The 131,724-nt window shown below is 42.9% G+C and overlaps 2 protein-coding genes and 1 non-coding gene across 13 annotated transcripts; 1 reads left to right on the plus strand and 2 right to left on the minus strand.

Annotated features, from left to right (window-relative positions):
- Positions 1-17,860: 17,860 nt before the first annotated feature.
- On the minus strand, positions 17,861-17,963 carry LOC121822189 (U6 spliceosomal RNA). The gene has a single exon (XR_006063202.1). It is a non-coding gene; the product is annotated as a U6 spliceosomal RNA (small nuclear RNA).
- Positions 17,964-59,520: 41,557 nt separating this feature from the next.
- Fastkd2 (FAST kinase domains 2) lies at positions 59,521-80,627 on the minus strand. 4 transcript variants are annotated; one of them, XM_076550252.1, is made up of 13 exons: positions 80,497-80,627; positions 79,833-79,930; positions 78,854-79,670; positions 76,169-76,272; positions 75,427-75,535; positions 75,029-75,152; positions 74,656-74,795; positions 73,117-73,289; positions 65,831-65,994; positions 63,838-64,053; positions 62,209-62,293; positions 60,615-60,729; positions 59,521-59,725 (listed from the first exon to the last, which is right to left on the minus strand). In XM_076550252.1, exons 3-13 carry the CDS (start codon positions 79,580-79,582, stop codon positions 59,618-59,620), a joined length of 2,067 nt encoding a protein of 688 aa, XP_076406367.1. In that variant the 5' UTR covers positions 79,583-79,670; positions 79,833-79,930; positions 80,497-80,627; the 3' UTR covers positions 59,521-59,617. The 4 variants fall into 4 exon arrangements, with proteins under 4 accessions (XP_076406367.1, XP_042116168.1, XP_015849390.1 ...); XM_042260234.2 differs by having other exon boundaries at positions 79,833-80,026; XM_015993904.3 differs by having other exon boundaries at positions 79,833-80,010; positions 80,497-80,575.
- Positions 80,570-118,487, plus strand: Mdh1b (malate dehydrogenase 1B). Of its 8 annotated transcripts, XM_076550254.1 has the most exons (13): positions 82,733-82,881; positions 83,382-83,493; positions 85,534-85,573; positions 86,705-86,817; positions 90,542-90,676; positions 90,822-90,964; positions 92,650-93,146; positions 96,303-96,444; positions 98,229-98,392; positions 105,491-105,630; positions 105,917-105,968; positions 115,936-116,001; positions 118,247-118,487. In XM_076550254.1, the coding sequence occupies exons 4-13, from the start codon at positions 86,809-86,811 to the stop codon at positions 118,276-118,278; spliced, it is 1,380 nt and encodes a 459-aa protein (XP_076406369.1). In that variant the 5' UTR covers positions 82,733-82,881; positions 83,382-83,493; positions 85,534-85,573; positions 86,705-86,808; the 3' UTR covers positions 118,279-118,487. The 8 variants fall into 8 exon arrangements, with proteins under 8 accessions (XP_006975065.1, XP_015849391.1, XP_015849392.1 ...); XM_076550255.1 differs by lacking the exons at positions 82,733-82,881; positions 85,534-85,573 and adding an exon at positions 80,780-80,895 and having other exon boundaries at positions 83,388-83,493; XM_076550253.1 differs by lacking the exon at positions 82,733-82,881 and having other exon boundaries at positions 83,393-83,493; positions 90,845-90,964.
- The last annotated feature ends 13,237 nt before the right edge of the window (positions 118,488-131,724 follow it).

Consider the following 131,724-nt stretch of genomic DNA (forward strand, 5'->3'; position numbering starts at 1 on the left):
TGTGACTTTTTTTTTTCAGAAGTGGGCATTCCAGTTAGTAGCACGACACTTAGAGAGTAACTTAGACCAAGCCTATTCTGTCCAATACTCACTGGGAGCCATGAGGTAGCATGCCAGGAACAGAACAAGAGCACCCCGCCTTGCCCCTGTAGAACATGCCGCGGTGAGTCCAGAGAGACCCTCTCCTCTGGTGAAAAGAGAAGCGCTTGTTCCCCTTGGTCCCTCAGGTAGAAGGTTTGCACGACACATTTGACCGTCTAGATGGCATCTAGACGATAGTGAAGCAGGCTTGGAATCTTGAGATTTCATAGAGGATGCCACACCAGCACAAATGTGTGATGAAAGATCTTATGCATTTCCTACAGTAAAAATGTTCAGTCTACCGAGTCCGTCTTCCTGAGGAAATACCCAGTCATCCACTTCTGTGCGAGGTGGCATACAATATAGACTGTGAACATCTATTGTGGACAACACAGGATATATATATATATATAACTGTGCTGTGTAGTGGAACAAAACAGAAACACAGGCCCTGCCTTGCTGCCGCTCAGAGCTAGCTCAGAACAGACAAGCAGCCATTAGGGTCCAATGGGACACATCACACAGGCATGAAGAGGTGAAGTCACAGAGTGAGAGTGGAGGGTCTCTCTTAGGCCAAGAGGAGGGGACATTGGGAGGAGGATCCTCAGAACAGACGTGCAGAAAGAGCGTTGCATACTGCAGGATGACATACCGCAGTTTGATCCGTGGAACGGGTTTTAGGAAATAATGAAGGGAAAATGGGCTATGAGGGGTCCAGAAGAGAGGACTTCATATACCTTCCTAAGGATCTGGGATTCTTACCTGACAGTCATGAGCTGCTAATAAGACAAGCACAGAAGCGATGCAGCTCTGCATCAATTAGAAAACAGTGCTTTTTAAGTTCCATTTTACATACAGAAAAGTTACATAAATCCTAAGTACATAACTCAGTGAATCAGAAATTCTACCATAGGTGGGCATTTCACTGTTCCATGGTAACTTTCTGTTGACGGCTGCTAGACTGTTTTGATACCACTTCTGTCTATGAATATAAATCTGCTCTGAAGTTTCTGCTGCAGATGAGAGCATCGAACCTGAATGAAACTATGTCGAAGCACTGTTGAATGATTCAGAGCCACACGACTGAGGATACAGAACAATTCTTTAAGCCAGATATTGCTCAGTGGGGTGCAAGCGGTCAGCCTTGCTTTTGGCTGAGGACAGGGTTTACTCTTAAGTAGTGATGGGTAGGGAAGAGGTCAGACCAACATGAGAAAAAAAGACCCAGGAACGGCAGTACATCTAGGCCTTGCTCAAACAGCCCCAACAGGGTGACAGTGCTACCCCAGCACCCCAGAGATGAACGACCCTTTTGTTTCTGCATATTCCGCCTTCCAGTGACCCCCAGCCTGGTCCCCATCTCTTCCTAAACCACAGCCTTTCCTGTCACAGTCTATCAGTGCCCCCTTTTCCTGACCAGTGTGTTCTGGGCAATGTCTGCTTTTGTGCTTACTAATGCATTCTGTTCATTTTTGACTCTAATTCATAACTCTTCTCTCACGCTCCGCCCCACCCCCCGCAGGCTTGGGGACAATTTTCTCCCTGCAGAAACGTCCAGTACTGCTGTCATCTGCTATTGCTGCCGCTAATTTGTTAGCCGTCATTAACCTTGCTTGGCAGGTCAGGGCTGCTTCACAAAGTGCTGAGCATCCTGCCTTCTGGCCATCCTGGTCCAGTTGGCTAAGTCGGGTCAGTAGGATTGGTGACACGGAAGATGGAATTATACAACACAGGGGTGACTCGGCCTGCTGTCTAGGCAGGAACTCGGAGCTTGGACAGTTTCCTCCCAAGTTGGGAATTAGAGGAGACACGGTACAGTCGGTGCCCTCTGCATCTTTAGACTCCACAGCCACAAACTGAACCAACTGTAGCTTGAAAGTGTGTTTCAAAGTGCAGCTGTGCGGGATACTCAGCGTTCCTTCCTCGTCCGTGTTCCCTAGACAATACAGTCTGACTGTTGACGTAGGTTTACGTTGTACTCAGGATTATGTGCAACCCGGAGATGACACGGGAGGATGTGGTTGCCCATGTGGAAACACCACACCACTTCACATAAGGTACTTGATTCGGTATCTATGGGCTCCTGTGGCCAATGCCCACCGGACACCTAAGGACAATTCCATTCATTTATTTGACAGATGACAACCTGCTTTAAGTCTACGATGTGAGAGTACCCCTAGAAGACAGCCAAAGGGCAGAGTGCCTCTTACTGTAGCATCTCTGTTCCCTCCAGACTGTGTATCTCTCCTGCATGAAGCCCCCCCCTCCCCCCCGCAAGGATTCCCACCGAGCCCAGACTGCAGCCTGCTCTCCCCAGGGCAAAAAGGAGCAGCCTGACCAGACCCTTCTCCTCTTCCTTACCAATTTCAATTCTTTCCTGCTCACCAACCACAGCTGAGCCGCTCCAAGCCCCTCCCCACCACCAGTCACTCAAACTCTGTGACTGTTTCCTCAAGAGCGTTGGCACTTGATGTTTGCAATACCTGCAGCTCCCTTCTTTCAGCTTTCCACGGAGCTCGGGTTCCTTCCCAACCTGAATGTCAGTCCCCCCAAGAGAGCCTCCCTACTAGTGACTCAAAAAACCCCGAGGCAACCCTGGAAGACACTCAACTTGGGAGAACTACGGGCTAAGAGAGCATATAAGAGTCACAGTAACAGCCGGCACAAGTCTGAGGCACGCACCACTGTAAATAAATGTATTCAGGTAAAGATCCTGTGCACACAGCTGCATGTCTTTATGCAATGTGTGCCGTGAACACAATAGAGTAAAACATGCTGACGCTTAGTGTGCCCTGAGCTCACGCTTCCAAGAACTCACACTTTTTATTGAACAGAGCAGGTGGGCCACAGTCAATATCTGAATTTCATTCCCCTTGCTACAGGATGTATCCAGGTATTTCAAACAGCCAGGTGACATGCAGGTCTTGTCGGTCTCCAAAGAGCGCTCTGGGTGCTGCACCAGGAAGGGATGATGGAGGTATGTTTGTAATGGGAAAATACCGACTCCACACTTCAAAGTCTGGGTTGTTCTCAGCAAGAGTGTAAATGCCTCACAAGCCCTCACCAAATGCCTGTGATAGCCCACAACACGGATACCACCCCACCAGAGAGTTCAGCAGCTTTCCAGAGGTCACACGGCTGGTAGGCAGCCGAGCCCCTTCTCAAACCAGGGCAGTGCGGATTCAGTCTGGGCTCATAACAAGCCGGGTAGAGTAGGCACAGTTATTCCTGCCTTCTCCACTGACAAAGGGCTGCTTTGAGCTTAAAATAGCATGCTCTGGTAAAGTGCTGTGAATATTAAGGAGGGTACTGTGCGAATTTAACAATGCCATTATATCGTATAAATATAACTCATTAGACAAAGTATAATGAATTGGCTCCTAATCTTCTGTATATTATGGTTAAAAGAAGCACTAATATTTGCAGCAAGAAAAACAATTAGCACATTCATTAAGTCGAGTCCTGCTTACACTTTGCTCATTAACTCTAATCGTCTATGAAATACTTGAACTAAGCTAACACGTCAGCCCCAGAGCCATTAGTGCCTGTCAGTAGATGGGAGGCTTTAACTTAGGGGATGTTTTCATTTTATAGACTAACAAAGAGCCCAGCTCAGTCACCATTTGCCCCTTAATGATATACATGATCACGATATTGAATATAATTTAAGCTCACAAATTATTAGCCTCCATACCAGCACCATAAGCTAGACCCTAATTAGTGGTCACATGTATTTCCCTGCACTTCACTGAACATTATAACTCCTGTTTGGTCTGTCATCAGCAATATGCAGTCTAAAATAGAGCATGTGAATATTTCTAATGTGTAGCTTTTATGTTTAAGTCAACCTGGACACCTCTACTAGGTAACCAGGCACACCGAGAAGAGTGCTCCTGACTCTTCTGAGACCACAAACACCTTTAAGAGTCTGGACATGGCATAGACTTCCTCCCAAGAAAAATGGGTATATATATATATATATATATATATATATATATATATATATATATATATATATATATATTTAAGGGGGTCACAAACTCCTAATACAGATCTTCTTAGCAGTAAGAACACCACATAAAGAATTTGTGCTTTAATCTGATTTGACTATTTAGAGACAACTAAAACTTATGCCCAATTATGAATGCCCTTCTTGAATAAGGATTGGTAGCTAACAGACAAGAAAGGGTAGAAGTAGAAATTTTACCACTGGGGAATGTTTCATGCAATGGTGCTTTCTTGGGTGATATAATAGCATTGTGTCATGTTTGGGAACATTATCAATTTTAGGGGATGCATGTTAAGATATTCAAGGGTGAAAGGTCATAATGATGTAACTTACATTGAAAAGATTTAACAAGATAGATGATTGATACATACATGCATGCACATACATAGTAGAAAGAAAGATTGATGGGGTAATCCAGGAAAAATGAAAATACAGAGCGGTATTATACTAGGTGGTGGAGTCAGGGATGGTGGCATATACCTGTGATGCCAGCTGTCAGGAAGATTGTGAGTTTGAGGTTGGTCTGGGTTGACACGTTGAATCTCAGCAGCTGCTACATATCTGGCTTTCGTTTTACTGTTCTCACAATTTTCTCATTTTTGGAAAAATTTGATAATTGATATCTATAGGGGAAAGATAATAGTTTTTAGTGTTTGAAGTTTGAGATAGAAAGCATTAATGTAATTTTAAAATTTAGGTAGTAAAAGTAGAGCTTGTATGTACAGTCTAAAGGAGAGATTGATATTACAAGATTTACGTGGAAAGTCATTTTCAGATTTGTCACAGAAATAAGATTAGAGAAGGGGCTGATGGAGAGGGAATTGATCAGATAAGATTATAAATTACTTCAACCCACCTTAAGTCAACTGAAATTTCTTCGCATATTAGTATGTGTATCATAAAACCACCATTATATTGTATAAGTATAACTTGTTAAAGTATAATGAATTGGTTCCTGAATCTCTGTATATTGTGATTAAAAGCAGCAAAACAAAGCTTCTAGAGAGATGTCTCAGCAGTTAAGAGCACTTATTGCTCTCGAAGAGGATATCAGCACCCATATTGTGGCTCACAAGCACCTGCAATTCCAGTTCCAAGGTGTCTGACTTCCTCTTCTGGCATCCCTGGGCACCAAGAATACATGTGGTGCACACACACACAGACCATCACTCACACACATAAGAAGCAAGCAGAACCCTACTATTAACTTCCATCAAGAAATTGTCGATTTCTCTAAAAATTTGCTTAAAATGTCGTCCCCATTAATGGTTTTATGAAAACTTGAGAAAATTCCCAGGCAAGGCAGTGGAACTAACGTTGACAAGCCCCTCCACCAGAGACAGACTTACTGAGGAAAACAACGTTAGTGAATCACACAATACACAGCCAACGTGGAGACAGTGGAGATACACCACACTCCCCCATGAGAAAATCAAACACTGCAAAGAAGTCGATTCTCCCAGGATATATATAGAAACTCAACGTGATTCCAATCAAATTCTAAGATGTATATTTTACATAGATGAGTGTTTTGTCTACATGTATGCCTGCCCATCAGAAAAGGGCATCAGATCACATGGGACTACAATTATAGACCATTGTGATCTACCATGTGGGTGCTGGGAATTGAACTCAAGACCTCTGGAAGAGTAGTCAGTGCTCTTAACTACTGAGCCATCTCTCCAGCCCCTCCAATCAAATTCTGAACCACATTTTCCAAGGTCCTTGATAAGGCAATGATAAAATTTATACTGAAGTCTAAGGTTGCCAGGAGTAGAAACAACGAATAATTAAAAATAATAACAACCAAGTGACCTGTCTTGGCAGGCTCCAAGGGTCTGATCACAAGAAGAGACTGTGACATTAGGCTGGGGGAAAATAAGAGAGCAGCAACAGCAAAAGGAATCCAGAACATTCCTGGGCACACATGGAAATACTAATAAATGAGAGTGGGACTTGGAATATTCGTGAAGCAAGGATGGGAATTTGAGTAGGCGGTGCTTAAAAATTAGCTAGGCATATTGAAAATATAAAAGGACACCCCTTACAATATAACTGCCTATTGGACTCAAAGTTTCAAATATAACTTTTTGGTACAGACTTGGGAAACAATATTTTCAGTATAATTTTTAAAACATTTTTTAGTTGGTACTTCAAACTGCATTCAAATACTAGACTTCTTTTTTAAAAAGCTGCTTGGTTATGTATCTGTGTAAGTCAGTCCGTGGGTTTGTGCATGCGTGCGCAGTTCCTGTCAAGGCCAGAAGAGGACGTGAGATGCCCTGGAGCCAGAGTTGCAGGTAGTTGTGAGCCAACCAGTGTGGGTCCTGGAAAGTGAACTTGGGTCCTCCACAAGAGCAGTAAGCATTATAAACCACTGAGCCATCTCCCCACCATAAAGAGACATTTAATCAGGTGAAAGTAATCACTAATTAGTGGGATGTATTTGCAATTCATATAATAAAGGGGAGATTATGTAGAGTGCTTAGTAGCTCATAAAAGTGAAAAAAGATAAATAATAGGCAAAGGTATAAGCCAACACTTCTGTGAAGGGGAAACACACAGAGTCAATAAGTGTATGCAATGCTCCCCTTTATTTAAAATTGATGGATTGCAAATTGAAACTACAAATAAAAATAACATTGAAAACCACCAGACAGACAGAAATCACAGAGTCAGACTCTATATTAGCAAGAACATGGAGTGTCAGAACATTTACGCACCACTGATGAGACCATCCAGTTTCCACTAAAGTTTAAAAAAAAAAAAAAATCCCAGTGGATTAAATCCACAAATCTGTTGAGAAAAAGTAAAAGTTTCTTATGTGCACCAAAAGACATGTGTAAGAATGTTCAGAACAAACTCCCCATAATGGAAGAAAACGTGTTACATTCACTCAATGGGGTGCCACAATATGTAATATAATAATGAAAATGAGTGAGCCAAATGAACGGTGGCTTCGTATTCCAGCATGGATGGACAGCATTAATGACGCAGATGTTTGTTTCTGTTGCTGTCATCAAATATCTTGACACAGTGGCTTAGAGGGGAAAGACTCATTTTCGCTCCCCTTCCCAGTTTCAGTCCCCCGGTTCAGGAAAATCACATGACAGGAACTAGAGTCAGCTGGTCCTATTACACTGCAGTTGAGAAGCAGAGAGGAAGAGATTAACGCACACATGCTCGTACCCTGCTTCTTTCCTCTACTTTCTACAATGCGGGACCCTTGCCTCGCAAATATGTGGCCGACAGCCATCAGCTCTTCCCACCTCCATTGACATATTCAAGAGGTTCCCCCACCGATGAGCCCATAGGACAACCCAGTCTAGAAAATCCCTCAGTGAAATGTTCTTTCCAGGTAACTTTAGATTGCGTCAAGTTGCCAATTAAAACTACCCTTCACACACACAAAATAAAATTAGAAAGATCCTGTTTTTATAAAGTTTAAAAAAAAATGCAAAACCACAACAATGCATTTTTAGGGATGCTTACACATTGGATCAAATATAAAGAAAAACAAAGGAATAATGAACTCAAAATTCAGCACTCCAGGGGTGGCTTCCGCGTTAAAATAAGTTTTGTTTCGTTTTTTTAAGCCAGATCGGGAGGCATGGCATTTGTCATGTACTGAAGAATCACTGTAAGGTTCCTCCACCTCAGGTACTTAGGGTGACAGTCAGGCGCTTGGTAGAACTCCCACCTCTGAGGACCATTGTTGCAACTGTGATGTACAAACGTGTGTTTAGATGTTGCTAATTGTCCCCTGCAAATCGAAAGTCACTGCTCTGAGAACCACCGCCTTACGTGTCCATCTCATACATAATTCTTGTGCAGGTAAACTTTTACTAACTTTTTTTTTTTAATTACTAAAGGTTCTAAAACATTTTGTGACCCAAACAACTAGTTCACTGGCCAAATGAGACCCACTGAGGCAAACAGAAGATTGCCTCGTTCCCCCACTGGGTCTTCTATGCCCCTTATGGGCTTGACAGTCTCCTGTCTCTAGCTGATCCCTCAGGCAGGTCCTCTGGCTTTTTGATCTGACGTTTTAATGTGGTTAAACCTAATAAATGGAGGAGATTTATCAAGCTTCGGGGGTAGGCACTCGGATAATGAACATGTCATTTCTTCCCAACTGAAGCAAGGATTTAATAAAATTGTAATCATAGTCTCGGCAATTTCATTAACCTTCATAATGATTCCAAAATTAATTTGAGAAGATAAAAAGTTGAAAAAGATAAGAAAGAGAGGGAATGGAGAAACAGGACTTCACACGGAGGCGAAATAATTAAGATAGTGTTTGGAAAGACAGGCGACCTAATGGTGGCAAACAGAGTCCAGAGTAAGGACCACGGAGCATCCATCAAGGAAGCAATGGTGACACGTCAGTCCTCATCTCCACCATTTAGTACTTAGTTATTCATTGTGCTCACCCAGGGTCCAGTGTTAGTGTGGATGGATGGATGGATGGATGGATGGATGGATGGATGGATGGATGGATGGATGGATGGTGCGTGCGTGCGTGCGTGCGTGCGTGCGTGCGTGCGTGCATGTGATATAATAGCCTACACAGCATGCTTTTCTCTCACTTCCTCACAGAGAGAAGCTGAAAGACTGAAGGAAGCCTTTGCACTCTCATCTGAGAACAGACCTACCAATTCTGTTCAGGTCACTGGCCATGGCTGCCAAGCTGCACAGGAGTGAGCAGAGTGATGCCAGGGTCCCCAGAAGGCCAGTCAGAGGTGAGCACCAGCAATGCTCACAGTGAATACTCCGTGCCTCGTACTCTGAGCTCTATTTCCTCTGCTTTTCCAAATACAGTTGCCAATACCAGGGTTGCAGATCATGAAGAAAAAAGTAGGGTGTTCAAATGCTAATAATAGGTCAACTGTTTTTCATCTAAAAAATGAAAAAATGGGATACTTGACTCACACTGTGACTCCAAATGGATTGAAGGTTTAGACGTGAATAATAAATATCTAATGTTCTTAGTAAAACTTGGCACTTACTGTCTTCACTAAATCTAGTAAAAATTTCTTGAGCAAGGTAATGAGCACCGATTATTAAGGGAGTGATTGATAAATTCAAGTAGCAACAAAACAGGGAACTATATTTTAAGACAAAACAGAGACCAACAGAAGACACTTGGGTTACAAATAACAGAACACTGAACTTCATTTGGAAATCTAAATAACTTCTGCAATGAATAAGGGCAGGGGGTATTAAAACACTAAAAGGATGAATTAAATGAACACTCAAGTCCACTCCCATGAACAAGACGTTTACTAAAGCATTGTTGATAATAGAAAAATTAGAAATAATCAAAACTTCCATGGAAAAACATTCTCTGATGTAGCTCAAACAATAGAATCCTAAACCAAAGTTGAAATGAAAATTGCGCTCTACCCATAGCAGTGTGGATGAAAGTTGGGAAAGATAATGTTTGGTCAAAACACAATGGTTTACATACATTTTAGTCCGTGTATTGTTTTTTATATTACAGGTTACAAGGTCTAGTACAAAATTAAAAAAAAAAAAAAAAAAAAAAAAAAAAAGGTCAGGTCAGAGTCAAGATCAGGGTTGCCCTTGAGGTGAAAAGGCAAACAGAGCTGAAAGACCTCAGCTTTACAAGCAGTTTGTCCTTTGCCTTCCCTCAAAAAACCAAAGCAGAAATGGAAAGCTATCAAGGCTGGTTGAATCTTAGCCATTGGAAACTGTGTTATTCTGCCATCAAACATTTCTGTCAGTTAAGAATATTTCTTAACGCCGGGCGGTGGTGGCGCACGCCTTTAATCCCAGCACTCGGGAGGCAGAGCCAGGCGGATCTCTGTGAGTTCGAGGCCAGCCTGGGCTACCAAGTGAGTTCCAGGAAAGGCGCAAAGCTACACAGAGAAACCCTGTCTCGAAAAACCAAAAAAAAAAAAAAAAAAAAAAAAAAAGAATATTTCTTAACAAGGCCACATGAGGGAAAATAACAAACCCAAAAATGCTAGAAGATATTTGTTATGATGTATAGCCAGCCTTTGATCAGATCTGAGCTCTTGAGTTAAAGCATGGGTAGTCACAGGTCACGTGACCCAGCAGACATGAGCCCCTCCCCCCAGACCTAATCCAATGTGGAGAAGCTTGACTTCGTTTCCGTTCTACCAAGTCTTGGTTTTCCCCATGGCTTCCTCTGAAGGAGGCAGCAGTCCGTGGAGCGTGTGGACAGAGCTTGCCAGTCACCGAGCCAGCCAGAGTGGCGAGGTCACAGGAAACAATTTAATTCACAGAAGCAATAATTTAAATGAAGTCACGGTGACCTGTGCAGAGTAAGCAATCTCATAAATAGCGCCACTTTATAGTTAATAATATGCATGGGTCATGTTACTGGTTATTGGGTGCTTCGAGTTCCCATAGGGGAAAAGTTATAAAATGCGACTTAATGTAATTTTTTCTATTTTGGGGATATCAATGGCATTTTAATAGCTACCATCCTTTTGGCTAAACTGAAAAGTCACCCATATATCATTTCTGTTTATGAGGCTCTCCAGACATCTGTTTCTTGCATTAGGTAATTAGTTTAGAGCAAGTTATGGTGAGTGGCGTATATTGAGTTGACCATCTGCCTTCATAACATAGTTCACTTGCATGACAGGGCTCGTCCTCTGTCATCCCATCAACATCCACAGCACAGGTCTCCTGCTCAGAGCTCTGCTTCCGGATCATCTGTGTCTTAACTCTTTCCAACAAGACTCACAGAGCCGACCTGCAACTAACACAGGAGGATGCCATTCAGAGAGATTTAGTAGATGCAATCAAATCCCTCTAAGGACAGCCTGAGCAGATGGTTTACAAACACATTTTTATAGACGCTATAGTTTTCCTGAACCAACAAATCTCATTTTACGTTAAACATTACCATAACCATGACACCTGGGAATGCCGCTCTAAGACAATTCTGAGGTGCCATGGCCAAAAGATGCCACTTCATCTTGGGGTGAAGAGGAGTTTTCAGGGTAGTACTGTGGCACGGGCTCTGAAACCATCTTGAATTCTGTGCTGCGTTCAAAATGGACTCACTGGAACTGGTAAACCAAAACGGACTCACTGGTTATGTTCAAAATGGACTCACTGGTTATGTTCAAAATAGACTCACTGGAACAAAGCCTCCTTGTTCCATAAGCTTTGCAAGAGTAGGTTTTCTAATTTTTGTAAAGGCTGTTTAATTTAAAAAACACACACACACACACGCACACAAAGGAGAGAAAAGGAAGAATGGACTGACAGTCTTACTTTCTAGAAAGCTTGAGCTATAAACTGCATTGTGATGTGTATGTGTCTGTGTGTGCATGTATGTGTATATATGTGTATATCTGTGCATGTATATGTGTGTCTATGTGTGTGCATATGTGTCTATTTGTATGTACACATGTCTATATGCGTATATATGTGTGTATCAAACATATGTATTTGTGTGTCTGTGTATATGTGTGCATTCATATGCATATGTGTATATATTTGTGCATGTACATATGAGTGTATGCAGACAGGTATATTTATGAGTGTATGAACACATGTGCATTTGTGTGTGTGCACGTGTATATACGTGCATGCATGCATGTCTATGTACTTATGAGTACATGAATACCTGTGCACATTCGTGTATGAGTGTGTACATGCATGTGTATGTGTGTGTTTATGAATGTGTACATGCATATTTATATGTGTATATTTGTGTGTGCATCTGTATATGTGTGTATATGGGTGCATGCATGTAGATATGTTTGTATATGAGTGTAGGCATGCAGTATACACATGTGTATATGTTTGTGTATGCATGCATATGGATATGTGTGTGTATGAATTTGAGTCTTGCAACTCTGTCATAACAGTAAAAAATAATCTCTTATTGGTGGCACCACTCCCATTCCAATTGCCATACTGCTGTTCCTACCCCACTAAGAATTACGAGTAAATAATTATTCACAATGTTTACTTGTCTGAATTTTCTATTTTTTTACAAGTTCATATTAAACCCATAGTAGAAGAAAAATATGAACTTCAGTTAAAATGCTTTGGGATTTGGGAAAATATTATGATTTCATCATCTGACTTTATCTCTTCCATATCTGGGTCGATCAGCCAGAAAAGCAAAATCCATTAAGAAGTAGGAGTCACTTTGTGTCCTTGGCTTTGCTGTGTGTTTGAGGTAACTCTGCCACTCAAGCTATGCGTGTACTGTTTTGTCTCTTGTTACTAGGAGACAACAAGATTCAAGGCAAATGTAAACAAACAGAAAGCAAATGAAGAGAGCATCCAATCTGCTGCTATTTCTTAGAAGTAAGGTCTCTGAATTCCATAACATATATATGCAAACATTACATCAACTACTAAACAGCAGCATGATGAAAGTATCTTAATAATTAGATCCCTGTAAATTTAGTGTGTGGGCTGAGGAGACAGATCATGTTTGCAAACAAGCATGAAGACTGGAGTTTAGATCCCCAGGACCCACATAAAAGCCAGGTGGGCATGGCTGCCACCTGCAATCCCAGCACTCGGGAAGCTTCCAGAAGCCCCAGCTAGACTAGCTGGAACTGGTAGACTCTAAGTTCAGCAAGAGACTCTCATGAGATAAAGTGGAGAGCAATTGAAGAAGCCACCTGATGTCAGCTTCGAGCTTACACACACACACACACACACACACACACACCACATGCATGCACGCATGCGTGCACACAAACATACACGTGTGAGAAGACATGCACACAAAAAATTACGTGCTGTGAGTTACAGGTAAAATACAGACTAGAAGAGTAAATTTACCTACTATGTCAGAGCAGCTTGAAGAAATAAATACAGAAGCCCCACAACTACAGAATCACACACAGGGTGTTCACTTGCCTTTTGACGGGCTATTCAAATTATACCCTTCCCAGGAAGCCTTTCCTGTTATTTCTGAAGTATCCTCTCCTTCACTGGCTTTTTAAAGACTTATCTATCTCTATTACAGTATCTGCTACTGTGTCTCACTGTCCTGTCCCCTTTCTGGAGCACGAAAGTCTGTGCATCTGAGGCTGAGATTCATCCTATTATTTATGGTATGTAGTTAACCCTTTGTGTATCTGTGGGTTCCACATTCATGCCTTCACCAAACATTGCCTTTAGATTTCAAGTTGCATTTGCACTGAGCATATACAGTTGATTTTCTAACCATTGTTCCCTAAACAACACAGTAAGACAACTATTTGCACAGCATTTACACAGTATTTGGAATTACAAGTAATCTAGAGATGGTTTTAAGTATAAGGGATAGTGCGTATAGGTTATATGCAAATTGGTCATTTTGTATAAGGGATTTGAGTATTCTCAGACCTGAAACCAATTCCACACAGATACCAAGGGACAATCGTATTTCGTGTGGCATTGTTCTCCGCCTTCTTTCCGACCTGTGCTGTTCCCAAACCAACTCTCATTAAACCAGTGAAGGTATTTACAATTCATCAAGCTGGGAATAGCATTCCAATCTGCCTACCTGGGGGAGGGGAGCACAGCTGTTGGTGTTTGTATTGTCTAAGAAGATAAACCACGTTGCTTGTAAGATTGAGACCTGGGGAGCCTGAGATTAAGAACCTCAGGCTCCCTTAGACTGAGAGAAGAGAGGAATTTTAAAGAGGTGACCACCAGGAGAAGATTTCATTTCTTTATATCACTGGACACATCCAATCATTTCTCCTTTATATCTCCAAACTTCTCTTAGTATTCCAAACCCCATTCTCAGACAAGTCAACGATATTATATTTGTTTAAATAGCTGAAAACAAATCAGTCTTTTGACGTGTCACGGAAGGAAGAGATCAAACTCAGGGTCTGAAGCCTCTGCTTGTGTCTTCCTCCTTTTCACAACAGAGTCCCTCAGTCCCCCAACTCCAAGTGTGGTGACTGACAGCTCATAATTGAATTCTTCTGGAGAGAACAGTTGAACCTAAGCTCACATTCCCATCTTGAAAGTGGCCCACACCCCATCACAGACCAAGGATATAAAGGCTGGAACTGTGACCTGGTTTCAGATGACCACAGTACCAGGATAAGCGATGCAGCTGGTTGGGGTCTTTGTTGTGAATGCCTCACCCACCAGACATCTTTTTTCTTTCTTATTTTCTTTCTTTCTTTCTTTCTTTCTTTCTTTCTTTCTTTCTTTCTTTCTTTCTTTCTTTCTTTCTTTCTCTCTCTCTCTCTCTCTCTCTCTCTTTCTTTCTTTCTCTCTTTCTTTCTTTCTTTTTCTTTCTTCCTTCCTTCCTTTCTTTCTTTCTTTCTTTCTTTCTTTTATTCTTTCTTTTTTTTTTTTTTGGTTTTTTCAAGACAGGGTTTCTCTGTGTAGCTTTGGTGCCTTTCCTGGAACTCACTCTGTAGCCCAGGCTGGCCTCGAACTCACAGAGATCCACCTGCCTCTGCCTCCCCAGTGCTGGGATTAAAGGCATACATCACCACCGCCCAGCCAGACATCTCTGTCTGTCTCCCTCTATTTCTTCTCTTTCCCACAAAGATTGATCAGGTGTAGCTGCTTTCCAGGGAACTTGATCTGTGACAGCTGATGTGTTATAACTTGTCAAAAATGCTTTGAAATAAAATTTGGGGCTGAGTCACCCATGAGCCAGTGACTCCAAGGTTAAGAGCATTGGATGTGTCCATGCTGCTATTCCAGTTCCTGCCTGTGTTCTCTGGAAGAGCAGCATGGACACATCCAATGCTCTTAACCTTGGAGTCACGCTCAGCCCCATGTCATTGACTTGTAACTGGAAAGAGCGGACAACCACCTGTAACTCCAGTTCCAGGGGATCCGATGACCTCTTTTGGCTTCTTCAGGCAATTACTCATGTGGCATACATTCACACAGATACACACACGTATATAAATCAAATGATAAAAATAATTTCTAGGTTCATGTCCCTGCTCATAGATGACAAAGTAGAAAAACCCTGCTCAGGCAAGATAATGCAGACTGTCCTTAGCATCTACTCAGACCTTTCTTCTGTCCACTGAAATAATAACTAGGTTTAAGTCACGACAATGTTTTCTCTTTTAAAATGGTTTTTATTATTATTAGAACAAAATTTGACTTAATGTATTTAAAGAAGGAAAGAGCAAAGCAACATCAAGGATGTGGCATGTTAAAGCTACCCTCGATTATGGAAAGAAACATGATATACAAACTGCTGATATACCAAATATACTGACAGGAACCAGAAGAATAATATGAGATTGAATTCTGAGTGTTAGTATATGGGTGGGACATAATAATATATATTGGAGAGCTTGTAGATATGAAAGTAATACAGAGCTTAATGTTTAGCAAGATCCAGAGAGTGATAATATTTCAGTTACTACGAGGGTTTTTAAGAGGTTAGAGGAAGCAATGGCCTACATTACGTCATGCAGAAATATTGCAACATAAAATGGAAGGAAAGACCAAAAGCATTACCGAAGTACGCATTCATGGATATATCAGGTACTGCTGAAAATCCCACCAAAGTGCTCTGACCCAGATATCATTCTATTTAAACAAAATAAGAAGCATATGGCTCCTAGGGCAGCATTATCCAGTGGGCAGCTCGGTGTTGGCCAACTTCGGACAACAGCAGCTACTAAGAGGAGCTGACCCTTAGTCCGCTATGGGGATGCTTAAAAGAGCAAGACATCCCTAGAGGGGATATGGTGCATCCGATGAAACCTCCACTTCAAAGTTCCTCTGAGTAAAAGAGGCCACGAGAGTGGGTCCCGGGACGTATATGAGGCAAGGAGACCTGAGTGTAGTAATGAGCCATGGGTTGAAGTGGATTGTGACATCCTTTTTACCCCAGCTGCTAAGTATATTAGCAACTGGCAGCTCTATTTTCTCCTAATGGGATTGTGCTCCACTGAAGAAAGCCATTTCACTCACAAGCATGCTTCCCTTCAGGGAAGGTCCAACAACTGGTCCGTCGGGAACTGTGAAAGCCCACTTCCCTTACCCTATCCAGACCCAGACATGGAGCTGTTCCTGGACCATGGTTCTGCTTGACCAGGAATCCAGGGCCTCAGTGATTGCTTCAGAGCCTGGGATCTCTTCTTATACATTGTTCCTCCAACATTTTTCATGGGTTTTCACACCAAGAGTACCCCCAATCAGCTTCATGAATGCAGTTCTCCTTCACATGGAACTTGAACTGCATCATTTCCTCTCATCTCGCCACCTCCTACATCAGACGTTTGTAAACGCATAGGATCTGAATTATAAAGGACATCATCTTCCCTATGTTCACCCATCCCTTCAAAGCCACCATGGTCTGGGGAAGGCATCAGGGATGTGGCATGTTAAAGCTACCCTCGAGTATGGAAGGAAGCATTATATACAAACTGCTGCTCCATCAAGAACTCGGACTCAATCATCCTATGATGGATCTTTCTCTATCCCCCTGAGTCAACTCATTACAGAATGGAGACCCAGTAATAAGTCAAAAGCTTGGTACCAGCTAAATAAAATGTGAAGAACTAGTTCTCCTAAGCAACTGGTATATGTCTCACTATCATAACTGTACTAGTTTCGTTTTCTGTTTCCATGAGATAACCCAAACCAAAAGCAACTTGGGGAGGAAATGGCTTGTTTCTCCTTATAAGTCACAGTCCATCATTGAGGGAAGTCAGGCAGAAACTAAGGCAAGAACTGACGTATGAAACTGTGGGAAGTGTTGCTTATTGGCTTACTTATTATGGTTCTCTCAACTTGCTTTTTTTAATACAACCCAGGACCACCTACCCAGGGGTGGCATTACCCAGGTGGGATGGGCACTCCCGCATCCATCAGTAATCAACAAAATGTCCTAGAGGCATGGCCGTAAGCCAATCTGATGGAGGCAATTCCTCAATTAAGGTTTCCCCTTCTGAGGTGACTCTAGTTTGTTGTGGTAAGTTGATAAAAATGAACAAGCAAAATTAATTGCCTTTTCTCTGTCCTTGAGAAGCTCAAAACAGGGTTTGTGGGGGGATCTTTTGGCTTCCAAATAGAATGGCCACCCCTTCTGCCAGATGCTAACCTCAGCCCTGGTGGTCCCTCAGTCTTGCGATCCAGTTTCCCTTTCACTCCAATTTCTTCACATAGTCCTTGCTATTGTTTTATTAATTAAATTTTTTCATATACTTTACATCCTGACTGCCGTTTCCCCTCCCTCCTCTCCTCCCATTCCCTCCCCCTACCACCCCTCTGTCCCCCCCCCTCAGACCCCCCTGCATCCACCCCTCCTCTGTCTGTTCAGAAAGGGGCAGGCCTCCCATGGGTGCCAACAAAGCGTGGCATATCAAGTTGAGATAGGACTAAGGCCCGTCTCCTTGTATTAAGGCTGGGTGAGGCAGTCCAGTATGAGGAACAGGGCCCCAAAAGCCAGCCAAAGCATTAGGGACAGCCCTGCTTACACTATTTGGAGTCCCACAAACAGACCAAGCTACACAACTGTCACACATATGCAGAGGGCCTTGTACAGTCCCATGCAGGCTCCCTAGCTGTCGGTCCTGAGTCTGTGAGCTCCTATGAGCCCAGGTTAGTTGTTCCGTGAGTTCCCTTGTGACAACCTTGATACTCCTTCCTTCCCCATACAATCCTTCCTTCCTCTCCTCAACAGGGTTCCGGGAGCTCAGCCCAGTGCTTGGCTGTGAAGTTCTGTATCTGTTTCCATCAGTTGTTCCATCAGTTACTGGATGAAGGATCTCTGATGACAATCGGGGTAGTCACCAATCTGATTACAGGAGAAGGCCAAAAAATAGGGAACACTTGACAAATTCGTATGTCGTCCTTCCTCAAGAGCCACGCCGATCTTCTCTGTAACATTCCAGTTTTGGTATATGTGCTGCCGAAGCACGCACAGCCCTTGTTATTTTTTTATTTCATGTATTTCTCAAGGCAACGTCAAATCCATTGTGTGTGTGTGTGTGTGTGTGTGTGTGTGTGTGTGTGTGTGTAAGACAAATGAAGAATCCATTAGTAGAAACAAGGAAGGAATAAGGAAAGGAAATGGGAAAAGGTTATGCTATCTCTGGCAGAAGTGGAAAGAGAAGTTGGATTGGTCAAAATACAGATTGCCATAGCCGTCTGTATGACTATTGTTTTACAGAACTCAGCACCGAGAAGCATTTATCCACACCACACAGTTAAATGTGTATGATGCAAACTACTGTAAAACCAAATGAGTCTGGCTGCCGCGTGGTCCTAACTGAAGGCTTTGGTTCCAGGGTGTGTCCTTAGGCATTGCCCAGTGTTGGCTCTTCAGACTCAGAGCACTCAGAACACTGTGCACAGAGCAGGCAGGAAGGAAAGCAGCAGATGGATCAAAAAGAGATCAATGGAGACACGGGTATATAGAGAGAGCTAGTCTCTGCTTGTCCACGGAGAGCTACTGGTTATAACTTCAGATTTCCAGATTCTTGTCCAGTTCCGCCCTTTTCCTCTAGGCAGCCTCTGGTTTGGTTTGGTTTGGTTTTTCTTTCAGAGTTCCATGGAAAGCTTGCCCTGGAACCATGCTGGGGTGGAAATCCAACAACACTGGAGTTTTTTTTTTTTTTTTCTTTTCCCGAGTTGGATGAACATCCTAAATTAAAGTACCAAACAAGTCCGACATGATGCCCCTGGTCCTTCCTTCCCTGCATAGTTAGTCATTGTTTGGAAGAACAAGACTATGATTTTCAAATGCACCAGAAATTTAGAATACAACTTGTACATGGGGAACTTCAGGGAGGTTTTTTGTTTGTTTGTTTGTTTTGTTTTGTTGTTTTTGGTTTTTGGTTTATTTTTTTTTCTTTCTAGAAGGTAAATTATCACGATTAATGACAATTCTACTTAGAGTACTTCTGGGCCACTTGGTCCCCTGCAGAGAAATGAGAAAATAAAATCCACCGAAAATACATTTGTCTTCATTTCAAAAGTATTCGTTACTTGGCTTGCTTTATTTAGCACTGTGTTCTGTCGGTCTTTGGATAGGCTTGCCAAACATTCTTGTGCTTCCCAGAGGATTAGCAAGGGTCCTGCTCAACTTGGGACCCAGCTCGTCTCTTATCCCAGCTTCCCAGCTTCAGGTGTCCAGTAGTTCTTTACAGACATCTCTTTCCAGGGGAGAAGCAGATGGATTCATACCACACTGAGCACACTGGTCCATACCACCACACTGTGGAGTGAACACCAAGGATGTTTCCTTTAAATTTCTCTTACATTTATTTATGCCTTAAAAAATAAAAATAGCTAGGAAGGAAGAGTCTGAAGTTTCCTAAAACATAGAAATTATAAATAAACGAGAATGCTAATTTTCCTAATCTGCTCATCATACATTGTATACATAAATCATACCACTGTATATCATAAATATGTAGAAGCGTCTTGTGTCCATAAAATAAGTGTTATATTTACTGCACCGAGAACAGACCACAAATATACAATGAAATCCACTTTAAGAGTTTTATTGGTAAAGAGTGGGGGGAAAGGGGGAGGGGGAGTGAGCAAGCCTATCTAAAAGAAAAGTTGTGGAGAAGAGAGTATGGGGCAGGCGGGGTTGCTTTCACAGGTAGCTTAGCGCATGCACAGAGGGGCTTATGTAGCCACTCCACGCATGCATAGAGAGTATGTGGCCACACTGCGCATGCACATGGATTACATAGGATGTGAGACCCGGGGGTGACTAAGCATTTTGCCTGAATGCTGACAGATCATACATGGCCGTGGGACCCCAGGAGTGGCTGGGGGATGCCGGAAATGATAACGGGTTGGTCTTTTATATACTTTGATTACATTGAAGAATACAGAAATCAACACAGCAGATCAAACATCTCTTTGAGGTATTGATTTTCTGCGGTGAAAGTTTGGAAGCTTGATTGCAGTGATTACAATAAACATGTCTATCGAAATATCTAGTTGTACACTTTAAATATATATGATTTTAATTTCTACGTCATATTAAATAACCCTGGGAAACGGAGGTGCTAGAGAGGGACTGGACAGATGACTCAGCACTTTAGAGCATTTGTTGATCAGGTTCGATTCCCAGCACCTGGATGGTGACTCACAACCATCTGTAACTCCAGTTTCAGGGAATCGAATTTATTTCCACCATGGACACCAGACACACACACACACACACACACACACACACACACACACACACACACGTGATGCAATTACATAAACGCAGGCAAAACACTCAGACCCAAAAAATAAATTAAATATAACAATAATTAATAGTAATAATAATTACTATTATTGTAATGTAGTGCTGGGATTGTAAGACCATGTAGCATCCATGGAGTTCTAATGCTCTATTGAGAAAGTCTAACCAGGGTACAGACTTGGGGCAGTGTGCAGTGGAGAGCATACGGCATGAGCTAGCTCACAGTATGCAGGACTTCCTAACAAGCCTGGGAGGACACGATTATCTGTACAGGTTTTACTCTGGGCAAGAAAATAAGCATGGTGGAGAGCAGGAACAAAACACAGTTTGGGTTGTTAACAATGTCACATATACCATAAGGTTTGGTTTATTTATCTATGAAGCTTTTAATAGTGATAGATTAAATCAGGCATGTCCAAATACACACAGGGAGGCTTGGGAGATAGCCCACTTGGTAAATACTTGCTGTGCGCTTACATAAAAAGACCAGGTGTTGGGAGGCAGAGGCAGGTGGATATCTATGAGTTTGAGGCCAGGCCAGCAATGACTACCTAGTAAACCCCATCAGAGAGAGGGGGGCAGAGGGAGAGAGAGAGAGAGAGAGAGAGAGAGAGAGAGAGAGAGAGAGAGAGAGAGAGAGAGAGAGAGAGAGAGAGAGAGAGAGAGAGAGACCAGGTATGGGGAGGGGGCTGGAGAGATGTCTCAGTGGTTAAGAATGGTTAAGAGCCAGTGCTGTTCTTGCAGAGGACCCGGGTTCAACTCCCAGCACCCATGTTGTGTGGTTCAAATCTGCCTGTGACTTTAGCTCCAAGGAATCCAATATCCTCTTCTAGCCACTGTGAGTGCCTACATACACGTGTGACGCACACACATCTGCACATACTCACACTAATAAAAATAAAATCTTAAAAACTGCAGGATGATGAAAGCCGGTTATGAACTTGAAGACTGGCCAGATGCCTAAACAGGAGATCTGTTATTGCTTCTGTGACAATGGTGAAAAATTTGATTTTCTTCCCATTTACCTTTCTGGCCTCCCTTCTCAAGGCTTCTGCCAGTGCCTCTCCTCTCATATGAGTGCATGCCACTAAACCTGTCTTTTTAAATGCTCTTCTGGTGATTAAACTCAGGCCCTCTTGCTAAAAATGTAAACACTTTACCACTGAGCTCTCTCTCCAGCACTATCTCCATCTGATAATGACTTTATTCTCTAAATAACACTAGTCTTCTGCCACCAAGATATCCTGAACCCAAATATTTTCTCCATCTCTATTGTTACCATAATCCAAATCATCATCATCTCCACTCTGACCACTGAACCACCTTGGATACCTCCAGTTGCTAGACACAATTTCAGCAGGCAGGTGCAGATATTCAACCATAGGACACATAATCATATCATAAGTCAACCTGATGCCTTCCATAACTTGTATCTCCCCCTTTTATAAGGATACATGAAATAAGCCCTCTTAGCAAATTTTTATACAAGAAAATCTTGAAAGAAAGAAAGAAAGAAAGAAAGAAAGAAAGAAAGAGAGAGAGAGAAAGAAAGAAAGGAAATCTTACTAATTACATACCATTCTCTACACTAGTCCTCTATAACCTATTCGTCTTGCATAGCTGATGTGCAAAGCTTAGTTTCTACTGCTTTACTAAAATATTTGAATCTTAGCCATGAGAATCATAGAAGTCACCCTCTATCATTTCCTCATTTTAGGGAGGTAGTTAGAGCTGAGTCACAACAATTTAGCACCAGGCGGCATCAATCCAAGCTTCCCAGGTTCATTTCCAATGGCTGATTACTGCTTGATCCTAGCATTTTCTTGAGTATTGTTTCTACAAGGCCTCATCATTCAGCTTTTCAGTTAGTGTGGTGAGCCGCTCAGTATGTCTCCCTAGGGAAGGTGGAGTGAAAAATGTCCCCCAGATCTACAAATAAGCTCTAATTGGATGCCATCCGTGACAAATGACTCAGGACGTGATTAAAATGGTCCTGATGTTGGTGGACAGGCACTTTTTAATTTTGTTCACGACTCTGCCCTTAGTACCACAGGAATGCTACAATTAACTAACAAAATATTGGCCAAATGAGTATTAGCCAGGCCAACAAGAAATAAAGAAAGCAAGCAGGAAGGAAGGAAGGGAGGGAGGGAGAAAGGGAAGGAAGGAAGCAAGGATTCCCAACAGACAAAACATCACATTGAAATTCAGACAAACGGATCTTGCTTAGATATGAAAAGCAGTCAGCTTGGAGATGACCTACAGCTCCTGGTGGGGGTAGGTGGTTAAAGCCAGGCCAAGAGAGATAATCTGTCGTCAGGCCACAAACATCGTAACCCACATAAAAGTTTGATATTCGTGGAGAAAGGGGCATCCTTTCTTAACTTGAAGCAGGGGACAAAATGAGGAGATATAGACTTTGAACGGTCACTAGAACTGTAATGAGGAGATTTGCCTTGTGATGGTTGGCCAGAGGGGAACCAGAAGCTGGGAGACTCGGTTGAAGTAAGAGATCTTTGTGGCTAGTCCAGGGAGCCAGGAGGCATCCCAATATCCTCAGATAGTTTAAAGAAGAGACAGTCTGGTGATGGAGGTTTGACAGGTTGGGTCGACGCTATGACTCCTGGCTGACTGAGAAATGGGTGCAGATGCCATTGACTAAGCGAGGGAGCATATGGGTACGAGCGGATGTTGAAGGGACGGCGGTGGGGTGAGTGCTGGATGTGACAACTTTAGGGATTTGCTGGTCTAGACGTCCAGGAGACACCTGCAGATCTGGGTGTGCAACTGGGAAGAGAAGCGGGAGCCGGAAATTCGGATTTGCAGTTAACAGCATGCAGGCAGGCATGACTGGAAAGAAGCGGTGTTCCGTAGCGGGATGAGGAAGCCTGAGAAGAAAAGAAGACCCAGAACAAACCCCCAAAGGACACCTGCACTGCAGGAGAGACAGAGGTGTGACTGGAGAGATGAGAGACACAGGAATGCTATAGGAGCTTGGTGGGAAGAGCATTACAAGGCAGGAGGGTCTGTCTAAAGCTTGTCTGGGGGCTGGAGAGATGGCTCAGTGGTTAAGAACACTGACTGCTCTTCTGGAGGAGATGGGTTCAATTCCCAGGGACCCACATGGTACCTCAGAATCATCTGTAACTAAAGTCCCTGGTGGTCAGACGCCCTCTCTGGCCTCTGCAGGCACTGCACGCGCATGGTGCACACACATACACGCAGGCAGCACACTCATACACTTAGAATGAAGTGGGGCAGAGGAAGGAGCTTCTTTGAAGTCAAGCGGTAGATGGAGTTGGCATCACAGTTCCTATGAGAACCTCACCAGGACTTGTTGAGCATGATTTCAGTGAAGGGAAGGGAAAGGGGTTGGGGGAGGGGCGGTGAACAAAAGGGAGAGCAGGAGTCCAGGAACTGAGGGTGTCAGCTCTTCTCCGGGGTTTGTTTGTCTTTGCTGGGGAAGGAAGAGATGAGCATGGCTGGATGGGGGAACTGGACTTTGAGTGAGTTTTGTGTGTTTAGGATGCAAGCACGTAAGGATCTTTACATGGTAAAAGTAAGGAAACAGGAAAGAGGATAATAAGAAGGACGGTGTCACAGAGACCACAAAAGTGTCTCATTTCCCACAGTGCTTATCCCAAAGTGTTCTCCGACTCTTCCCAAACCCCCCAAACCAGCACACCACCGTGAGCAGCTGAAAAGAGGTCTCTCATATCTCACAGACTGGACCAAAGCCATCAGATACCATCAGTGTTCTTAACCACTGAGCCAAAGTCCGGGGCACCCAGACTTTCTGTGTCCATTCCCATGTTTACGTCTTCTATTCCACTGAAGGACTTCCCCCTCTCATTTAGAGCTATGGCCCCATTCCTTTTCCCTCACCCCTTCCCTTCTCCCTTACCCATTCCCTCTATATCTCAACATTGTGCTACCTGGATAGCCAGTCCTGGAGGCGAACTTATAGAGGACAGTCACCATGAAACAGCTCGGGGTCGCTTGTACATAAAAACAGACAACCAAGCTACAAGTTTAGCAATTATCATAAAATATTTGTAGTGATGTAGTAACGCTGTGGAGAGTCCTGAACGACCCCAAACGGCCCTTCGGGACTATCTGAAGGGGAAATTCTCAGTGTCTCCTCAGCTTTCAATTCATCAGCCACAAACCCATCACAAAGCCCAAAGCAACTCTAGAAAATATATTAATCTAACATTGCAAAACAAACAAAAGCCTATATTCTTCTAAGTATGTTTGACCTTAATAGAGCACAGCTTTCTTTTCTGAGACACACAAATAAATATTCTTAAATACATTTTCTTTCACCGTTAAGTGTGCAAGGCACTCCACTGAATTTCAAATATTGTCATTAACCTCTTAGAAAATCTTAATCTTAATGTCCAGGTTCCCTGGACAGGGCTATGAAACTACAGGAAAACCCTCCCCACACAGCAACATCTCTCTTGAATATGGCTTAGGGTGGGAGGCAAATATGATGAATAATATAGTCACTACCATGTTGAGTTTGCCATATTAGGATTGAAGTAATTCCATGTATGAATATCTAAAATGTATGAGATAGTCAAATTGTATCACTTCAAATATTACATCGAAATCCATTAGTCCTCTTAGCATGAACAGTTAGCATCTGGGAACCATCAGTAAGACACAGAGACCATAAACCAGGTGTGGTGGTGCACAGCCCTTTAATCCCAGCCCTCGGGAGGCAGAGGCAGGTAAATCTCTGTGAGTTCGAGGCCAGCCTGGTCTACAGAGCGAGTTCGAGGACACCAAGGGCTACACAAGGAAAACCCCATCTCAGAAAAAAAAAGATGCAGAGACCCATCCTCAAACACCCACAAAATAAGGATGAGAGGAGTGAGGTAGAGCAAAGGGCTGTGTCGCCAAGACTGTTATACAACTCCCAGCACGTTCATTTTCCCGCTCTTCTCAGCACGAGAAAACTCAGTTTTAATTGATAACTCAGCCATCAGTGGGATACTTTATTTTCCGGATCATTGCAGGTAGATGTGGCGGTCATGTGATGATATTCTGACCAATAAGAAGAACAACTCCTTGACAGTACCTTAAAGGAAAAGGTTACCTCTGACTCCCTCTTCCTCTCCCACCCTGGGCTGGAAAGAGGGTGCGATTCTTACAGCCTGGCTTTGACACGGCACAGTTGTGAATAACAGTCCAAGAGAAGCAACGAGTGAGAAGAAACTGAAATCCATGACGGCCGTTAGAACAGAGCCATCTACCTACCCTAGACATCCCCTTAGCCTCTGCTCTGGACCCTACAGTGAACAAGGAGCAAATGTCTAGCTTTTCTGACCACTGATGTTTGGGTTTCTTTGCTGTGGCAGCTTAGTCTGAATAACTGGCTCTAGTCACCTGATTCCAAAAAGAAGATCCCTTTCTGGTATCTCCCACAGGCATCCAACAACAACTATTCCTACTCACTGGTCACTAAAACTATATTCTGGAACAGTGGTTCTCAACCTCTGGGTTGTGACCTGTTTGGAGGTTGAATGAACCTTTCACGGGGGTCATCTGTCAGCTATCCTGCACATCAGATTTTTACATTATGATTCATAACAGTAGCATGATTACAGTTATGAAGTAACAATGAAAATAATTTTACGGTTGGGGATCACAACATGAGGAAGTGTATTAACGTGCTGCGGCATTAGGAAGGTTGAGAACCATGGTTCTGAAGGATCACCAATATCCTGGCTGTGGCTACACCCCCCTTGCCTCCCTGCTTACCCTCCCTAATCCACCCTGAGACAGAGGCAGCAACAGAGTGCCTCATGCTGCATGCGTTGGTCCTGGGCAATGCGAGGACATTGGAGAGATGACAGACACACATACAGAATGGCTAGGATTGGGTGGGCTGTGCTTGCCATGGTGGAGGGCACTGACTGCACAACCTGGAAACTTGGTACATTTACTATGGATGGCACAAAGAGGAAGAGTTAGCAAGTCTCAGTGGGAGGTCTACCTACAGAATCAGTTTCAGGCTGGAATCATCCAGAAGGAAGCTACAGTGGATGCTTTCTGTACACTGGCCTTAGCTAAAGGTCAAACACTCATCAGCACTCATACTCGTATCAGAGGAAGGCTTTGCCATTTCTCGGAGCCTCACCCAGGGAAGGTTTTGTCATTTCCATGGGTTTGAGACATTGGTGTCTCTGGCGAGGCTGTGCCCATGTCAACAATATACATTCGCTCAGGGCTTCCTCCACTCCCCACACTAGAGTATGACAATGACATTCTCATCCAGAGTCTACTAAGCCAGGAGGTTGCTGTTACAGTCAACATCACAAAAGCAGTTAGTTGTTCTTCATCAAGGTCTTTGAAAGAGAAAAGGCAGCAGTTATTTGAAGTAAAGATATTCTTCATCCTTTGGTGCCATATCCTGTCTGCTCCCAATACAGACAGTCATCAAACAGCAGAAGATTTTATAAGCAATAATCACCCAGAACAACAATTTTGAAAGGACCCCTTGTGTAGACAGAATGGTCAGCATCAGGCTATTATTTGTTCTCTGCACTATTAGCACTCTGCTCCCACTCTTGGTAACAGTCTGTTTTTCCCAATGGTATGCTACACATCTCTTCCTATTAGCCAATGAATGTTAATTAAACACATATTAAATTTTTTTCCCAAACAGAGGCTCCTAAATTGCAAAACTGATACACCAAAATTATTTTCATTTTTCATAGGAATTAGGGTTTCACTTTTTATTGTAAGTCTCATAAACAGACACCCCCCTTTATTGCCTCATTGACAATTACACAATCTCCCTACCCTCTTATTTACTGAGTTTTATGGAAACTATTTCAACAGAGTAGACATTTATCATCACAGAAGAAACTCCCATGTAGACATTAACTACCTTAGCTTTATTACAAACTCATTTTCCACAGATGTCCAGCCATGATTTGCTCCTTTTTATCAGGAAATAAATAATATCAGGTAATAGCTTCCTGTGGCAGAGGTTACAACTTTATTACATCCAGGGAAATAGATCTCTACCAGTCAGAGAAAAGCCAGATGGTATACCCTTCTCGTCGATAAAATTTAATTTTCAGTAAGCCAGTTGCTATCAAGCTAATATTCAACTAGGCAAGAGACATTTAAGATTCTTAGAAGACACAGTTAGTGCCACCTTGAAAATTACAAATCTGTTCTACGTAGCTCTCATTAGCAGCAATAGCCTCCTCTTCAACCTTGAAGCGTAGGCCAGAAATCGGGTTAAGCCAACCAATCACAGGTCTTAGCAGTTCTAACCTTCCCCATGCCCTGAAATCTGTGTCTATACTGCATTTCCATGTCACAATCTGGATAACTACAGCTTTGCTTTGTACACCCATGGGTCTACCCATGAAGCACCATCACCTTGCACCATGAAACTACCACCTTATACCATCCACCTGTAACCTTCATCTTCTTTGCATCATAAATGGCCTATCAAGAAGGATGTGTGTGAAATGCCTGAGTATGATTTAAAAAAAATATATGGCATCTGTTTCTCTGCCTCATTTTCTGTCTTCATCCACACTTTATGCTTATCCTTGACACTACATTCAATTTATATAGTAACTTGAAGATCCCCCAAATAGATCAAGTTCATCTGGCCTCTGCAAACCCTGTTCCTTTTGCTTGTAATACCTTCCCCATGCCCACCTGCTCCTTCCAACTTTAGCTTGGCCTGGAAAACTATGGCTTTGCTTTGTATCTAGCAGACCCATGATGTTCCTAGTAAAGATCCCTCTCTCCGATCCTCCAAGATTAGATTTTTCCCAGGATAACTCCCCAGAATCAAAACAATGTGGGCTAAACTTTACTGACAAACAGCATCATTGCCAACATTAACTAATCTTCTGTGATCTTGCACAAGTGAATTGTTTGGAGAGCTATTTGGCATGAGTATTTCTGTGATGTCCAGTTCTGAAACCCGCCCCAGCCCAGTGAACGTGATGATGTCGTTAATGTTGCTAGAGAAATCGGTTAGGATGACAGCGAGGTGCTAGCATCAGAGAGTGGAACTAACAGAGACTTAAAATAGAAGCTTATTGCTCCGCCTTAGAAGAGAGCATCTAAAGATAGGCGATCCAGGCCTGATACTGCAGATACAAAGTCATCAGGGATGCAGCTGTACCATCAACATTCATTCTCAAGACTGCAAAACGTCTGTGGGTCTCTAGACAGTCAACTTTCATTTCAGCCAAGGAAATGAGAAAGAGAAAAAGGATCAAAGGGGACTCTTCCTGGTGCCTTCCCTGTGGACTTCAGTTGATAGCACATTGGCCACTCGTCAGTGCAAGAAACAATGTATTTTGGGCTGAGTTAGTTGAGCATCCTTATGCTTCAAATAACATTATACTAAGAAAGAATTTGGTTTTCAAAATAAAAACTGAAAACTCAGTGTTTCGTATTGGGACTTTCTGTATTGTGCTGAGTTTTGTTTTTTATCCATTTGAAGCTATGAGGTCTATACAAACAGACCTCCTCATGCATTTCCTAACATCCAGAATGCATCTGCTACAGCATCGTGACCTAAGCACCAAGAGAACAGTAACCATGTAAGCATGTAAGCATGAATCCCCCGACACTCATAATACTTTTGTAGCTTCAACCTGAGTTTCCTAACACCGTGAAAGCAACAGAGATAGTCTCAAATTGCCATTGCATTCTTCTAAATAAATAATGAGGAGACATCTAAGAACATGACATTGGCAGACTCACAATACATCTCAAGAAAAATGGGAGTAGAGTTGTCAAGGAGAAAAGATATGCAGGCAAGAGTCTTTGGAGCTCTGTCATTAACCAGTCTCACAGTGGTCTGATGGCTTTCAACAAGCATTCTTATTCATATTGGGATGGGTGACTGGCAGCTCTGGCTGATCTTAGGTGACTCATCTTGTCTCAATCGGACAACCTCACATGTATAGGAGATACATTAACTAGAGCAGATCAGCTGGTTTTCAGCCAATGTAGGATATTCTTGGCTAAAATAATATTATCTCTGTTCGAACTGTCTCTAACCATCCAACAGGCTGAAACACATATTCTTATAGTGCAAACAAGCTTTATTTCAGAAACTTGGCCAACCTTTTGCTTGTATCTTGTTTACTATCAACTCCTTAACCAAGCAAGTCTCATGTCAGAGAACAGAGTCTCTGAAGCCATGTAGCAAAGAGTTCAAAGGTGAAGAGCTAGGGCTGCTTCTACAATCCTCTGACCAGAGTCCACATGGAATATCATTTCCCTAAATCTTTTGCCCTTAACATATAATAGTAGATTGGGTAAGTATCGGTTGAACCAATGTACAGATCAATGGACAGGTGACTGGATGCATTAATGAAGCTAGTTTATGGAGCTTTTAGCAGAGACAGGGCATTAATAATTCATTAATCTATCATCTTGATGATGCCAGCAAGAAAACACTTGTCCATAGATTTCCACAAGATATGATCTGTATCTGCGAAAATCAGGAACAAGCACAAATTAGCTTGACCCTGGGTGCCGCTCTGTGGAAGAGTTTTTCAGATCCTTCTAAAATCATCAAGTTCTTTCCAAGTGTTTCTCCTCTCTTTAGTTACCACAACTTCCTGTGAAACTAAGAAGCATGTTCATCACCGTTGTGTTGAGGCCATTCTGGTATCTACAGTTCTCCTTTCTTTACTACACAAAGCTAGGAAACAGAGAAGTGCCCTTATCTAAATGCAGGTTCTTTATTGCAAGGGAAACATTAAGAGCCCTCTTGCCCATACCAGACCTCTGAAATGGTCATGCAGGTTTCTCTGGAGTTTTAAAGGCCACCTTTATTCAGGAAACTGCACTGTTGATTGTAGCAGACAATTATGAACTGAACCAGAGAACTGTCGAAGCCTCCTCCACACACCTTTGCTCTGAACTGAAGGACAGTTTTGTTTTATAGTGAGATCGATCTTATAAAAAGTCAATCTGGGATTGGGAGAGATAACTCAGTTGGCAAAATGCTCGCTATGTAAGCATGAAGACGTGAATTCAGTGTGTTCAGATCCTCAGCACTCCCATCAAAAGCAGGGCATGGTAGCATGTCTGTAATCTCAGCCCTGGAGAGACAGAGACAAGTAGACCTCTACGCTTGCTAGCCAGAGAGTCTAGCCAAATGGGAAGTTCTGGGTCCAGTGAGGCTCTGTCTTAAAATTCAAAGTGGAAAACAACTGAAGAAGACATGTGATGTTGACGTCTCTTCTCTACAGGCATGTGCATGTATGTGCACGCACACACACACACACACACACACACACACATACACACACACACACACACACACACACACAAGCACTCACACGCACACCAGGTGGAAGCATGGGGATTGTGACACTACTACAGTATATTATTTCTAAAGGAAATAAACCTAGGACTTTTGGGTAGGGTCTGCCAGCTAATCAAGTGGTAGATATTAGCTGTTGGTACTATTCAACATCCCAGATCGCCCTGAGGCATATGAAGAGTTGGATATGTGCTTACAATCGTAACTAACATCCACTGACTTTTAGTATCACCAGGCTCTGTGCTAAGCATCTCTGTTCGTTACCACAGGCGGCAGTTTTTCACACCTTGCCCCACGTGCTTTTCAGAGGAAAGGGTCCATCTTGCGAAGTCTGGTGTGAGGCATCCCGATGTGACCGCAGCCACTTTTATCTGTGCCTGCCCTCCTGCTATATAATGATTTTCGATTTTTCTGCCACGATTATTGATGATGTCACCCTTCCCTCCCCAAAGGTGTCCTAAGTTGGATGCTGAGCGTGTTCATGCTGGTTAAGAAACTTGGCCATGCTGGCCACTGATGGAAGAATCAGGACCCAACTCTAAGTTAGTCTGATGGCAGCTCAGCCACTGAAACTGCTTTGTCTACACTCATCCTCACGGATGCTGACTGAGTACATCCCTCTGGGAACCGAGACTGTGGGGACATGGGCAGTTAAGACTGAAAAGGGGAATTTCAGTGGATTCTATTTGTGTGTCAGAAGGACTGGAAATACTTGAAAGGGCTGAAAAGAAGAGGTAAAGACCCTGCCAACCATCTTTTATTTATTCATTTATTTTATGCATATGAGTGTGCTCTACTTGCGTGTATGCCTGCATTACAGAAGAAGGCATCGGATCCCACTATCGATGGTCGTGAGCCACCGTGTGGGTGCTGGGAACTGAACTCAGGACCTCTGGAAGAGCAGCCAGTGCTCTTAACCACTGAGCGAGCCATCTCTATAGCCCCATGCCATCCATCTTTTAGTGTGACTGTAGAGCCATTATTTTATAAATATTATCATTTACCAAACGGCTCTCATGTTGACTGCTCTCTAGTCCACAGGACAACTCGGGCTGTTGCAGGAGATCTCTTCTTCCCATTTCTCTTACTGCCGCTAAATAGCAACGTTTGTCTCCTTTTATGCAATTGGAAGAACAGCTTATGTCTTCAATAGACGGTCAATTTGGTAAAATGGAAGCCAACAAAATCATGGATTCCTCCTTTTACCGTCCCTTCCTTCCCTGAGGTGGGAAATCCGTACATTAGCGAGTGACTGGCTTAAGAAACCGAGATGGAAACAGCAGGAGAAACTCAAGGATGTGGATGTCTGGCTGTTGACTCATCATGAGTGCAGATACCTCCCACACTTCAGGTCATACCCATTGCTCTTTGCTAACGCATCTGACGAGGGATTCATCCACACTTCCCTCATGCAGATCAAGTTGGAAAATAATTATCTTGGAAGAGTGTTTGTTCTCATAGAAGAATTGCTATCAAATTCTTTTAATAAAAGGTATTGATTAAATCAAAGGAATTTAAAAAATCCCAGAAAATAACATGAGAATAGTGGGAGTTAAAACAAATTATTAGGGGCCTGGAGAGATGGCTCAGAGGTTAAGAGCACTGACTGCTCTTCCAGAGGTCCTGAGTTCAATTCCCAGCAACCACATGGTGGCTCACAACCACCTGTAACAAGATCTGATGCCCTCTTCTGGCCTGCAGTCATACATGCTGTATACATAATAAATAAATAAATCTTTAAAAAAACAAATTATTAGAAGAAACAAACAAACAAACAGAAAAACACAAAACAAAACAAATACTACGAGCAAACACATGTTTATGAGAAGGGGAAAAGAGCGGCCGAAATAATGTCTTCTTACAGACTAATTAGCGGCCAGGGTGGTGGGTTCAGAAGTTGCTCCCCCAAAACACAGTTTATGGGAGGCAGCCAGGGAAACTCTAACTCATGTGGGAAAATGCAGTGAGAATAGATGTCTTCAGTTGTTTGTGTGTGTGTATGTGTGTGTGTGTGTGTGTGTGTGTGTGTGTGTGAGAGAGAGAGAGAGAGAGAGAGAGAGAGAGAGAGAGAGAGAGAGAGAGAGAGAGAGAGAGAGGAGAGGGGGGGAGCCACTGACTCCTAAGGGAAGAGAGGGGGATGGGTGTCCTCTTGACATTACCAGAGCAACACCTCAACTTTGTCAAGCCAACGACACTTCCAGAGAGCAGAACCCATGGCCACCCTTGGTCTCAGTCTCCAGGGTGGAACTGGTCAGAATGTTTTCGTCTTACTAATCAACACCCAGGCCAAAAGAATATTCTCTTTCATTCTATTTTTAGGGAACTAGAGAGCAGGCATGCCCCTCGCCGCCTATATGGACGGGGTTGAGAGGGCGAGCAGTACCTTGTGGTGTGCAGACATTATCCCCTGGAAGAATAGTAACAAACCCCATTATCACCTCCAGGCCCATACATTGGGCTTTAGAAATTAGTCCACTTTGGCCAAGCAGATTTTAAAAGTTGTGCCAATAAAATCATGTTTCTTGCAGTTAACACATTAAAGCAAAAGCCTTAGAAAATGACCCTCCATCCTACGGTAGACAGCCAGGTATGAGTGGCAACCACAGGCCCAAATCCCTCATAGCAGAAAGGCAACCAAACAGCCGGGCAGACAGACCAGCAGCAGTGATGCAGCCAACCCTCTCTCTTCTGTATCCTCCTGCTGGGACCATTGCTAATCTGCAGAGGATGCTGATGCCGGAATATCTCTTTGGTGGAGTGAGTATACTATTGCTAATCTGCAGAGGATGCTGATGCCGGAATATCTCTATGGCAGAGTGAGTATACTATTGCTAATCTGCAGAGGATGCTGATACTGGAATATCTCTTTGGCAGAGTGAGTATACTATTGCTAATCTGCAGAGGATGCTGATGCTGGAATATCTCTATGGCAGAGTGAGTATACTATTGCTAATCTGCAGAGGATGCTGATACTGGAATATCTCTATGGCAGAGTGAGTATACTATTGCTAATCTGCAGAGGATGCTGATGCTGGAATATCTCTTTGGCAGAGTGAGTATACTATTGCTAATCTGCAGAGGATGCTGATGCTGGAATATCTCTTTGGCAGAGTGAGTATACTATTGCTAATCTGCAGAGGATGCTGATACTGGAATATCTCTTTGGCAGAGTGAGTATACTATTGCTAATCTGCAGAGGATGCTGATGCCAGAATATCTCAGTGTTGTTCCTTAGTGCTAATTGTGGATGGTAACAGAGTACAGACCTCCTCCCTCATCCCCAAAGATTCTCTCACTCTCAGAAGCCACGAGAATGCTATACCTGGTGAGAGGAGCAGCCCTTCAGATGTAGTTGGGTTTCAAACCAGCTAAAAGCATTCCTGCTAAGCAAAGGATGAGGCAAGGGCGTGTCCTGTTCTGTCACCATGGCTTCTCACGCCACAAGTTTCTCACACCATGTCAGCCCTAAGACAAAGAAAATGAATAAGAAGGACAGTGGTTGGGAAAGAAGGAATAAAATTATCTTTGTTCATTGTAAGCAACTATATAGAAACTATATAGAAATCTGCTGGATCCAGTGGTGCGAGCCTGGAACTCTGGCTACTTGATAGACAATGATAGGTAGAGTCAGGAGAATGGCAAGTTCAAGATCTGCCTGGGTCACAGGGTGAATTCAAGGCCAGCCTGGGCACCTTCGTGAGACCCTGCCTAAAATTAAGTGGAAATAAAGGACTAGGGATTTTGCTTATAGATAGAGTGATTGCCTGGCTTGCACAAAATCCCATGTTCAATCTCAAAGTAACCCACACCCCATCTCCAAAAATGGCACAAAATTAACATAGGAAAGCCAATGTGAACAATTGTTGCAAGTTTTTAAAAAGTTACCTTCACCATTAATAACCCCAAAATGAAACACATGGATAGAAATTTAATAAAGAACACACATTTTTTTTTTTCAAGACAGGGTTTTTCTGTGTAGCTTTGCACCTTTTCCTGGAACTCACTTGGTAGCCCAGGCTAGCCTTGAACTCACAGAGATCCGCCTGCCTCTGCCTCCCAAGTGCTGGGATTAAAGGTGTGCACCGCCGCCGCCGCCGCCGCCACCACCCGGCAAGAACACACATTTTTAAGAGGGAAACTAAAAATATTTGGTGCTTGCTAGTCTTATGTCAACTTGACAAACAAACTAGAGTTATCTGAAAGAAGGGAACCTTAATTGAGAAAATGCCTCCATAAGATCTGGCTATAAGACATTTTCTTAATTAATGATTGATGTGGGAAGGCTCAACATATTGTGGGTGGAGCCATCCCTGGTCCTGGGTTCTTTAAGAAAGCAGGCTGAACAAGTCATTATGAGCAGGCTCGTAAGCAGCACTCTTCCTGGCCTCTTCACCAGCTCCTGCCTCCAGGATCCTGCCCTGTTTGAGTTCCTGCCCTGACTTCCTTCAATGATGAATAGCAATATGAAAGTGCAAGCCAAATAAACCCTTTCCTCCTCAGCTTGGTCATGGTGTTTCATCACAGCAATAGTAACCCTAACTAAGACGAGTTGGTACCAGCAGAGTGGGGTATTGCTATGACAGGCCTGACCATGTTCTAGAGAGGACTGGGAAAAAACTTTGAAAATTTGGCCTAGAAAAGCCTCTGAGCGTTGAGATCTCAGTGGGCTGTTCCGTGGGAGCTTAGAAGATAAGAATGTTGAGAGCAGTGCAGAGGATGGAGGCCTGGCTTGTGACATTTCAGAGGGAAGTTCAAAGACATTATCAGGGCCATTTGCTATTTTGATTTAAGGTTCTGTGGTGTCTGGTTAGCTGAGGCTGAAGAATCAGCGGTGATTAACAAGAGACCAGAACTACTAAATCGAAACCTTTGTTTTGCTGGGATACCTGATTCGAGTCAGCTGGAGATAAGAAATTAGTGGTGAATAAGAAGAGACCAGAACCACTGAGATAAACTCTCCTGGGAAGTGTTTCCTGAGAGTCAGCACATAGAAGCTGTGTTCCGGAGGTGACCAAGGTTGTACCTTATGCTGGCAGCTGAACTTGGGTAGTGTAAGAGTCACCCAGGGGGTACTAGTTTTGAAGGTATGAAGGGGTCATGGCAAGAAGCCAAGACTTGGCACCATGAGAGGGCAAGAGAGGCCATTGGCGAAGGTGTAGCCTCAGTGGAGTTGAAGGCCAGGACTGAAGGGGTTATACAAAGAAGTTGAGGATTGCCACCATGAAGAGAGCCTATGAGAGGCTATTGGTGAAAGTGCAGCCCAGATGCAGGAGAAGACTCCAGCATTTTGGAGATGCCAAGATCATTGGATGACTGCCCAGAACAGCAGCAGCAGTGGCCTGGAGCCAGCCGGAACCTAAAAGACAAGCTGTGTGTGCTGCGGAGGGCAGAGGTGGAGAAGTGACCCAAGCTCCTTGGAGGAGTCCAGAAGATTGTCAATGAATCCCAGGTATGAATGAGTTGTTTATATGCTGGAGTTAGGTTTTGCTTGGCTCAGACTGTGACTGTGCCCTGGTTCTTCCCTCTTTAATTTAATTTTGATTAATTTATCAGAGCCCACAGCTGGAAGATGCTGAACTTTTAAAAGAGATTTTGGATTTTTAGAGAGGTTGGATATTTTAAAGAGATTGAAATTTCAATGTGTTTGCATTTGTGAAGACTGTAGGACTTTTAAAGTCATTTATGTTTTTAATTGTGAGATCTCAGGGATGAATAAGAAGGAAAAAGTGTGGTGTAACAGTGATGTTTTTGTGTGTCATGTTGACAAGAGGTCAGTTAGTCTTATGTCAACTTGACATACAAACTAGAGTTATCTGACTTATTATCCCTCCTTAATTGAGAAAAGGCCTCCATAAGATCTGGTGGCAAGGCATTTTCTTAGTTATTGAAGGGGGAGGGCCCAGCCCATTTTGGGTGGTTTCATCCTTGGGCTGGTGGTCCTGGGTTCTATAAGAAAGCAGGCTGAGCAAGCCATGGGGAATAAGCCAGTAAGCAGCACCCCTCCATGGCCTCTGCATCAGCTTCTGCTCCGAGTTCCTGCCCTGTTTGAGTTCCTGCCCTGACTTCCCGAACAGTGATGTGGAAGTGTAAGCCAAATAAGCCTTTTCCTCTCCAACTTGCTTTTGGTCATGGTGTTTTATCGCAGCAATAGTAACCCTAACTATAACACATATCAAACAAGAATAGAGAGAGTCTGTATTTATGTGGCGGGAAACGATACTGTCAAATACATCAATTCATCCTCACTGGATCTAAAGACTGAACACACTCCGGCCAGTCCCTGCAGAGGAAGCTCAGATGGTATGGTGCTGGCCTAGCATGCATGAAGCCCTGAGTTCAACTCCTGGCACCTAACAAACCAGTTATGGTGACACATGCTTGTAATCTCAGCACTGAGGAAGTGAAGGAGGATCAGAAGCTTCCACTCGTCCTTGGCTAGACAGTGGGTTAAAGCCAGATGGGACGATTGAGAAGCCCTGTCTCAAAAACAAAAAGTTCCAACAAAAACTTTAGCAAACTAGAGATGATGACTAATTCATGCCAAATATTACATGGAAAGACAAAGATCCATGAGATTATGGGTAGAATGAAGGTTGCTAATTGACTGCCTTTAAAAGAGGGTGATTACCCTGGCTTAACCAGAGAGGGCACAGTCTCGCCACAGGCATCCTTAAAAGTAGAAGAGAGAGACAGAAAAGTCAGTGTCAGAGCAAGCAGAGGGATGTGAGCAAGATTCTATTGGACATCGCTAGCTTTGAGGACGGAGGAGGGAGGAGGCTCAGTCCACGGAAGGCCGCTGACTCCAGTAGTTGAAAAGGGCAACCACAACAAAACTTTGCTTCTTAGGGTTCCTACAGAAGACAGCCTTGTCTACTTCTTAATTTTAACCTGGTTAGAGCTCCATGGGACTTCTGATTCTAGCACTGTACAATAGGAACTGTAAAATTTTGAGGCACTTTGTAGTAATTTGTTATGAAGACAACAGGAAATAAATACACCATGCTAAACTGTGGGCTATTGCATATCCAGTTGTCTGTGACACCTATAAGCCAGAAAGCCCCGATCATTTGATTTATACAAATGAAGACACTCAGGCCCCAAACGTCAAGAGGTGCTACTGTCTTGACTATACCCCCTAGGGCTCCCCTATTGGAAGCTCAATGTTGGGGAGGCATCGGAACCCTTAAGTGGTGGGGTCTTCTGCAAGCTGATTGGGTCACAAGGGAATCTCACCGTGAAGGTGAGTGTGGGTCTGTGAAATCAAGATCAGAGAGAGCCCCGGCCTTCCTGCTCTTTGGCTTCCTGCCTCACCATGTGTTCCCACTCACATGGGCTTTCCACATGATGCCAACTGCCATGACGCAATGTAGCCAGAGATGCCCACTGCAGGGCTGGCACGGTGTTTTTTAGGCTTTTAGCTTCAAAAACTGTGGCTGAATAAACCTTCTGTCTTTATAAAGTGCCCATCCTTAGGTACTTTGTCACAGTGACAGACAAACTAATAAAAATGACTTGTCTGCAGCCTCTCTTCCTTGGCAAATGCGAACCTGGGGTGTAGGGCATGGAAGCCAAAGATGCCTTTGCTTCAGACCAGGGACGTCTTGCCTCCGCTGTGAGACCCACTTCCCAGAAGTTGAGTAAGGAAAACTTTAAGACTCAATTATTGAGGGATTTATTAAGGCAACTCCACATAGTTAAAAGGAGGTTTATTTTGGAGTAACTTACAGCCCATAAAGGGGTTGGTTACAGGATTCAGGGGAGTTGAGGTGCAGTCCAGTGGGGTTCTCTGGAGAACTCAGCTCGGTCTACCATCCAGCATCCAGGATCACAAGGAACCAAGAGACCCGCTACATCCAGATCTCGGGTCTTAAGGGCTCCTTTCTTGGCTGCACCCCAGGGGCAGGTCATAAGTAGGTGTGGTAGTTACTGGAAGGCTCACTAGGGGCAGTACTTCCAGGTCAAAGCTGGAACAGCTACCCACTACACTCAACTACCATTCTTCAAAAAGGCTCCCTACATAGACAACAAAACAAATTTTATTTTGGTCTAATTGGCCCAACTGGCTATTTTGGATACTTCCTTTATTTCATGTGTAGGGCTCCTCTGAGGAGAAGCATGGAGAGGACAGGGTGAGCCGTGAACTCAGCCTCAAAGCTTGGCTGAAGCACTTTCAATCAGCAGGCAAGTCAGGCCCTCCGAGCCCCCTTCGAGATGCTGTCTTCGTTGTTTGTGTTTTTGCTTTTATAACTAATTAACTGTCGATAATGCTCTTTCTTATTTTTTGTAATTAATTAGCAAGCACTGGGAGCAGCGAGCAACTTTTCATAGATTGCAGAAGCACGTGAAGATAAGAAGCGTTACTGGAGTGCGCACTCACGGATTACAGGGCTGCTCACACGAGAATTACACACTAATTCAACTACAATAAAAAATTACACTTGAAGAGCTTATTATATACTATTCCTTCCCCTTCGGAGGAATGTTTGAGCAGAAGCCTAGCATGGTTACCATGGCAACTATAATGCAAAATTGGCAGTAACTTTATGAATTGCAAATTCCTCTAAGGGTGTTGGGGAAATTTTTTTTTCTTCCTTCCATTTTTAACCGTCTCATATGCATTATCCCAGCAATATGTTAAACAAGATTTGGGGGAACTCAGCAATTACTTGGAAACAAGCTGTGTTTTAAAGCCTCCAATTCTACTTTTCTAATGAGAGCATGTGAACACAGGGAACCCCCAGCTTACCTGTTTTTTAACTGAACTCGCAACACACTGGCCACCCCCACTTTTTCTGAAAAGGGTCCAGGTACTCTAAACAAAGGGACTCATTATATTCCTTCCCATCGTCGCTTCTGGAATTTCTCTGAGAATGGCAAAAGGGGACAGTCTCAGTTCCAAACAAAAATAACAGAATCCCCCAATCCATCTCTGTCCCCAAGTAAGTTCAGTGGCATTCTCCCTCAACACTTTCACCAAAAGTGGCCAGTCCTTCTTCTTTTCCTCTTTCAATCCCATCACACGGATTCTGGGAACATGATGGGGGGGGAGCTATGCAGCACCCGACAAGGCTTGCCTGGCTTTGGGGTGCAGACCTTGTAAAGGTAACCCAAAACATACTGTTCTCCGTAGCATGTGGGGCTCTTCGTTTTAAACACTGGGGATCGAAAGGATAGGGTCACCCACAGAATCATGCCACCTTCTACCTCTGTGCCTTTCAGTCACTTAGGAGCAATGCGTTTTAATTTTTGCCTTGTCCATTTCAGGAGCCATTTCACAAAAATCATATGAGATGATGTGTTTGAATACTGCCATATTCCATTAAAATACCACAACCCATAACTCTGATTTTTTTAATCTGATGCAACTACTAATAAAAAAAATTAGAACATAAATAGCCTTTATTTTCTGAATCTTGTACCACGAAGGAAAGGGACAGTTTGCTGACAGAGAGTTCAGGACTTGGGTAACACGCGAAAGTGTAAGTGGGAACAAAAATATGAACGGAATCCTATTTATGACAAAAGACCTACATGGGTGCCTCTCCAACTGGCGAGAACTCTCTGTTTGCAGAGTGACACAGAAAATGACCTTGTGAAGCACATCTCTAAGAGAAGTGTCCTCCTGGGTCCTTAGTACAGGGCACCGCAGCATGTGGTGAAAACAAGGACTATACTGGTGTGCTCTTTTCTGCCCTGTTTCATAACAACCCCCTGTGGTCAGAAGAACACTAGCTGTCTCCTACCCTTAAACAGTAGTCTTCAGAAAGGACACACGAGCATCTGATGGACATAAATTATATTAAACAAGGGAACCGGAGGAATCGAAGAAGCTTCAAGAGACAGGCTCTTGCACGGTGCTGAAGGCTTTCAGGCCATAGCTTCCTTCTTTATGTCTTCATTCCAAAAACATTTACCAAAGTAGATTGCTCTCCGCCCCAGTAAGTACAGGGAAGGAGCCCACACAGCCTCATTCATGAAGACCTTTCCAGCTCATCGGGAGAAGACCATGCAGGCCCTTTCCCCACCCTAACGGAGTTGTGAAACAGGGAAGACGAGGCAGAGAGGGTAGAGGGAGTGGGAAGTGGTGTTTGCGTTGTACGGTGCGAGGCATCCTGCGTGATGAAAAGATGGTAGGGATTCCACAGAGGAGAAAGCAGACGGAAAACCCTGAAGGATGAAACCCGAATGCTGCTCAAGGGCCAGAGGCCAAAGACACGGAGCGAAGACCATGAGATCTTCCAAGGGGCAACCAGGTCCAACTTGACAGTCCACGCATAGCAGTGAGAAGGCCCACATTTTTTTTTTTAATAAGAAGAAGGAATGATATTATCACATCTGGGTTTTAGGAAGGACCCAGCAGGAATAGCAAACTCTTTCATAACAAGTATAAATGGTCGGTCATGCCATTAGTGTGTCTCCTAGGACAGCCTGCTCTCTCCAGCACAGACTGAAACCCAGTGGCACAGCAGACATGAGATGCTCGGCGGAGCTGTAGGAAGGAAGTCAGAATCTGCTGTCCTCCACAACTTCCTGATGAGCGAGGAAAGCATTGGAAAGCTGTCAGCATGCTCTCAGAAGGTGAGCGCACAGATTGTAAACCGTTTCCACCTCTCCAGCTTGGCAGTGATACAAAAATGCGGTCGATTCCCTTCACTCCAAGTAACTCACAGCAGATGCTGATGCCCTTAGACTCATCCCAGCTACAGTTCCCAACATCGTTTCTTTCCAGAGGTCAGGCATATGGAGCTCATTAAACTCCACACAGCAACAGTCAGACCGTGTGAAACTTTCTGTGTGCAATGCCGTTGAATGTTGAGTTTGATTTACGGAGGACCTCATATCCTTGGTCCTGGGATGAAAGCCTGTTCGTTCATAAGCTCAAAGCCTGGTTTGGGAAAAAATGGGCTTGAAAAATCACAGCTTAGGCTAAGAATTTGTGACGATGGGAGGGTGTCTCATCTTAAAAAGCTGGTCTATTCCAGCTTCATTTTCCATACAGTAGCGGGAACCAAGTGGCGGAGGTAAGGCCCACAACCTGGGTCTCCTTGACGTCGGCCCAGCAGTACCACCACCCTTATCCCCCCATAGATCAACACACAAACAGAAAATAAAAGTGGCATTTCTCATCCAAGGTGAAACTCCTCTCCAAATGAAAACAGCCACCCATTTACAATACACTGGCTCCTCTGTATCCTACTATAAAAATGAGAAAAATAAGACCTTTGCTTGAAAATGGCTTGCCTGTTTGCTACAAAATTATATAATGTGTGGGAAACGGTTGCAGTGTCAAGCCTAAGAATTTAAATAACTTGCCTGGAGTCACATGACTTGGGAAAGTCTTGGCTTCTTCACCTGTAAAATGGGTGAGATGGTTCTTAAAGTTGGATGGTTTATTCACTTAAACTTTGAGGGAATATGCTGAAAAGGCAGTGGCTGTTGTATTTTGGGGAAGTGGGAGGCCTCCAAACAGTCTGACTAACAGACTTGGCAAACACTCATTCTCACCTCTGAACCCACGAGCAAAAATTAAACATTTCCTCTTCCTGTGCTTAATATCTCATGTGCTAGGTCATGGAGAGAAAAAGCTAACACACACACACACACACACACACACACACACACATACACACACACAAACACACTCTTAATAAAAAAGCTTATGAGTCCATTTGATCAACTTCATTCACTAATGTTAGCCCTCCAGTGCTTCTAATCACTTGTTTAAAATGAAGCCAGATTCTAAAACAATGGACATTTGCCACTGCTGGGGATGCCTAACAGCTCTGTTTCCTGAAGAACAGGGGAGACGCTATTTGTGGGATCAGACTCAGGAACCTTGGACAAGTCATAGGCCATGGATCCAAAGCCTGGTCCCAGGATAAGAAGGTAAGAAATAAGGGTGTTGACGCCAGGTCAGCTGGGGGAAGGTAGAATTCTCTGGAAGTTTTTGAAAGAGTAATACTCCCTTTCTAAAACAATTGCATGTATATTCTCACAAGCAGGAGGGATTACTGTAGTTCTTGGATGATTAATTCTCATTCTGTAGGAAGGACACAATGAAAGAAAAACCTCTGTGAACATCATGCACTCCTGACCTTGACCCAAAGGCAGCCTGTGGAAAGCAAAGGATACCTAGGCCATTCAACTTTGCCCTTATTCATGATAAACTATCCCCTGCCTCACCATTTGCCCCAACACACACACACACACACACAACACACACACACACACACACACACACACACACAACACACAACACACATACACAAAACCATTGGAGAGTAGACCACCTGCCTCCTACGCTCTGCCAACACCTTTCACAGCTGAGGGGCCGTACCATGCTTGCGACTTGCACCTCAAGACCTCACTCTTCACCCAGTTATCACCATAACCCTGTCATTACACTGCTTATTAATCATGATTAAAACAATAAACAAAGAGAAAATTCTTTCCCTAGTGAGCATGAATAATTGCGGATGAGCACATCTGGTTGGGGCCCCACACTGTGTCATGTTATACGCTATTACGAAGAGTATTAGAGGGTGTTTTACGGCCTGATACAATTTCTTTCTAATTGTGCTATCTGCTCCCTTCAGATTCCAATCTTATCCTGAAGGCCCCACAAAGTAACCCAGAGGGAGTTTATAGCTCTTGCCTGCAATTTATGGAGAAAGTCTTCCTCCTTGGTGATATAACCCTGGAGCAAGAATGTGAAACCAAGCAGAAAGAGCAGGGCATGCTTTGCCTACCAGACATTAAAAGGAAGAGCATATGGGACGTGAGCCTTGCTGCTGGGGTGACTAGCAAGAAGGAGAAATCTAGGGGCCCGTGTGGAAATGTGTCACTCACCGGGAAAGGCTCACACTAGAAAACCAGTTCACTCAATGGGCTGGCTCATCGGTGAGGCTGGAAATAGCTGGGATTTCTTTCGCCCTCTTTCTAGCTGGGTCTGTCACCTGTTTTCCCACCCAGCGAGAATATCTCCAGCATATGACAAAGTACTCTATTCGCATCCAGTGGTTAGAAGAACCTCATTCTCAGGTATCCCAAAAGCGCCATCTCTCACCCAGCTTTAGGTCCTTCTCCTTCCTGTAGTTTGGGGGAGGGAGGGAGGCTGTCAGTCTCCTTTAGTAGTTTGTCCATCTTTCCTTTTCTCTTTTCTTTCTGTCCCATTCACTATGCTGCATCTGGCTCCTGGACCAGGATAAAGACAGACAAGGGCAAGGTCTATTAACTGGTTATCTTGTATCCTGTGAGGATGTCCTTTGTAGGTAAGATGCCCAGATGCTAGCTCTGGCACATCCTTATACTTTTGGGGGAGGGTTCTTCAAGAGATATGCCCCTACCCCAGTTTATTCTCCACCTGCAGCTCTCACACCCATGGTCCTAACTGGACTCCCAAATGGACTTTTGGGCTTAGAAGACTCCATACAGCTTCCTCTGAAAACTCTGGCAGGAAGTCCTATGGGGCAGGTAGCTTTCAGCATCTCTCAGACTTGCTAGTGTCCTCATCAGTCATTTGCTCCACAGGAAATATCTCCATGTCACCCTCTCTCCTAGCAAAACATGGAAGGAAGCCTGAAGCCTCTCACAGTGTCTGGTTTTGCTCTGCCATAAAAAGTAACTACAGACTTCTAGACTTTTCCAGGCACCAGCCACTCTTCTCTCCCCAGTTACCTTCTCCCAATCCCACCAATATTGGTCCACATCAAGTTCTGAAATGCAGCTCTGAACGAAGTCTTCTGAGGGTCAAAACGAGTTATGACTTTAGTTCACTCAAGTCTAAGGCACCAACCAGGCTGTCCATAAGTGGGCCATGCCTGATCCTTCCTCTCTCATTGGGTTCCTAATAGGTAAACAGGATACAGATAATTTTCTTTTGAGAGTATTCCAACTTTCTCCGTGGTGAAAAATCTTAAGATTAGCATCCTTTTCTCTTATCATCTTAGACAATTTAAAGAGATAAATGTGTGACTTCATACCCATACAAAAATATGGGTGTTTTTGCTTTATTAGAATATATACTTCTCACATATAGATATTTATACCCATAAACAGCATTTCTATAATACTCAAGCCAAAGATTATCTCTTTATCTAGATGCCATGACTCTTCTAATGAATTAAATTCAAATCTTGCCAATGGCACATAATATTTTTTATATTTGTAAATTCTTATGAAATGAAGGCATAGTTTATTGGATGAGGGGATAGATGATAGATAGGTAAATAGATAGACAGAGATGGATTTGTTGTCTAATTCTTCTAAATGCTACATGGTGACCTTGGGAAATGTCATTTAACCTCTCAGTCACATAATCGTCTCATTCATAAACGACACAATAGTCACAAGATCTGCTACGAGAAATGGGTGAAACAATCTTGGGATCTCTAAACTATACCCTGTAGGGAGGTGTTCAAGAGACAGGGCAAGGGTCTGCAGCTCTGCTATTGCCTTGAACATATTTCACGTGGCTCCATTGTACTACGTGCAGACCAGACATTGCAAGATGCCTCCTAGTTCCCTGCAGGCTGTAGTCCAAATGGGAGAATCAAAATAGCTGTGCAACCATCAAAAGCTCTGTTCCACAGTTCCCTGGGCCAGTGGAGAAGACAGTGATGACTACCCCATAAGGCTGTTGTGAGAACCAAACCTCTTAACATAGTACTATGCCTACTACAGAGACAGCAGTACTTAGCACATACAATGATTAGATTCATTAGTGCCCTCTAAGTTCCCGATATAAAATACCATGGGGTTACCTCCCCCTTCGATGCCTGGGTTCAGTCATTTTTGAATAAGCTTAGTTGCTATGGTTACCTCCCAAAGACACAACACTGGGTTGGAAGATGGGGATTGATGGCAGGCTTTGGTGGACGACACAAAGCAGCTTCAGCAGTGGAGACATTTTAATGCATGTGAGCAGTTTCCCTTGGAAACTAAACTCCCATTTTGCCAAAATGGAAATGAACTCCAGAAGTGGAGTCTCGGGAACTCTGCACATGGCCCCCATACTAGACCCAGAACCAAGACCTCAAGGACAGTGTTTCTGGCTCTGACCCAACTCCAGAGCATCTCAGCTTCCTCCCCCATGGGGTCTGACAGAAAAATGTTGGCTACCAGACAGACTTCATCAGATGCTAGTATTGTGATGTAAAAGGAGAAATAGGTGGCCCAGCCATTGAGTTTGGAAAAAATGGGTAGCTAAGAAACACACACACTTTGGTGTTACACACCAAATAATAATGGGCAATTCTTGCAAAATCCAGCAGCAGCCACTGTTGTGTATTCTGGGGGTGGGAGAAGTCTTCACTTCCTCTCCGTCCCATTCACTGACGGGAGCAACTCTAACATGCCAGGCTAAACTCTCCTCCCAGGGTTCTCATGAATGGGTTTTATCTACCAAAATCAGCCACAGCTCCAGCAGCTCTCAGCAAACAAAAGCTATCCGTCTTAACCCTGCTTCTGCTTTCCAACACAAGCACACCCAAGGCCCTAAGAGGCATAGCACACCAGGATACTGCATTCTCGGTCCTACTGAGAAAGACCCTTCCTGCCTGGTCATTTCCCCCAGACATCCCAGGGAGCTGTCCTGTTCTTATCTGAAATTTTAAGAGAAGGAAGTCACCCCTGAAAATACCAAGTGCCCCGATTTTCTATACACGATGATTCAGCACCACCTAGGGGACACTGTCATTCATTTCTTGCTTTTGCTATCTCGAGGTCTTGGTAAAATTTCTCAGTCCTCACACACGCTATGAGAAGGCCATCTTTTTCAAACTTCAGCCTGACTTCAGCAGGAAAGCCTGGTCAAGTAGCTTACTGCACAGTGTTCATTGCTGAGGGCTGTGGTTCATATCCACAACTCGCTGGAGGGAATTGACTTTCCCATTATAAGGACCACCAGTTGTTAAGCATCTACTGTAGGGGACAGTATATAAATGCACTTATAATATGCTCACTAGTCTTTCAGATTGGCTTTTAGCGTTCCCATTTTGCAGAGATGAAACTTAAGGCTCTGGTAAGTTAAGAGATTTCCCCAGGCCCCCAAACCACGGTAGACTTACTGTCTTCACTATGGAATGATCCATGAAATGGAAGGTCTATATCCTACTACAGGTTGAGCATTCCTATCCATGGGCTGCTCTGTTAGGTGACTTATTATCCTCCCAAGGGGTCACCCCAAAGCCTGTTGTGCCATTCCAATAGCAAATACTCAAAACACACATCCACATTGAGGGCACTGCTGTGGGAGCCATGCCTGTGAAGTACAGAGCACAATCTCATTACTTTAGAAGCAAGTTACAGATGCATTGAAATTATGATGCAACTCCATGATGCTGAGCAGGATCATCTTGCAGGCTCCCTGACGGTAGTTGGCAGGAATTCTTGGGAAGTACTGGCGTGGTGCTGCAAGCTTGAGGTCGAGAGAGGAGTCGGGACTTGACTCTGCTTTCTTCCCTAAGCATTCCCTCTTAAGAAAACTACTTAGTCGGGTGGTGGTGGTGGTGGTGGCGGCGGCGGCGGCGGCGGCGGCGGCGGCGGCGGCGGCGGCGGCGGCGGCGGCGGCGGCGCACGCCTTTAATCCCAGCACCCAGGAGGCAGAGGCAGGCGGATCTCTGTGAGTTCAATGCCAACCTGGGCTACAGAGTGAGCTCCAGAAAAGGTGCCAAAGCTACGTAGAGAAACCCTGTCTCGAAGAACAAAAAAAAAAAAAAAGAAAAGAAAACTACTTATTCCTAATCTACAGGATGAATATGGAAACTTATCAGTAACCACCAAAAAAGTCCAGTAAGAAATAAATGAGATCACAGTTTAAATGTGAGTACAGCACCTGGCACATCATAGGCACCTAATAAATGGCCATTGTTGTTATTTCACTTAATCATTCACTCAGCTCATCATTGACCTTTGCCCTACATGGCTTTCTGCTGTTTCTAAAAGGGAAATTCATGGTGAATGGATTTGGCTACATAAAATATGCTATAGTAATATCACTTCATTAAAAACTAAATAATAAAGTTCCTTGGGAAGGGAGATGATAAAGGATTTTTTAAAAAAAATCTAGATTAGGGAAATACTCTAGAGATGAGAAACCAAACATTCAAACAGTTTGACAGTCAAGAGATCAAGTGTCTGGGACAAAAAGAACACACACATGGATATAATATGTAAACACAGTCCAAGTATCCATCAACAGATGACGGTGTAGCTCAAACATACTACAAACCTTCAATAAAATATGAATGAGCTTTAGGAAGGAAATTCCAACACATCAGAAAGAAAAGGGCAAAGTATTCTGTGAGTCTGCTTTTGAGAGTGGTTGAATTCTAGCAGGCTGGGAGCCTGACCCAGTGGGAGAACACTAGTCTGGCATTGTATGAGGTCCTAGGCCAGTACTCAGTTCTGGGGAAAAAAAAAAAAACAGTAAAGATAAAAAGTAAATGGGGGTCAGCTCCTTCCCATGCCACCAGCGAGGTCCCATCCTTCTCAGCACTCAGTCCCCCTCGGCTCATTTGGGGCTTTCCTGTATGTTAACTTGGCACGTCCCATCTTGTGGGCCTCCCAGGCCCTTCTAGGACTTTTCCACACTGCCAGGGAATCCTGTTCCTTCCTACCCCACAGGTTAGCTGGGCTCCCTAAGACTTCAGGGTGCGGCCACCTAGGTCTGCTCCTTCTGACCCCAAAGGTCCCCCAACCCCTCTGGAAGGTCACCCCTTCTTTGCATTGCTAGGTAAGCCTAACCTCCCCCTCCTCCATAGCTCCGGGTCTTCTTTGGGACCTCCCTCCCCTGCCCATCAGCTAGGCTCTGCTCCTTCTTCCCGCCTGTAGGCTGTCCATCTCCTCTCTGAGTTCTGATTTCTCTGAGCCCTTGGATAGACATCAATCACTCTGGCTCACCATACAGGCCTCCAAGGTCCTCCCAGGCGTCACCTCCAAGTGCTGCCAGACTGACCAGCTCTTCTCCCAGGATCTCCTATCCCCATCCCTCAGACTAGGCTTACTCCTTCCTTAGACTCTCACTCCCCAGTGCTCCCCAGTAGTCCCTGCCTCTCCTTACCCCACGGGCTGCCTTACCCAGCTTCCCTAGAAAGCCTGCCCCCAACTGCCAGCTGCTTATTCAAGGCAGAGCGACCAGACTTGCAGAGCCACACCACAAGGTAGCAGAAGACCAGCTAGTGATATGATGGCTCTTGGATAGTGTCCATTCCTGCAGACTGTAGCAAAAACTATAGATTCAGCCCTCAATACCAATTCCAAAAAAGAAAACGACAACCTTCTTACAAATTATTCCTGCCCTGAACAGTGTTCATGCCTACATTGAAAAAAAAAAAAGTGATCTGAGCAAAAGAGAGGGCCAACAAACTGTTTCAGACACACATATCCCAGTGCAGAAATAAGAGTGATTATAAAAAGAAAAAAAAAACAAGCAAAATAACGTGTCTGCTCCAAAATGACTAATCTCAAAGTAATGAACCCATTGAGAATGATCTGGATGATAATCCTGACAAAGAATTCAAAAGAATGATTATAACTACATTCAGACAACTCAAAGAGGATATGAATATACTCCATGACAACAAGTACAAGGAACTGAATGAAATCCACTAAAGATATGAAAATAGAATTCAGTAAGTAGATAGAATTGACGAAGAAAGCCAAACTCAAATAATGCTAGGAATGGAAAAGTCATTAAGCCAAACAGAAACCTTGGTGAGAAACGTCACCTGTGGAATGGATCGCATCAAAAATAGAGTCAAAGATGGAAGACAAAGGAGAGGAATTGCATCACTGAAGGTCAGTGAGACATTTAAAAATCACGAACAGAACATGGAAGAACTTTGTGACACGAAACCTTTAAATTATGGGATAGCAGAAGGAAGAACACCACAGTGAGAGCATAGAAAATATTTTCAGTAAAATCATAGCGAAAATTTCTCCAGCTTAGAGAAAGAGATACCCATCCAGGTGTAAGAAACCTCAGAAGAACAAGAAGACAGGACCAGAAAAGTAACTCCCCACAAGATATTAAAATATTCAAAGACACAGACTAAAGGAATTGAAAACCCAGAGAAAGGCCAAGTCACTTAAAAAGGCATGTCAATCAGAATAGAAGGTTCTGGAAAGGTGTATTCCAAGTTCTGAAAGATCACAATTCTCAGGCTAAATTGTACTCTACCAGCAAGACTATCTATTAAAGTTAGAGGAGAAATAACAACTTTATATGATAAAAATAATTTATGACCACTAAGCCAGCTCTACAGTGGATACTAGAAGAAATACTCCAATTTGAAGACAATGACAAACACATCCAAGAGATCACAGGCAATACATAAACAATTCCAGGACAGTTAGTCAGACGAGGCCTAAGTAAATGCAAAAAAAAATTTAAATTACAGGAATTAATATGCATCTTTCAATAATAACTCTTGATATCAATAGACTCAATTTCTCAGTGAAAAGAAACAGACTGACAGACTGGATTAGAAAATAGGGCCCATCTATATGATGCCTCCAAGAAACACACCTTGAGATCAATGATAGAGACCAACTTAGGGCAAAGAATTAAGAAAGATATTCCAAGCAGATGGAACTAACAAACAAGTAGGCATAAGTATCCTAATATCTAACAAAATAGATTTCAACCCAAAATTCATCTAAATAAATAGGAAAGTCACTTCATACTCATTAAAAGAAAAATTTACCAAGAGGATATTACATTTCTTTTTAAATTTTTTCCTTTTATTGAAATAGATTCGTTACACTTCTGAGCATATATGCATCACATACAAACACACCCAACTTCATAAAAGGTATATTAGATTTAAATTAGAGATTAACTCCAACACAGTGATAGTAGGTGACTTCAATACGCTGCATTCTATCTGCCCAAGGGAACAAAGTTAGATATAAACACCAGTAAAAACACAGAAAATACATAAACTCATGGAAACCAAACAGCATACCACTGAATGATAATTAGATCAAGAAGGTAATTAAGGAGGAAATTTAAAAGTGTCTAGACTTGAATGGAAATGTAAAGACAATATACAAAAGTCTATAGGACACAAAGAAGGCAGCCCTAAAAGGAAAGTTTATGGAGATACATGCATATGTCAAAAGAACAGAGATATCTCCAGTTAATAATGTCATGAGGCATTGGACAGTCTTGGATAAACAAGAACAAACATCACCTTGAAACAATAGCTGGGAAGAGATCATCAAAAATGCGGCTGAAAATAATGAAATGGAAATGAAAAAAAAAACAAAGAAACAAAGAGATGAGAAATTTGCTCTTAAAAAAGATTAAACATTGATAAACGTTTCGCCAAACCAACTAAAGGAAAAGAAACAAATATGAAAAGGGAGAGATTACAATAGACAGTGAGGAAATTCAGACTCATCAGGACATAGTTTAAAATGGTATGTTCCAGGGGCTCGGCAGCCCAACGTGGGGCAAGAGTTTCCACCTAAAACTTGAGAAAAAAGATTCTAAAATGGAACTAAAAACAGCTTCTTAATTGTCTCTCTCAAATGAGCAGCAGCTGCCGGTTTGAGTTACTGGCGGGTTCCTGGCATGTGCGCTTAACCTGCAGTATGGCGGGAATGAGGCCTCTGCAAATGGAACATTAAGCTGTGTGGTGGATTTAGCCTTTGCTAGTACAAAACAAAAAAAAAAAAAAAGAGGTTTCTGGGCTACACGCTGCTTGGATAAAAGTGTAGACCCACTATTTCTGAGACTTGATGGCTCCCAGAGCTGGTGGAAAACGTACCACCACCAAGTTGGGAAATTGAAGGGGGCGGAGCCAGCAGCCACAGAGCCGTTTCAGGCTTAGAAGGCTACAGTTTAAAGCAATAAGTTTGCAATAAGACAGATTCAGATGGAACAAGACTTTAAATGCTTTACAATGTGTGTAAAAATGTACATAGGCTTGGAAGAGAGAGGAAAAGGAACATAGACAGTTATATAAAGAAATAGAAAGTTTAAAAAAATAAAGTCTTTAAAGAGAAAGTAAAAGTAATATAAAAAATAAGCCACATAAAGATGGCTATCACACAGAGAATCTGGATTATGTTCTCTTTGATATTTGTAGCTGAAGAAAAACATTTGATTGCAAAAGCTGTTGAGTTATGCCAAAATGTATATTTTAAAGGTACCTTGACTTCAAAATTTAGATGTAAGGATATGTTGCTTTGGAAAAGAGGCTCTGTTTTTGTCTCTACAGAAAGCCAGAGGCTATGGATTTGTTCCAGATTAAGATACATCAGATTTGACCAGCCAAGACCCCCTGAAAGGTCTCTGATGACACCATGGCCCAGATGATCCAACATCCAGAATGGTTTCAAGGCAACTGGCTCAGATGATACAGTCTTACGGACTACTCCATGAACCTAAAATTTTCTTTGTATCCCCATAAGATACTGCGGCCCCCTCCAGCAGGAAGTAGTAAGAGAAGCTACGCCCAAATTCCCAAATATACCAAGCTGGCTTTAAAGATGTGTAAAAGTTAAAACCTTCCTTTTTTAAAAAAAGAAAAGGGGAAGTGCTGTGGGATGTTCTGTATGTCCTGTGGGAGCCCTTCTTGGGTTCTTTGTGGCGTTACCCAGCAGGTCCGCATAGAGGATGATTAGGACCATGGGCCTGAGTGCAGGTGTCTGAGATGGTCTGCACTTGGCTGTGCTGGGGGATGGTCTGTATGTCAAGTTGTTCTGATTGATCAATAAATAAAACCTGATCGGCTGTGGCTAGGCAGGAAGGATAGGCGGGACTAACAGAGAGGAGAAATAAAAGGACAGGAAGGCAGAAGGACTGACTGCAGCCGCTGCCATGACCAGCAGCATGTGAAGATGCCGGTAAGCCACCAGCCACGTGGCAAGGTATAGATTTATGGAAATGGACTAATTTAAGCTATAAGCACAGTTAGCAAGAAGCCTGCCACGGCCATACAGTTTGTAAGCAATATAAGTCTCTGTGTTTACTTGGTTGGGTCTGAGCGGCTGTGGGACTGGCGGGTGACAGAGATTTGTCCTGACTGTGGGCAAGGCAGGAAAACTCTAGCTACAAAGAGCACTTGGTGTTCTTACAGGGACACACCAGGTTTGAGTCCCAGCAGGTTCACAACAATCTGTAACTCCAGTTCCCAGGGGTCCAGTGCCCCCTGCTGGCTTCTTCAGGTACCAGACATGCACATAGTGTATGTACATACATTCAGGCACCCATACACATAAATACAAATAAAATCTTAAAAAATTACATTCTACTAAGGTGGAAAACCCCAAAGAAATGAATTTCTAGATGCATATGATCCACCAAAGTTAAACTGATGAGAATCAAATAATTTAATCAGGCCTCTAACAAATGTGATAGAAGCAAATAAAAAATGTCCAAACTAAAAAGAAGCCGAAGGCCATATGGATTCAGCACAGAATTAGACCACACTTTCAAAGGTGGACTAACACCAATACTGCTCACATTATTCCAAAAATACAAAAGGGGAGAACACTCAGAAATTCCTTTTATGAAGTCAGTATTAACCCAATACCAAAATCAGCTAAAGACTCAACAAAAGTATAATTATAGGACAGTCTTCCCAATGAGCAGAGACGTAAAAATTCTCAAAAAAAAAATACTTGCAAATTACATTTAAGAACACATCAAAAATATCACCCACCACAACCAACTTAGCTTATCCCACAAGTGCTGGGATGGCCCAACACATGTAAATCAGTAAATGTAATCCACCACATAGACTTAAAGAAAGCAACCACATAACCATCTGATTAGCTGAAGAAAGGGACCTCTGACAAAACCCAACCTTCCTTCCTGATAAAAGCCCTGGAGAATTTACAGACACAGGGCATACATCGCAACATAATAAATACAACACACAACAAAGTCAATAGCATGTTCAATGGAGGAAAACATAGAAACACTTCCACTAAAATTCAAAACAAGACAAGGATACCCATTCTCTGAACCTGTCTTCAATATAGTGCTTAACACCTGAGCTAGACCAATAACAGGAGATAAATGGAGGTTCCAAAGGAAAGGAGGTCAAAGTTTCCTTATTTTGCAGATGGTATGATTCTCACATACAAGACCTTAATCCCACACCTTCACCTTTCTGCATTTAACAAAAACAAGAAAAAGCTTTTCTAAGGCTGTTGGGCCTAGGTCTGATGATACCGTCTCTTGCCGGTAGGTTCCAGTGTGAGAACACTGCCTGAGAGGTCAGTGGGAAGGGTTGCAGTGAACTATGGAAAACAATCGTGGAAGCTGAGTGTAAAAAGAACAGGAGGAAAACCAAGATGGCATGGCTTCTCTCCTCCCTCCTCTCCCTCCTCCTGGAGAAGCCTACTGAGAGTGAGGTCACATGTCAAAGCAGCCCCAAGAAGCCTTCAGTGAACTGCCAAGAATGACTCGGAGCATCATCAGAGACACTGCAGCCAGAAAGCTGCAATCTCCTGCTTAGAGCACAGAAGCTGGGAAAATCGATACTCACCTATCCAGAGCCTTACCACATTAGCTGCGCTCTCCACCAGGAAAAGGACGTCCTGTCCTGTTGCTGCACCATGGGAACTCTGGCTACCATAGACAAAGCAGATGCTCTTAGCTGCTGGCAGAGAAGCATGATTTCTTGTTTGACTCACCTAATGTCTTTTTAAAAATAGATTTTATTTTTATAATTGTGTATGGGTACGTGCACGTAAGTGCAGAGCCCAGAGAGGCCAGAAGAGGGCATCAGATCCCCCAAGAGCTGAAGTTACAGGCAGTTGTGAGCACCTGATATGTGTGCTTGGAACTACACTCAGTTCTTCTGCACTCTTAGTGGTCAAGCCATTTCTCCATCCCCCAACTTACCTTTCAAAGCTAGAAGGGAATCTGCAAAATACACCGGCACATTTTCCAGGCCCACTGGTGGGAGAGCACACACACACACACACACACACACACACACACACACACACACGGCCACATCCACATAGAAAGGTATGTCAAGACCTTATTGAACTGCTCAGCTTCCAGGTGGCCAAAAAGCTGGGGAACCAAAGCCCTCTTGGTGGATAACTCTTCACCTACAGCTACCAGGAAGGTCTCAAACAGGATGGGGGTTGTTGTCCACCCCTCAGTCCATAAGGATAATAGTATGAAGAGCACGGGGCCCTTGCTGTCACTTTAAGTCTAGTGTGCCACCTCCGAGGCAGCTCCAGAAGCCACCTGCTGCTGAGTGAGCCATCATGGACACAGGCTTTTCCAGCAGCTAGACAATGTGAGTAAGATGCAGTCAGTTTGAGAAACGGCACCTCCTGACAAGTACAGTTCCCCGGGTGCCCCCAATCTCCCCTGTGGCACTGCTGTTTGCTTAATGGATCACTCTGAATTTGAACCTCATCACTGGAAAGATTTGATATTTAAGAGTCCAAGTGAATTTGCAATTCATCTGCATCACCATGCTCAACAAATAACAATACTGCACTGATGTGGCAGAAAAAAAGAAGAGCTGTTATGCTACACAATTTTCAGTTTTGAATGGTATTTAAGATAGTTCTGCTTTGTCCCAGCAGCTACTTTTCCAGACAGTTTCTTGTCAATGGTTACTACCAAGAAGTTGAAGAACTTATCAAAGTGTCTAAGAACGGCATGGAGGTATTTCAGCACACAGCATGACATTTAACGGTTATATGTAGAAAATGAGACCGAGCCTCCCCCTAACGGCTCTGTATATAAAATTATTTGGAATTTCACAAAAGCAGTATTTAATAACTTCCCTGATACTTGATCCGTTGATTCCTTCTTCTATAAGCAGAATATTTTTTTCTACACACCTGAAAATAGACATTTCAAATACCTGCAACCAGGCCAGTGAGAACACTATCATCCCCTATGTCAGTGGTCTCAACCTGTGACCCAAAGGGGTCACACATCAGACATTTACATTATGATTCATAACAGTAGCAAAATTTCACTTATGAAGTAGCAACAAAATAATTTTATGGTTGGAGGTCATCACAACACGAGGAACTGTATTAAAAGATCGCAGCATTAGGAAGGTTGAGAACCATTGCCCTATGTGGTTTCCAAGAGATGGGGAACAGGTGATGGTCCTTTATGTGATCGTGGTGATCCTTTCCTAAGTGTGCCTGCATGTGGCAAGTATCAAACTGCACCTTACGTAAATGCAGACTTATTATACGCTATTTATACTCTAGTGCAGTCATTTTAAAAATAAAAGAAGCACATCCCAGAAAGGTTGCGTTAATTTATATTCTGCCCGCAGCCTATGCAAGCGTGTGCCTCATTACATCTTAATTAGCACTGTAGTTCTTAAAGAGAAAGAAAACATTGCTGGTCGCAGCGGTGGAAACAGCTCACTTATTTGAATATGCAAGTCTTCACTGGCCAGCTGAGTTTTTCATGATGCTCAGCCTGATTCTGTACCGATGATGAAGAACACTAGTAAAGGAGGAGTGAATGCCCTGCATGTTCATGTCAGTCAGCCAAACTCAATCAAATTACTGCTCCAAACAGCGAGTGAAGTATCAATAAGTTTGCCCGGTCCCTAGAATGTGCATTATCATTAGCCACTAGGAGAACCGGATGGACACTTAACATTTAAGGAATGACCCTTGGTTTCCTTACTAACAGCATTTCCATCTCACTCTGAGGCTTATAAAGGTGAGAGATCACTCGGCTAAATCACGAAGCTACACCATGTCCAATATGGAACCAGAAGCCAGACCTCTAGGGACACAGGCTGCAGAGCAGTCTATGAGAGGGTGTGGAAATCAATGGTATGACCAAGACTCAGGAGAGTGAAATTCCTAGCACCGTAACTTCCATCCTGTGTGTGTGTGTGTGTGTGTGTGTGTGTGTGTGTGTGTGTGTGTGTGTTGGGGGCAGGGCAGTCCACATAGAGATCTCTAGACTTCCTTTCAGTTCTGACCTTTCTAGACGCATCTGGACACACTGGTAAGATCTGATGGCTGCTGTCATGCCACTGTGCTTTGTTAATTGGCCAGCTGGGGGAAATCCTCAACAACTTCTCTAAGCACGTGTCAGCCTTCATTCAAACCCTAGCCTGCCTTGCTATCTATAGACTTGACAAATAACTTCTCTTCATGCTGGAGGAGGATATAAAAGCCACAGAGAATCCTATGAGCAGCTACACTCCAAAGTGTTTTTAAAATAATGAGGACAGCACACAAATACTTAGCCATGCCCAGCAAATAGAAAGATGGCCAGCAACTGCTCATCTTGGGTGCTTAAGGGTAGAATAATAATACCTCCTTGTGCGTGAAAGCCAAGCCATAGTCACACAAGCGACATTCACCACTGTATCCCAGGTTCGTGGACAGACATATAAAATGAACAAAAATATTCAAACCTGAACAAAAGAACAAGCAGAGAGGATTTAAAAATAATAGTGATGTCTAATTCAGTTTAGCTAGATATTTAATTTTTAAAATCTCATGCCATGGTAGGAGAGGCAAGGACAGAGAAAATAATCTCAGAAACGGCAAAAATGATGGTAACTGACAGCCTATCCACTTTAACTAACATAGATTACTTTGCATGTTTCTCCTGCTGCAGCCCAGGAGCCTCCTGCTGCAGACTCCACTTGCAGTGCATGCTACCTATGTGCATACCACCCTCATCTGCTCTGTGCATGTGCGGATCTGACCACCTGTGTGGGCGTGACTGCCTGTGCAGGTACATGTGGAAGCCAAAGGTCAGGATGTCTTCCTCAGTTCTTCTCCCCATCATCTAGTATGGCCAGCAAGCCCTGCCTGTCTCCAGCTCCCACCCCCGCCCCCCAGGGGTTACTGGTCCTAATAACTACATCTGGCTTTTTACATGGGTATTAGGGATCCAAACTCAGGTCCTTACATTTACATACCAAACACCATAATCACTCTACCATCCCCAGGCCCCTCACCCACGTTTAACATGCTACCTCACCAGTTCTTGAGAACCGGGTCTACATGCTGTCTAGCTACTGTCTGGATGATCTGAAGTACAAATCCCGAGTCTCACAACAGCTGGCAGCGGAATCATAAATACCCAAGATTTCAGAGCTCCTCACACCAACTCACATGTGACCTATCACAAGACAACTAGGAAACCAGCTTTTAACCAGTCAACGCTAATGAGAAAAGGTAAACGGACAGCTCCTGGATATGCCCACATCTGGGCCGTCAGAGGAGCAAAGGACTCTGCTTTGGGATGTCTTTCTGAACGCTGTGAATATGTGTTGCTCTGATTGGTTGATAAATAAAGCTGCATTGGCCTATGGCAGGGCAGGATGGAGCCAGGTGGGAAAATCCAAGAGAGATAGGAAAGGAGAGTAAGGGGAGACGCTAGCTTGCTGCCCAACGAACAACATGCCAGCAGGCTGGTAACACTATAGCCACATGGCAAAACATAGATTAATAGAAATGGGTTAATTTAAGATGATAGAGCTAGCTAGCAAGAAACGTAAGCCATTGGCCATACGGTTTGAAATTAATATTAAGCCACTGAATGATTATTTTATAAGCGGCTGAGGGACCACAGGAGCAGGGAGGGTCTAGAGAAACTTAAGGCTACATTTGGCTGCCCAACGTGAAACAAGAGTTTCCACCTACAACCCGAGATAATCTATAAGAGATTCTAAAACGGAGCCAAAAACAGCTTCCTACTTCATGTCTCATGCAGGCCACTGTACAGAAGACGCCGCAGTACAGAGATGCTGCAGCATTTGGGCATGAGCACAGCATGGTGGATTCCCATATCGGTACACAGAGCTGTTTCCAAGCCGCACAGCACACTGCAGGGCGGGTTTAGCTTTCACTCATACAGACAAAAAGGGTTTATGGGCTAGCTGCATGCTACCCGATGGCAGCGTGGACCCCAGAGTTGGCGAGATAAGCGTGACTCTCCTGGGTACCCCCACCATGTTGTAAAGTTGAAATGGGCGGAGTCAGCAGCCAGGGCTGCTGCTTCAATCTTAGCCATGCTGCAGTTTGCAAAGATCATAAAAGGATTATAGATACACAAAAGACAGATTCAGATGGACTAAACCTCTAAAGGGTTTACATTATATGTAAAAATGTATGTAGGCTTGGGAGAGAGAGGAAAAGGAGGATAGACAGTTATATAAAGAAATAGATGGTTTAAAAAAAGTCTTTAAAGAGACAGTAAAAGTAATATAAAAATTAAGCCACATAAAGATGGAAATCACACAGAGAGTCTGGATTATATTGTCTTTGGGATTTTTAACTGCAGAAAGACATTTGATTGTAAAAGCTGCTGAGTTAAACCAACAAATATATTTTAAAGGTATCTTGACTTCAAAATGTGTGTCTAAGGATACACTGCTTTGGAAAAGAGGCTCTGCTTGTGTTTCCATAGAAGTTAAGAACCTGTGGATTGCTTCCAGGATAGTATGGTTTGATCAGCCAAGATCCCCTGAAAGGTCTCCAATGACACCATGGCCCAGATGATCCAACATCCCAAAATCAGCTTCAGAGCAGCTGGCTGAGAGGATCCATCCTCACAGACTACTACAGCCAATATTTAACTACAATTCTTAAATTTTTCTTTGGATCCCCATAAGATTACCAGTACCCACAATCAACAAAAAGTAGGAGAAGCTGTGCCCAAATCCCCAAAATACTGTTTATAAATGTTTATTTTTTATTTAAAGGAGGTTGATTATAAATGCAATCTCTTTCTAAAGAAGAAAAGGGGATACAGATATGATAGGATAAAAGGGTAGATTATTGAATCTACTTTTAAAGATCAACACATATTCACAGCGTACAAAAAGACATCATACAGCAGGACTCTTCTGAAATGTTTTCAGTGTATTCTGAAACACCAGTGTCCACACAGCTTCCATTCTTCAGGTCATCTTTAACCTAACCGGAAATGACACTGTTACAGCCAGATCATGCACTAGTAACTGAATTACAGACTTTATTGAAGTCATTTTCACAAATGTGTGTGTGCTTCAGTGTGAAGAGGTTCGTGTTTCCTTTAATCCATGCTTTACACAGTTGTGTCAGTAGTGGGATGAGTTTCATCTGAATAGATCTTTGCCTTCACAAATGCTACTGCATCCTCCATCCTTAGTTTTCTCAGCTCCCAGTTATGGATCTTCCCAAAAAAGAAAACAGTTTGTGAGAAAATGATAACATATAAAAAATAAAAGCTACTTAGAGATCTAAGCACATCAAAGTAGTAGCAAATCAGCTTTCAAAAATTAAATGCCCCCATGCAAATGTTCCCATTCTAAACCTAATAAGCCTAGGACTGAAGAAAACTATTAACACTGAAAAGTATAAAACTTCAAAGGCTCTCCAAACAGCAAACTTATTTCCAAACTTTTAACTGGCACATTAGCAGAAAGGGCTGTATCAAAGCTCTAGTGAGCCAAGCCCAGCCCCCTTTTGGATATGAAAGTACAATAACGGGATATTTGAGTGCATACACTTCACTGTGCAGGACCACATGAGCAGCAGGTAGATGAAGCCAAGATCATGATAAGGTCCTACACACTGATGGGGAGACCTGAAAAGGATGTTCAAGATAAGCCATGGCCGTGAGGGTCAAAGAGAAGCCTACGAGAAGGATCGTCCTCCAGTTCTCTGGGCACCAAGCACACAGTGAGAGTCTCACACTGGCCCAGAAAACAAAAGCCTTAACATCATTCCTCATTCAAGATAACCTGAAAATTGGAGGTGGCTTAATGCGTCTTAAATTCAGTAAGAAAAAGTATTATGTATCCTCTTCTTCATTAAAAAGTGATTAAGGCTGACCAGGTACCATCTATAACTCCCTACTAGATGACAACATCTAGCTGAGTGGAAGGCAAATTACATACTAGAATGTTCCCTCTGACAGAGAACAGCAGCTAAGATATGGATTCCCATCATGCTGACTGCTCCCCTAGAGCCCAGTGGCCCCCTTCAGTCATAGCAGCTGGCAGCTAGGAGAATGCACGGTGCTAATACAGGAAATAGTCCATTCACATTTTTTTTCTTACCAAGATCACATAGAAACCCATGGCATTCAAATGTCGAATTTTCATAGCCAACAATCCTCTGGGGTGGCTTGAATTCAAACAATAAACAGACTTAGGAACACACAGCACTGCTACTCTGGAAAGGAAAAACCAAGCAGGTGATGGGTGAGCACCTGAAATTTTGCAACATCCTGCTCTCAGGAGCTCAGGCTGCAATCTTCATGGACCTTATCCTCACCACTCCCTCCTCTGTCCTTTTCTTCTGTTACTTAGACTCTGCAGACAAGGCAGTGCATGACTACTTTGTAAACCCAAACCTGACCAAGCGTTTTACATAATTATGCACCAGCCTTCTTTATGAATGGCTTTTCTTTATAAGGAGGAAAACTTCCTGATAGAAAACCACGCGTTGTAAGGGTTTCTGAGCAGTGCTAGCTCTGAACCAAATATAATTATGCAGTAAAGCTACCGAAGGCAACAGCAAATGGTACCTGACCTTCCAACCTCAAGAAAACCCTAAGGCAGAGGGATTCTACAAGCAGAGTGGAGAGCCATGCTTTGAATCTCACCACTCTTGCTTTCTGGAAGTTCACTGGGAGAACAAAGAAAAGAGCAGAGACACTTTACCCTCTGCCTTCCTTGGTCACCAGCTTCCAGAGGAGAAATTTCAGACTCACCAGAGACCACTTGGCATCTGCACTTCCCAGCACTTTCTGCTACCAGTGACTATCCTATCATTTTATGTCAGTTTAACAGTAGATTAAAGGGGAATGCGATTTCAAGTGCAGCAAGAGGCTTTCTAAGGGCACCTGGGTGGCATAACACTTAAAGAGATAACTGAGGAACAAGCCAGGTAGATGCAGAAAGGGGAAGAGACATGGACACTGTGTGGATGGATGGGGATGAGCAGGTCAGGGTGTGAACCCTGACAGGTTGTTCTGCTCCCTCCACTGTATCTATGTGTGTGCCTGTCCAGGAGAGTAGCAGGCCCTAAGTTCCCTGGAACAAGTGAACACACGTGGCTCATCTTTGTGTGCCCTACAGACCTAGCAGACCCTTTCTACAAAGGCTGACATGACAGAGAGGTGTGAGGAATGAATCCATGACCCTGTGCTTCTACTGAGCAGCAGGAAACTCTCATGGTATGACATCGTGTTCCTCCTAGAAGGACACTATAAGCAACGTGAATCAGGGCAACGACTTGGATTCACTTCCATGTGCCCCAATCCACAAACAATACTAATTCCAAAGCTATAATGAAAGGACTAGGAGGAAGGGTTAAAGCGTTGGGTAGTTAATTTCTGTAGATGCCTCCAGTTCATGGTCACTGCATTATCTCGGCTCAAGTTTATACCGCACTGATAATCATGTTAATACTGTCTCACTGAACTGTTACCTTTAGTACTAATTCTTCAAGAGTATCTGGTTCAGCAGCATTCCAACTCCAGTCTCCTGGATTTAGCCACATGCAGCAGACTCACACGTGCGAAGGGCCTTCAAATGCTGCAAGCTACATACGTTCCTAAGGTCTTTTTGATGCTACTATTTAATACGAAGCCTTTCTTTACTAAGATTCTAACTCACAATACCCATCCAGTGAGTGTATATAAATTACCTCTGCATGTGTGGGGCAGAAGGGGCATCTACACCAGAAAATGGAAATACTTGGGTCCTGTTATTATCCATTCTGATTTCAAAATCTGAAAGAAACAACAAAAAAAAATGTTGATATTAATTTTTCAAACACTGCTCAAAGTGACTGCTAGCTATCAAAAGCCTAATACCAACAGTACCAGAGAAGGCAATCACAGTAGCTAAAATAAAACCGAGAACTTATAGTGTGGCAGACACTACCCTAGGGATTTCACATGTAGACTTTCATTTATTGGTCATAGGATTCTATGAGTACTACTGTCGTTGCCCTGTTTACACACAGAAACGAGGGATGGTCACAGTCCTAAAGTCACCATACTAGGAAATGACAGGGCAAGAATCTACAGACCAGGACAATGCAGTACCAGGCATGGGAAATCTCCTGAGCTGTTGGTCAGAGGAGTCAGAGATTCACAAAATAATACAGACGACTGCGGTTGCCCTTGGCTGCCTCCTGGAACTTAAGGAAAGATCCTATTGGTGAAGACACCACACACTAGAGGGGAATCTAGCCAGAACTGACCTGCAAGCCTCCTCCCAGCTCTCACTATCCGAGTGTCCTATGCAAGCTGCCAAGAGGGAAAAGCAATCAACAGTCACACCCAGAGGTGAAGCCTACGAACCACAACAATGATGGCCGGCATGGCAAGACAGCCCAAGGGTGTGATAGGGGCACCTTATCTTGGGGGAAAGTAATACCTGTCTAGCTGGACTTCAGGCCCACTGGAAGGGAGGGAGGGAGTCCACGCCCGGTACTGTAAACCCAGCCAACTACAGGGGCTGATGAGGTCACAACCGCAGAGAAGAACCTCCTGTCACTTCCTAACCAGGATCATTTCTAACTGCATCCTAAATACGTATCCTTAGCACAGAGAGTGCAGCTCCCACTTGTCGGCAAAGACGCTTCCTTCTGAAGGAGAGACTCTCACAGAAGAAAGCCACAACTGCGACTGTGGGACGCCCAGCACCGACCGGCACATCTACAGGGCAGTCTCCACATCTAAGGCTTGGGGAATGTCTCAGGCAGAGGCACAGAAACTATGACTGTAAGGAGCAGAGGACCAGGACATCTGCTGTGAGGCAGTATCTTCTACATGGGACGCTGAACCCAGGAAATCTTAACAATATGGTCACCCAGACAAGACCTGCCCACTCACCGCCACCACCACCACCAGCTGACATGCCAACATGGATGAGGAAACATCTCCCAAACCCCCCTCCCCCAGATGAAGAGTACAGGCAGTTAACAGGGCTGAGAGAAGAATGAGTCTCCTCCAGGGACAAGCCTCATGGTGTGGTTTCTAGTCCGAAGTGGTCAGTGGTACACAAATGCACGAACAAGTAGCACTAAATGCACTCTCAAGCTGTATTTATACCTATGTGTGTGCACGTGTGTACAAGTGTAACAATAATTAGGAAGAGGTCATGAATCTGAGGAGACTGGAGCGTGTCATGGAAGGGGCTGCAGAAAGGAGAGGGGGTAGAAATGATATAAATACAGTACTCAGGCTTGAATATAATCTCCTAATCCTTTGTCAGAACCAACAGAAAATGCATCTTAAAAATAAACAAAATAGAGGGAGAGCCATACCAATGTGATAATTATGGGGCAGCTGCACGTTTCTCGAGAAGTGTCCTTCGCCCTCCCAAAGGTGGCTGAGCACCTCGGCCACTGTGTCATTGGGATGGGACGGTGGCCGCGGCAGCTGTGGCAACGGGATATGCACAGCTTTGTAATGAGCATTTTCATCAAGTTTCAGACAGGTATTCAGAACATGAAGCTTATGAATATTCTTCTCTGTGTCACCTAAAAATACAAAAGCAAACACATGATTAAAACATTAATGCCACATTTTAAAATACTAATGTACCTGTTTCTAATTACCTCTTAAAATCTTTCTTACTTAGTGTATGTTAACTCACTGTACAAAACAATGATTTACATTTGCATTCATATTTATAAAGAACTTGGATCATACTCACCCCCATTCCCTCCACTCATCCTCCACTTTGTTCTAGTTTGTTTATTGAAAAAAAATTTTTTCATACAATATATTCTGATCACGGTTTCTACCCCCAACTCCTCCCAGATCCTCCCATCTATCCAACACCATACCCTTTCTTTCTCTATCTTTAGAAAACAGGTAAATAACACACATACACACACACATACACACACACACACAAACCAGAATTTTAAAAAAGAAAAAACACACACAGACATAAAAACACAAAATCAGAAACCAAATATAGAAGCAAAAGACCAGTAAGATTTTTTCTTTTTGAAGTCCAGACAAGGTAATATAAGACAATAGAAAAATACCACTGAGTTCATTTTGATTGGCCATCTCCTGTTGGGCACGTGGCCTCCCCTTTAGTGTGGTAACCCACTGAGACTCTATTGGAGAAAACTAATTTTTACTTTACAAGTGGTATCAGTTGCAGACAGCTTCTTGGTGAGGGACAGGGACTCATGGCCTCCTCCCCCTCAGTGCTGGGACCCCTCTGGCTGAACCTGTGTATGCTACCACAGTCTGTGAGAGTCTTGTGTGCACCAGTCCTACGTCTGGAAGTCACTGTTTCACTGGGGTCCTCCATGCCCTCTGGAGTCCTCCTGACTCCTCTTCTGTAGAGCTCCCTAACCCCTGAGGGGTTGATGTTGATGGCTTTTCTTTGTTCCCAGAATTTTCTCAATGATTCCCTGGTTTTCACTCCAGATCACTGAGTGACCTGTATTTGCTAATGTTTCAAACCTTAAGCTGTCTTTAGAAGTGACTTGGTCTAAACTCATTTTATAGGAGAGAAACTATCTAAAAAGTTGGGACTAGAATCCAAGCCTCCAAGTCTACTCTCCAACAATAAATTCTTTTTTAAAAATATCAGTATATTGGGTTGACTTTTCACAATTCAATTTCAGGATTCTATAGCATTGTTTATAAAATGAATTATAGCTACTTTATTTTAAGACACATTATTAAATTTTGTACATCTACCCAAATACTGTTTTTCTTCACTTAGAGTCAATAACTGTAGGGCATGGTAACACACACCTTTAATACCAGCACTTAGGAATTCCACCCTAGAGAGGCAGAGGCAGGTCAATGTCTCTGATTTCCAGGCCACCCTGGGCTACATAGACTGGTCTCAAAAAAAAAAGAAAAAAAAGAAAGAAAGAAAAGAAAAGAAGATTAATTTGGTTTCAAGAATAAATAAACTGACTAATTCTGTTCCTACTGGTCACTAGATGTAACAGGCATCTATCTCATTACAGACCAGGAGTGACTTTCCTTGGTGACCTGGGCTGATATATTTAATGGTATACTACAGAAAAGGAAGGCAAACACCTCTGATCGAGAACACTGAGCTGTGAGCATGTGCAGACAGTGAACACTGTGCATGCAGTGCAGGCTAAGAGTGACAGCTGTGCAGACCTTTCTTCCTCCTGCAGTGGGGATGTCACCAAGGGTGGCTCTGGGGCCTTTGACGTCACCATTATCAGCTGGATTCAGCGACATTTGCTCTGCATATCTGAACTAAGGCTGCTCTAAGAACCCCACTCCGAATGACAGACCAGTGCATACTACCTGAAGTCAGCAGTTCACTGATGATGGTCTTTTTGGTAAGCTGGTTAATGAGGGCCAGGGGGAAATAATTCATCAGGCAAAATGAATACACAACACTCAACAGGTTTTCAGAGGAGATGTGGTGAAGACGAACAGTCAGAGCACTCGTCATAGCTTCTAGGAACCTTTTGAGGAACAAAGGAAAGTCAGATTTCAGATGAACTTCCAAGACAAGGGCCCAGAAGTACTTCCATGCTATAGAACCAAGGTCTTTGAAGAATGCAAAGACATGGGATGAGACAATTAGACTTGTAACTAAGCATCCATACACAGTGCAGGACATAGTACATCCCATGGTAAGTGTACATATCCAATAAATGACTATTGTGGATGTACTGCATGAAAATGTTTTTATAGGCCTTCAATCATTTCACTCCTATTAAAACTCTACGGGGTAGCAGTATTATTATTCTCATAAATAAAGACGAGTGAACAGGCTCAGAAGTTGAGTAATTCATTCATGAACTAATTACAGTGGATGGGCAGCCCGTGCAGAGACAAGGTTAGAACCTAAATGGCAGGCACCAGAGCCTTTTGTCTTTAAACAGTTTCTACGACCACTGTAGTTTTTTTTTTTTTTTTTTTTTTTTTTTTTTTTTCTTTTTTGGTTTTTCGAGACAGGGTTTCTCTGTGTAGCTTTGCGCCTTTCCTGGGACTCACTTGGTAGTCCAGGCTGGCCTCGAACTCACAGAGATCCACCTGGCTCTGCCTCCCGAGTGCTGGGATTAAAGGCGTGCGCCACCACCGCCCGGCGACCACTGTAGTTTTAAAAGCAATTAAAAATTGTTAGCTATCAAATTCTTGGAAATGAATTACAGGCCTAAGCCTACCAATCACAGCTACTCTGCAGCATCCACAGCAGCTAAGCACAGGCAAGGGGGTGGGTAACACTTTGTGGAGGTGACACTGTTAATTATGGCAGACTTCCCTTGAACCCAGGTGAAGCGTGAATCTCAGGGCTGATGGTATCCCTAGCAGAACACACGAAAATGAAATACACAGAGAGAGTTATGGCGGTGTAGAAGGGAGAGAGGTGCTTCCGGGAGAAATGGAAGGGTAGATGTGGTAAGGAAGGGAAGCTCGTCTGAACGGAGCCCTGACAGCACAAGCTCTGATCCATAGTAGAACAGTGGATGAAGAAGGCATGGAGAGGGATGAAGACAAGAGCAATGTGTTGGGAAGAAAGCTCAGGCTGACGAGATGATGCAGACCAATGCTCGAGATCAACTGGGCGGACTCGGTGGCCAGGCCAGCAGAAGGCCTGCAAGCTGAAGAGAAACGAGTAGCACAGGATGGGATGAGCACACTGAATCCTGGAGAAAACAGCCAGGCAATGGTACTGAGCTGGGAACTGACTGAACCAGAATCATGCAGCAGTCACAGTAGTAAGCAGACCACTTTTAAATCTAGTACAAACGTTAAAAGAAAAAATGACTAGGAATACAACTATTAAAAAGTTAGTAAATATGCAATCTTAAAGATATAAATTATAAAATCAATAACAAAGAGTGGGGAAGAATAAAGCTGTCTAGATTTGAAGGAATAGATATGTCAAATTACAAAGACACAGTAAAAGAGAAAAAACAGAAAAAATATAAGACAGAAAACGAAGTGGCAATAGTAAAGCCTTCTCTACCAATAAAAACTTGAAATATATCTGTACTGCGATCATTAATCTTCAGTGTCAACCTGACAGGATGTCTAGTCACCATGGAAACATACTTCTGAGTATGTCTATCAGCACTTTCAGAAAAGCTGAACTGAGAAGGGAAGACACCCACCCTCAGTGTGGGAAGCACCATGCTATGGCTTTGGACTCTGGACTAAGAAAAAGGAGAAAGCTACTGCATGGCAGCATTCTGCTTCCTGAGTGTGGATGCCATGTGACCAGCCCCATGTTCCTGCCCCCATGACCTCCCTCTCCGTGGTCAGCTGTACTCCAAACTGTTCACCTTACACTGTTATACCGCACATGTGCCACAGCAATGAGAAATGTAACTGACACATGTATTAAATGCTCCAATGAAAAGACAGAAAGTAGCTAAAGAGATAACAAAATAAACGAGATCTATATACTGTGTACAATGGGCTTACTTTAGATTAAGGACACACAATCAGAAAGTAAAAACATTGAATAGAAGAAGACACTACAAGCAAATGGTGATCCAAGACCAGGGGTGGTCATATTTACATCAAAAAAAAAAGAGATGTTTAAGTCAAAAACTGTCACAAAAGACAAAGACAGTCATTCTATTAGAAGAGTCAATGCATCATGGGAATGGGACAGTTCACAAATGCATAAGGGTTCGACATCAGGAAACATACCTAGAGCGAAATCTGAGATCTTATGGACAGACAGACACCAGTACAGTAATGGAAGAGCTCTTCCCCTTCGTTCAATAATCATCAATGCAGAAATTAAGACAGAGAACCCAAACAATACTACACCCAAAATGACAGTGCAGACAAAGACCACCCACTTGACAGCATCAAAACACACTCTCTTCTTATGCACACGCAGGACAAACTGCGTGCAAGTGCCCAACAAAGCTAACACATTTAAGAAAGTATAATATCTTGCCAGTATCAGTTTACACTACAACAAGGCAAGCTGGAAATAACTAACAAATGAAAAACTGGAAAATTCATAAAGGTAAAATTATTCAACATACTCTTGAACAACTAGTGGGCCACAGAAGAAATCAAACACAAAATTATAAAAATAAATTCCAACAAAGCCACAGCACACCAAAAATCACACTATTCAGAAAAAGCAGCACCTATAGGGAAGTTTGCAATGATAAATGCTATCTTTAAAAAGAATATTTCAAATCAACAACAACCTTAATTTATACCTCAAAAAACTAGAAAAAGAGGCTGGAAGATGGCTCAGCAGCTCCTGAGTTCTGTTCTCAGCACCTACACGGCAGCTGTCTGTATCTCCAGTTCCAGGATCCAATTCCTTTTTCTGGCCTCCACAGGCACCAGGCACACATGTATTAGACACACATATGCACAGACAAAATACCCATACACATAAAATGAAAGTAAATAAATCTCTAAAAGAAAGAAACTAGAAAAAGAACAAACCAAACCCAGAGTTAGTAGAGGAAGAAAGTAATGAAGATTTAAAGAGAAACAAATATGAACCAGAAGGAATGATCAATGGAAGAGGCAAACCCATACCTAAACTAGTGGGGGAAAGACAGTAATCTGAAAAGCAGAAATGAGAGACAAGACAATACCACTAACACCACAGAGATAACAAAAGGGCTGGGGCTGTCACTTAGTTGGTACAACGCTTACCAGGCCTGAAGCTACAGGTTCAATCCCCAGTACCCCAAACTAGGCATTTGGGGGAGCATATCTATAATCCCTGACATTTGGGAGGCTGAGGTGGGAGGGTCAAACCTTCAAGGCCAGCATGGGCTACATAGTGATCTCAAGTTAAAAAAAGATGTATGTAACCTTTGTACATCATCCTGTATACTCTAAACCATCTTTCAATTATGTATAATATCTAATACAATGCAAATTCTACATAATTAGCTGTGATACTTTCAAAGAAAAATAACAATAAAGTCTGTACATGTTCAGCCTCTCTCCCCTGACACACACACACAATAATAAAAGGAACCTAATAAAATATTATGAAAAAAAATGTTTGCTAACAAATTGGTAGCCAAGAGGAAATAAATTCATATGCAATCAATGACTAAACAATGAAGAAAAAGAAAACCAAAATAGACCAACAATGAATACAGAGATTGAATCAGCTATCAAAAACCTCACAAAAAAAAAAATCTGGAGAGTAGTACACATACATACATGCAGGCAAAACATTCACACACATAATTGGCAAAAAAACAAAAAACAAAAACAAAACAAAACAAAAAAAAACCTCTCAACAATGAAAATGTCCAGGACCAGAGTACTTCACTGATGAATTCTACCAAATATTGAGAAGGAGAATAACTAAGTTAACACAACCCTCTTAAACTTATCCAAATATCTACAGAAGAGAGAAGATTTCTAAATTTACAAGATGGACATTATCTTCACACCAAAGCTAGGCAACCATGCTACATGGAACAACAAAAAAACAAACCAAATTCAATATCATGAAAAAGGATCACAGATATACCACAAACGAGTGAGACCCAGGTAGCTCAGCACATGCAATCAATGAACGCTATAAGCCACATTCACAGAAGGGTGAGAAGAAAATCACACCATTACCTTAATACATGAAGAAATGCATTTGAGAAACACAAAACCTTTTGTGATAAAAGTTTTCCATACATTTGGTATATAATGAAGCCATATGTGAAAAGCTCATATAGTCAGCAGCATATTAAATGGTGAAAAACTCAGAAATAATGCAAGAATGCCTCCTCTTGCCCATTTCTATTTAATATAGTACTAGAAATTCTAGCTTATGGTGAAATAAATAAATAAAAATAAAATTGGCTCCATAAATAATGATATAGGAAAAGGTAAAGGAAATAAATAAGACTCAAAGCAGAGAATTCATATCTGCTTCATTTCTCTACACTAATGAGCTATCTAATCTCCTTTGTAATATCATCAAAAAGAATAACTCCACAGGAACAACCTAACCAAGGAAGTAAGAGACTCACACCCTGCAAACAATAAAGCACAGGTTAAAGAAATTCAAGATGATACAAATAAAACATGGGAAGACACTGCTCACCCACAGACTGGAAGCCACCATTGTTAAAGTGTCCACATTATGTGTAGTGACTCAGTGATTCAGTGCAATCTCTATCAAATTCCTAATAGCATTTCTTTACCCAACAAACAAAACAGTGATCCTGAAATTCATACGGAAACCAAATTGCCTGAATCCCTTAGCAGTCTTGGAAAGAAAGAACCAGGCAGGCACTACAGCAGCTTTCTGCTTCAGAACATATCACAAAGCTACGATAACTTCAGAAAAAGCAGGTCTGCAGAAAAAGAAGCAAGGCACCAAGAACACATAATGGAGAAATGGCAGTCAGTAGTCAGTCTCTTCAACAGTGCTGGAAAAACTGGGTATGTGCCTAAAAAGAATAAAATTAAACCTCTGTCTTACACTTCACACAAAAATCAACTTAAAAATGAGTAAGCATAAGACCTGAACTCCTAAAACTCCTACAAGGAAAATATATGGGAAAGCTTTATTTTTATGACATTGTGTAGAACAATGACTTTTGACTATGATATAAAAAATACAGTCAACAAAAGCAGAAATAGTCAAGGGGACAACAGCAAACTACAATTCTACTGCTATGCAAATGAAGCAGTCGACACAATCAAAGAAGGGTAGGAAACACTTGCAAACTGCATACCCAACAGGGGACCACCATCCAAAACACAGAAGCAATGCATACAATGAAGAGCGTAAGACATGATCGGAAAGGCCAGAGGACAGGACAGCTGCATCTCCATAACAGACACGCAGTGCACTGCAGTAAGGAAGGATGCTCAGCACAACCAACGGTCGGCAATGCAACCCAGACCACCAAGAGCTGTGCCCTGCACCCGTTAGGATGGCCACAAAGGCAGGACAAGGAGACGCGGAGCAGTCAGAGCTAGCCCACACCACACAATGCACACTGTGAGGGAATAGCCTTCCCACACCACACGGTGATCAACATTGGGGAACAGCCCGTCCACACTGTGATCAACACTGGGGAACAGCCCTCCACACCACACGGTGATCAACACTGGGGAACAGGCCTCCACACCACACGGTGATCAACACTGGGGAACAGCCCTCCACACCACACGGTGATCAACACTGGGGAACAGCCCTCCACACCACACGGTGATCAACACTGGGGAACAGGCCTCCACACCACACGGTGATCAACACTGGGGAACAGCCCTCCACACCACACGGTGATCAACATTGGGGAACAGCCCTCCACACCACACAGTGATCAACATTGGGGAACAGCCCTCCACACCACACGGTGATCAACATTGGGGAACAGCCCTCCACACCACACAGTGATCAACACTGGGGAACAGCCCTCCACACTGTGATCAACACTGGGGAACAGCCCTCCACACCACACAGTGATCAACACTGGGGAACAGTCCTCCACACCACACGGTGATCAACATTGGGGAACAGCCCTGCCACACCAAGTGGTACACACTATTAGGGGTACAGCCCTCCCACACTGTGCACACTACTGGGATGAAACTAAATAAATCAGGGAGGATTCCTCAAAAAATAGAAACCCAAATATAAAAAAATAAAAGGACTACCATATGGTCTCTTGATCTCACATTCAGGAATATTTCTTTCTCTCTTTCTCTCTCTCTCTTTTGTTTGTTTTAGGTTTTTGAAACAAGAATCTCATTCTGTAGCCTAAGCTTGCCCCTGACTCACAGCCATCCTCTTGCCCCAACTTTCCAAGTGATGGGATTATAGGCATGGCTACCACAGCAAGTTTTCCAAGTACATTTTGATTTACAAGAATTAAACTCAGGATCTCAACCAGATATGTACACTCCTAACGTTCAATACAAAAGTCAACATACGCTAACAACCTAAATGTCCATCAAGAGATGAATAAATATAACATGGTATAAATATACAACTGGAATATTATTTAATCTTTAAAAGGAGACAAATCCTTCCATATGATATGATACAAATGAACTTGGAAGACACTGTGTTAAGTGAAGAAGCCTGTCTAGATGGCCACATTAACCCATATTCCAAATTGAGGAACAGTAAAATAAATGTGAGGGGGAAGGAGAGAGGGGAAAAGAGAGGGGTGCTGTTCAGCAGGGACGGTTCAAGTACGGAGGAGGACGCAGCTCCAGACAGCTGTGCTAAGCCTGGAGTCAGCCACACGGTACTGTCCACTTGCAGTCGCTAGGAAAGCATTTCTCTTGTCAAGAACCCTTAACACAACAATTCATTTTAAAGAGACACTTCCCGACTTTTTGATAAAGTTAAAAAGGACAAATAATTTAGGAGTTCATAGGGAAAAGTGGACAAGCTCCAAATGAAAACTCCTCTAAGGAATGAACAACTGCACCACAAAGAACAAGCAAACAAGGGACCACGCCGACGCGACTCTACCCAACTCTATCAATAGATGCGGCATACTTCTAGACACGGTGGCCGCTGGGAACACAGTCACGCTTCCTACTGCGGTAAGCCTGAGGTGTGCAATCATTTCCACAGCACGTCATGTGACGATGGAAAGCAAAGCGGTACGTACTCTCTGTTCTGGCCTCTGTGGATGTGATTGAGAGAAGAACACACGTGAAGGATGGAAACAATGTTCTTCATGTTTAGAGACCCAGGGTCCTCCACTACTTTCTCCATAAGCTTGTCCATTAATTCAGGAGGTCGAAAACCAAGGTTTTCAAATAACATGAGGAGAAAGATAACCTTAAATGTAGAAGGGAGGGGAAGTTACTCAACAGCTACAATATGCTACTCGAAGTTTTTAATTCTCAAAGAACTTAAGCAGCAAAATACTACCCCAAAAGGAATAATTATATATTCTTTTTGTTCTTTAAACAGATATCAACTTAATGAGCAATCTCTTTCGAAGATGAGAACCAAGACATAGAATGATCTCCACACCTCAATTAACATCTTTCTTAGCTGGGCAGTGTTGGCACACGCCTTTAATCCCAGCATTCGGGAGTCAGAGGCCAGCCTGGTCTAGAGTGAGTTTCCAGACAGCAAGGGCTACACAGAGAAACAGTCTCAAAAAAAAAAAAACAAAAAAACAAAAAGATCCTTCCTTACTCATTTTTCATGCAACAGATCTGAATGTTACTTTAAACTGTGCCTTTTCTGAAGTTTTCAAGATGACCATTTGAAACTGCTCCCTCCCACTTCTAAAGACAGCCTAGATTCTCATACACAGGACAACTGAAACATTTGTCCTTTTTCCCCACAGGCTGGCTTGAGCTCTCAATCCTCCAGCCTCAGCCTCATGAGAAGTTGAGTGGGATCACAGATGTGTGCCACCATGCCCAGCTGGATTACCTGAACCTTAACCCTAATATGGTCCAAATATTCTTCCTATACTTCCTTGTCTTTTTAATTTTTTAAACATTATTATATACAGTATTCCATTTCATTATGGCATTTTCAAACAAAATTCGTTTTTGTAACTCAAACACGTCTTATCTAATTTACGGAAGTGAAATATCATGATTAACATAAATTTCACTTCCTGTTTCCTGCTGGGTAATACTTACCATACGAATTACTGTCTTTGAACTCAATTTTCCTAATAAATTCAAAATTCACCTTACTCTCTTACGCAACTGAACCCACTGATCTACCTGAGCCTCCACCTACTTCACTAGAAAAAGCAAGGCTCACACACTGCTTTATTGAGACATCTGGATTGTTAAACATGGTTCCTGAGAGGCTGTGACTCCAAAGAAAACAACAGACAAGATCATAAAGTAATAACATTTCACTCTTCAAAACCCATAACCTGTCATACATTATTAGTCAGACCCATTTTTTATTATTCAAAGCTAACAAGAAAATAGGATCCACAAATCTAAATAGTTAGCCCTCCTACCATTTAACCCTTTGATAACCAAACAGAAGAACTTTAGACAATGAAGTTCTTCTTTCAGATAGAAAACTGACCTCAGTCTACTCTCTCAATGCATAGCACTGGAATATTCTGACATCATGACCTCTCTAAGCAGAGAGAAACATTTGAAACAAATGAACAAACAAGCTTCCTGAAAGTTTCTCTGGGATATCCCCAACTGAAACTCACTTGTTTCAACTTCCAAATTTCAAAAGTTGTAGTCACATAATCTGCTATGCTCTTGAAGAGATCTTCATTTTGGTACCGGAGGTCTCTACAGGACTGCAGTATGCTGATCAAGACTTTAAAAGGACACCCGTGGATATTATCTTTAAGAATGAGTTGAATACACAAGCATTACCGGATGGTTTTGAACATAAGATTCAAGATACTCAATACCTTCTTCGGGATAAAAACAACACTGTATTTAGAAGGAAAACAAAACTATAGCCAAAAATAAAATTTATACGTAACCAACCATCAGTTCTGCATCATAAGAGCCAAGATTTCAGAACATGTAACGGGTCAGATATGGCAGATCACATAGAAAAAGCCCCCTTACCTATGACCGCCTTACTGCATTCATTCAGAAGGACAACAGAGCGGTGATCCATGGCAGCTAGTACTTCAAACATGTGCTGGCTATTCAAGACAGAAAATCTGTCCAGCTCCTTCACAGCTTTCATCTACAGAAAAACAAACTTGCATTCAATTATCATCTGTGGAAAATGTAATGCCGAAGAAACAGCTTGAGGCTTAAGAAAGGTGATAGACAAATACAGAAGTAGATATGCATACACACAGGTATGTTTGCACACACAGATGGATGTCTTCATTCATTTCAGCAAAGCTAAACGCAAAAGCAAAGCCATGTCCTCCTTCAAAACTAACTTTAGGCAGTGACAGGTCAAAGGACAGTTTTTTCAAATTCCATCCACTAGAGAAAAGCCAGGTGTTTACCTCCAATTTCTTCTTAAGAGCAAATGGTGTGTCTTTCCCGATACATTTCATCACTCTTTGTAATGTGAAGATATGTTCTATCTTCCAAACTTGCTGATCAACTAGGATTCTGTCATTAAACACAAGAAATGGGATAATCCTAAAATCCATACCAGAAATCTGAATATTTCATTTGGTCCAGCCCCTACTTGGAATAGGCCAGGAATATGAAATCCACAGATGTGGTCTACCTGCCCAAGAGGTTGTAAGCAGTTAGAGAAGGCTCTAAATCATTCTAGGATATTTCCTCTTACATTACTGTACTGTCTTTATTAATGATCAAATCGCATCAGATTGAAGGTATCCTTATAACCTTCCCTACCTAATCTGTGACATCAGACCAGTTGTACAATTTTATATTGTTTTAAAATAAACCAGTATAACATAATCCCTACAGTACCCAAGTAACTATTCTGAACTGAGTATACATGTCAGTTTCCCCCAACTTTACATCAGTACTAGAGTCTAAGAAAAACTAATTTCAATATTACCTACATCTTTTATAAAAAGATCCTTTACAAAGTACTATCTTCAGTTTTACATCATCCAGAATTGGAATTTTAAGTTTAATAAAGTATTAACTACCACCAATGCCTACCTTACCAGTGCCTCCCAAAAAAGGAATTCAATTTTTGTTGGGCTTTTTAATTCCCCATGTAAGGGCCACAGAGAAAACCATGTGAAGGAAGCTAGGGGCTCTTACCGAAACCCTTCTTGAAGTGCCTTCACATTCATGCAGGGCTCCAACGTCGCTAAAACAGTTGACAAAATTGAAAGACACCTCTCGTCACACTCATTGATGCGCTCCTGTTAAAATACAATTGCAAATACACCAGAGGTGATGAGATGTGTCCCAGCTTCCCTAGGCAAAACCTCTGAACTCACACTTTCAAAGGCCTAAGTACCAGACCAGGATTTCACGAAGTCCACAACACACAGCTATTCGGGAAATAAGATGTGACAATTCAGTGACTTTTCCAAATAACGGACACATAACCTTTTAAACACTGACACTTTCTTTTTTAAAAAATTTTATTTATTTTTGTTTAATTTAATTTAATGTGCATTGGTGTTTACATTAAAGTGTGTCTGTGTGTGTGTGGGGGGGGGCGTGTTGGGTCCCCTGGAGCTGGAGTTACAGACAGGTGTGAGCTGCCATGTGGGTGCTGGGAATTGAACTCAGGACCTCTGGAAGAACAGTCAGTGCTCCCAACCGCTGTGCCATCCCTCCACACCAACCCTTTCTTATCCATCATTGGAAATCCATTTGATATTGATTATATTCCTTTGCTTGTGAAATAACTTGCATCAAACATCATTCTACCTCTTCACGGGCCCCGAAACCACCATGGGGACAGTATGGAAGAACAGAAGAGCTACTAAAGTGTACAGGTCAATTGCTCCCATAAATGAACCCTAGACAACTGTGTCCTTACAATTTCCACACAGCCTTTCCTGAGCACCATGCTACAACTGCCCTGTGAACCTTTGTATTTGCATGGCTCACTGCATTTTATCACCACTGTCTGGGTCTCAGTTGGGGTGCTAGTTTAGTCCAGAAATGACAGGGCTGATCTGGAGAGAGAACAGTGCTGACACAGCTTCTCTAGCGCTCTACAATCCAACCTCAACTCATCTCCTAAGAGTAGGAGCAGAGTTGAGGAAGCCTTTTGCTCATTGCTAAAGCGGTACAACTCATCATTACTTACCAAGCTTTGAGTCAGAACTGGTGGACAGTTTAAAGAGGATAAAGTTGGAAGGAGTAGAGGATGGTTTTATTCCCCTGAGAGTTTCCTTAATAATGTATATACCCCACAACACCTGCTTTGAAAAGTCGTACTACCTTGTAGTGAGTAGCCATTCCAGCTTTGATCTGGAAGTTCCAACCCCCACTGAGGTTTCAGTAACTGTCACACCTACAAGGCGGGGCTGAGAGAGGACGCTGAAAACCCGAGATCCGGATGGGCCAGCTCTCTCTGTTCCTGGACCCTGGATGGTGGAGGTTGACCGAGCAGAGCTCCAGAGAACCCCAGTGGACTGTGATACACCTTCCCCAGACCCCGTGACCTACCTATCCCTTCATTTGTGAGTTACCCACTAAATAAATCTTCCTTTTAACTATGTGGAGTGGCCTTAATAATTTCACTAATACTACCTGACTCAAATGACTGACAGCACACTGCCCTTGTACCTCTGGCTAAATGTCTTTATAACGCCCACACACATTACAGAGGCAGAATCACATGCAGATTTTCTGACTCCAACTATGTTACCAGTGAGGATGCTACACAGTTGTGAATGCCTGTCCAAGGTCTAGTACATAACTGCATCACTGTCTGTGAAAAGTGAATCCTAACAATCATTTTAAATGACCACATAAGAAACCAATACAGTGCCCACCAAACAAAACCACACAATTTAAAAGTTCTTGCTTGAGGACGTATGCATTCAGTTTACATAAAAACATTAAAAACTCATATACCTATAGAGTCAATTCATGAATTCCAGTGAAACAGAGTATGTGATACACTATCTCAGGGAAATTCATGTACTTTAAGATACTTAGTTATTGAGCTTAGGAGTCTGACATAGCCATTCTTCTTCATATCTGGTGCCAGATAAGTGACATCAAGCAAGACACTGACACCCTTGTTTGAAATTGAAAATCCAGCTGGGTGGTGGTGATGCACACCTTTAATCCCAGCACTCGGGAGGCAGAGGCAGGCAGATCTCTGTGAGTTCGAGGACAGCCTTGTCTACAGAGCGAGTTCTAGGACAGGCTCCAAAAGCTACAAAGAGAAACCCTGTCTTGAAAAACCAAAAAGAAAGAAATTAAAAATCCAAACTTGAGCATGTCAATCCCTTGCTTAAAATTTCCCCAATGGACTACTGTGCTTCCTGGGCAAATAAAACTCCACTAGGCATAAACCTGTGGTACCAACCTGTGGTTGGCTGACACCCAACATATATTCACTGTGTGAATCAAGAAGCCCACTAGCTGTTAGCCAAGCAGCTTGAGATCACTGAATCTGTTTCCTAGTCTTCAGAGCCGGTGAGAGGATTAACATTATGTAAGGAAACTGCTAGGTCACCTCCTTTCCAGTCCCTTTCCCCTCAACTGTCCAACATCTTTCATCTCTCCCATTTTAGCTTCTTCATTCCCACTTAACCCTAGAGAAGGTAAGTGGGGCGGGATTTCAGATTTCCAAATCAAAAGAAATGGTCTAACTTAAGGCCTCCTAGGCATACAATATATAACGCAGAAATGCACAAACATTATATTCCACTGATGGTCTCTTTTAAGAAAGCGATACACGTCTCCTTTCCCTGACTCCTCCACAGTATGTTACACACAGTAAAGCCACACTTGAGTCTCCTTTTGACTTACCTGAATTGTCCTCAGCAGCGTCTGTACCATAAGAGTGTTCTGAGGGATGCCAAGCTTCACTATAGCATTAAGACTGAACAGAAGGTGGTCATAGTGCATGATCTTGGCTTCTCTCATCATCTGCTCACACAGCTGGCTAAAGGCGGGGTGGCTGAACATCAGCTGTATTTCAAAGCGCCGCTTGTCCTCAGATACCCTTTTGGCAATTGTCCACATCGCTAGGAAATAGCTACTGCCAGGGAACGTAGGTGCTTTTGAAAATGTATCCAGCACATCACTCAAAGAGTTACACTCCTGGGCCAGCTTTTTATGATTCACAGGGGTTGGTCTCGCTTTCCTGGTGAGCACATCTTCACTGGAGGTAGGATGGAAGTTTACTTTCATTAAAACACGATCAGATGTCCCATCAGAGACAAGAGAATGTTCTGAATCAGAGGAAAATCTTCTAGGACAAAGTACTCTGTCACATTTAAAAACAGCTGCATGGCTTATGCCTTTAGTTTGAGTACAACCATCAACTGATTTTGAAATACCCTGAAAGAGGTATCTAACAGACAGTCGCAGTCCCTCATCAAAACCAGTTAGCAGACTGTTTCTTGGGTTCCACTGTGAATGAACAACTTCTGGTCTGCCAAATCCCAGAGGATAGATCCTCAAGACTCTGCTTCTTGGAAGCGAGGTACTCAGTTGTCTGATGTTCAATAACAAGGAATGTGCTTTGTTATTCATTTTGCTCTCCGCTGGCAACACTTTCAAATACTCAAGATGCAACAAAGCTTAACTTCTTCCTAAGAGAGAGCGCATGCTGTGGACAATCCTGTAGGGGATGGGTGGATGAAAGGAAAAAAGTTAAAACTGTTGATTAAATACGAAAATGCATCTAACAGGAGCTTGCAATGGGTACCTATGAGCCACTATTATATCCCAATATGTTTCTTCCGCTTTTATTCCAATGTGAACATCGTTATAAAGTACCCACCTCAGTCACTTTAACAGTTGTGGTATCAAGTAATAATGATGATTGATGATGATGATGATGATGATTTCCCGTGTAGGTGTTCAATAAATCTTCCTCTGCTAAGGGCAATTTTGTTAACACTACTTTGGAGGCCTCCGTTGAAAACAGTATCATCGGCGGACACTTTCAACCAAATGATCTAGCAATGGCCAAAACTAAACCGTTAAGAAAATGCACTTAGACAGGAGGCCTTGCTTAGGTAAAGAAGAAGGAAAAAAAAAAAGGAAAACAGCCAGGGTGGTGGTGGTGCACCCCTTTAATCCCAGCGCTGGGGAGGCAGAGGCAGGCGGATCTCTGAGTTCGAGGCCAGCCTGGTCTACAGAGTGAGTTCCAGGAAAGGCGCAAAGCTACACAGAGAAACCTTGTCTCGAAAAAAACAAACAAACTAACTAACTAACTAACTAACTAAATGAAAACCATGTTCTCCGTGCTTAAGAAGCTCCAATCAGCCGGCCTCATCAAGTCCCCGAAACCGGAGCCCCCGTCTTTCCTCCACTGGGCCACCCAGCATCAACACACCAGCCTAAACTTAAGACCGAAGACACTGCTCAAACTTCTCTCCACCCCATAAAAGGACTACTCACGATACCGCCCACGATTCCGCTGATGCTCGCCACTCACTCACCTTGGGACAGAACCCCGTGGCCGCACACAGGCGCAGCCATGACACTTCCGCCCAAAGCGGCGCGGCCGGTGACATTCTACGGATTCCTGTACGGGTCCAAAAGCCTAGGTTCGCGGCGGCCATAGGCGGCCGCGCGCAGAATAGGGGAAACTGTCGGGAAAATAGTTTCTCTTCTCCGATGAAGAGACAGAGCCGAAGGCCGTAGGAGACCACGGAGCTTACAAAGATAATGGATGGTTGTTTCCATAAACTCAACCCATTCAAGAAGTAACTTTGAACTTCTTGCCTCGGGCGGTGCGGCGGCTTCTGAGAGCGTCTGCGCGGTTGCCAGGAAACCGCGACGCCGTGGTCCCAGTCTCTAGGCCTTGCTAGAGATCATGGCCAAATTCGTGATCGCGGGTGAGTTCTTCTCCAGGGCGCCCACAGAGCGTTTCCCGTGGCCGATAGTCAGTCTTATTAACGGGCTTCTCTTCTGCAGCCCCATCCTCTGACGGATCACCTCAGCCTTTCTAGATATTCCTTCCAACATGCGCGTTAGACGGTGGCGGTGTGACAAACTCGGATGAGCACCGGGGACGCAGTGGGGAAATTTTTCATCTCTGCCCTTGGCGAGTTTTAATTCCCTCGGGGGTACAAAACATATAAAGAATTACTTTGACCTCTGGGCGAATAGACGCCTAACGTGGGGATGTGGGATAGAGAAGAGATGGACACAAGAAACTAAGTAGAGAAACTGTTAAAGGAACCATCCCAGATAAAGACAAAGGCTAGAAGAGCTGTAGTCTAACAGAGGAACTGGATGTGGGAACATGGCGGGACCTGGGGTTAGACTTACAAAATAGAAACTAGACTCTTGTATCTTACAAACACTTAGGGGGAAAAAAGGTTTGAACTAAATCTTGAACACAATGAAGAATCATTGAAAGAATTTAAGCAAAAATAGTGACAATGGGTTTGCATTTTTAAAAGGTCATCTCGGCAGCTAGAGGCAACAACCCACTTACTGTGTCTGCTTGCTCCCTTCTCACTGCCGTTCAGTCTCTAGCCCTCCATTCCAGCCCCTCTGGCTACTTTTGCCTCCATAGGCAAACTGAAACTTGTCTATTGTTTTACCACCATCACCAACCATCTCTTGGGTAAGCTGTTCAGTCTTTGTCTTAGTTTGTCACCAGAGAAGACTGCTCGGACTTGGGTTCAAGCCAACAGAAAGTCTTTTATTAGCTGGCCCGCAACTACACCAGGTGTTCCGGATCCCAGGGTAGCCCTGAGCCTTTCTTGGGGTGACCTTTTAAGCACAAAATCCATGTTCTGGGTTGACACACTTCAGTGGACAAGAACAGTTAGCCAGAAGCAGAACTCCAGAAGCCAAGAAGCAAGATTAGTACGTTTTGAGACTTTCCCAGAACTATATGGACTTTGATGGATTGGGCCTTTGTTTCAGTTTTGGCAGGTGGTGCTGTCTACTTGCTGAGTTTTACAGCCTTAATGGTCCATCACAGAGTTAGTTGTGCTGAGGTCTGGGACCCTGTTCCAAGTTGGCTTCTTGGTTACACTGAACACAATTGGCATTTGCCATCTCTGTGGAAGTACTTCTTTTGCTTCACTGCTCATTCAGAGAAATATTTTTAGCACTAGAAAACTGGATGGTGGGAATACAACAGACAAGTTTCAGGGCCTGCTGGATGTAGCAGTAACAGTGTTCTAGAAGGAAAGGTGGCAGACGGCCTCACTAGGCGAGGGCTTGCAGAGGGAGAGGTGGCTAAGCAGATACCAGAACAGTAAGAGTTAGAAAGCAGAGAAGATGCAGGAATAAACAGAACAGTCTAGGTATGGAGAACAGGGAGCAGAGCTAGAGTGTGTGACTATTACAAAGACGATGTATGGTTGTATATGGAAACCCAATGCCTTCAGGCACTAACTTGGAACCCTAGCTTTTCTGAGTGTAACAAGTCTTTCTCTATCCCACCAGCACACCCCAACCCACAAAATGACACAGAGATTTATTATGAATTAGGCTTGTTTCCAACTAGCTCGTATAACTTAAACTAAGCCATATATTTTAATCTACGTTCTTCCACGCACTTGGTACCTCATCTCCCTTATTCCCATCCTGCTTCTCCTGCATCTGGCTCTCAACGCTGCCTCTCTTCTTCCCAGAGCTCTCTCTGTCCAGATGTCCCTGCTATTCCTCCTGCCTAGCGATTTGCCATTTAGATTTTTATTAAATCAACCACAGGGACATATCTTCACACAGTGTGGAGGAATCTTCCATAACATCTGAGAGCACTTGGTGGTGAAGATGCCAGGAAACCACGAAGCCACGGTCACAGTCTCTAGGTCTTGCTGGAAATCATAGGCAAATTTGGTGATAATTGAGAGTATTTGGTAAGCATGCAATTGAAATGAGTCTAATAGGACTGAATGAAAGGGTGCAAGGAACAGTGTCCTAAGCTGAAGGCAGAGGGAGACAGTGCAGATTCTCCTGAGCCATATTCAGTGGTTTAGACTTTGGCCAAAATACCTGGAAAGTTTTTTTTTTTTGTTTTTTTTTTTAAGGAGATAAAGCAATGAAGTTTTTATCTTACCTGAGTGTTAAGGATGCGACAAGAGACCAGTTAGGAGCCTGGAGCTATGTAGTGCAGGAAGCAAATGCTTTATCATTGTGGTCAATGTGAATAGAGAAAAATAAATGGACTAGGGAATGATCTGAGAGACAGAATGTGTGGAACAAGATGTCTAATTCACTAAGTGAGTGCAGGAAATAAAGGGAAAGTTATACGCCTAAGCAGTGGATAATCAGGTAGATAGGGTCATTTGAAAAACCTTCATCAGAAGAATAAGTTTAATAATCTAGATACTCATAGTATTTCCTCTCTTTTTTTGAGACAAAGTCTCACTTTTTAGCCCTGGCTGATTTGAACCTGACTTTGTAGGCCAGGCTGGGCTCAAATTCACAGAGATCTACCAGTTTCTTCCCCCGGAGTGCTGGGATTAAAGGTATACAACTATACCCGACTACCCTTAATATTCTTAAATAAGGAGCTGGACATAACTGTTGTTCGAATGTTAAAGGTCTTATGATAAAAAAAAAAAAAAACCCAGAGCCAGATATCAGGGTGAAAGCCGAAAGATCAAAGAAGCAGAGCAGCCAGCCACTAGTTCTTACCTCTATGAAATCCTCAGCCTAAAGAGAGTGAGTTCCTGTTTCCTCACGCCTAATATACCTTTCTCTGCCCTGCCATATTACTTCCTGGGATTAAAAGTGTGTGTGCTTCCCAAGCAAAGGCATGAGATCTCAAGTGCTGGGATTAACAATGTGTGCCACCACTGCCTGACCTCTATGTTTAATCTAGTGGCTGGCTCTGTCCTCTGATCTGCAGACAAGTTTATTAGGGTACACAATACATCATCACACACAAATGCTCTAGAATGTAGGACTCTTCTACCTTTTTGGTAGGAGATGTGGAATTGAAATGACCCACATGAGATAATTATTCACAATGCACTGGTTAAGCCAATTAAAGTTTTTAGTTCTTTTATTAATGGCTAGAACAAGAGTGGGCTCATGTCTCTGAAAAGTCTCCTGGTGCCCAAGCTAAGGGGTATGGCATTTTTAAAAGCAAAAATTACAAAGACCATAATTTACCTCGAAGTTAGGTAAGGGTCAGTGTATCCTTGAAAAGTTCATTCCTGGCAACACTTAGTAATTATTTCAGACATAGCATGACAACTATTTTTAAATCATATCTTCTTTAGTTACTTTATCTAACTTTAATTGTTTTGGTTAATACATCCAGAACGTGGTCAAGGCCATACAAATTTCAAATGTGTTGCCAAGGCAGACACAACTATGGGGGTGGGTGGAAATGGAGGGCTGAGAACTGTTTAAGCAAACCCAAAATGGAGTTGGAACACGATGGTCTTACCTTAGTCGTTTCAGAACAGAATCCAAACTTATACTGCCCAGTGCCCATTCATAAAGAGATGGTAGAACTCAGGAAAGTGTAGGCATCTTCATAAGACACTGTGCTCGGTTAGGAATACAGATTGCTGGCTGAAAATAAGGAGTTTGGCCAGAAAAATATGCAGATAAGGCATGAAATCATGTGCCTTGCAGAATGGTTCCTTTTCATGGATTGGTGAGGAAATGGGAACTTACAGAGCATAGAAAAGACTAGCCAGAGAGTTAGAAAGAAAACCTGCAGAATATCCCGCCATAGTGATGCTCTCCAGGATTTACTCCACAGGAAGTGGAAACAAGAGTAATCAACGCTACCAGGGTCAAGGAGAAAGAATCAAAAATTACTTATTGTATTAAGGACCTCAAGGTCTTTACTTGTTTATATTTAACTTATATTTAATATAATTAATATAAAATATATTTTACGTTGCATATTATATTGTATACCATAGAAAATATAATTAATACAAAAATTCATAATTTATATTTAGTACAGTTTCCTTCTGGGAAATTGTGAGAGATGCTATATTATAGTGGAATAATAAATTAATAAAAATATAAGAGCCGAGGGTGGCAAGGACAGAAGATTTTTAAAAGATTGTTTTAATAAAAAGGGGCACATAGGGCCAGGCGGTGGTGGTGCATGCCTTTAATCCCAGCATTCAGGAGGCAGAGCTAGGCGTATCTCTGTGAGTTCGAGGCCAGCCTGGACTACAGAGCGAGATCCAAGACAGGTGCCAAAACTACACAGAGGACCCCTGTCTCAAAAAAAAAAATCAAATAAATAAAAATAACAGAAAGCGGCACATGGAAAGCAATTCCCCGGGGAGAGGAGACATGGACTTTTTGTTGATTAGGGAGGAGAAACTGAAGTTTAGTTAAATGCATTAAAATATGCTTGAAAGGAGACACTAGAAACATAACTAAGCGTCTAATGGGATGGGAATAATTTGTTGAGCAAGACTTCTGAGAAGACAAAGCGTCTTCTCAGAAAGGGGTGGTCAGAGTCCAAGTGGACTCCTTTTCCTTTGGAAACTTCTCCATTCTTTATATCCATCTCCCCATTATCTTCTCAGTGACGTCTGGGCAGAAGGAATCCAGATGCAGAAAAGGCAGGTAATTGAGGTCATCTTGGGTGCAGGGCTTTTACAAGCTAATTTCCCAGGAAATGGACAGGATAATTAAACGTGAGCCATAAAGGGGCTTTGAAGTAATTAACAATGGATTTGAACTGGACCGAGAGGCTTATCCATACAGAGGTGTTGAGAAGGATTGATGTTGAGGGGTTTGTGGGGCTGGGGACAGGCACTTAGCCTGTCCTCCTAAACTGACATCCACCTGACTCTCTGGGACGGTTTAACTTCTTAAGTGTTCCGCACGGCAAAATGTGCATCTGAAGCTCTCCCTTGGCACCTGCACCTCAGACTGGACATCAGACACCCTGCCAGTCACATATGCCCGCATGCCCTGCATCCCTCCTAATACACTTGTCTGAATACCTCACCCATGGTTTCTCTCCAATAAGGCCAGCCGGAAAATAGACGTTGGTCCCTCATTCTTCCTCCTCCCTCAGCTTGCCCACAATTCTGGACCATACATCAAATCTAAAAGGGAGCACATTTCCACTCCTTTCCTCACACTTTACCTTCCAGTGTTTGGGTTTTTTTTTTTTTTTGTTGTTGTTGTTTTGGGTTTTTTTTTTTTTTGGTTTTTTTGTTTTTTGTTTTTTTTTTTTTTTTACATTAATTTGTTTTACGTGTGCGGGGTCGGGGGAGGAGTGCACACAGAGGTTAAAAGAGAGCTTGCAGGAGTTGCTTCTCACCTTCTAGCATTCCTGGAGATCACACTCATGTCCTTAGGCTTGGTGGCAAGTGCCTTTATCAGTTAAGCTGTCTCACTGGACTCTTAGTGGCTTCTAATGAGTAGCTCACTGTTAGTGTGTCATGCTTAAATAATATGGTGCAGTCTCTTATGTAGTCCAGCAGAGTACTAGAGGAGAGTAAATATTTAAAACATTGCCTTTTCCACAAAATTTTATTATGGAAGACTCTGGCCTATGAAATGTTCCTTATTTTTTTTATTAGTATAACAAAACTAGATGTCTGTGTTACAGAAGATTATTTTGTACTTTTGTTGTAAAAGTATATTATAGTCATGGTGTGTTCTCTAAGTGTCTGGCAAATCCTCATAACAGCATGGCAGTTTGTATGTGTTCAAAGACAGCTTGGCTAACTTGAACTCTTCTAGGGAAAGCAAACTGCCCATATTATGCTAAGGCGGAACTCCTGGCAGACTACTTACAGAAGAATCTTCCTGATTTTCGGATTTTTAAAATCACACAGCATCCTGACATGTGGGAGGTAAGAAGATTTACAGTTACTAAATGCGCTTATGCAAGAAAGTGTTCTACTTTGATTAAATGCTGGCTGGTGTATCTTTTTGGCTTCTGATGATGGCTGTATTCTGATGATGAACTATTAATGGCATTTGGATACTAGTAAAAATGAGCTCCTACTTACCAGTCTCAAAACATGGCTTTTTGCTATTACCTAACAGCACAAAGGAGACTCCAGTAAGTGGAATAAATGTGTTGGTTCCACTCCGACCATACCAAGAAAACAGGTAGTTTGTATTTCATTACTTAACTTTTTCTTTCTCCTCCACACGGAGTCCTAATGGTTCGAGGACTTATTTATTTGAGATATCCCTATCTGTGGCTGTGCCGCCCCCTGAACAGACTTCAAGATGGAGATTTTGCAGATTGAATTCTTACTGGAAAGTGCTCCCAGGACATCCTGAGAGGAAAGGAAGATGGAGGGAGCAGCAGTAGACAAAGGGAGGAGCTACATCAGGAGTCAGGGAAAGCATGGTGGGGATCCCTTCCAAGGTGTCCCCCATGTTGAAGAAAGGTAGCTAGGCTTCCTGCATCAGCCACTCGCCTGATGCGGGCTGCCCCAAGAAAAGGGGGCTTCATCTCAATCAAGGGGAATCTCTTTAGCTGAGGTCAGTCCTCGAGAGAGATTCGGCAGTTAAGCCTTTGGCCTCTAGTATCTCTGGTGACTGAGGGCACGTGTGCTTTGGTTATAAGAGGGAAGGAACCTGGACTATTGACAACTATCTGCTACGGTCCACCCACTGTGCCTCCGGATCCATGTGCTCCATTAAGTAAATTCACACCATCTGGTGACAGCTCTACTGGGATTCAGATCAAGATCTTTCCCTGGGAAGACTTTATTGAAGGAAGGTTTGTTAATGAACTGTATTCCCCATTGCACAGAGTTTCAGAGCCAAACTGGCACTCATCTCTCTTCCCTGCCACCCATTAGAGGTCCCCCTCTACTGTTCTAGGCCACTCATTAGGTGCAATGACCTAGTTCTGCGTACTTAAGGGACGTGAGCCCCTGTCCCTTTTGAAAGACACGACTATTACACTTCCCCTTGTATGGTCAAAATTGAGCAGAACATCGCCAAAGATGCCCAAACGGTAACCTAGATGTTGAATATTTTTTTACCCTGGGTGGTAGCTGTTGCACATCCTTCTGATTAGCAGGTCCAGTTACCCTTCCACAGCAGTAAATTCTTTCTTTGCTGGTCTCTCCTCTCACTGTAACCAATGTCAACTATAGCTTAAAGGTGAGATTCTTCTTATGTCCTCTGATAGAAATGCTCCTCTTTGGAAATTTAAAACCTTCTAACTCAGACAGACTAGAGTAAAGAAATTTGGGGAAGCATAAATTCTCCAGGAGGAAGCCTGGGAATGATGGTGAACAAGGTCTTTCTTAATTCTGCCCTTTGATTTCCAAATTCTAAGTAGTCCACCCGATAGAGGGAAATGCTACATTGATATATAATACGTTTTATGACCTGAAGGAGAGGAACCATTCTTGCCGTATGTCAGTCTTCTAGCTGGTGTCCACAGCCTTGCTGGCCTGCCCTGGCCCTTTATCAAGCTTGGTGATGTATGATAGAGACACTGTATCCCCTAATGATATGCTCAGCCCTGTACCTCTTCTCTTATAAAGTGATCCCTTGGGTTCAAAGATGTGTGCAAACCCTAGAGGTGGCAGGTTAAACATTTTGTAAGTGCGTAGGCAGGGTTTCTGGGAAAAGCACGCCAAGCAGGAAAGGCCATCCCCTGCCCAGAACATATGCTGATTTCCAATCCAGACAAATCATTTTCCTTTACATTGTGGAGAGAATCCAGTGTCGTCTGTTTTACACAGAGGCAGGTTGATGTCCTCAAGGGATGGTGCCATTACCAACCACTAGCACTGGTCTTTGTTGCCGGCACACTGACCATTTAGCCATGGTAAGAACTATCTAGGCTTTTAAGACTAGAGGCCCTTCTCTTGGACTGTTGTCTCACTTCTTGTGAGGCCGTTTGCCTAGGCGTGGCCAAGTTATCACGTCTGTGGGGCTGGTTAGCATTCCTCTCAAACAGATGCTCTCTGGTGGGCATCTCCCCCATCCTCTGTACTTCCATATCTTATTATTCCAGTTGGTTGTCCCACAAGGTGCCTTCCCTTTCCAGTACATTTCTTGTGACTCTGGTGAATGAAGCATTGTCCGGGCCCCCCAAAATGTAGTTGAGTAGCAGTGTATCCTGATTCCCACAGTGCTGTGCCCACTGGCCTTTTTTAATTAATTAAATGTAGGTATTTGTGAATTTTGTGGCGAGGCCTGAATGTGCTGAGATGTAGGGGAAGATGAGAGAATATTTATTTGCCGAGTCTGTTCTATCCCTCAACTCTGCGGGTCCCAGAAATGGAACTCAGTTTGTCCGGCTCAATGGCAGTCACTTTCTCCCTCAAAGTCATCTCACCAGCCCTCCACTAACCTTTGACCCCTTTGTCTACTATCTTCCTTGGCAGATTTATCAATTTCACATTATGTGAGTCTTCATTTTCTCCAAACTTCCGACCACCAGTCAGGCAATACATTGTCACTGTACTCTGGGGACCTCCCAAAAGTGCAGAGGCGTGATTCCCACGGAAAGAGTCTCCCTGCCCCTCTTTATGTTCCACCCCAGATTCAGGACTCTGAGAATTCAGTCCCACCCACTCCTCCAGCTGCTGAAAGGACAGTCCCATATCCTCCTTGGTATAATCCTTTAGCGTGGACCACTTTCTCCCCTCGCCCAGTGTGTCCCCAGGCGAGCTGTGCAGTGATTCAGGGACCACGTTGGAAATCTGAGTCTTCTCGCTTTGGGATGGAATAAGAGCATGGGCAGCTTCAGCACCAGCAGGAAATCGAGTTTGTTTATGAGGTGGCCTCAGTATACGTGCCTCCAGCGGTGGGGCTTTAGGACTACTCAAGTGTACCTTACCGATAAGAATGCTGTCCCCTGCTGCTTCTCAGATATTGTCACTGAAAATCTTGGTTTACCCAAACCAGATAATGCTAACTTAAAATTCTTTCTGATAAGTATGATAAGAAGTCCCCCGGATAACTTTTAGCTCATTAATTCAGTCTAAACCATAAAAACCATGATCATAGATTTGAAAAGCAGTATCAAAATTTATGTGGTCATAAAACTATAAATAACTCATATATAATAAAAATCCGTGTTTTTTAAAAACAGCCAACTCATAATACCTGTCCTCTCTTTAAGTTAAAGACATGCACTTCAGCAAAGGAGCGTTAAGCTATTGCACTTTATTTGGCCACTGGATTTGGAGAATATCCCTTGTTATTTATCTCATCACTATTTTCTTTATTTCATCCATTCATTCTTTGGTCGGGTGGTTGGCCATTTGTGGTTTTTTTTTTGTTTTTTTTTTTTTTAATTGAGATGAAGTCTTGATGGCCTGGAAGTTGCTATATGGACCAGGCTGGCCTGGGTCTCACAAACTGGCCGGGATCCACCTGCCTCTGCCTCCCCGATGCTACAAGTAAAGGCATGAGCAACAAAGCTCTTCACCATTTTCTATGTTTCTGATTTACCCTTTGAATATATCTGAATGTATTATGCACAGTTAGTAGCATTAAAAACAAATGGATACTTCATTGTTTACATCCCATAATACTGAACTGAATCCTTAGGCAGATTTAATATATGACTTTTATTGGAGTATTTTCCCGCAGGAGTGGCTGGAAGAGATTTGTGAGGAGAACAAGTGGGATCACAGTACCTCCCCCATCATCTGGAGAGAGCTGCTGGACCGTGGAGGCAAGGGCTTGCTTTTGGGAGGGTACAATGAGTTCCTGGAGCATGCCCAGGTAGGGGCCTTACATTGCTTATCTGCTCAAACGTCATTGCTTTCTAAGCCATTATATCCTCTTTCTCCCAGTCTGTTTTCCATTCCAGTCTTTGTCTGATCATGTTCTCTTCCCTGAGGTTGAGTTTTTCTTTCCTGATGTTTAGCTTTACTATGGTGTCACTTCCAGCATGACAACCGACCTTATGATGGTCATTGCTAAAGAGAACCTGCAGACACATATAGAAGAAGAGCTGGAGAAAGAAACTTTGAAAGACCTCATCAGCCCCCTGCAGGTCTGGATTGCCAGGTGAGAGAGTCAAGCCCCAGGATTTACGAGCCTGGATCTTTATTTTTAGAAAAGACATTGGGATGGGATTGATTCAACGATGAAAGAATACCAAAACAGGTTCGAGATGCGTGTGTGTGTGTGTGTGTGTGTGTGTGTGTGTGTGTGTGTGTGTGTGTGTATTCACAGGTCTGGGTTGGTGCATGTATACAAGTGCTTCTGTGTCTCTGTCCTTCAGCATCCATCCCCCATGCGATTTAGGATTTACAGATATACATGTCTTCACACAATCTGAAGAAACTTTCCTGGCATGCGTCCCTCTCTGATGGTTGTTCTCTCCCTCTTCCCTACCTGCCGGTTTCCTCAGTTCTTCCTCATGCACTCATGAACTGTCTGCAGCCCTGATCCCTGAAGTCTCTTCCTTCCTCCTTCTCAAGTGTGCTCCTCCTTGTCCCCACTCATCACTCCCTCTCTTCCCATCTCTGTGCTTCCACCCCCTCCGTGGAGCTCACACTGTCCTTCTGACAACATGTAGTATCCTAACGTATACCTGCTTTAAGGAAGTGTGTGTAATTATGGGATACTACAAACCCTGAAAAGATTCTGAAATTGGACCGTACATACCCATGACCCTCTCCAAAGTCAAGGACTGAAATGGATACCAGCACTGTACCCTCCTCAAGCCCACCAAGAGCAATAGACATTCTCAGATGCAATTTCCAGCTCCTCACAGTTGATCATCACTGAAACAGGAGGTCCAGGAACATTTGGTGTCAGATAGAGCACACACACACAACCTGTGCTTATCCTAGCCATCCCTGTAAGGACTTTTCTTTGTGAGACTGTGGGAAAGATAATCTGCCCCCAAATAAAAGCATTCATTTGTAGATAAAGGTATGAAAGACAATAGCTAACTGAAGCATTCGTTGCTGTGGGATGTCTTTCTGTATGCTATGAATATGTGTTGCTCTGAATGGTTGATTTAAAAAAAAAAAAAAGCTGTTTGGCCAATGGCAAGGCAGAATAAGGTTAGGCAGTATTTGCAGATTGGAGAGACAGGAGAAGAAAGGAGAGGAGAGGGAGAGAGACACCAGCCTGCTGCCCAACAAGCAACATGCCAACAGACTGGTAAAGCCACGGAACACATGGCAAAACATAGATTAATAGAAATGGTTTAATTTAAGATGAAAGAGCTAGCTAGCAAGAAGCCTGCCATAGGCCATACAGTTGATAATTAATATTAAGCCTCCGAATGATTATTTTATAAGCGACTGAGGGACCACAGGGCTGGGCAGGACCTCAGGAGCCAGGTGGGACCAGAGAAATCTTTCAACTACAATACATCTTTGTCTTTTCATGAAGAAGCATGGGCACATAAGCACAACAATCTGAAAGGCGTTTTTATTTGCTTGGTTATTTATTTTTGTTTTGTTTTCTGCATGTGAGAGAACTCTTTCATTTGAAAAAATCTAATACACCAGCAAATTCTTATTGTGTGGTATCACCAGATGCCAAAATGTAGTGAGTAGTGAGACTTTGTCATTCCACTTTTGATTGCTAGCCACATCTGTGCAAGTGTGCGAGTTTTCATGTAAAATAGTGAATCATCCTATGGAGCACCTGCAGAAATATCTGTTAAGAATAAAATGCATAAGTAAGCAAAAAAAAACCTAACCATTTTCCATCCAACTTTTGCATTTAACCAGTGCAGGTGCTCATGTGTGCTACCACATAATTCCCCTCTTGGCAAGTGGAGAAGTGTTTGGGATGGACACGAAGATCAGCCTGACCCTGTTTGACCGGGAGCAGATGGAAGACTGCTTGCAAACCCTAGCGATGGAAATCGAGGACTTGGCGTCGCCCATCCTCCACAGTGTCTCCCTGTGCACTAACACAGAGGAGGCCTTCCATCAGGCCCAGGTCATCATCATCCTGGATGACAGCACAAGCGAGGAGGTGTACACCCTGGAGAGCTGCATGAGAAGCAGGGTGCCCCTGTGCCGCCTCTATGCTTACCTGATGGAGAAAAATGCTCACGAGTCTGTCAAGGTCATCGTGGGAGGGAAAGTCTTTGTAAACCTTAAAACGGCCTTGCTGATGCAGTTCGCCCCTCACATTGCAGGCAACATCATTGCCGTGGCGCTGGGGGTAGAAGGACAAGCCAAGGCCAAGGTGGCCCGGAAGATGAGAACAACCTCAGCCAGTGAGTGACCACCTACTGCTGTCTTGTGTGTGTTGATACATGGGTTTAAACAGCAGGGAGGGAAGTCTGCATCCTACAGGACCATCCAACCGGGAGGCGTGGCCAAGAAGTAAACACAGATGTCAGGAGCATCTTAGGAGGGATGGATGGAACCAGTGTGGCCCTCCCTCATTCAGGGGATGCCACCTAGACTACCCCATCCTCTTGCCTAGTTTTTTCCTGTGCACACAGGCTGTGGTCCAGTTTAGTTCATAAACCCGGGGCCGGAAGAGTTTAACAATAATAAATAGTGATAATCTAATAAACCAATGATAGCAACATACAATAATTGAAGTGATCTAAAAGTTACCCATTGCTTATATTTGGAATTTTCCATATAATGTTTTTAAGTGCAGGGCTGGGATTGTAGGTCAGTTGGAGAACTCTTGCCTAGCATGCATGAGAGTCCAGGCCATCTCCAAACCTGCTGCAACCTCCATTAAAAAAAAAAAAAAGTATGCGGTTAACTGAGGCAACCTTGAAATGTGAAGCTGTGGATAAAGGGGGCGATGATGCAAACTTCCTTTCACGTATTTTATGACTTTGTCCATCATTATAAAATCGGCAAATATTTGTTGTAATAAGATCTCTATTCGTCAAGCAATAATTTTGAACCCAATATCCTATTCTCCCATTATAATAATGGGAAAAGTAGTGTGCATTGTTTAAAAATTATCAAGGCTATATTAAAACATCTTTGCCTCCTTTCCCACTCATATGACTCTGAGCAATCAAATTGCTGTACCTCAGATTTAGCATCTTTAAAAAACAGCAACTCCCTCCCAGAACTAGTGTGAAGATCCAATGAGACAATATCACAGTCACTTTTCTGTTGTGGTGAGATGTGGTCACCAAGGCAACTTACAAGAGAAAGCATTTGACTGGGGGCTTCTCCTACAGCTTCAGAGAGTGAGTCCGTGATCGTCACGGCAGAGAGCGTGGCAGCCGGCAGGCATGGGCTGCCTCAGTAGCTGCGGGCTGACATCTGTTCCATAAGCATAGTGAGGCACAGGTGGGGAAGTGGGGGTGCTTTTGAAACCTCAAAGCCCACCCCAGTGACATACCTCCTTCAGCAAGGCCACACCTCCTAATCCTTCCCAAACAGTTCTGCTAATGGAGGACTAAGTAGTCAAGTGTATGAGCCCATGAGGACCATTATCATTCAAACCACCACAGACAGTATTTCTAAAGTACCCATAAAGTTGCCTGACACATGGTGAAATTTAGAAGGAGATTAAACTTACATGTTTATTACATCAAATTAAATTTTGTTCTTACTCTTTCAATTGGTAGATCTCAGAAGCATATGAAAACGAGACTGGATCACATTTAGTATATTTTAGCTCTTTACATCCTCTGATCCTTTGTGTCCTTACAACAGCATCCCTGAGGATGAAATTATAGGCATGCTGGAAACAAAAGTTGGTGAGACCGTGGATGTGAGCTGTTCACAGTCCAAGCCAATGCAGTGCAGGATGCCTGTGAGGACCTAACAGAGCCAGTGCTGCTGGTCACCCCTTTGCAGAAAAGCTCAGAGTTCTTCTATCTTCTTGTATTAGCTTCACCGTCCTACCCTAAAGCTTATACTAATAGTCTTCTTCCTACAAGAAAACAGACAAGAACTTAATCCTCAGGATACAGATTACAGGTTAAGTACCTAGATTACTGGCTAGTTTTAAGCCAACTTGACACAAACTAAAGTCATCTGAGAGGAAGGAACCTCACTTGAGAAAATGCCCCCATAAAATGAGGCTGTAGGTCACCCTGTAGGGCATTTTCTTAATTGGTGATTGATGTGGGAGGGCCCAGCCCATTGTGGATGGTGCCATCCCTGGGATGGTGGTCCTCTGTGCTATGAGAAAGCAGGTTGAACAAGCTATAGGGAGCAAACCAGTAAATGGCATTTCTCCATGGCCTCTGCATCAACTCCTGCCTCCAGGTTCCTGCCCTGACCTCCTTCAGTAATGGACTACAATGTGGAAGTATAAGCCAAATAAACCCTTTCCTCCCCAATAGTTTTGGTCATGATTTCATCACAGAAATAGTAACCCTAACTAAAACAATTAAGTAATTGAGTAAATAAATGAAATTATTTTTAAATTGCATAAAACCTTTCTAGAAAATTAATAATTATAGAATCATACATATTAAATTCCAGTCCTTATTTTCTCCAGCTCATATTCTTTTATTTTTCTCCATAAATATATAACTATCATATGACTATATGATATTGTTTTCTCATTCATCCCCTCTATCCTTAAATGTTGTAAGATATAGGGCTGGTTTGTTTTCTCCTAAACCTTGTGTCTTTGTTTGTTTGTTTGTTTGTTTGTTTGTTTTTTGAGACAGAGTTTCTCTGTGTAGCCCTGGCTGTTCTGGAACTCACTCTGTAGACCAGGCTGGTCTTAAATTCACAGAGATCTGTCTGCCTCTGTCTCCTGAGTACTGGGATTAAAAGTGTGCGCCATCACTGCCCAGCCCAAAACTTTGTTTCTAAAAACTTTATTCCTCCAATAAAGAATATAATCACCATTATTTTACAAGTGATAAAACATGCCCAGAGAGTTTCCATTTATGCACATTTCTATTTCAGTCTAGAATCAGAAGTGCCTTGTGAAAAGCTGAACAACTGAAAAGTTTCCCTTGGGGCAGGGGAAACATTTCAGTCAGTAAAATGTCAAGTGTGACCACGTGCATCTGTAACCCTAGCACACTGGAGGTGCAAACAGGTGAATCTCCAGGGCTCACTGGCCAGCCAGTTCTGTCATTTCTTAAAAAATATAATGGAGAGTGGCTGAGGAAGATTCCCAGTGCAACTTCTAGCTTACATGTGAACACTCATCCATACATGATGATACAATTTTCATTAGCAATTTCTTTCATGACAGGTTCCCAGTATTCCTTAAATTACCCATCTAGCACACCATTCACAAGGCATTGTTAGTGACTACCAAGCCCTGATAATTGGAGAGGTGAACCCCAGCTTCTGCACAGGTTAGAGAGCTTGGGCTTCATTGGACCAACCCTAGAACAAATATATAGACTAAGCATTGCATTTAAGTAAATTTTATATTGACAAAACTTTATTATGATCATTTCTGATTCTGTTCTGCATAGACATCAAAGATGTGATAATTTGGGGCAATATCAGTGGAAATAACTACGTTGATCTAAGGAAAGCAAAAGTTTACAACTATGAGAGCGCCATTAAGGGACCTCCTGGATACTATCACTCTGTGTTAGGCATGATTTTTGACAGGTACAGTCTATTTTTTTAAGTGAAGTATACTAACAGTAGATAAATTAAATGATGTGTAACAGTTGAAAGCACTATTAAAACATTTTGTAAAGTTTGCATAAAATAACTTACATTGTTTATACATGTATGTGTCTGTGTTTTCTATTGAAGAACCAGAAAAATCCACAGAATAGTAACTTGTTGGTCCCCACCCCCATTTGATTTATTTTAAAATGAAGAACTTTCATATTTCAGGCTATCCTGAAAGTATTTCCTATATTCTGTTACAGTTGTCTCTACTGCAAAGCAAATGTCAATGCAAAGACAGGTATATATCCAAGTAGAAAACAGTTGAAGCATTTGGAGGAAGAGTTAAGATGATGAGCAGGCCATGTCAGGTTGACCATTAAGAGTCCCAAGAGAGGCAGAGCTGAAAAGTAGTGTGTCCCAAGAGCAAGAATCCCCCTGGGTTGGAATCCTGTCACCATCACTTATTAGTTGTGTGGCTTTAGGGAAGTTACATGAAATTTGTGCCTCAGGTTCCCCACTGAGGGGATGGAAATGGTAGCATGGCCTGTTCCGTGGAGAATAAATGGGAAAAACCAATGAATTCATCCAGGGAAACTATGGTGATATTTTATTTGTGCTGAAATGTGGTGATACTTTATTTGTGCTTTAATAAATAAAGCTTGCCTGGAGATCAGAGGAAATAGCAAGCCATTTTAAGTCAACAAAGAAGTCAGGCAATGGTAGCACACACCCTTAATCCTATCATTTGGCAGGCAGAATCTCTGGATCCTGGCCACATTGGAAACAGAGCCAGGTGTGGTGGCACATGCCTTAATTCCAACCCTAGTTAACCATGGAGGTCTAGAGGTCTGTACAGACAGACAGGAAGTGACAGAGCTGGGCAGGAGGAGGAAGTGATGTAGCTTGACAGAGAGAGCAAATCAGATGGCAGAACAGCAAGGCATATAGACACAATAGACAGGAAGTAACTGGCATTTGGAAGCTGTGGAGTTGGTGAGGTAAGGTTGGCTGGTGGCTTTCCCTGTTTCCCTGATCTCTCCCAGGCTTTAACCCCTATGTTTAGCTCCATATTTTTTTATTTAATAAGAGCATTCAGAAATTCATCTACAGGAAACCCTGGTATCGTGATGAGAAAGGAGAGCAGCCAGAGCCCCTCTGGAGCACTTTTCTGTTATCTGCCCCAGTTCCCCAACTGCAGCTTTTCCTCTGTCCTTTATCTCCCCCACACACACCCCCTTCAGACCAGGGCATTGTTATCCATGCCTAGGAACAGTGTGTGCTGGGCTCCCTCTCCTGGAGTGAGTGGGGTCAAAGTTACAGGGATCTGGGGCATTCACTGACTCACTAGTAGGGTAAACCTTGCTCTCACCCAGCTGGGCTCATTCCTGAGTTTATACTTCAAGACCATAAAACGTATTACCCCAAATCTCAATGTGATATTTCACTGTTTAATGGACATACTTGATTTTAAATGAAGGATATGACTGGTCCCAAGAAAGCATCTACATATGATTAATTACTTGCAATGAAAGAAATTGTTTCTATAACCTTTGAACTTTTTCCGGTGTTCCATATTTTATTACTACACTTCAGACTGAAATTTGGTGGTTCCTTCTGCCCAATTGCATTGTTTTCTTAGGTAATAAGGACACCCGAAGAAAAGGCATGTGGGTCACATTCCTGTTTAGATGGTGCATTTAGCTCCCTAGACTGAGTTTACCCTTTCCATCCCTCTCTCTGCTGTGAAATTGCTTTTTTTTTCTCTTTTCTCAAAGTGAATGGATAAGAAAAGACTTTGTGATGATGCTTCAAGAATTGAGCAACACTGGAAAGGAATTTGGAGGGATTTTGGGTGCACACAGCATAGCCACCACACTGAAGTACTGGTATCAAGGCTCACCACCTGGAGAGATTGTTTCCTTGGGGATAATGAGTGAAGGTAATAATTCCTGTAGCATGGTATATAAGTTGTGCAGATTTTAATAGTACCATCATTCATTCATTCATTCATTCATCCGACTGTTCATTCAAAAATTCAACAGTATTTATTGTGAATGTACTAGAGAGGCAGACAAGGATTACACCTGGCTTCTGCCTTCGGAAAGTGATGGAGTTAAGGAGAGCCAGGTCTCAAGAAGTAGTCTCATGACATTTTTCTCTCTGTATCCAGCTGAGAAAGAGAAAACCAAATCTATTCTAGGCAGGGAGCAGGTAGTCAGATCCAGCTTCATGAAGAGAAGGCATTGCAGAAAGTCTCAAAGTCTTTGATGCTGACCTGGAAGGCCAGTGTGGGAGGGCGCTGAACACCAATAGCAAAGACTCAGAGCCAGTATACAAAAGTGCAGGGAGACCCATTCTTCTGGAGATCAGGTAGCACTGGAAATGTGGAAAGGCTGCTGTAGTCGAACTTTAGCTCCCCAGTAATAACACAGAGGCTTCTTATTAATTATTAATTTTATTATTATTAATTGTGAAAGCTCAGCCGATAGCTTGGGCTTGTTTCTAATTAGCTCTTATAACTTAACCCATTTCCATTAATTTACTTTCTGCCACATGGCTTTACAACCTCATCTCCATAGTACCCATCCTATTTGCACTATGTCCCTGGTGTATCTGCCCTTCCTCTTCCCAGCATCCTGTGTGCCTGGAAATCCTGCCTAGCTATTGACCATTCAGCTTTTTATTAAACCAATCAGAGTGAAACATCTTTACAGTGTACAAAGAGATTATTCCACAACATTTCCCCCTTTTTGTCTGAATAAAAAAGAAAGGTTTTAATTCTAACACAGTAAAACTGTATACAATAAGAACAATTATCAGGTAAGAATTACATTTACAATGCCCAGTCCATTTGCATTTCACAAATTTGGAGAAAATATCCCATTATCTATCCTATCTTAGTCCAAAGTTTTATACCTAAACCATTTTTTGTCATAACTTGTATTACCATCCTAAAATATCTTTTTAGATCTTAAAACTTTTTAGATTAAAAAAAACTTGAGGTTTTATATTTCTCAGCCTTATAAACCTTACATCTCTTATGTAAATCTCTTTTCTGAATTTGGTAACAAGGAAACTGTAAAACTATAACCATCTAGTCTTCAATCACCATCAGAGACCCATGAAAGAGAAAATATTACTTGAGTAAACAGGAAGTGCAGAGCAAGCAACTTCCAAAATTATAAGAAATGACAAAACAATCGGCTGCCCGGACAGTCACCCAAGGTTCCTTTGTAATATTGGAGCATCCATCTTCAGCCTGCAGGCCTAGAATACCTGACAGACTTTTCTGTAAAGCAGGAATTTTTGAAGAACTGTCCTACCTTGTTGACAAAGTTTGGCAGTCACTTTCTTTTGTGTCCTTGTCCAATTTAGACAGCATACTGTTAGCCGCCAAGGCAAGGGCAGTTTCTTGCCCAAATGGCTAGTTTTTGCCATAAAGAAAGCAAACTCCATATGGAGGTTCTTTGATTCCCATCGCCCTTTTATGAAGTAGATTGGTGCTGCCAGGAGCAGACATGTCTCACTGTCATGAAAAGCCCTATGTTATTAAACGGTATATTCTGAAGGTCTCTGAAGTGCTTGAAGACCATCTATCTATTCAAACTATGTCTCTGACCTTGAAAATACACCAAATATGACTATAAGTTTGATTGTTATAGTGGACTACTAATCTATATTTCTTTATTATCCTAAATAGCTTTCAAGGGCTATAAGTTTATATTACACTTTAAAATAAACTGCATAGGTACAATATCTTTAAACAAGAATAGAAACATATATACAGTATAACAAAAATAATCTTAAATTTGTATCAGTATACAAAAATCCATACCAATGTAAAATATTTGAGACTAGTGGTTGTTCAAAAGTATATTCAACAATCCACCCTTTAATGTTATCATGTCTGTATTATATCCCCCCTTTTTCCTTCAGAAATAGATCTTTGAATCTAATCTCCTTTGTTTAGCTTTCCCCCTGACCATGACCAATAACAGCTTGTAACCAATCCCCCCTAAACAATGACAAACATCCATAACCAACTGAATGACTGAAAACCACCCACCCCACCTCTTGGGAATGTGGGTGTTATGTTCTCTAGACTACTTCCTGTTGTCTGGGGGTGCTGACATCTTTAGGGGACCCTGAGAAAATTAGGATAATGGTTAAGTCCTGGCTAGAATAGTCTGTGAGGCTGGACCACCTCAGCCAGCAGCCTTGAAGCAGCAGTTCTGGATGTAGAACTCTTAGGAAACTGCAACAGAAGCACTCTGAGAGGCTGCATCACCTGGGCCACTCATTTTCATTGGTTTTGGGTCCCCTTGCTCTGAAAACACATAAACATTCAAAGATAGCATACATATCTGCATTAACACAATTATGGACTGTGCACTGTACACAAACCAGCCAAAGATGATTTTTTGTTTTATGTTTGAGCAAGAAAATATACATTACCTGTCTTGTAGTTTTTCTAGGTTTATTTATGTCTGTAGCTAAGAATTTCAGAGGATACCCCCTACCCACCCATAAAATCTGGTCTCTATTGACCTTGAATGAGTCCACAACTTCTCATTTTCTGTGGAAATAAAAGCATAACCTCATCCCCAAAGTAACATGTTTTTTTTTTTACTTCCATTTTGAAGTTAAGGCATTTTTAAAATGTATAGGTTGATTTAATTTAGTAGTTTTTTTTTATAATCCAATGTCTCTCAGCAGTTATTGTTTGCTCATCAACAATTAAAAAAAATTAAAGTCAATACAACACCATACAGGACCCAGACTCCCTATATATTTCCCATCTCTACATAACTTATTCTTTTTTATTAATAAATATTTTATTTATGATTTACTTTTTTCTATGACTGTCTATACTCACTTTCTTTTCTTTCTTAAGCCTACACACAATCTTAGATACACTTTAACCTGTTTAGAAGTTCTTTCCAGCTGGATCTGTCTTTACTGAGCATCTGCAACATTCTCTGATTGTGTGAGACCAATCTTAAACTGCTAATGTCAGCTGCCAGCAGGGCTTGGTTTAGTGCATTTCACTGGTGTGTGCTCGAGGCTGGCTCAGCCTGCAGGCAGCAGCCGGTAGGTAGCTGCACCTCTGTATGATGCCAAGCACCAGCCCGCCTGAGAGCCTGCAGGACTGGGAAGCTACATCTGGCTCTTGGTCCAGAACTTTGTTTTGCTTTCTTGGGCCCTATGTTTGAATATATGAGCCCCCACACTGGATGCCATTTGTAGTTGGACTTTTTTGTCAGACCACCAGCTCCCCAATAATGACACAGAGACTTATTATTAATTATGAAAGCTCAGCTAATAGTTTAGACTTATATCTAACTAGCTCTCATAACTTAAATTAACCTGTTTCTATTAATTTCCTTTCTGCCTTGTGGCTCTATTACCTCATCTCCTTAGTGCCCATCCGGCTTGCCCTGCATCCCTGGCATCTCTGCCCTCCCTCTTCCAGCATCCTCTGTGCCTGGAAATCCTTTTCGCTTTTTATTAAACCATTCAGAGTGACACATTTTCACAGTGTACAAAAATATTATTCCACAACAGGCTGCCGCCCATCACCAAAACTGCAGAGGCATGCTGTAAGCTAACACGTATGCGTAAGTCTCCCATCATCCTCACAAACTAGGAAAGACAGTGGCTGCTGCTGTGTCCTCTGTAGGTTCAACCTTAAGCATTTCTTCCTTTTTGTTTTTGTCAATCTTGTTCACTCCCTGATCTTCAGACCCGGGCCTCTCTGCTGAGTTCTAGCCTCAGTCGATTGGAAACATGACCACGTGGACACCATGCTGTCAACCCAACATATGGCAACCTGAACCTGCTGGCTTCCTTCCCACTCAGCTCCATCCCTGGCATCCCTCGTGTTATCAATAATGCCACCATCTCCTCCTTGTTCCAATTTCAGTGCAGCTCAGAGACGTCATCTAAAATCTCCAGTGTGAGAATTAATGTCTGTCTCTCCCCATGCTCACACAGCATGTTGTTCCTCTCTCAGACGGAATATTCTAATGGACCTTTGTAGATGCATACATCCTCTTCATTAGAATATCCGCACTGAGGGTAGGGCTTCCTCTGTGTCACCTCCACATCCCTATGGGAGAAGTATCTCAGGTGACGCTCAGTCAGAAGTGTACAGTTGAAGTAGCAATGCCTGAACATTGCCACACTGGGCTTCAAGTTGGTTGGTATGTTACCTTTGTGGAGAAACAGGCATTGAAAACCCTCAGCAGATCCTCGCTTGACCTGAGTTCAGTTTGCTTTCTGGGATTCATACGGACGAAGGAGAGGACCTCCAAACATGCACATGGCACATGCGCACGCACACACACACACACACACACACACACACACACACACACACACACACACACACACACTGTACCATATACAGGCCAGTAGTGAGCTGTGCCTCCCACAGCCACTGACAGCAGTGATTCTGATGTGCAGAATAGCAGGATTTAGCAATGCACTACCTGAAAGCCATTCGTAGGAAGTGAATACAATAGGAAGTAAGTATGATTAGTGTTACAAGAACACAGGTGGAGAATTGGAAGCTGCAAGGAAATAACCAGGTCTCCTGCCCACTTTCTCCTCTCCTCTCCTCTCCTCTCCTCTCCTCTCCTCTCCTCTCCTCTCCTCTCCTCTCCTCTCCTCTCCTCTCCTCTTCTCCCCTCTCCTCTCCTTTCCCAGTCCAGCATTCCTTGCCAACATGGCTGCTATAATGTGCTGGTTTTGTGTCAACTTGACACTAGCTGCAGTCACTGGAGAGGAGGGAGCCTCAATTGAGAAAATGCCTCCGTGAGATCGGGTTACCGACAAGCCTATAAGGCATTTTCTTAATTCGTGATTGATGCAGGAGGACCCTGCCTAATGTCGGCGGGACCACTCCTGGGTTGTTGGTGGTCCTGGGCTCTATAAGAAAGCAGGGTGAGTATGCTATATGGAGCAAACCAGTGAGCATCACTCCTCCATGGCCTCTGCATCAGCTCCTGCCTCCAGGTTCCTGCTGTTTGAATTCCTTCAATGATCAACAATGGTGATTGTTAGATCCAAAGGAAGCTCCAGTTTCCAAAACTCTAAAAGTCAGTTCAAGCCGGGCGGTGGTGGCGCACGCCTTTAATCCCAGCACTCGGGAGGCAGAGCCAGGCGGATCTCTGTGAGTTCGAGGCCAGCCTGGGCTACCAAGTGAGCTCCAGGAAAGGCGCAAAGCTACGCAGAGAAACCCTGTCTCGAAAAACCAAAAAAAAAAAAAAAAAAAAAAAAGTCAGTTCAAATATCCAGAAATGGGCTCAACCTGGAATATAGAAGAAGTTCTGGTGGTTAGATAAAAGCCAGAATTCCTCCGGCATTTGTGAAGCTGGTCGCCCGCTACCAAAGCAGTTATTTCCCTTACCTCGGGCAGAACCGGCAAATGACTAATGTAGTGCCTATTAGCATGCCAAAATGCATGCTGGCCTCCTGGCTCCTTCAGAATCACAAGAACCTGTTACACATTTCAAAGTCCATGCTAACCTCCTAGCCCTTCCCAACCTCCTCCCCTACTCCCTCAAGCTTACGTTTCTCCTAGCTACTCATTCTCCTTACTGGCCCTTGGAAGCCAGGCGATACCTACAGCTCCGTTCTGGTGGGGATGGTTTCCCCACAGGAAGGTAGCAGTTTTGCTCCTGTCTGGAAGAGCCCTTACAGCTCCACTCTGCTCTGCTAAGGGAGTTCCCCACAGAGAACAGCTTTGCTCCTGCTCCCAAAAAAGTTGTTACTTCTCTGCTCCACTGTGCTAAGCGAGTTTTCCCGGCAGAAATGTAGCAGTTCTGTTCTTGCTCCAGCGAAAATTGTTACTTCTCTGCCCCAGCCCACTGGAGTAAAAGAAGTCACCCAAACCTCATTCAAGGGATTTATTGGGAAGGAGGAATCCAAGAGAGTGGCTGCCTCTGCCTGGGCGGAAAAGGCAGCTCCAAGCTAAACAGGCACAGGACTTACGGAGCTTCTTAGAGGCAGAGTTTTTCTAGGGTGAAGATTTTCAGGGTAGGAATGGGTTAGATTTCAATCCCTGAGCTTGGACAAGCTCAGAGATAGGCTGGATTTCCTCCTCGGGGATTGGTTGATTGGATAGTGCTGAGTTGGTCAAGGGCAGAGTATGTTTCTTTGGCTCTGATTTCAGGGACAGGGTGTTTTTCTCTCGCTGGCCCTTTTTAACCTTTTGGCTCTGGTTTCAGGGTCAGTGTTTCTTTGGCTGACCCTTTTACCCTATATTTATAACCCTGTTTTTGCTGTCTGTCTATCTATCTATCTATCTATCTATCTATCTATCTATCTATCTATCTACCTATCTACCTACCTACCTGTCATCTTTATGTCCCCCTTCTCTCTTTGCCCCCCCCTCACTTTATCTCTCTGCTTCTGTTTCTATCATGACCAGGTCCAGTCTACTTTCTTTCTCTGCTCTGGACTCTTCCAGATGCCTCTGGGTGTTCTCTCTCGCATATCTACAATAAAAAAAAACTCCCCCCTTAATCATATCATGGAGCGGCTGCGTCATCAGTTTATACAAGGATGAAGCATAAGCCAAATAAACCCTTTTCTTCCCCAGGTTGCTTTGGCCATGGTGTTTCATCACAGCCATAGCGACCCTGACTAGGATATGGAGTAAGCTAGAACAGAAGGCCAGATTAGACAGGGGGTTCAGGCTCGTGGGAGACATGCAGAGCCCTGGACCGGCTATGGGAAACAGGCGCAAATTACACACAAGGCGTGGAAAAGAAAAGCACTTCCTTTCTTGTAGGGGACCAGAATTTGATGCCCAGTATTCGTATCAGGCATCCCACACTACCTGTAACCCCAGATTCAGGGCATCTAACACCCTCTGCTGGCCTCCTTATGTGTATGAATGCACACGCGCATGCACACGCGCACACACTCACACACACACACTTAAAATTGTGTACTATGAGTGTCGTTCTCAGTCCTTTTTCCAAATCCTTCCTGATTTGCTCATGGTCTGCCTTGTGTGTGTTCCCTGCAGGCCAGTTTGGTATTCCCGAAGGGCTCGTCTTTTCCATGCCTGTGAAATTTGAGAACGGAACTTGGGTGGTTCTTACAGACCTTGAGGACATTTCACTGACTCCGCAGATAATAAACAGGCTCGCAGACGATCTGGTTCAGGTAAGGCAGGGGACTGCAAAGGAGCTGGTCTTGATAATGCTCCTCACATGGTTCTGTAGGCTAAGGTGTGCATGCTTTTCTGGGCTCGATTTACATCATATTCCTGAAAACCATAAAGCAGCAAAGGTTTGGAGAATACAGCAAAAACGCCTGTTATGCATCTGGTTTTATAATTTTCAGTATGCTAAAAATGTTTGTTTCAAATCAAGAACCAAAGAATTTTTCTGTTAAAGAATGATTCAGTGGGTACTGTCGTTTAATTCTCTGATTATAAATTTTTCAACAGGAGAAACTTGTTGCACTCGGAGACATATTATCTTTTCAGCCAATTCAAGAAGGTAATCTCATAAATGTGTTGTTTACTGAGCTAATGTCAAAATGGTACTATAAGGATGTAGGGATGATTTAGGGATGTAAGGATGTAGGGATGTAGGGATATATGGAAGGTTCGGTGGTTAACAGCACTGGCTGCTCTTACAGAGAACCTAGGTTGGATTTTCAGCTCCCCCTTGGTGACACACACACACACACATCCACAACTCCAGTTTCAGTGTGTCCGGTGCCCTTTCCTGGCCTCCTTTTTCACCAGACACACATGTGGTGTACAGATAGGCGCAGGCAAAGTGCTCATACACATAAAATAAAAATAAATCTTTTTTTTTTTAAAAAAAGGTACTATAGGCTGGAGTGGTGGCCTATGGGTAAGAGCACTCGCTGTGCAAACATGAAGTTTGAATTGTTGGCACTAACACAGGAAAGTAAGTGTGGCCACACACATGTGCCTACCAGCCCAATGCTTTGGGCAGGGAAGAGATGCGAAGGTCTCTGAGGCTTGTTAGGAGCTAGCCCAGCTCCATTTCAGTGAGAGACCCTGTCTTAAAAACAGAGTGGAGAGTGATAAGAAGAGCTATGGCCTCCTCCTTTTGCCTGTCCACACACGGCCAGGCCCATGCACCTGCATTCACATCCATATTCACATGCAGGTCACACACGTAGGAAATACTTGTTGTAACTGGATTACTATTACTAATATAGATAACTAGAATCTGTATTTTGTTTTTAAACTAAATTGTTAGCAAAGTGAGCTGTTAAGTTCAGCATGTCTTTAGAAACAAATGCTAAGGAAATCGTATTTTTAGAATACAGTGGCCTTATAAATTTTGTATATTCTACATTTTCTAGTTTTCTAGAATGAATATAACAAATTAGCAGACATCAGGTGGTTTAAGACTAAGGTATCAGGAGAGCCATGTTCTCTGCAAGCTCTGGAGAAGAACCCTTCTTTACCTGGCCTAACTTCGAGCAGAAGTTCTTGGCCGTGTTGGCTTGTAACTACATCACTCCATTGTTTGCCATCCTGCACGTCTGTCTGTCCAATGGATGTCTGTGTTTCCAAAACTCCCTCTAGTCACAAAGACATTAGTCATTGCATTTAGGACCTGTCTTAATCCAATATGACTCCATTTAAAATTTCATTTGTAACTTTTCATTATATATATGTGTGTGCACATTCATGAATTTATGTGTACCACATGAGTGCAAGAGCCGGCAGAGACCACAAGAGAGTGTTGGGTCCCCTGGAACTGGCAGCTGTAAGCTTCCATGTGGGTGCTGGGAACCAAACTCTGGTCCTCTGAAGAGCAGCAAGTGCCCTTACCTGCTGAGCTCTTGTCGGCCCCTGTAAAACCCCATTTGAAACTGATTATCTTGCTAAGTCTCTGTTTACAAACACGGCTACAAGCACAGGCACCAGCGGTTAGAACTGCAATGTACGCTTTGGGAAGCAGGGCCTAACCTATCAGACCATATTTACTTTCAAATAACTTTATTTAAACGCTGGTAACTCTCAATAAACACATTTTTCTCACTGACATTTTCTCTAATCATAAACTCATCAGGAAGTGCTGCCATCTCTCCATTTTTCTTCTTTTTGCCATTAAAAAAAAAAAACTTCTTAAGGTAGCACATGCCTAGCACTCAGGTGGCAGAGGCAGGCAGAGCTCTGTGAGTTTGAGGCCAGCCTGATCTACATAGTAAGTTCCAGGACAGCCAGGGCTCTGAGGAGAGACCCTGCCTTGAAAAGCAAAACAAAACAAACAAACAAAAACAACAATAAATTCTCAGCTTACATACATTTGTTTATGCAAAGAGCATTAAACAAATATCTTTTCCAACCTAAGATTCTCTCTTTCTGCTAATATTTGTGGAGGGCCAACAGTGAGCTGACGGTAGAGACTGGAAGTACAGAGTAGAAAAAGTAGGTGGTGGCCACGCCTTACACAAACAACATCTTTGTCTACACCTCGGGAAGGAGAAGCAAGGGGTTCTGGGAGGGCTTATGTCTGGGAATAGAAGAGAAACCCTGGCCAGCGGGCACCTAGATGGGCTTGTTTGAAAGGGCTCCGGGAGAGCTTGGGTGATCAAGCCTAAGCAGAACAGCCCGAGGAGGAAGAAGAGCCATGAAGACCAGCTAATGGAAGACTTCTGGGAACAGGTGGCAGAGGGCAATGGGATGGGGCAGGAGAGCCAGACACACAGGAGGAGCAATGAAGCCCGGTCAGTTGTGCAAACCGTTCAGAAAGCAAGCCTGTTCACAGAAGACAGAGGTGTGAAGAGAGTAGCACATTCACATGAAGAAAGGGTGATTTCAGCCAAAACTCGAAATAATGGAAAGCCAAAAGCTGTGAGGAGATACCATTCTCAAGACTTGATGATGGACTGACTCTGCAGAGTCCCGGAGGACTCGGGTTCTTTCTGGTTGGGCAAACAGGTAGATTTATTGACAAGGGAAAATGGCAAACAAGAACACCAGCATTCGGAGACGGGGATATAAGCCCACGGGTGTGTCAGTGGGTGTGAGTGGGACATGAGAAGCTGTAATGTGAGAGCAGCTGAAGAGTGAGTTGGAGGTCTTACAGTCTGACTGTGAAATACCTATGCAGTGTCTGAAATGGAAATATCAGATAGAGAGTGTCTTACTTTTTAGAGTAAGGAAAGTCCTGGAGGACAATTGTCAGAAAGGGAGCTGTTGCTACCTAAACAGCAATGGACACCTGATGATGCTGGCTTTATGTAGAAAACTAGAGATTAAGGAGGGATCCAGCCTGGGATAGTTACATAGAGGAGGAGAGGTTGGCAAACGTGCATGAGGGAAAGATGGGATGAGATGAGATGATGTCAGGAAGGAAGACCAAGTTGTATAATGTTGATGGCAGTGGGGAAGAGGGCCTGTCACACAGAATGAGGCCTCCAACCTACCCAATGAATGGATGGCACAGACGTCATTCACAGCTTTGGTGAGAATAACTTTATGGAATGAAAGGGGAAGAAATGAGACGAGAATAGAGAAAAAGGACTTCAGATTGTGGAGCTTGTGTGTTTAATGCTATGGGCCAGAGGAACGCACTGGGAGGTGCTATGAGCAATGGGGAAGGGATTTCTGAAGGCAATAACAATTAAGATGGGTTATGAGAAAAACACAAGACGGGTGGTAAATAGGAGGGTTCTAGTCAGAGGGAGCAACATACAGAAATGCAAAGAAGTAAGGAAAAGTGTTCCAAGACCTGATACATTTTCTACACAAAATAGAGCTTGACGTGAAGAATGTCTGGAGACAGGGAACTAGGAACCATTTTAAACCAACAAGGGATGGGGGACAGGAAAGAGAGGGAAGTAAATTTTAAGTTTGGCATGGTTGCTATCTGTAATGTCTGAAATAGAAGAATGAATCAAAAGAAAAACAAGTAGCAAGACCAACTCTGCAGCAGGAAGAGAGATAAGAGCCTAACAAAGCAGTGGCCATGGTGGTATAGAGGCACAGCTGGATTTGAAAGAGTTACAGTTGACAGAAGTTGGGCAGTCTGAGACAGAGGATAAGAAAAGGCCAGATGGGGGGTGGGGGGGCTAGAATGTGCCAAGGGTTGGGGCTGGAGAAATGGCCCAGTAGGTAAAGCACTTGCCAGTAGGTGCGAAGATGCTGGGTGGGCACAGACAGGAGGATCTTTGGTGTTTGCTAGGCAGGCTAGACAAATGGTGAACTCGAGATTCAGTGAGACCATTCCTCAAATAATAAGGTAAAGAGCAGTTAAGGAAGACAGCTGACATCAACCTCTGGCCTGCACAAATATGTATGTATGGAAACACGCACACATGCACACAAACACACACACACACACACACACACACGCACACGCACACGCACAAGCACGTGCACACATACACACACACACACACACACACACACACGCACAAGTACACGTGTATGCACAGATGCACGTATAAAGTGCCCAGGGCCTTTGGCCTTAGGACATATCAATTAGGACTATCATTCCCTGGAATAGAATTCCTCAACAGTGAGCCCCAAATGGGCTAGAAATGTGGAGCTGTTGATCTCAGTCCTAAGAACAGCTTGGGTAAGTTGGGGTCCCCAAGCTGGTTGCCTCCACTGCCCTTGTCATGTGCTATGTGTGCTGTCATAAAAGTGACTGGCAGAGCATGATTAAGGTAAAGCATAATGATGAAGGAGCAGGTTTTCAGGAATCCTGTAAGTGAATGTGTCTACTGAACAATGGACACATGCCTCTAAGCATAAGACAGATCTGGGCTGGATAGGTGTAGAAGTAACTGTCTTATTCAATAAGAAACACAGAGCCAATACAGAGATGAAAGCCAAGAGGTCAGAGCAATTAGCTAAGAGCTAAAAACCTTACCCTTCACTGTCGCTGTTGTCCTACCTCTCCGAAAGAGAGCTACTTCCTGTGTGTCTGTCTTTTTATAGTGTTTCTGTTCTGCCTTCTCATTGGTTGTAAACCCAACCACATGACCGCCGCGTCACTGCCTGTCTGTACAGACCTCCAGGTCTTCTATGGTTGGTATTGAGATTAAAGGCGTGTGTCTCCATGCTGGCTGTATCCTTGACCACACAGAGATCCACCTAGCTCTGCCTACCAAATGCTGGGATTAAAGGCATGCACCACCACTGCCCAGCTTCTGCTATGGCTCTAATAGCTCTGACCCCGGGGCAACTTTATTTATTAACATACAAATCACATTTTAGTACAAATAGAATATCACCATAGATAGGAGGCTTTGGAGCGATCAATAACCATTACTTTTTAGAAGAAACTGGTAGCTATGGGGACCTCTAGGAGCAGGTCACAGTGACTAGAGTAGGAATGCTTCTTCACTTGTGGTCTCTCCTCCCTTTGGACTTGGTTTTGTGAACGTTGCATATCCCCCAAAAAATGAACATACACATTCAAAAATAGAAAGAAATGGGTGACTATCTGGATGGGCGGATGTCAGTATTTAACCACCATTAGGAAGAGGGTGAAGCTAGAGGAGAGTGAGGAGAAGAGTCCTCACGACAGAACACAGGATCAGTTCTAAACCAGGAGCATGTCTAGTGTTAAGTCTGGAGGAGGAGGTGGTGTTTGCAGATGGAGGTACCTGTGTGGGCAAGGAGAGTGTGGAACAGAGCAGGAGGGAAGACCCTGGAGTGAAAGACGGTAATGAAGAAAGGCAAGGTTGGCAATAACTAATTATAACGGAGAAAAATTATACAGAAAAGGTACAGGTAGTTCAATGGAAGTCAGAGACCAAAACATAACAGAGTCCAGTGTGTAGTTGTGGGATTCCCTAAAAAGATGCCCGCTGTCTGGATGCAGATGTGGAACATGCCCCCAAATATTAGTGTGTACTTCATCCCATTTTCTGAGAATGGTGGAACTCAATGCTGTGTTCCAAAAATTATTCTGAGGTTTTTCATACTAATTTTATTTAGAAAAACAAATTATCTCTCAAAAGTTTCTTCTTTTTCTCATCTTCTTCCCTTTTTTTTTAAACTCAGGTTTTAAGTAGTTGCTGAGGTGATTTGGGTCATCAGCATTGAAAATGAGCCCAATCTTGTTGCTTTGCTTAGCATTTGAGGAGGAAGAGGGTAAGGCAAAGAAGTTTCAAGTAACAGTGATAAAGATAGGCTATATTTGGTGGGTCTCTATTGCACAAAGAAGGAAAAGCTAACTAGAAATCAAGTTTTCAAAGTCTAACCAGAGGCCATATAAAACGTATCTAAGAACCTATCGGTGAAAATTCCAACCATCTAAGACGGTTGCTTTCTTTCAGAATGAACTAGTTAAAAAAAAAATCTGGCAGAAGGCCATTGGTTGAGACCAAAGAGGATTTAGTGGAGTGTGGGTAGAATGCGAGGCTGGGGATTTCAGAGCTTGGCTGATGATCAAGTCCCTAGAACCGAGCCAAAACAAACACAGCCCCGAGGCAGAATGAAGGTGGGGGCTTCAGGTTGTAGAAGTCCAAGGGGCAGCTGGTTTTAACATGAATTCTTTTCTTCTTAAAATTTACAGGTCCCCTGGGTGGCTGCCTGGGTTTGGCAGACTAAGGCTGTAATTTTCTTTCTCTAGAAAGGGCTACAAAACTGTCATCCTGTATTTGACTCATTGACTGGTAACTGGTCCTAAATTTCCCAACTATACTTGATTATAGAGAGTCTTGTGAAAGAATGTGACTATTCAAATTCAGTGGTATATACTGAATTTTTATTAACAAGGGTCAATTGCTTTTTACTTTGTTACCTTTGGACCTTATATCCACTCCAAAAAATAAAACCCACTGTCCTAGATATTCCCAAAATAATGAGAGCATTGCACCTCTCAATTTGGAGATCTCTGTTAATAGCTTGTCAATAAGAAGATTCATGTAGGAGGCTTATGATATCTCTTCAATTATTTTAATATTAATTTTCTGGCCATTAGACTCGAAACTAAATTTTAAAAAGTTTGAAGGGTCTCTGACTTCTCCACAAATGACAACCAGGAAGAGCACAAGGCCATGAATGGTAAGTAGACTCATGTGGAGAAAAAAAACAAGTTCCTTTCAATCTAAGAATTTGCACTGAGTTTCAAAGAAAGGAACTTAACCATCTGTTAGCCATAAAACAGTTAAGACCTTCAAAATCCTCTTCCCATACTAAAACATAAGATCATATTTTATACCTGATCCTAGCCCAAAGGCCAAGCTACATGAGATCATATTTTAAAGGCACTAATAAATCTTTGTAGCAAACTACAGGGTATTCCTTGAGCTCCATGGATCCACTAGTTTCTGTGAGAGGGAGGTTGTCATAGTTAGGGTTTCTATTGCTGTGATAAAACTCTGACCTGAAACAACTTGGGAAAGAATGGGTTTGTTTCAGCTTACGCTTAGACTTGAGAGTCCATCATCAAAGGAAGTCAGGGCCGGAACTCAGAGTAGGAACCCGGAAGCAGGAACTAATGCAGAGGCCATGGAGGAATGCTGCTTAACTGGCTTGCTCAGTCTGCTTTCTTATAGCACCCAGGACCACCACCAGCCCAGAGTGGCACTATCCACTGTGACCTGGGCCCTCCCAAATCAATCATCAATTTAAAAATGCCCTACAGACTTGCCTTCTGGCCAATTCTATGGACGCATTTTCTCAATTGAAATTACCTCTTCCCAAATGACTCAAGATTACATCAAGTTGACATAAAACTATCAAACACAGAGGTTCTAGCCACATAAACTGTGTAGGGAAAGGACCCAAGAGCCTATGACATGTCAAGACTCACAGTTAAACAGCTGAACAAAACAGAGTTTTGTGGCTCAAAATGAAGGAAACATGATTGGCAAGCTAAACACTCAAAGGGAAAAGAAAGATTCATTAACATGAAGGAGAAAACCTAACATGTCTTGAAAATTACTTGGGAACTAAGCTGGCTGAAGAGAAATGAACTGGTGTTAGTTCAGGAACAGCACAGGTCATGCAGCGTAAGAGTTCCAGAGCTCTGCCATACAGCAGTGTGCATGGCTAACAATGTTGTGTTGTGATTCCACATTTTTATGAGGTAGTTTTCATGTCATATGTGTTTTACATCACAAATGGATGTGAAGGGGGAGGAGGGAGGAGCTACGCTGGGAGGAATTATAGTCTTCCAAAACAGGCTTTAAAAAACATATCAAACAGATACCTGCCTTCAAATGCATCTACTGTTTAGTACGTGAAATAGCAGAGCCAAGAGGAAAAATTCAGTTCTGAGAGATGTCTTTGTTCATTCTGGCCATTATTCTAAAAAAACAGCTGGAAGTTACTTCTTGTGGTTCAAGGGGCATGCTGAGATGCGGGCACTGGCAAATTAAGTGTGTGGTCAGGGCAAGTTTTAGTATGTGTTTCTCTGTCTCCACATGGGGGACAAACACCAATGAATTCCCATGGGCCTGTTTTGGAAGACTATAATTCTGAATTCACGAGGATTCTCTACCCCCTCTAGTCACTTCCCAAAATCCAGCCTTCCAGTGTAAGCATGAGAAGGTTTAGACGTCAACCTATGAGTTGATAAGGGTGCAGAACACAAGCATTCGCATCTTATGAAGAGACAGGACTGTGACAGAGGCCCAGGCTAGAATGGAAGCAATTGGGGGATATCCTGTGGTAACTGGGAGTGTCAGGAAAGATTTCCAGAACAGATGACATGGGAGCTTGACTGTAGCGTGATTGATTGACTGTAGGGTGATTGATCCTTCCTTCATGTGATTTATAACAGAAGTGTGTAATTGAAGGGTAGAGGAGAGGGAGATTGTAAAAAGCATCTACCAGAGGGAAAAGAACATGGCAAAGAGGCCTTCAGGTAACCAAGGCAAGGCCAGAAGCACATAGTTTCCCCAAACATTAAGGTATCTGGGTTAGGTCAGAGGATGCAAAATGGACTAACAGACCTGGGAAAGTAGGTAGGTAGGAATCATGTGATGTCTGGCTATAAGGTTATCAACTTGGCTGGTGGATGGTTGGACAAACACGGAATAGTTGGAGGCTGGCCCTGCTGAACTAACCTAGTTATTTCAGTAGCCCCCTGGAGGGTTTTTACAGCCCACATCACTATCCAGAGAACTGAGTCCCAGCCTCAGCAGAGCTTAAGAAGCCTAGACTGAGTCTGTGGAGGCGTTATTCCTCCAGGAAGGCCGACCGAGATCAAGCAATAATAATGAAAGACAAGGCCGACCGAGATCAAGCAATACTAATGAAAGGCTGGAGTGCACCAAGGCCTTGAGAGACCCGAGAAAACCTATCAAATCTGTCATGAAGAAGGTGACTGGCTGCTTTCTGGGATGAGAAGAGGAGAAAGTGAACTGCAGAGAACACATTCTCTAGAACAATTCCAACTTAAGTTGCTAGTTAAAACTTGAGGCACTTAGCCAAGTGAGATTCTTATGCAGACTACAGAACTCCAGTCCCCTGGGTTCCCTAACAAAGCAGAGAAAGTGGCACCGATTTCAGGCTGTCTGGGGGTGACTTGTTGAATGAGCATTAAAATCAATCATACCATATAATTCTTGCTGAATTGTAGAAACTCTGTCTGTGGGCAGCAAAAAAAATTAATGGTTAAGAAAATCAATTTAATCACCAGGACTTTCCCATTGAAATATTATAAAATTGATAACAGGGATTAAGAAAAGATGCTCTTCCAGTTAACTTGGAAATAGATAGCACAGGATAGACCAGGACAGCACAGGATAGACCAGGACAGGATAAGAGAGGATAGAAGGAAGGGAGGGAGGGAGGAAAGAAAAAACAATAGATAAGTAATCCTTATACATATTAATAGTATATACAACATATTAATAACATAATCTGTTTATCAATAGCATGTATTAATCATATATGCTAATTAACATTACACACACACACACACACACACACACACACACACACACACACACACACAAAGCCAAGCATGGTCCTGCCTGTGATTCTAGTACTTAATTAGTTATCTAACTCTACTCAGAATCAGAAACCATCTTGAGCTACCACAATGACATCCTTTCTCAAAAAAAAATTTTTTTTTTGAAATGAATGGTAAGTAAAAGGAGATTAGGAGAGTACTATGGGAAGTAACTTTTGGTTAATCTGTATGTACACAAACATACTGAGCTATGATATCACACACACACACAGGTTTTTGTTTGGTTGTTTGGTTTTGGTGTTTGTTTGTTTGTTTGTTTGTTTGTTTGTTTTTTCGAGACAGGGTTTCTCTGTGTAGCTTTGCGCCTTTCCTGGATCTCGCTCTGTAGACCAGGCTGGCCTCGAACTCACAGAGATCCTCCTGCCTCTGCCTCCCGAGTGCTGGGATTAAAGGCGTGCACCACCACCGCCCGGCACACACACAGTTTTTTACCGTCAATCCTGGCACAAAGTTTGAAAAACACTAACTCAGAATATCCCACAGGCTGTTTATTATATTTGAACCCTGACTTTAGTTTAAATTTTTGTTTCAGAAAGTAAAGATAGCACACAGTCCAGTATAGGCCAGGATGAAGAGAAAGAGCAAGCTGTGTCAGACGGTGAGTCTGCAGAACTGGGGACAATTTCGGGGATGCTCACGGTCAGGGCCCACACTCCTGTTGTAGAGCATGAGATGGTGGTAAAAAGGCTTCAACAACTCGGTTTTCCCCATGAACACTTTGAGAAAGGGGATGAAATCATCCACAACTGCTTTCTTACCGACACGGCTTTTGTGTCGGACCTCAAACTCCCAAGACGCTTCAGCTCAGTCCTGGCCCCGAATGTATTACCCTCTCTACTTTTCTCCACTTAACTCTCCTTTACAAAGCCTAAAATAGCCAACAGGGCAAAAGGGAATCCTCTTCAGAAGGCCCTGAGAGGGGAAGCCTGAGAGACCCAAGTGAAAAATCTCTCTGACACTGAGAACTTTGTTCTCAGTGGTGGAATCATGGAGCGGTGGGGAAACCTTGAGAATACCGATACAGAAGCAAGTATGTTTTCTAAGTCTGCATACACAGAACATGTATGAAATAATAATCTAGTGTGCTTCCATTTTTACCATTCTCTTACCTGCATCCCTTTGTGTAGAAGGAAGCTGGGCATCACTGAGCAGTCACCCAGTGACTTACATTGTGAGGCCAGCATTCAGGGGAGGTTACAGAGAGTTTTAACAGAGTTATCTGTCTGGACAGCTGCTTGCTCTATTGCACATGGAGCCAGGAAATGCTGAAGTCTTAAACTGAGACTCCATACAGATGTGACCTCACATCTTGCAGCTGCTAATGGAGCAAGGCCACCAGGGAAGTGCCCAGGAGGAAGGAAGGAGATGGGAGAAAAGGAGAATGGCCAAAAGTCCACATGTTTTAAATGCTAATTCTTTGGGTTCTCTACTGGCTGCAGAGCATTTTTCAGGTCTGAGTTATCAGCCCATCTCTGAAAAGTTATCAAGTCAAGAAATCACAAATGGTAGACAGTAGACAAAGCATTAATACGTTCTTCTTTTTCTACAAATGGAATTGGTTAGTGTTGGACCCCAAAGTTTAGGGTCTCAAGTGGGCGCCCCAAGAACCCAGACTCCAGTCCAGCTGATGCAACAGCATGAGGATTTTATTAAGCTTCTATATAGAAGGGCAAACTCTGCTCCTAAGAGCAAGAGCCGCATCTTACTGCATCCCCATAAGGGCTTAGAAAGGAAAAATCCACAAAACACATAAGATTACAATTCCCATACAATTTCGTTTCACAAGATCATGGTCTGATCACAGAGTGGGTACAGTCACGTCCCCATGTACATTCTTCCTGAAACCTCAAGGGGGGATATCAGGGCGGGAGTGGAGTTTACACACAGGTCACGGTGGTCCTTCCTGGAACACCTGCAACTATCCCAGTCACAGTGGAGCACATCTCTTAACAGAAATCTCTATACATTGTTATATGGTTGCAGGGGAGATTGAACAATGGATAAGTCAGGTTGCCCTTGGAACTAGATTTTCAGTTTCTCATTTCCTGGTGCTTGAAGTTTCTCCTTTCCTGAGGCTTGGGGGTGTAAGCCTGAAGGGCTAGGGTCTTTCAGTTAGTAGATGATCAGGGTTCCATGCAGTACGATTCTCTCCCAATAATTGCCCCCAAGGGCACAGTGCAGAGATTCAGCCTGGCCTTCTCGTTTAGGAACCACTGCACTTTAACAACCAAAGCTATGATGGGAAGAGTCTGTTCTTTCCCCAGGATGAGTGACAGAGGGAGCTAGGAGATGTGTTCAGCCCTGTGAGTTCTCTTTGCCAAAGCATTTAACTGAGTTCTCCCCAAGAACTCCCTATTTCTTAGGAAAACAAGTTGATAAGGATTTCTTTGTGGCTGCCCAGTCAGGGCGTTCACTCGCAGGATGGTATTTATACATCCAGCAAACACAGACCACTGCACTTGGTATTCTGACAATGCACAACATGATGATGGGCTTTGGAATGAGCTGGCTGCAGAGGACGAGAATTGGTACACTGAGGCAGGGAAAGGCCCAGAGATGAAAATGAGAAGGCTGTAGCTACACACATGCTTCAGAATGAGGAGAAAAGGCAGAGTCACACACAGAAATAGCCAAGTCAGGAAGGAAGCCAGAATTTACACTACCACGTGGCAATGGTTAATGAGGGTCTGGTGGCTTTCTGTCACCACGGAATCTGTCCCACACATGCCTCCTCTCAGCCGCTGAGCCAAACGGGATGCAGGAACCCTTTGGATGGCACAAACAGAAGTTACTGGTGCATTCTAGAGAAACTTACGCATTTCCATGTTTTCTCCCCTTTACAGACTCTGAGGGAAAATTTGAGGACCACCAATAGCTCCAGCCAGATCAAATATGAAGGAATTGAAATTGTAAGAAGTAAAGACCCCTGAGTATCCGCATTTAGAGAGGAGCAACTGAAACAGCAATTAACAGCCCCAAAGTCCCAATGTCATCACTGTATTGCCGGCATCGAATCCCGTTTTTGTTGATTATTGCATGTCCCCCCAAACAAGTGGATGCTTGTCGCTGTTTTAAATATCTTAACATAGTGATGTCAATCATTGTGTCTTTGCCTGGACATCACCTGCTCCCTTCCACCTGACCATCCTGGCACTCACTCTGTAGACCAGGCTGCCCTCAAACTCACAGAGATCTGCCTGCCTCTGCCTCCCGAGTGCTGGGATAAAAGGTGTGCGCCACTATGCCTGGCTTCCACCTGCATTTATTATCGTGGTATGGGTAGAAGCAAGGCAGAAGCATCTGAAACGCCCTGAATTTCCAGAAAGCAATTTGTACCCTAAAAGCTACTTTCTTAAGACACAAAGGCCATGCTTGCTCTCATCCTTAACACTGTGCCTCAACTGGTTGGTCCAGAACTAAAAAGAACATAGTCATCCATTTATTCTCCTCTCCTGTCCTCTCCCTTTCTTTCTTCCCCCACCCCCTCCACATATAGATATCTCCATCCCTCCACATACTAACAAATTTAGCCAACACAAAAAGATGAGTAGTTGGCATCTGGGTCTAGTCAATAGTGGTGAACTGGAAAGACTACAAAATCCATGAGATCTTCTGGGCTAGTCGGGTCACCCACCTTCCAAAAACCCCAGATGTGGGCCGTTTTTCTTCAGAAATATTTGGTATTTCCAAGTTTTTGCAAAGTATCTTTGCAACACATTACATAGTTTGGTTAATATTGACTAACTAAGCTTCTATTACTTGACACATGATACGGTCTGAATAAATGGAATTTTGTAGAAAAAGCAGATTTTCACAGAATCACACCATATAAGTAAAAATGGCGATCTTTTCTTAAAACGATACTGCTCAACTCGATGTTCTCATACATCTTCAACATTCGTCGGACCTTATACAAATGTTGCTTAGGAACTCATGAAAGCCCAGGAGACTGGTGAAACACTACAACCTTCTGTGCCTTTTGAAAAAGAAGCTTTTAAGGTACAAGTTGCTTTCTGGAAATTCAGGGCATTTCAGATGCTTCTGCCTTGCTTCCATACCACGATAATAAATGCATAAATAAATGGATAAGTTCCAAACACGACTGGCTTGCTTGCTTCCAACGTCAGCACATTTTCTGGTGCTCTGTATGAATGGCCTGATTCTGAATCAAGAGCAGAGGCTTGTGATCCTCTCCCCACCTGTCTGCATGGGATGATCAGCTAAAAGAGGGGGACCACAAAGAACAATAATTAGACGGATGTCGCACACATGGGTGTATGCATGTTGTTCCTTAACATGCAGAGCCCATCCCTGGTGAAACTGGATTATACTGAGAAATGAATCTGGGGCCAAGAAAATGTGTCTTCAGCCCAAACAAAACTTCCTGCATCCCCTTAAATCAACTCTTTTACTAACAGCACACATTGCAAGGTGGAGATGCTGGAAGAGTGAATATAAACCATAGATACACACCACCTTCCAGTGTAGTGGCCCGGACAGTTATTGATTGCCTCCCCGCCCCCGTGGATTGTAAGCTCTGGCCAGTCATATAATTAGCTGCTTCTCCTACTGGTGAATACCCAAGGAGCTAGAGAGAAGCAAAGGCAGAAATTTCTCCTCTTAAGGGCACAGTCAGCCACATTCTTAGCATGAGTATAAACTATGTCCTGTCTTTGGACCAGTATAGCATGTTCTGGAATAGAGTCCCATATGTGAGTAAACCAACTTAACTTTAATCACTGTATATTACCACACATTTGCCCCAGTTGTAAGCTATAGATTATACTGGGAGGAAAGTATTAGTATTTGCTACTTATTCAAAGGTAGTGCTTCACATCCCCCTTCAGGGAGATTCAGTTTTTCAACTGATGCTTAGTTCTTATAGTAGCCTAATATATAATAGGCCGACTTGGGAAATCTCACATCTGTTTTTTGCTATTAGAAAGAGCATTAATGCAAGATTATTAAAAAATAATTTTCTCGCTGTTGTTAAAGCTGAAATGGTAAGGGCACAAGAGAGGTATATTCAATGTATTCAATAAAAAAGCTAGAACATGTCGATGGGAAGAGCATTATGTAAGTAATTACTGAGCCCAGTGGTCAAAGTCCTTGACCTTTAGAAGGCACTGCTAGTTACCCTCCTCAGAGTCTGCCTCCATCCTCTTAGCTAACAAAATTCTGCTTTTGCTAAAATAACCAATCAGCCCAACACCAGGCTATGACTATTGATCTAGTCCTGCTTGACAGTGATTGGTCTAGGGGTAGTCATATGACCAAGTTTTGAACGATGCTATATAGGGACAAGTCTTCTGGAAATCTGGGGGCAAAGCCTTTACTTCCTTTTCTCCTAAAAGGCTGTCCTATCAAGACGCAGTGCCTACATTACTGGCAGCGATTTGTGAACACGAGGAGAGACGTCACTAGACTAATAAGATGATAATAATAAGCAATGCAAAATGTAGGGGAAATCCTGGCCACGGTGAGCACCAAGAGCTCAGCCTGAGACCAGTTTGAAACTTTGATGATATAATAGACTCTGTGGCTTAAACTCCTGTAGGTTGGGGATTTCTATTACTAATAGATAACTTCTGTATAAAGCTATATACACATCCATATAACTTGGTAGAGAAATAGCTTTCAAGTGCGTGATTTAGAGGAATTTTAAAAATGTATTTAAATAATTTAAACAAATCACTTTTCCCACTTAACCAGGCTTAAAGCCTGGGTTGTCTCAGTTCTTAATAATTTCCCCAATCCCAGCCAGCAAATATCAACAAGATACATCAATACTATACCAGTAGTTTTTGTTATTGTTTTGTTTTACATTAGCACCAATTGAACCCACCCATTAAAACGGATTTCCAGCTAGGCATGGTGGCACGCACCTGTAATCCCAGCACTCAGGAGGTGGAGGCAAGAAAATCAGGAATTCAGGGCCAAAGCTCAGCTACACAGCAAGTTCAAGGCCAGCCTGGCTACCTGAGACCTTGTCTCAATCAAATAGGAAACAGACCAACAAAGACCACTGAGTCTATGATAACCAATGGTTTCAGGTGGAGCCGGAGAATCTGCATTTTCATGCATTTCCAGGTGCTGCTGTTGCTTTGAGGACCACACTTTGATAACCACTGTCCTAGGCTGGCTGGGCAGTCAACTAAACAAGCCATTCCTTGAACTCATTCCATGCACACCCATACCCCAGACTCTCTTGTCTGGATTTCATATCCTGACTACAAGATTCTTATCTAATCTGGTAAAACATTTCAGGATTTCTTCATGCCATCACCATCCAACCAGTCTTCACTGCCCAATGGCGCCTCCACTTCTTGCTACTTCTTGCATAGCGTCTTCCTTTTCTGGGGTCCCACAAATCTGTGTTATTGGGGTCTCTCTAGGCTTAACAGTCTTCTGGCTTAATAACACTTTTTTGTTTGTTTGTTTGTTTAATGGAGATGAGAATTGTGAGCCTCCACAAGACCAAGTGAAGAAAGGTCATACATAACCATCAACTTGCTCATTTTCTGGCCTTACAGTGAACATCTTTAACTCGGAGATGGTCCTGGCCCGGAGCTGCACGCTTTCTGGGGCTGCAGAGGACACAGAAAGGTTACCCAAGCTTGCAAGCTGAGCTGCTGGCAGCAAACTCGGAACCTCCCAATGTGAGCATCTGCTCTGCCCTCTCTCATTAACTTTTTTTTCTGGGCAGAAATGAGGAGCCCAGAGAGATATCTAATCACAAGTCTCTCGCTTTGCTGGTACAGAGATGCATGGTCTTCACCAAAGGTGCCACTGGCCAGGCTTTTGAGGAATGCACTCAGACTCCTCTCTTCCTGTACGTATGCTGCCTATGTCTGCAAAAGAGGCCATAAATTCTAACATATCCTGCTCAATAACAATGTATATTAGTCACTCTCAAACAATGCTACCAAATCAACTTTCATACACACTCAAGATTCCATCTGCATTTGCAAAATCTTAATAATGAATTCTCAGTATCTGTGGCCTAGTTACTCTCTATTGCTGTGATAAGACACTATGACCAAAGCCACTTACAGAAGAAAGCATTTCTTTGGCACTTAACAGTTCAGAGTGCGAGTCTATGTTGATGATAATGGAGAGCGTGGCAACAGGCAGGCAGGCAGGCATAGCATTAGAACAGCATCTAAGCATACATCTTAATTCCACATGCATGAGGCAGAGAGACAGAGCTAACGAGGAATAGTGTGAGCTATTCAAAGTACCCCCCAGTGACACATCTCCTCCAACAAGGCCACTCCTCCTAATCCTTCCTAAACAGTTCCGCCAACTGGGGATCAAGTATTCAAACGTATGAGACTATAGGGCCATTCTCCTTCAGACCACCACACTGTGGATTTGGCGTGGTTTGTCCCACAGAGGTTCCTTTGTTTCCTGTGTGGCAGTGTTAATGACTGATGAGAGTTTCAACCGGTAGATTCCAGATGTGAAGTCCATTGAAATCACTGCCCTCAGGAAAGATTAAGGTAGTTATGTAGGGCTCAGAACTAATTATAAAAAGAACAAGATTTGAATCTAATGCGGCTTCCTGTCTTACCAGGTAAGCCCTCCCTCCTGCATGTTCCTCCCTTCATAGTGCCATCTGCCATGATATGGTACAGCCATGAAGATCCTCACCGGAGCTGTCACTGTACTATTTAGACCTTAAGCCTCAAAACTTCACCACAGTTTGGGTGGCTGTAAATCATGTGCCTGCACACACACACACACACACACACACACACACACACACACACACACACAAGAGTGTAGGACCCAGGATTAAAAGCACACAGTCACAGCTACCTGATTTTGGGCAAAAATATGAAAAACATGCATTGGAGAAAAGCTTCTTTTCTTCAAGAAATGCTGTCAGAAAAACTGATATCCATGTGTAGAAGAGCGAAACTACATCCTATGTCTTACACCCTGTACAAATGGTCATTCAAAATGAGTCAAAGACCTTAATGTGAGACATGAACCCTGAGATTGCTAGGGGAAAACACAGAAACGCTACCAGATACAAGCACAGGCAAGGACTCTCTGACCGTTCAAGGTGAAATCTAGAATTGACAAATGGTGGTGCATGGAATTCCAAACGTTCTAAACAACAAGGAACAATCATTTAGTGAAGAAATAACCCCCAGAGCAGGGGGAAGTCTCCACTATCTGGGAGAAGGTTAATATCTAGAATATATGAAGAACTCAAAAAACTAAATATCAATAAAGCTAAGCAGTCATGTCAATGAATGGGCTAGTGAAAAGAACAGTTTTGTTTTGTTTTTTGGGTTGTTTTTTTTTTTTTTTTTTTTTTTTTTTTTGGTTTTTCGAGACAGGGTTTCTCTGTGTAGCTTTGTGCCTTTCCTGGAACTCACTTGGTAGCCCAGGCTGGCCTCGAACTCACAGAGATCCGCCTGCCTCTACCTCCCGAGTGCTGGGATTAAAGGCGTGCGCCACCACCACCCAGCGAAAAGAACAGTTCTTAAAATATGAAGTATAAATGGCCCAGAAATATTTAAAAAATGTTCAACATCATTGGCCATTAAAGAAATGGAAAGAAAAACTACATTGAGGAGTTTTCTTTTCTCAGTCAGAATGGCAGCCATTAAAAACAACAGATGCTAGTGAGGAAGCAGAGAAAGAGGAACCTTACACACTGCTAATAGAAATGTAAATTACTCAATCCACTATGGATATCAGTGTGGAAGTCCCTGGCGGGGGGGGGGGGACACTAAATGTAGAGCTACTGTATGACTCTGCTGTATGACTCCTGGGTGTTTGCCCAAAGGACTCTGAATCAACATACCTGAGAGATCCTTGCATATCCATGTTGACCTCAGCACTATTCACAATAACCAAAATAAGGAATTGGTCCAGGGGTCTGCGAGTGGATAAAGACTATTTAGCTTGTATATGTAATGAAGTTTATTCAACCCCCAAAGAAAAAATAAAATCGCAGCATTTGCAGGAAAGTAGATGGAACAGGAAACTTTATGTGGAGCAATAAGCTGGGATTAGGAAGACACATGTCCATGCTTTTCCTCATGTATAGAACCTAGATTTCAGTATGTGTGTGTAGGTTATGAAGGTAGAAAAGGGACCGTGAGATGGGAGGAAGATGTCCTAAAGAGGGGGAGGGAGGAGAAGCTGCTAATGCATTGGCAAAGCAGAGGAGAGAACCATTTGACAGGAGGTAGAGGACTAACAGGTGGGGTCAACGTGAGCAGGAGGAAGGGTGTGAAAGAATAATAAAACAGTGGTAGATACATGCATAAAAATGTGTTAATGAAGTTTACCACTTTGTATTCTAACTTAAAATTAAAACACTAATAATCAGTATAAAATAATTTTAAAGATGGCATGAATGATTTGGATGCAACACTGCATTCAGTCCTGGTGATAAAACCCACACCTTTACAACTCACAGTACCCCCGCAGGACTGCAACAGACCCATGACAATCACAATTAGCTGGACATCATTCTTTCTTTCTCATTGGTCTTCCTCTGTGGCCTTGTACCTGTTGAGATGTCCATTAACCAAAAATAAGAGAGAAAAGCCTCTGTGGGGACATAGAGGAAAAAAAAACATTTTAAACTGTTGATAAGAATATAAATTAGGATAGCCTTTATGAAAACCAATATGGAGCTTGCTCTAGAAAAATAAAAATAGGGGCTGGGGATACGGCTCAGTGGTACAAGCGCTTGCCATTCAAGCATGGGGACTGTCAGAGTTTGGATCACAAGAAACTCTCATAAATGCTGGGTGGGCATGGTGACCAGAGATTCCTAGAGCAAGCTGGCTAGCAAAACTACCCATATTGGTGAGTTCTGGGTTTGATTGAGAGATCCCGCCTGCATGAATAAGGCGAAAGAGTGGTGGAGGATGATTCTCAGCATCAGCCTGGGCCCCTCCACATGCACATACATACATGTGCATACCTACCTACCTACACACACACACACACACACACACACACACTTCACACACACACACACACATGCATGCATGCACACACATACATGCAGATGCACATAAAAATGAAAAAATAAAATAAATTTAAAACGAACCGACTATATGAGCCAGCACTGCCACTAATGAGTACATATCGAAAGGAAAGGAAATCAACACATGGAAGAGATCTCTGCGCTTCCATGTTCCATGATCCACAGCAGTCACGTGTCAATGACTAACAACGCAATACCGTTGGGCCTTTTCAACAGGGAAATCCTGTCGTTTCAACAATGTCTGTGAGCCTATAGAACACTGTTATATAACACAGAGCCAGGCCCACAGTCAAATATTGTGTGATCTCATTCATATGTTGATTTCTGTTGAACTCAAGCAGACAGGAGGGTGAAAGTCTCTAGGGTGGTGAAGACGTTAATTCTGGGGCATGCAATTTCAGCTACACAGAAAAGGCTAAGTCTAAGGAACCTATTGCACAATAGGTTATAACTGTATGGAGATTATAATAATGTATTTTAAAACATCACTAAAAGGGTAGAATTTTTGTTACCACAAAAAAAAAAATAGTAAGTGAAGAAACATATTAGCTCAATTTATCCGTTCCTCAATGCATATATATCTTAAAACATTGTTTTGTACATTAATTTATAGACTTGTGTCATTTAAATTTAACGAATTTATAAAAATAATATACCTGTATAATATCTGCTGAAATACCAGACTTCTCTTTTTGGACTTGCTAATATATTATGATGTCAATTCCAAAATGTCAGTCATCCTTTCTTGTACCCATAGAATTAAAGCTCTCCAGCACAGTAGTCTTTTAACATGGTTTATAGTTTCTTTAGGATTTTCTCTTAAAGGGTTGTAAGTAATATTGGCCCATAAACTTTTTGTGAGTGTGTGTATGAATGAATGGAAAGAGAGAGAAAGAGGGAGAGAGAGGGAGAATTATAAATCCTTTATTTCACTATGCAAATTTTTGCTAACTTCATAAAATGAATTTGATAAGCCAGTATGTCTTCTAATAATACTCATGTATAATAACTGTAAGAATCTTTTGTTTTGAAAACAGCAGAGACTTGAAGCACACAGCCACATGGGCTCAGAACATTATATTTTTGGCTCATTTGATATGTCATCCTTGGTAATGGTTTCTATTTTTTTCTTGTATTGGTGTTATCAACTTAACTTCTTTCTGAAAGGACTCAACAGATACAAACATGTTTGCTGTGGGATGTTATAGATATAACAGTCTTATTAAATAAGAAACACAGAGCCAAATGCAGAGTTAAAAGCCCAAGAGGTCAGAGCAGTAGCTAAGAGCCGATACTAAAAACACTTTCTTACCCTTCCTGCTGCTGCCATCCTTCCCCTCAGAAAGAGACCTACTTCCTGTGTATCTGTCTTTTTATTGACTTTCTGTTCTGCCTTCTCATTGGTTGTAAACCCAACCACATGACCTCCTCATCACTGCCTGTCTATACAGACTTCCAGGTCTTCTGTGGTTGGTATTAAGATTAAAGGCGTGTGTCTCCAAGCTGGCTGTATCCTTGAACACACAGAGATCTGTCTGTCATGTGATTGGGATTAAAGGTGTGTGCCACCACCCGGCTTCTGCTATGGCTTGCTATTAGCTCTGACCCACAGGCAACTTTATTTATTAACATACAAATAAAATCACATTTTAGTACAAATAAAATATCACCATAGGATGTTCTGTATGCTGTGAATGTGTTGCTCTGATTGGTTGATAAATAAAAAGCTGATTGGCCAGTAGCCAGACAGGAAGTATAGGCGGGATAAACAGACAAAGAGAATTCTGGGAAGAGGAAGGCTGAGTCAGTGGATGCCAGCCCGCCATCCAGGGAGCAGCATGTAATTAATGACACACAGGTAAAGCCACGGAACATGTGGCAACATATTGATTAACAGAAATGGTCTGAGTTTAAATGTAAGCCTGAGCTAATGGCCAAGCAGTTTTAATTAATATAAGCCTCTGTGTGTTTACTTGGGTCTGAGCGGCTGTGGACTGGGCAGGACACAGAAAAACTTTCAGCTACACCTATTTTTAGCATGAATCTTAAAAGTTCTTATTGATAAAATCAAACCCAGAGCCAAGTATTGGGGTGAAATGCTAGATGATCAGAGAGACAGAACAAGCCACAGCTACCTCACCTGACCAACTTCTCAGCTGGTCTTGTTTCCTCAGACTGGAAGCCTCTGTGTCCTCATATCCAAATGGCTCTCAGCTGAACTGTGCTGCTAGAAGCCTGAAAGCTTAACCAGGCCAAATGCTTAACCAGCCAAATGCTGAACCAGCCAAATGCTTAACCAGCCAAATGCTTCTAGTTTCTGGTCCTCACGCCTTATATATCTTTCTGCTTTCTACCACCATTCCCTGGGATTAAAGGCTCGCTTTCTGGGATTAAAGGCATGTGTCACCATGCTTGGCTGTTTCCAATGTGGCCTTGAACTCACAGAGATCCAGAGGGATTTCTATCTCTGGAATGCTAGGATTAAAGGCATGTGCTATCACTGCCTAACTAGTGGCTTTTCTCTTCTCTGACCCTAGATAAGTTTATTAAGGTACACAATATTTTGGGGAACACAATACCACCACACATATTCATAAAGTAGTCTTGATTTCCATATAGGACTGCCTACGTAGGTTTAATTATAGCATATCAAGCCTCCCTTTGCGCTCTCTCTCCAGTTACATTCTTTACATTTATGTATAATACAGACAGTGAGCAGTGTCCTGTTTGCCTCCAACAGTACCCATTTGCCATGAGGAACCCACACCTTGTTAGTTTCTGGCTGGCCTAGAATCCCTGTGGCCAACCCAGGGCATGTTGTGGTGGAAGAGGAAGCCTGACTCCTTCCTACCTGCTTGCTTGTTGAAGCTGTTTCAGATGCAGAGACCCAATTACCAATCAGCATTTTCAGAAACTGCCACGTTAGCAAAGAGACCTTGCCAGCCGCTTACAACGTAAAATGGCAACTGGATTTGATTCATAACCTAAAACACTTACAAAAAGAGAAGGGGAAAGAGGGGAGGAATGAGAAGGGGCTAGCAGGAAAGAGGAGGCCTTGATGTGACTTCGGGCTGGAGCCAGGGTTTGCAATCGTAGCTACAAAGTTCCACTAATCAGAAGTAAATGAATCCAGAAGTCCAGCCAAGTTTAAGACTACCGATGGTCAGTTTGCCAAAATTACTTTCAGTATACCTTAATCATTCTTAGTGTTTAAAAATGATCTAATTTAGGTTCATTTGATTTAGGACCTTAGACAGCTCTTTCTATAGATACAGATTATTGACTGACAGAATCAGTCTATGGTATGTATTTGTCCAAATCTAAGCATGGCAGCATTTAGAAAAATATTCAGACAGTTTTCCATTGCTGGTACCAGGAACTGTGTTGGCTTGAGGCAGATATAATGTAAAAACTAAATAAGGTTTCAACTCCAAGTCTGCTGCACTTAGCCAGGTGGAGATTTAATCCCAAATAGATTTGCTTTCTTCCTGAATTTTTGTCTTACCTGTTCACAGGAAATCAATGCAGCTTATATAGACATAGACAAATGATGACTTTTTTTCCCCATCCTCACTTGATCCCATTCTTGCCCCATCATTTATCAATTTCCATTTTTTAATAGATCTCAAGTTTCAACTTTGGGTAGACTATCAGTGAGGTACTAATGTTTTTCAAAAAGGGAAGAGTAAACTGCTTATCCTTGGCTTCATATTCATTTCAAGTTGATGGTGACTAAGGGACATTCTAGAAAGACTGTATGCCCTCCTGTCATAGTGAGCATGAACTCTCAGGTATCCAGGCTCTTGAGCTCCTGCACTACTGCACATCAATTAACATGCCTCGGCTTTGGGTTTGGGTATATTATTACTTTAATTTTGAAATTATGTTTTATTAATTCCTCTCTTTGTCTCTCTGTCTCTGTCTCTGCCCCCCCCCCGTGTGTGTGTGTGTGTGTGTGTGTGTGTGTGTGTGTGTGTGTACATGTGTCTTTCTCTTTGTGTGGTGAGATGTATTATGCATGTAAACATGTATGTGTATGGAAGACAGAGGACAATTTGTAGGAATTGGTTCTCTCCTCCCACCATGAGGATTCTAGGATTAAACTCAGATCCTCAGGCTTGGTACAAATTACCTTTACCCACTGAGCCATCTGGTCTGTCTCAGATGTTTTTGGCAAAAGTGACAGTTGATTCCCTAACTGTTCCACATCCTGAACATTCCTTGCTGTAAACTTTTAATACATTTGGTTTGTGTGATAATACTTTCTTAAAGATCCTAACAAGATTTAAACAGCTAGGTTTTAAGTCTTTAGAAATAAGACCTAGTTATATGTATAACTTAGGAGGAAATGTGAATTCATCAAAAATTATTACCATTGGTATTATATTTAGTGCCTTTAGAATATATAAGCATACCTCTGCATTTACCAAAGAATTAATAAAATGAGTTTGATTCCATTCCAGTGTCACTCTTTTTTGGGTTGGTTTGCAAAGTGCCATCACCTGGGGCTTGGGGTCTGTGTTATTGTTTTCCGAGCTCTATACTCCCAGCAGCACTGGACGATGTCTTACTTCCCTACCTGTAGCCTGGCACTAATACGAAAACAACCTTTGAAACAGAGACGAATGAGTGACCTTGAATTATTCAGGATCTTTATGACTAATGAATGTGCTTCGTGGAGCTCTTAAAAACAGTGCAACTCCAACTGCTACTGTTTTGCCTGCAGCTGCTGGGCAGTCAGAAGAAGAAAACGACCCTACGTGAGAACGCCATACCTGGGAATCCGCTATGCCTCCGTCTTCCTTACTTCTGCAATGTTGGGGTCATAGCTACAGAGAAGGACACTGAGTAAGGTAAGGGACGTTCACAGTGCATCTCCAGCTGTTCAGACTGGACGGGTGGCCACCTTCCCACACCACCTGGGCCTTCGGGGGGGGGGGGCGGCATATGAGGGAGCCCTGCTATAATGAGGACAGTGCTTACCATAACGCTTGCGGCATCTTTCCAAACAGATACTACTTGAAATATTCAGAAACACCCTAAGTCTCGTTGAGTCTCAGGTTGCCACTACTGCCATTATTTGGTTTCGTTTCATTTTTTTAAAAAACTCAAGACAGAATGTCATGTAGACTAGGCTGGCTGTGTAGCCAAAGATGACTATGAACTTCTAATCTCCCTGAATCCACCTCCAAATTACGGCCATGCATCACTAGACTCACTGTAACATGAATCTTAGAAGGTCTGATTAATAAAACAACCCCGGAGCCAGGTATTGGGGTAAACACTGGAAGATCAGAGAGACAGAACAGGCCACAGCCACCTCACCTTGCCAATTCCTCAGCTGATCCTGTTTCCTCAAACTGGAAGCCTCTGAGTCCTCATCCAAATGGGTCTCAGCTGAACTGCTGCTCAAAAGCCTAAAAGCTTAAACCAGCTCTAGTTCCTGGTCCTCATGCCTTACATACCTTTCTAGTTCCTGCCATCATTTCCTGGGATTAAAGGCGTGAGTCACCATGCCTGGCTGTTTCCAGTGTGGCTTTGAACTCACAGAGACCCAGATGGATCTCTTGCCTCCCAAGTGATAGGATTAAAGGCATGTGTGCCACCATTTTCTGGCCTCTATGTCTGTCTAGTGACTGCTCTGTCCTCTAACCCCAGATAAGTTTATTAGGATGCACAATATATTGGGGGACACAATATGTCACCACAACTCACTTTCTATGGACTGGAATCAAACCTCAGGCTTCCTGTGTGCTAAACAAGTACTCTACCACCTGAGCCACATCCCAGCTCACTATCATATTTTAATGAAAAAAAAAATGGAATCAGTCTCCGATGTATTTTTTATTTAAAATTGTATTTGTCTGCCAAATGATTTTTTACTTTAACTCTTTGATTCACTGGAGGAGTGGAAAATGTTGTTTAAATTTAATGATCATCTAACTTTTTAGAAGTCTTCAACTGCTCATGTCAATAAATGTCTTTTATTATAACTGTGCAAATTTTTTTATAGCATAACATTCTTTTTAAAGTTCTTTTTAGATTTGTTCATTTTATTCTATGTGTATGAGAGTTTCACCTACAAGTATGCATGTGCACCATCTGCATGCTTGGTGCCCACAGAGGTCGGATGAGGGTGTTGGATCTCCTGGAACTGGAGTTCCAGATGTCTGTGAACCACCATGTGGGTGCTTGGAATCAAACCCAGGTCCTCTGCAAGAGCAGCATGTGCTCTGAACTGCCAAGCCATCTCTCCAGCCCAAGCATAACATCCTTTTTGTTGAAAGAGTATAGTTTAAA

The sequence above is a fragment of the Peromyscus maniculatus genome, chromosome 13 (genome assembly GCF_049852395.1).
Source record: "Peromyscus maniculatus bairdii isolate BWxNUB_F1_BW_parent chromosome 13, HU_Pman_BW_mat_3.1, whole genome shotgun sequence".
Lineage (NCBI taxonomy): Eukaryota > Metazoa > Chordata > Mammalia > Rodentia > Cricetidae > Peromyscus > Peromyscus maniculatus.

Excerpts from the sequence above, each read along its gene's own strand:
- Fastkd2 (XM_042260235.2), bottom strand. The coding sequence starts at position 79,582 with ATGAATAACAAAGCACATTCCTTGTTATTGAACATCAGACAACTGAGT. Across the intron at positions 74,796-75,028 it reads ATGCAGTAAGGCGGTCATAG|ATAATATCCACGGGTGTCCT; the intron begins GTAAGGGGGCTT and ends TCATTCTTAAAG. Across the intron at positions 59,726-60,614 it reads TGGGTTTCTATGTGATCTTG|ATCCATAACTGGGAGCTGAG; the intron begins GTAAGAAAAAAA and ends TTTTTTGGGAAG.
- Mdh1b (XM_006975003.4), top strand. The coding sequence starts at position 80,874 with ATGGCCAAATTCGTGATCGCGG. Across the intron at positions 90,677-90,821 it reads AGTTCCTGGAGCATGCCCAG|CTTTACTATGGTGTCACTTC; the intron begins GTAGGGGCCTTA and ends CCTGATGTTTAG. Across the intron at positions 116,002-118,246 it reads AGAGCAAGCTGTGTCAGACG|ACTCTGAGGGAAAATTTGAG; the intron begins GTGAGTCTGCAG and ends TCCCCTTTACAG.